This window comes from Hyla sarda, chromosome 9 (assembly GCF_029499605.1).
Source record: "Hyla sarda isolate aHylSar1 chromosome 9, aHylSar1.hap1, whole genome shotgun sequence".
In the NCBI taxonomy this organism is placed as follows: Eukaryota; Metazoa; Chordata; class Amphibia; order Anura; family Hylidae; genus Hyla; species Hyla sarda.
The window spans coordinates 10,026,700-10,130,528 of NC_079197.1; the positions used below are offsets into that span (position 1 = coordinate 10,026,700).

Genomic DNA, 103,829 nt, shown 5'->3' on the forward strand with positions numbered 1-103,829 from the left:
AAAACCAAAAGATCAATAAACAAAAACAGATATTATTAAAGATTCCCAGAACTATAACAAAGAAGAAAAAAAATATAAAGTTAAACAAAAAAAGGTTAAAAATAAATAAATAAATAAATAAAAATACTACAAATAAAAACCAAAAAATCTATAAACAAAAACTGCAGACTAGACTAGTTTTTTTTTTAAGATATTGTTAAAGATTCACAGAAAATATAACAAAGAAGAAAAAAATCTAAAGTGAAAAAAAAGGTTAAAAAAATACTACAAATAAAAACCAAAACATCGATAAACAAAAACTGCAGACTAGACTTAGTTTTTTTTTTTTTTTTTTTTTTTTTAGATATTGTTAAAGATTTCCAAAATTATAACAGAGAAAGGACATACAGGAATTCATTTGTGAAAAAGAGAAAAAAAAAAAAATAAGGTCAAAAAATAAAGAAATGAAAATAATACAAATAAAAACCAAAGGATAAATAAACACAAATCGGAGACTAGACCAGCTTATTAGATATTGTTAAGATTCCCAGAATCACAACAGAGGAAGAACAAACAGGAATGAACAGGTTCACCTTGTATATTGCAGTGAGTGCGGGGATCTTCTTTATGATCCGGGGATATTCGGGTGGGTGCTCCCCCGACACTGCCATCCTGTACCTGGCATCATCCTCACAGTCTCTTTTCTCTTCTCTCCTATAAAACGTTTTCGAGAGATTCCCCTTGTGACTTGGTCTCCTCGGCAGCTGAGAAACTTTTCAAAAGTCTTAAAAGTTTTCACAGATTATAGAGGTCAAAGCAAATAGTAAGAAGAAATATGAAGAATATTTTACGTACGGGACTTGGGCCGAGTTCACACTACCAAATTTTTCCGAGCACAATTCCATTTGGTAATTTCGCTTGGAAATTCCAGTGCAGCAGAGTCCTATTGCTGAATGGAATTTAAACAACGCATATTCGCTAAACTAAACGCTAAAATTCCACCGCCAAAAGAATAATCTCCGTCTGTGGAAGACATTGCTATCTATGGGGACTGGCAATGTCGGCGTTGTGCGCACTCACAATTTCTGGACTGAATTTTTTCAGACGGAAATAATAAAAAAAATTTAATCTGGAAATGAAAAAGCAGAGATACCAATGCCGACAGGAAAAAAGTAAAAAAAAAAAATTAATTAAAATTGCCACGTTCTGACCCATGACAGGCTGCATTCACACCTCGTTTTCAGCCTACGGTTGCCGGATCCGGCTGGGGAGGTGAAAACTGGGCGCTCCCGTACCTCAGCCGGACCTGCGCTGAAATCCATTTACTTTAATGAGCCGTCCGGAGTCAAACAGTGACTCTGGTCGGCTAATTTTTTACCCGTATCTGGTTTTGTGACCGGACCTAAACAGTAGTATACTACCGTTTTAGGTCCGGTCAGGAAACCGCATACAGGTCGGCTCATTAAAGTAAATGGATTCCTGCACCGGTCCGGCTCGGGTACGGGAGCGCCCGGTTTTCTCCTCCCCCAGCCGGATCTGGCAACCGTAAGCTGAAAAGGAGGTGTGAATGAAATTGAAATATACGGCAATGTAGATCGCTTTTAGCTGAAAACAGCCCAGAGGCACCAGGTATAGAAGAGGCCAACTCCCAAGCAGGGCTGGTGCAAGGATTTTTGCCACCCCTTGACACCGCCCATTGACACACTGCTTCGAATAAGCGGCCAGAGCTTCAGATGCTGGCTGGATAATAACTTTCTTGCAGTGGGCAGAGCGGCACCCCCATGAAGAGGGCACTCTAGGCAGCTGCCTATTTGCCTATAGGCAGAACCGGCCTTGCTCTCAAGTCATTATCTATAGCTCCTTAATGACGTCATTAAGTTAGTCATGGGGGTTAAAGGGTCAAAGGTGTTGTTCCAACATTAGGACTTATTCCCTTATCCATGGGTTATAGACCCGGCATTAAAGTCCCAGGGGTCAGACCCCCTGTGATCTTAAGAATCGGCTCCCTAGTTGGAATGGATAGGCGGTCATGTAGGCACATTTGCAGTCCATTCACTGACTATGACTCTGGACCTTGTTTTTGACATGGTTGCCCAAGCAGTCGGACCAATGCTCACCTCGCCTGCTCCAGTACCAGTGCTCTGGTCCAACCCGGTCCCACTGTTTACTTATTTGGATGGTGCGCTGTCCTAGCACTGCTTAAGACATGTGAACCCACTCAAGCCCTAGTGATGGCAACAGAGTTTGGGATGTCAACAGGAGATCCGAGACAGAGCACCATCTTGACAACTGGGTCAGGTTGGACCCAGGCACTGAAACGGGCAAGGGTAGTAAATAGGTCAAAGTACTGTTAATTGGTTGGACAACCCCTTTAAGGCTACTATATCATCTAACCCAGTGTTTCCCAACCAGTATGCCTCCAGTTTTGCAAAACTCCAATCCCACCATGCCCAGACAGCCTTTGGCTGTCCGGGCATGCTGGGATTGGACTTTTACAACAACTGGAGTCCCACTGGTTGGGAAACACTGGGATAGACCATATAAGAGCCTTAAAAGGGTCAGGAAACACTGATCTAATCATCTAATTTGGATGGTGTAGTCAGAGAAGAGAAGGATTGCTCGTGTGTATGGTTGGATATGGATAGATAGCTGTTAGATGTACATGGGCCATGGGTCATCTCACCAGTGGACACAATGAGCTGGTGACAAGATAGGACTAGCCTGGAGATTAGTGGTTAACCCAGTTGAACCCATTTCATATTATCTTCACAGCCTTTGAGAACCACACAATCTTACGTTCCACCCATATTTTTGAGGATACATTTTGAACATCGTTTTGTCATGAATGGGGGGAAGAGAGAAGTGAGCCCTAAATCTGTCCCAATAAACCACTCTCCCTGCCTACTTGCCCATCCGCCCTAAATGACGGATCAACAACTTGGAGCCAGTCCCTGCTAGCGCTAAAGTGCATGGAAACTGGAATCAATATTAACGGCAGATATGAGAATATGAACAAGACTAGATATGGGGATAAGTTTACCGCAGACAAAACCAGGTAATGCAGGGGATGAATAGGTTAACTGAATGTCAGTACACTAAACAGGTCAGAAAATCAAGAGCACTGTTCACACTCAGAACAAGGAACACACTAAACACCCCACTCCAAGCATGGAGGGACATCAATACCAAAGTCAAAAAGCCTCCTAGCCAGTGGGCACTCTCCACTGAGTGATCAGGATACTGGTCTAGGAGGAAACAGAAATCCTAACTACAATCAAACATGGGCACACACACAAGACTTACTCACTCCTAGATAGACGGATTAGCACAAGGCTCAGAACAGGATTCTATCCTAGGAGTAGCAAGAATAAACAAGGTCAAAACAGGACTTACATAACACACAGTGTGAATACTGACTAAGGCAGCACAAAACAAAATGTAGAACGAACATACACAAATACTAAAACCTGACAAATGTACTAAAACAAAGCAGGCTAAAATCTATATATCAAACAGGACAGAAAACCATGGTTAATACTCAGGATATGTGCACAGAGACAAAGTTAACATGATGCCAACATGGCCAGAATACAGGTCTAATTACCAGCAGCGAGTTCCAGCAGAGCTAGGATCTAAATAACCCCACCCAAGATGCAATAGGCTGAAAACATTAACTCTTCCCAAACCAGGGAGAATTAACACAGAAACTGTTCAGACAAAAACAATATCTGAACAGGACCAAAAGAAGAAAATACAAAATACAGAAAAACAGACAATACACTTTTATTGAGTGATATTGGGTGACAAAATATGGAAGACAATGTGGTAGATGTTAAAAAACTCAATGTATATTCTTGCTCCCCAGCATCTTCTTCAGTGCCCGTTTTACCTCCCTGTTTCTCAGGCTGTAAATAATGGGGTTCAGCATGGGCGTCATGATGGTGTAGAGCACGGCCACCACCTTAACATCTTTGTCCATGGCATAGGTAGAGGAGGGCCAGATATAGCTGAAGATCCCACTGCCGTAGTATAGAGCCACTACTGTGAAGTGGGAGGCACAAGTAGAGAAAGTCTTTTGTCGACCTCTGCTGGTGCTAATCTTTGTAACCGCAGCGATGATCCGGCCATAGGTGACCAAGATAAAAGTCAATGGCCCCATCCCAGCAACTGCGACTACAAACAAAAATATGGCTTCACCAAGCTTCGTGTCAGAACAAGACAACTTAAAGAGAGGAGTAACGTCACAGAAGAAATGGTCCACTTTATTCGGGCCACAAAAGTCAAGGCAGGAGATTGAAATGGCTTGGACCACCGAGTTTACTAGACCACAAGCCCAACAAGAAAGGACCATCCTGAACCTCACCTCCCGGCTCACGATGAGGGTGTAGTTGAGCGGGAAGCAGATGGCCACATATCTATCGTACGCCATGACGGCAAGGAGGTAACATTCTGCCACCACGAAGAATTGGAAAAATGATAGCTGGGTGACACAGCCTGAGAAAGAGACGGCCTTCTGACCTGTGACCAGAATGAACAGAAGATTTGGGACAGTGACCGATGAGAAAATGATATCAATGATGGAAAGGTTGGCTAAGAAGAAGTACATGGGGGTGTGCAGACGCTGGCTGGAGGTGATGACACTTAGAATGACAATATTACCGACAACTGTGATGAGGTAGATGCCAAGGAAGACGAGGAACAGCAGAACCTGAGGGTCTTTAGCATCACATAGACCCACCACCAGAAAGATGGACACAGATGACTGGTTTCCAGTTTTTGCCATTGGATTGCTGGAAATATGAACAAAAGATTAGATCACTTAAAGGGATACTCCGCTCCTAGACATCTTATCCCCTATCCAAAGGGGCGGAGGCTTGTGACGTCATGGTCACTACCACTTGTGACGTCACGACCACGCCCCCTCAATGCAAGTCCCATAGACTTGCATTGAGGGGTCGTGACCATGACATCCTGAGCGGGAGTGACCGTGACGTCACAAGCCTCCGCCCCGCATCACCAGTCATCCGGAACGGGGCGAAGTTCCCTCCATGCACCGGATGTCTGGGGTGCCGCAGCCAAGATCACGTTGGGACCCCCAAGATCAGACATCTTATCCCCTATCCTTTGGATAGGGGGATAAGATGTCTAGGGGGGGGGAGTATCCCTTTAAGTTTCTGGAAAGTTCATATAGATATTTATTGCCATGTCACATGTGCATTCAAATAACTTGACTGAACCTCACCTTTATGGCATCTCCACCAATGTAGAACGTCTATCATCAAGGCGGATTCTTCTATTGAGTCTTGTAGAATTTTCTAAGGGAATCAAAGGGTGTTTGTCATCTGTGTCGCCTGTAGTAGGGGATGAACCTATAAAAGTGATGTGTCTAATGTATCTATGAGAGAGGTAGATACAGTAGATGGAATAAGTATTGGGCTGTCACCTTTTTCCCATTGAGCAGTACCCGCTTATTCCAGGTCTTCTCGGCTCACGGACAATTCTTCTGATTATTTTTCTTACTCCTCACCTGACCGAAGGAAATTTTTGGTGAAATGATCGTCCTCTGTACTTCCGTATTATGGCCCAAACAGAGCCCACTGGGACATTCAGAAGCTTTCAGCAAACACCGTCAGAATGTTTTGCAATAACTGGGTTGTGAATGTCTGTCTCTGCTTTTGCCCATCATGAGATGTGTCTTGTGTGACCTCCTGCCAATGAGACCTTTTTGTAGCCATCAATTGGGACTAAACCGACTGCACTAACAAGGGGCTGGATTGCTTTTTAATTACGAATAGATTTCTGCTGTTGTCTTGGCTTTCCATGCCTTTTTGTACCTCCCTTTCTTCATGTGCTTAATACTTTTTTTCCCTTTTTCTTTTCACATTGTTACACATAACCTAATTTCTGAGCTTATTTGTTTTGGTTTCTTAGTGTGTATGAATTACTTGGGGTGTTACAACATCTGGGAAAATGTTATGTTAATAGAAACTGGAAATATATTAAGTGAGAAAAATGTTGACGTATTCAATACTTATTTTCCCCGCTGTAAACAGATAGATAGATATGAGATAGATAGATATATATGAGATAGATAGATATATATGAGATAGATAGATATATATGAGATAGATAGATATATATGAGATAGATAGATAGATATGAGATAGATAAATAGATATGAGATAGATATGAGATAGAGATAGATATGAGATAGATAGATATGAGATAGATAGATATGAGATAGATAGATATGAGATAGATAGATATGAGATAGATAGATAGATAGATAGATATGGGATAGATAGATATGAGATAGATAGATAGATATATACAGCAACAAAAGAATTCTATCTTTTTATAGATAGATATATAGATATGAGATAGATAGACAGATATGAGATAGATAGATAGATAGATAGATATGAGAGAGATAGATAGATAGATATATACAGCAACAAAATAATTCTATCTTTGTATAGATAGATGTATAGATATGAGATAGATATGAGATAGATAGATATGATATAGATAGATAGATAGATAGATAGATAGATAGGAGATAGATAGATGGATATGAGATAGATAGATAGATATGAGATAGATAGATGGATATGAGAGAGAGATAGATATGAGATAGATATGAGATAGATAGATATGAGATAGATAGATATGATAAAGATAGATAGATATGAGATAGATAGATATGAGATAGATAGATGGATATGAGATAGATAGATAGATATGAGATAGATATGAGATAGATAGATAGATATGAGATAGATAGATAGATATGAGATAGATAGATAGATGGATATGAGATAGAAAGATATTAGATAGATATGAGATAGATATGAGATAGATAGATATGAGATAGATAGATAGATATGAGATAGATAGATATGATATAGATAGATAGATATGAGATAGATAGATGGATATGAGATAGATAGATATGAGATAGATATGAGATAGATAGATATGAGATAGATATGAGATAGATAGATATGAGATAGATATGAGATGGATAGATAGATAGATATGAGATAGATATGAGATAGATAGATATGAGATAGATAGATGGATATGAGATAGATAGATAGATATGAGATAGATATGAGATAGATAGATAGATATGAGATAGATAGATATGAGATAGATAGATGGATATGAGATAGATAGATAGATATGAGATAGATATGAGATAGATATGAGATAGATAGATATGAGAAAGATAGATATGAGATAGATATGAGTTAGATAGATAGATATGAGATAGATATGAGATAGATAGATATGAGATAGATAGATATGAGATAGATAGATATGAGATAGATAGATATGAGATAGATAGATATGAGATAGATAGATTGGATTAGATAGATAGATATGAGATAGATAGATATGAGATAGATAGATATGAGATAGATATGAGATAGATAGATAGATATGAGATAGATATGAGATAGATAGATATGAGATAGATAGATATGAGATAGATAGATAGATAGATATGAGATAGATATGAGATAGATAGATATGAGATAGATAGATATGAGATAGATAGATATGAGATAGATATGAGATAGATAGATATGAGATAGATATGAGATAGATAGATAGATAGATATGAGATAGATATGAGATAGATAGATATGAGATAGATAGATGGATATGAGATAGATAGATAGATATGAGATAGATATGAGATAGATAGATAGATATGAGATAGATAGATATGAGATAGATAGATGGATATGAGATAGATAGATAGATATGAGATAGATATGAGATAGATATGAGATAGATAGATATGAGAAAGATAGATATGAGATAGATATGAGTTAGATAGATAGATATGAGATAGATATGAGATAGATAGATATGAGATAGATAGATATGAGATAGATAGATATGAGATAGATAGATATGAGATAGATAGATATGAGATAGATAGATTGGATTAGATAGATAGATATGAGATAGATAGATATGAGATAGATAGATATGAGATAGATATGAGATAGATAGATAGATATGAGATAGATATGAGATAGATAGATATGAGATAGATAGATATGAGATAGATAGATAGATAGATAGATATGAGATAGATATGAGATAGATAGATATGAGATAGATATGAGATAGATATGAGATAGATAGATAGATATGAGATAGATAGATAGATAGATATGAGAGAGATAGATGTCACAATGGAGAAGAGCAGCACTCTAATGATGGGTGCCAGTGATTTAGGTTGTGACCCAGGATCTTTATATAGATGAAGTAATAAAGACTCAAGAGGTGAAGCGTCTCCGGTACCTGAGTGAATATCCCTCCAGCGTCTACTTTATCTTCTGCTGCAGCTTTTCCTTCACGTTTAGCTATTACACATGCAAAAAAATAAAGAATTAAAAAAAGTTGTAATACCCAAATTTCAGCAATTACTGATTTTAAAATGAACATAGAAAAGTAGAGAAAGATATACCGTATTTATCGGCGTATAACACGTACTTTTTAGGCTAAAATTTTTAGTCTAAAGTCTGTGCGCGTGTATACCCCGATATACCCCCAGGAAAGGCAGGGGGAGAGAGGCCGTCGCTGCCCGCTTCTCTCCCCCTGCCTTTCCTGGGGTCTAGAGCGCTGCTGTCGGCCCTTCTCACATTTGTTTAGTTATTTCCATCATTTTGTTTCCTGTTTAAAAATATGTGTAGAAACGGACATCACTTATTTTTTTTTTTAGGCGTTTTTGACATTTATTTTTGGTGGGTAAAAAAATAAATAAATAGATAAAAAAGAAAGAAAGTAAAAACCTACAAAAAATGCACCTACTAAAAAAAAAAAAATAAAAAAAAAATTATAATAATTGTTAAAAAAAAATTATTGAATAATAAAAAAAAAGTAAAATAAAAAATAAAAAAATCCAAAAACAACACATCAACATGCGCTGTAGTGTTCTTCTTTATTATAACCTCTACTTTACGCCTCATATCTCCAGTGCTGACATCTATTATTCTCCCTCTGGGGCTGGACTGTACTGTTCTTTATTCTCTACTATAAACTCTACTTATATCCATATTAATGCCGGATGATATCTGAGTCTTCTAACGCTGCTGTATTATTATAAGCCACCGACACTGGGATTACCGGCCCTTTAAGAACATGGATCATTTCAGCTGCAATATAAGGATCTCACAAAACTCCACAAAGAAGGCTGGCATTTTTTAATTATTTATTATTTTTATTGTTATTATTATTTTTATTAATAATAATCATAATACAAATCATATAAATAAGAAAAATAAAAAATAAAAATAAAAAAATAAAATAATAATAATTATATATATATATATATGTATATATATATATATATATATATATATATATATATATATAAAGGTATGCAAATGTAACATAATAGAATAGGTGCAGTACATTTACTATAGTTTAATATATCTATTTATTAATATATAGTTTAAGAAATTTTACTATGTTTATATGTTTTTAATACAGTGGATTGTAATGTCATTAAAGGGGTACTCCGGTGGAAAACATTTTATTTATTTTATTTTTTTATCAACTGGCGCCAGAAAGTTAAACAAATTTGTAAATGACTTCTATTAAAAAAAAAAAAAATCTTAATCCTTCCAGTACTTATCAGCTTCTGTATACTACAGAGGAAATTCTTTTCTTTTTGGATTTCTTTTCTGTCACGACCACAGTGCTCTCTCTGCTGACACCTCTGTCCGTGTCAGGAACTGTCCAGAGCAGGAGAAAAAAAAAATCCCCATAGCAAACCTATGCTGCTCTGGACAGTTCCTGACACGGACAGAGGTGTCAGCAGAGAGCAATGTGGACAAGACAGAAAAGAAATCCATAAAGGAAAGAATTTCTTCTCTAGTATTCAGGAACTAATAAGTACTGGAAGGATTAAGATTTTTTTTTTATTTTTTTATTTTTTTTAATAGTAAAAGTAATTTACAAATCTGTTTAACTTTTTGGCACCAGTTGATTTAAAAAAATAAAATAAATGTTTTCCGCCGGAGTACCCCTTTAATGACATTACAATCCAATGTATTAAAAACATATAAACATAGTAAAATGTAAAAAAAAAATATATATATATATATATATATATATATATATATATATATATATAAAAAAAAAAAAAAGTTTCATGTATAGAAAGCATTAGGCTGGGTTCGCACAGTGTTTTTTTTCCCAGTAGTATTTCATTTATAAAAATGCGTCTGAAAAATCGTGGACTAATTATGCTCTATGACGGTCTACAATGGAACAGTTCTTATTATCCCACCAAATTAATGTGTTTTCCCAACCAGGGTGCCTCCAGCTGTTGCAAAACTACAACTCCCAGCATGCCCGGACAGCCGCTGGCTGTCCGGGCATGCTGGGAGTTGTAGTTTTGCAACAGCTGGAGGCACCCTGGTGGAGAAACATTTCTCTAGCCTAAAGGGGAGTAGACCTGCAGTCTGAAATATAAAGTTATTACGGAAGGAATATGGCATAAAATAAAATGCTAAAAAAAATATTTAAAAAAATTAAAAAAAGCAGCAAAAATAAATAAAGGATACAAATGTAACATAATGGAATCAGCACATTTACTATGATATATATCTGCTGCATTAATGACATTACAATCCAGTGTATAAAAAACATATAAACATAATAAAATGGAAAATATATATCTTACATAATACATCATTTATATATGTGTGTATATATATATATATATATATATATATATATATATATAATAAAAATATATTATTTTGTAAAACCCCATATAAAATATGATATGAAAAAGAAAAAAAATCAGAGAATTTTATTAGTGAAATAAATGTTATTATGAGGTGATACGGGACGTGTGCCGGAGACGGTATGATAGGGGGCGTCATACTCACAGTCTGTCCTCCCGCACGTCTCCCGTCCTCCGCTCTCATATGAACCTTCACAAAACCCCATTGGAGAAGATCCCGGGTGACTGTTCTGCACCTGACGCCAAAACCTGGCCAAATAATAAAAAAAAATTCTTAACCCCTTAAAGGAGATTTATCATGGGGAAAAACGTATCCCCTAACCAAAGGATAGAGGATATGTTTTAGATCGCGGAAGCGGGGGGGGGTCCAACCTGTACGGGGCCCCGACTCTCCCCGGGAGCGGCGCGTCATGACCCCCGCACGAAGCGGTGGCCGACACGCCCCCTTCATATATCTCTATGGGAGAGACATTCAGCTATCTTCGGTATTCTCATAGAGAAATATGGAGGGGGCATTCCGCCACCGCTTTTTGTGGGGGTCATAACGCGCCATTCCTTTGGGAGAGCCGGGTCCCTGTACAAGAGATCGCAGAGGGTCCCAGCGGTTGGACTCCCCTCGATCTAAAATGTACCCCCTATCCTTTAGAAAGGGGATATGTTTTTTTCCCCCAATAAAATATCTCCTTTAAGCACGCTGCCTGTTTTTACCTTAATGACCGAGCCCTGTTTTTACCTTAATGACCGAGCCCTGTTTCTACCTTAAAGGGTAACTCTCATTAAAACGAATTTTTGCTATTGCACTCCTTATGGTGAATAAAAAATATTTCTAATATACTTTGTTTAAAAAAAATGAAGTTTTCTATGTTTTATTTGTACTTAAAAAAGCTCAAGAGCACATTTCCCCCCATCTTATACACAGACTTTAGACCAAAGTCCAAACACAGAAAGTGCAGCCTGGAGTGCTGAGGGGTGGGGGGGGTGTCCAGCCTCATCCAATCATAGCTCCTCCCACACTTAACTGCCATTTGCTGTTGGTTGGACACCCCCCCCCCCTCAGCACTCCAGGCTGCACTTCCTGTGTTTGGCCTTCGGTCCTAAGTCTGTGTATAAGATGGGGGGAAATGGGCTCTTGAGCTTTTTTAAGCACAAATAAAACATAGAAAACTTCATTTTTTTTTAACCAAAGTATATTACAAATATTTTTTATTTACCATAAGGAGTGCAATAGCACTTGTTTTAATGAGAGTGACCATTTAATGATTGGGCCCTATTTTTACCTTAATGACTGGGCCCAGTTGTTTTACCTTAATGAGATAAGGAAGTAAGCGCTCCATAGAATAATATTGTTGGACCCAGAGAGCTGAATAGTTGTATAAATGAACTGTTCACCCTGGGTGGTTGTGTAGGCACATACACAACAAAGGGAATGGGTATAGGATGGACCGTCTGCTGCCCTCCAGAACATAAACGGTAGTGGATGTTTGGCTTCAAGGGAACCCGGCTGACGGCGCTGATCGACCAGACAGGTAGATAAACTTAAAAGAGGATTTATTGACCAGAATGCAACGCGTTTCGCTGCACATGCGCAGCTTCCTCAGGCATCATTTTTTCCCTTAATGACCGGGCCCTGTTTTTTTACCTTAATGACCGGGCCCTGTTTCTTTACCTTAATGACCGGGCCCTGTTTTTTTTCCCTTAATGACCGGGCCCTGTTTTTTTTCCTTAATGACCGGGCCCTGTTTTTTTTCCTTAATGACCGGGCCCTGTTTTTTTTCCCCTTAATGACCGGGCCCTGTTTTTTAATTCTGACCTGGGTCTCTATAAGTTGCAATAACTTTAGATGCTTTTACTGAGTGAAGCGATTCTGGGATTGTTTTTCGTGACATATTGTACTTTGTATTCGTGGTATATTTTTGTTGACACATGCAGTGTTTTCTTGTGAAAAACTCCAAAATATTGTAAAAAAAATTTGGAAAATTTCTGGTGTTTCTTTTTTTTTATGGTGTTCCCTGTGCGGTATAAATAAACATGGTATCTTTATTCTGTGTTTCGGTACGATTCATAACAAATTCCTTTTTTTTTGTGTATGTGTGATTTTGCCAATGTGTGAGGGTTTTTTTTTTGCAGGAAAAGCCGGACATTTTATTGGTACCAGTTGCATTACATGCTATCTGTTGATCATTTAATTTCACCTTTTTGGACTAAAATTAGCAGTTCTTGGGCTTTTTTTGCTATTTATTAATTTTTTTACACCGGCCACCGTGCGGGATAATTAACATCATGAAAAAACATTTTATTTTGATATTGCTTATCTGTTATGCAAGTGGTCTTCAACCTGCGGACCTCCAGATATTGCAAAACTACAACTCCCAGCATGCCCGGACAGCCAACGGCTGTCCGGGCATGCTGGGAGTTGTAGTTGTGCAACATCTGGAGGTCCGCAGGTTGAAGACCACTGTGTTATACTATACTGCCACACAGTATAACTATCAGTATTACATTGACACTGAGACTATGGGATCCAGCCTATGAATGGACCTCACAGGCTTCCGTACCTAGCAGAGAAGAGGCCATCAGCTGGCTTCCTGTTGCCATGACAACCATTGGGTCGCTGATGGGGGACAGGAGGAGCCCCACCCCCTTTCAATCCTACAGATGCCATGATCAGGACCGACCACAGCATCTATGGGGTTAACACTGCCAAGACCGCATGCGATCTTGGTCTCGGCAGCTACGACGGGATCGTCCAATCTTTTTTTAAATTTTATTTAATCAGATAATTTTTTATTATTATTATTATGAAATTTTTGTTTCACAGCATATATATCAGACAATATAGTCACATGTTATATAACAATAGGAATAATATGAAAAAACGTGAAAGATAATATGAAAAACAACCCCCAAATAAAAGCAGTGTTTCTCAATCAGAGTGCCTATAGCTATTGCAAAACTACAACTCCCAACATGCTGAGAATGGAACAGGCACCCTGGTTGGGAAACACTGGTTTAATGTCTAAGGGGCCTCCTAAACTCAAGCCAACAAAATGGCCGACAGTTGTTTTGGTATCCTTGACGGCATGTGACATCATAAGACCCCGCAACACCTCAACAGTGCATGACATCACAATGAACTTGCATATAAGGATCACACAGGGCTGAGTCTGCTTAGTTGCAGCAGAAGAAGCCTGGTGGAAGAGCTGATGAAGAGCTGAGGAGGAGCTGAGGAAGAGCTGAGGAGGAGCTGAGGAAGAGCTCAGGAGGAGCTGATGAAAAGCTGAGGAAGAGCTGATGAAGAGCTGAGGAGGAGCTGAGGAGGAGCTGAGGAAGAACTGAAGAGGAGCTGAGGAAGAACTGAGGAGGAGCTGAGGAAGAACTGAGGAGGAGCTGAGGAAGAACTGAGGAGGAGCTGAGGAAGAACTGAGGAGGAGCTAAGGAAGAACTGAGGAGGAGCTGAGGAAGAGCTGAGGAGGAACTGAGGAAGAACTGAGGAGGAGCTGAGGAAGAGCTGAGGAGGAGCTAAGGAGGAGCTGAGGAGGAGCAGGTGACATCAGCGTCACCTGCACTAACCTGCTGTCCAGCATCTACATTTTCGGCATACTTCTGCATTTTTCGGCATCTCGACATCAACAGACGGTAATGACGAGTGTGATCAGCGTCACCCACCTGTACCAGCAGGTTGGTGTGTGTGTGACGCTGATATCAGTTCCCCTATACACAGGGGGTGTTCAGCAGCGGTGAGCAGACGAGAGACGTGATCCAGGGTGATATCCGATCGCCACTTGTGGGGTCAGGAAGGAATTATTTTTCCCCTGAGTTCCGGTCTCCGGGTTTTTTCTTCACCTTCCTCTGGATCACTTGGCGGTGGCTCTTCAGGTTCACACTCCACTGAACCCAAAAAAGAACCACAAGCCACATTATTTAATAGAATATGGGACCTCTGCCTATCGCTACGGGGGGCTTCTAGAAGGGCGCTAGTGGATGCTGTTAACAGCACCTGGACTTGTCGCTGTTATAAAGTGCAATGCGGCTAACGCCCCTGTAAGAGCTCCCTAATAAAAATATAATAAATATAATATAAATAAAAAAATTAATAATAAATAATAATAATAAAATTGCGCCGCGCCTTCTAAACAAAACTGTCTCTGGTGTCGTTTTTTTTCTGTCATTATTTAAAAACTTAGTTCCCATAATCCCTAGGGATCCAAACACTTCTAAACCCCAATAGTAGTATAAAGCGGTGTATACCCTGTATGTAGGGGTCTCAATGACACCCACTGTAATAGTCTGGGGGCCTGTTCTGTACTATTTGGGTCACATGGACGCTATCACTGCGCTCCTGCACCATCAGCAGCTGGACCGCGCCGGGAATACACAGCTGGGATCCTGCTTTAAAGTGGTTGCCAATGGTTGCCATGGCAGCAGGCCCCCTGCTGCCATGGCAACCATTGGTAACCACTTTAACAGGCATACAGATAGTTATGGCGGGGCTACACGGCCTTTGTTATGCCCCATAACAAAGGCCGTATAGCCCCGCCATAACTATCTGTATGCCTGTTAGGCCATTCCAGAGGCTCCACCTGATATCTCACCTGTCCTCTTGGGTTCGATACCACAGGAATGTAATACGGTCACATAAGTCCTGATCCTGACTGAAAAACGACTGATCCAAACCGACAGCCTCATAGATCCCTATCATGTTACTGCCGGCCATTACACCAGTGGTCAGGACTGGGAATGGCGGCCATGACAGGGACAAAAAATGCCACAGTATTCCCCACCGCGAAAAATTCCGAAGTGTGGACTGCGCAGCAGAAATCCATTGACAGGAATTTCCGAGCGTAAATTTTATGCTATTTTTTTTTCAGCAAAAAGGCCTCATGAGGGATGAGATTCATCAAAACCTGTGAAGAAAAAAAAGTGGTGCAGTTGCCCATAGCAACCAATCAGATTCCCGCCATCATGTTTCAGAGGCCCTTTTAAAAATAAAAGAATCTGATTGGTTGCTATGGGCAACTACACCACTCTTCCTCTGCACAGGTTTGGGTACAGCTTGTTTCACACTACATACAGCATCTAGAGATGAGCGAATTTACAGTAAATTCGATTCGTCACGAACTTCTCGGCTCGGCAGTTGATGACTTTTCCTGCATAAATTAGTTCAGCTTTCAGGTGCTCCGGTGGGCTGGAAAAGGTGGATACAGTCCTAGGAAAGATTCTCCTAGGACTGTATCCACCTTTTCCAGCCCACCGGAGCACCTGAAAGCTGAACTCATTTGAAGCAGGATAAGTCATCAACTGCCGAGCCGAGAAGTTCGTGACGAATCGAATTTACTGTAAGTTCGCTCATCTCTAACAGCATCCAAGGGGCATACTGTAATAGGAAGCAGCGGACCCCCATTGATTCTTATGGCCTTACGGCGTCACCCAGTGATTTTGTTTAGGCCAGTGGTCTCCAACCTGCGGACCTCCAGATGTTGCAAAACTACAACTCCCAGCATGCCCGGACAGCCGTTGGCTGTCCGGGCATGCTGGGAGTTGTAGTTTTGCAACATCTGGAGGTTTGCAGGTTGAAGACCACTGGTTTAGGCCATATGCACCATATTCAAAAGCCCAGCGTCCCCCGTTTTTTTTTGTCTAGGTGACTCTGTTCAGCCATAGAAATCAATGGGGTCCGCTGCTCCTGTTAAGGGTGCGTTCACACTGAGTAATTCAAGAGGAATTTACTCGAGTATTTCCTCATGAATTCTCCGCTTCAAATTGATGCACATCTTCTCTGCCCATTGACTTTAATGTTTTTTCCGCTGTCCTGTTCACACTGCGGAAATTCTGGTAGCAGAATTCCGACGCAGAATTCCTTTCCGCTTGAAGAAAGAACATGTTCATTCTTCAAGCGGAATCCGCTAGCAGAAATCAATAGAAGTCAATGGTAAAAAAAAAAAATTCTTACGCGTGGAATTTGCGCGGAAGTGGCTGAAAAACCCTTCACTTGCCATTTCCGCGCGCAATTCCACGCAAATAGAAAATTCTTTTTTCCGCACATACATTTTTCAGCGTGAATTCCTCTCGATTTACTCAGGGTGAACGCAGCCTAAGGCTCGGTTCAGACTACGGAATTTCCGCCCTGCAATTCTGCTTCGAAATTGCAGGCGGAAATTCCGCTTGCTAAAATGTCTAGTGTAGTCAATGATTTTCCGTTCACAAATTCACGCTTCGGAATTTGTGAAGCGGAATTTGTGATCGGACAATCCGCTTGGAAATATCCGCCTGAAGAATGGCGTTGCTCTTTCTTCAGGCGGAAATCTGCGCGGAACACATTGCAGTCTATTGGAGACTGCAGTGTCCGCGCGGTCCTAGCGCCGACTGATTCAGTCACTCGGAATCTCCGGGCGGAAATTTTCTGCCTGGAGATTCCGTAGTCTGAACCTAGCCTAAGGCTAGGTTCACACTGTGGAATTTCTGGGCAGAATTTCTGCCGGAGATCAAGCCGGCGGCACTAGGACCGTGCGGACTGCAATGCCGTCCCCATAGATGTCAATGCATTTCTGAGCAGATCTCCCAAAAGATCCACCCGGAAATGCATTGCCGTCTATGGGGACGGCAATGCAGTCCGTGCGGTCTTAATGCCGCTGGCTAAATCTCCGGCAGAAATTCTGCCCAGAAATTCCGTAGTGTGAACCCAGCCTAACAGTATATGTCAGCACCCTGTTGCTGATAGATATGGCCAATGGGAACAGTGACTCAGTGTGAACCTAGCCTTAAAGGGGAACTCTGGTAGTGACTTTCTGATCCCCTATCCACAGAATGAGGGACAAGGGTCTGTTCGCAGGGATCCATTCTGCTGGTATTCCCTGTGATCTCCCGCCCAGCGCTCCCCTCTGGGCATCTGGGCTCCCCAAGTTCAGTACCAGAGTTCCCCTTTAACTTCTGAGATCCCGGCCTGATCACATTTTCCCTCTCATTAGGAAAGATCTGGATCACCTGCTACAGGCCCGAAAGTTAAATGTCTTGGGTGGGGGAGGAGATGGCAGGACTTGTCTGTTTTGGTCAGAGGGTGCAGTATTGCTGGTGAGTCCTGTATGAATGTGTACGGGGAGGGGGGGGAATATGGCGGCTCCATGGACAGCAGATGGGGGGGACTCTGCCTGCGTCATTACTTTATATACAAATGTTTTCCCTCCATCTTGAGGTTTCCGCACTGGGGGAAGTGACTGCACTTCGCTGCTTCTGTATCTCCCCTAAGGCTTTATTCACATGTAGGCCCAGATTTCCCAAGCACAGCAACACTTTTTTTTTTTTTAATTTTTTTGTGTTTTTGGGGAAACCTTGTGGGGGAAAAGCAGATTCATCAAACAAAAACTCTTTCTTCCCACAAAAACAACCAACTTTAAAACCCAATATTTGGTGCACAGCTCTCAATATAAAATATATAAAAGAGGAGTCCCCCCCCCCCCACTGCTGATGGTGACATAGTTGTATACAGGTTACTGTATTTTTCGCCCTATAAGACGCACCTAATTTTAAAGGTGCAAAATCTAGAAAAAAAATTCTGTACCCAACAGTGGTCTTCAACCTGTGGACCTCCAGATGTTGCAAAACTACAACTCCCAGCATGCCCGGACAGCCGTTGGCTGTCCGGGCATGCTGGGAGTTGTAGTTTTGCAACATCTGGAGGTCCGCAGGTTGAAGACCACTGGTATAGGAGGTAGTACTGACGTGTCCCCGCCGCTCCGGACCCGTCACCGCTGCCCTGGATGTCGCTCCATTGTTGTTGCAGCGTCCCGGTGGTGTCCCCGCCGCTCCGGACGTCTTCTTCCGTGGGATCCACGCTCTCCGTCGCCGTCATCACGTCGCTACGTACGCCGCTCCTATTGGATGACGGGACGGTGTGCGTGATGACGTCGAAGGAGAGCACTGGCCGTGCAGGGGATCCCGGCACGGTGCAGACACTGAGGAGGCAGGTAAGGTCCCTCCCGGTGTCCTGTAAGCTGTTCGCGATTTCACCGCGGCGGTCCCGAACAGCCCGACTGAGTAGCTGGGTTAGTGTCACTTTAGCTTCAGACACGGCGGTCAGCTTTGATCGCTGCGTCTGAAGGGTTAATGCAGGGCATCACCGCGATCGGTGATGTCCTGTATTAGCCGCGGGTCCCGGCCGTTGATGGCCGCAGGAACCGACCCGATAGGTGTGTATTCGCCATATACGACGCACCAACTTTTCGGTGAAAAATACGGTAAATAAGGTCCCTTTGCATAGTGGGATTCCCCCCCCCCTCCCCCCTAGTTTTTTAAGGGTTCGGTTTGCTGGAATTAAACATGTAAGTTAGGTCTTTCACAACAACAACAAAAAAAAATTAAAATTTTTTTTAAAAATATAATAAATAAAAAAAATAAATATAAAAAATATATATATAATTATTTATTTTTTAAGTACATGTTCTTATGATCATATTGTATATGGTCAAGTGAATATATATATATATATATATATATATATTAAAACTTTTTTTTTTTTTTTTAAGGATTTTGTGTCCAATTTTAGTTTTTTCTAAATTACAACTTTTTACGTAAACTAAGGGGAGAGTTATCATAACCTGTCCAGAGGGAAAGCTGCTGTTGCCCATAGCAACCAGATTGCTTCTTTTTTCAGAGGTCTTCAAAAATGAAAGTGATCTGATTGGTTGCTATGGGCAACTTCTCTTCCCACAACATATAAAACAATGTTTTATACTTGTAAGGCTGGGTTGACATCACGTTTTAGGCAATATGGGACCGCATAGGGGTGCTCCAGTATCCCTGCCGTATGTGGTGACCGGAGTGACCGGACTCTGGTCGGCTCATTTTTGCCCCCGTATGCGGTTTTCCCACCAGACTTAAAACCGTGGTAGATATAAAAAATACCGGTATTTATCCAACCAATCCTCCAACTCCCGGAATGTTGCACCATATCCTATATCAGTGTTTCCCAACCAGAGTGCCTCCAGCTGTTGCAAAAATACAACTCCAACGGCTGTCCGGGCATGCTGGGGGGCGCCCCTGGTTGGGGAAACACTGACCTATACTATATACTACTATATAGTCCAACATGCTGGGAGTTGTAGTTTTCATTTGGGGCAGCTGCTGAGCCACAGGCTGTATCAGGGCATGCTGGGAGTTGTAGTTGGTAACTAACTGCAACTCCCGATTTTAATAATTTCAAAGTCACATTAAAACAAAAATGGTAGTGTTAAAAACTACAGATCGGGGGCGCAAAAAATGAGCCCTCATAAGGAGAAAAAAGTTATAGGGGTCAGGATAGGACAAAACTCTCCCTCCCCTCATGTGTATCATGTGATGTCGCGCATATATAATTATGCAAATTAACATGGCCAGTATATTTTTATTTTTGCAAGAAAGGTGGCAACCCTATCTGTGGGGTGAATCAGCCCAGAGTCGGGGGTCTAGGTCAGGTGGCATTAGGGCTGCTCTGGCACTGGATTGTTCCCCTATGGGGCACTGGTGTTGCGGCTGTGGTTTGTTGCTCAGCCCCACGTCAAATTAGGTTAGGGACCCGCTACAGTCAGATGGCTGTGATGTGGTGAGCGGGCTTACGGCTGTGATGTGGTGAGCAGGCTTACAATTTATGATCGTAACGTATAGTAAGGATGTGGTGTTTTATCTTTGTGTATATAATTTGTGTATAAAATGTATACCCAGCCTTAGGCCCCTTTTCACATTAGGTTTGGGTTGGTTCAGCAGAGTATGAGTTTTAAGTTCTGGACTATGTATCTGCTGTAGGGCTCATCCAATAATAGGAAAAACTTAATGGAGATCTATAGTGCTCTGAACTTTATCCCCTATCTGAAGAATGGGGGGATACGTGTTTAAATCACGAGGGGGGGTCTGAGCGCTGGGCCCTCCCCCCCCCCCCCCCCCGATCTCCTGTATGGGCCCGTGGCAATGTACAGGAAAGGGGGCGTTCCATCCCCGCATGACGCAGCAGCTGGCACACCCCCTCCATGTATCTCTATGAATGTGGCCAAGAGCTCAGACATGGAGGACTGTATCGCTGCCAATATCCACAGGTGTCTTTGCTCTATTTGAAAACTGTGATAAGTAAAAAACAATATACAAGTCTCTTTAAGGAGGTAATGCTACCTTCACACGGCTGTCAATGGGCAACAGCGGGCCTCAGTGGACCCCATTATAGTCAGTGGGGTCCGTTGGGCACTGCTGTTTTTCAGCGGGAGAATAAGACGGCACAATTAAGATTTATTTATTTATTTTTTCTTCCTGGTGGCCCCGATGGCCGTCACACTACAGTTTGTGATAAAACCTTAAGGTTTTTGGCCTCATCAAGGCTGCTATGTTTGTAATTTTTTTTCTTTATTTCTTTCTCTGTGTAGGTTGTTGCAGATTTTTGCCACAGAAACCACAAAAAAAAAATCTGCAATAGATTTGCAGTTTAGATAAAGCAGAACTAGAACTCCCAGCATGCCCTGAAAGCCTTTGGGAGTTATAGGTATGTGTGGGGCCCCCGAGTTGTGGGGTGACCACTGGGTGTGAAGGGTGTAGGTGGCTGAGGCAGATGGTATTAACCCCAGGGGCAAGATGTTACTAACCCCTAATGTTCGTGATGCCAGAGTGTTTTTGGGGTTCGGTAACCATCCAAACGATATCCCCGTTATGCCAAGGTTAGGCAGGGCAAGAGTCCACGACCAGGTTATGGTTAATGGAGGCTTTACTGAGGTCACACAGTTGTTACAGTCTTTACAGCGAGGCCAGAGTCCCAGAGAGTCACCCGGTAACACGGAAAGGGCCTTGCCGCTTGCTTGGGGTTGTAATACTTTTGGATCAGACTTTCATGCAGCCACTCTGACTATAATTGACTTGTCTGGTAACTTGACTTGGTTGTAGGTAGAGACAGTAGACATAGATGGCTGGACTTACTGACATGTGCCGGCACGAGGCCTCCCGGTGGACTGGATGCTGGATCTGAGGGTTATGCCTCGGCAAAGGTCTGGTGTAAGAGAGATGTGGTAGAAGAGCTAAAGAGAAACGCTTTTGGATACGGGTCTATTTTATTTTGTCGGTAACAGGTGTGAACCTAGTGAAATCCCCGGAGCAAGCTCTACTAAATGCCCCAATCCCGAATATCTCAAAGGGACTACGCAAACTTATTTCCTACATCTTTCTAGATGCAACGCGTTTCGCTGGACAACCAGATGACTAGCAGAGCCCAAGATGGACAGCGACGACATCCGTATGATCAATGCATGCATGGGGGCATGCATTGATCATACGGATGTCGTCGCTGTCTATCTTGGGCTCTGCTCGTCACCTGGTTGTCCAGCGAAACGCGTTGCATGCCGGGTAAATAAACCAGTTTACCTTTGAAGTCTTGTGCGCCGCTTTTATCCTGTGCTGTTCCTTGGAGGGATCCGTCTGAGTACTTATATAGGGGGGCTGAGCCAGAAGCCCATAGGTCAAGCTGCAGGTCATGTGTTTAACTTGTGCTCTCTGGATAACATGTGATAACTCAAAAGGTCCTTTAGACATTTACATTGGTCCTCCAAAAGTCCTTTTAAACATTTACATTGGTCCTCCAAAGGTCCTTTTAGACATTTACATTGGTACTTTATATACACATAATACATAACATTGTTCTGGCTAGACATAGTAACTTCATTATGGGGGAGACACTGTGGGAGAGCCCCCAGGACACTGAGGGACTCAACCTGACAGGGCCTAAGTGTAGTACAGGACTATGTTCTGTACTGTGACAATACATATGTAAAAGCTGGAGGGCCACAGGTTGGCGATCACTGTTAAATGGTATAAGAAACCCCGGCTGGAGTCCAACTCTTCACCATTTCTGTATTACTAGTGGCAGTGCAGGGTATTGCCCTGTTCACTCAAATGGGACAGTACTGCGGTACAGATGTGCAGATGTGCCCGGTGCTGACTGAATTAGTCGGTGCTAGGACCGCACAGACTCTGCTGTCTCCATAGACCACAAGGTCGTCTTCAATGCAGATTCAGCCTAAAGAAGGCCATTCTTTTGGCAGGGGGAAATATTGCAGTGTGAATTTTGCAGTGGCACCCTATTAACAGCAATGGGACTCTGCTGCATCGGAATTTCCAAGTGAAATTTCTAAATTGAGCAATGCAGGTATGAGTACTGGTTAACATTAAAAGGGCAGACACGCTTGTGTGAGCACCTTGGCCCTTGGCAATATTAGGAGGCCGGATATCTCCTTTTATTTAAATCGGCTATGACATCTGATTTTAGATGGTTTCTGGTTTCTCAGGACTTTGAACCCAGCTTAAAAGGAGGAGTATATAATCAGTATCTAAACACACTATGGAATTTCAAACCAGGAATCCGCTTAGGAATTTTGGTCAAATTCCGGTGCAGCAGAAACCCACTGTCAATGGGATTCTGGTGCACAGTGCATGTTTTGAAATTCCAGCGGCTAAAATTCTGCCACCTAAATAATGGTCCTGTCCATTCTTCAGGGGTCTATGGGAATAGCAATGTCCTAGTGCTGGCCACACTCGAAATCTACAGCCAGAAGTTTTCCGACCGGAGTGTGAACCTAGCCTCATGGTAACAGCCAAGCACTGTATTTGTCAGCCTCATGGACTTTGAACAGAGCAGCCATAGGCCTTTTTTACTCCTTTTAGGCCAATTCATAATAGGGGACTTGGGACCACTATTCTAGTTATTATGGGGAAAACCCTAATCGTACGCTTATAAATAAACAATTTTTCTCATATCTACCTGCAAAAGCAGAGGTCACCTTTGTCACTTACTGTAGTTTATCTTTTCGGAATTGCGCTCTTTTAATGGTTCTATCCTTTTAACTATTTCCATTTTACTCTACAGGATTTGCTCAGTTCCTGCAGTTTCCAGATGGTAAGAAAATTTAACCTTTTCTAAAAATTTTTTTCCCTTTTTATGGTATGTAATGGATGTAGTAAACTAGCCCTGAAGAGCATTGACCCTGACCCCTCCCCCATATGTCAAAATATCTCAGTAGGTATAAACCCTTCATTTTGTTTCTCTTTTTGAGAAATTGATGTTACATAAATATGGCTGACCACAAGTACAGACAACGAAAATGGTTGTAACCTAGATTTCCTGGAGTCGGGACTGAAATAAGTTGGTCATGTGTGATTAAAAAAAAAAAATGATGCATTCTCTTGGGTTTAATTTCAGTTTTTTCTCTCTCCTACTTCTGTAGGGTATTTCCAAAGGCCTTGGACCCCTCAATATGTACTTGGGCACTGAGGAAGGGGTCTCCTTTCAGACAGACAATGAGCTGTTCTTGTGCTCGAATTGTAACGGTAAGCAGTACCTGATCTATGCCCGAGACATGAAGGACCTTGGCAGCAAGTTTCGCATCTCCGTGCTCCCAAATGGCAAGGTCCTGCTGCAGGATTTCCGAGATATGTATGTCAGCTGGATGAATTGTGAAGGCACAATCTACTTGGAGACAGAGAAGAGCACCCCAGATGAACTTTGTGAGTTTGATGTGTTCAATGATGGGGAGAAGGTTCTGTTTAAAGCCTCCAATGGCCTCTACGTATGCCGGACATATCGACACCATGGAGACAACATTGAAGCCAGTCGTTCTGCCATGGATGACTGTTGCCGGCTACGTCCTGGTCTGGGGGACATGTATGCCCCTTGTTTTGATATCTCGGACATTGAATTGAATGATGTCTCTAAGCTCATCTGCCGCCCATGTGTGCTTAAGAAAGAGACCTTCGTCAACAAGACGGATGTTGCTCAGAGCCATGGTTTCACTCTTAGTTGGGAGACCCGAACCACAGATACTACTCATTGGGAAACAACTTGGGGCCTGAACACCACCTTTTCAGCTTCATTCTCTGTCCTGGGCTTTCAAGCAAACATAACCTATAATGGTACGTTCCAGAAAGTCGCCACCGCCAGCAGGTCTATTGTGGAGAAGAGAAGCATCACAGTCGATGTCCCACAGCACAGTAAAGTCACTGCTCAGTTAGTTGTTTCCAAAATGGAAAATGCATCAATCCCTTTCACTGCCTTCATCCGCAAGACAAAAGTCAATGGAGAAACTGTTGCTTTGGAAGAAAAGGGGGTATGGAAGGGGCTTGTGTATGATACTGTAACTCTGGAGACCAAGCAGGACCCTAATGGGGATTTTGAATATACATGCCGAGCACTTTAAAACTAGGGTGCCAAAACACCGCTGATAGACCAGAAAGTGTCACTCCTGCTAAGAGTAAATATATAATTCTTAGTGTGACCATTGTCGCTGCTGCCTTGCGCGTTACTATGGTAGACTTGGCCTTGTTGACCACTTTTATGGCCACTGTCTGTACTAGAACGCGTCTTGCTTTTGGACATTTCAGTCTTCACTGGAGTTTAGGCCCCCCCCCCCCCCCATCTTCAACTTCTGTCTGAGTCCACCATCAACAACCATGGCTGAATACTTTCCTTACAATCTCTCTCTTCTCATGACCGGGGTGATAATTCTAGGTTTCTCACATTGTTGGGCTACTGCTGTTTTTGAGTAGATTGGCACTAGTGGGTTATCACAGTACCCTTCACAGGGATTCTAAAACAAACTCTCTCGTATTTAACAATAAATCGCAATCTGCATTGAAATACTATTATGGCTGTGTTGTCACTTATTGGGTAGATACTAAATATATATATTTTTTTGGACGGGCTTCTCAAAGAGATTGAAGTGTATCTAAACTCTCCATTGGAGATCATACCGATCATCATAAGTTGGCCATACAGCAAAAAAAAAAATTGTTGGCTGAACCTACTGATTTCAGCAGGAATGGCCAACCACCTAATGCTTGGCTGAGCATGCATATGCCATGGGGGGGGGGGGGGGACTAGTGTCTGTTGCCCACTCATCCTGGCAACCGCTATCTTATGTGTGGCATTAGAGGGCCACATGCACTACCGTGGTGACCAAATGACATGAAGCTCAAAGAGAAATCTTCCACTTATCCTCCACTTGATATCTTAAACAGTAGAAGTGTAGCTAAAAGCCTTGTTTGTAGGCCTCTACATGTCTTGTATACACAATGTGCAAACTGTATAACAGCCAATGCCTGTAAAATTACTTGGACTAGATCTCTGGAAAGGCTTCATATATGTACGCCTATTTATAGAACGAGAAAACTATAGTCATTTCAAATACTTGTAACAAAATTAACTTTTTTATTTTAAATATCCTTTAAAAACATTAAAAAAATTTTAAAGCACAAGAAAAACCCCCCACTGGGGAGACAGACAAAAGGGTGACACAGCCTGCTCACACAACTTATCTGGGACTGATGTACAAGAAAAAGCCAATACCTATATCCTCAATTTGTAATATAAGCAGAGCGATGACACTTAAAGGGGTACTCCCATGGAAACTTTTTTTTTTTTTTTTTTTTTAAACTGGTGCCAGAAAGTTAAACACATTTGTAAATCCCTTCTATTAAAAAATCTTAATCCTTCCAGTTCTTTTTAGAAGCTGTATGCTAAAGAGAAATCCAAAAAAGAAATGAATTAATATGGCCTTTTTTGTTTTTTATTTTTAATTTTTTGGAAGAAAGGTGGCATCCCTAAGTGTACATGGGATGGCATCATTGGTGTGGTGCTTTTTCAGCCTGAATAGAGAACCATAACCTAAAAATGGCCTCACTTCTGGAGGACTTGAGCTTTCCGTGAATTATGTGGCCGGCGGTTTATCTGGCTGCCAAGTAATTCCATATCTTGTATCTGGCTGCCAAGTAATTCCATATCTTGTATCTGGCTGTGGGTTCATCCTGTAAAATATACTTGTATCTGGGCCTAAGCTGAAGAGGCTCTTTCTGGTGAGACGGCTGCTTCAACCTAGGCAAGTTTTTGTAGTTCAGGGAAATTTAGAGCACATAGGGAGAGTTATCAAAACCCGTGCGAAGGAAATGTTGCCTATTTGCCCACAGCAACCAATCAGATCGCTTCTTTCATTTTTTTTTTTTAACAAGGCCTCTGCAAAATGAAGCCTTCTGACGGGTTATGGGCAACTTATTTTTCCGGACAGGTTTTGATACCTCTCCCCTATACAAAGTTCAGAGGTCCAAGTAATTCCTAGTCGCTTTCTAGAACATTTTTTTGGTAAGAACTTTATTCCACAAGGTTGAAGCAGCCGTCACTTTCTCCTTTGGGGCCTGTATTATGAAAACTCTGCAGTTAATAAAGCCATAAGAGAGTAAGGAGCGGGAGGCTGTGACTCTATGGGCCCCAGGGTCCTGCGGCTTTCACAAGATCCACTGGGTGCTTTGGATTACTTCATTTACTTTATTTTTTATCTTCCTGTAGCAAATTATACCCAGAGGAAACAATTACTTAAATAGAATTGATGTTGAATGATCCTTAAGCTCTTGGCATATGTTCACTGTGGCAATGAATAAAGAGAAGCCCTCTTCGTTGGGCTTTAAATGACTAAACCTAAATGCAGAGGTATTTGTCCGATGCCTCTCTGACCTGATGCCCACAAGAATGGTATACCTTCTATTCTGGGAACATGCGCCATTTGAGAGTTTAGAAAAACTGATATTGTGGCCAATGTTGTGTTCTCGTAATAAGTTTAATGATATCCAGAACAATTTTTAGGTAATTTACATGTCCTAAAACGGATTGGTCCACAAACACTTGGAGACCATGTGCAATGATACACTAATACTTGTACATAAGTAACAAAGAGAAAGTAGTCCTGCACTCACCACAGTCCACCGCTATGAGAAACGAGGAACCATTGATTCAACAGGGCTTATACGGGGGCTCAGAGGCAACAACAACCGGTGGTTTCGCGCTAATGAGCACCACTTCTGGCCTCCGGAAGAATTGCTCGTTGGCACGAAACCACCGCTTGTTGTTGCCTATAAGCCCCATTGAATCCCATGGCACCTCGTTTGTCATAGCGGTGGACTGTGGTGAGTGCAGGACTTTTTTATTCATTTTTTATTATTTACATACCCTTTACCTGTTGCATATTCTGTCCTTGCTCCGCCATACTACCCAATGTACATTTCAGTAGCTCTGGTTCTATTGGTTGATTTCGCACCTGGGAACATACGTGATGACACAACAATGCTTAGACAAAAAACAGTGGTCCAAAGGGTGTTAGTGATGAAGTGGCACATGGGGACCAAGGACCATAATAATTGGGAGTTATGGGTAAAGATTAATGGGGACACTTGAGGCTGACATGACTGGGGGGGGGGGGGCGGCATCAGTCTATAGTGCCAATTGGAACCCACTAGTTGTGGAGGGGCTCGATCTATTTATCAGCCCCTAAGAGCTCTCCATGTCACCTTTATATGAAGTAATAGGCTTCACCCTCATTCATGACAATAACACGTTAGTGTGTGTGTGGGCATTTTCCCCCGGCGAAGCCAGTTTCCTTTTATGCAAGTATGATTGATTAACTTATATAGAGTATGGAGAATTTCATTGTAGTCCGCTGTTCCTACGTGGTTCACTTACGATGTGAAAGATTAGGTAAGAGTCTACCACAGGTTAACGCAATAACTTACTCTGAACACTTATGAATTAAATGCCTGTTCGCGATAGGAAGCGGGCTTCCTCCTGCTAGGGCCATGGTGACCTGACCATTACGTAGGCCATTCTGACTAGCACCATATGGTGAGAGAGCTCTGATGGGGCAGTATAGGACAGTACAGCCCCATTACAGCTATGTAGTTCTTTTTGGCTCTATAGACTGATGCCCCAAAATGATACCACACTTGGGGACCAAGGACAGGTCAATGTCCCATTTTAGAGCTTAGCAGCATTACTGTGGTTTATAAACCCAAAACACTGAATCTCCTTCCTAACATAAAGGGAGATCGTCCCCAGGAATATCACAGTTGGGGTGGACTCCTTGGGAAGTGGGGGCCGGAATTCCTTTCATCTCAGGTCAAGGATTCCGAGAACAGCTCTTCCTGCATTCCTGGGTTTCAGATTCGTCCAGAACAACAGCTGCACCTCTGATATGTGTGTAAATGAGGCAGATTTGGGTAACACTGCATATTCTACACCCTCCCTCCTGAGAAGGGGTCTATTTGAATATCATTGAATGGAATGAAGCAATTAAGCCCCCCTACTGGGGACAAACAAAAGGAGACTAAGTCTCATGGAGGCAAAAGTCCACACCCTCCTGAGATAGGAAAGGTCACCTACATGTTACAAGGGGGGGGGGGAGACAAAGACCCTCAACCCAAACTGGATTTATGATACCTTAAAATGAATTCTAATCTAGGAGGCCAATCTGTTCTTCCCTCTGCAAACTGGATACTATTCATACATGAATTTAGATGGGATAGTGTATCAAATATAAGGCCACCGATTGTTTGCAGCCATTCTCCCACACTGTGAGCATAGCCATACAGGCTTTAGTGATAAGAGGATTTAGCCACATCGTTCATGGGGGAAATGGACTCCATCCTACCCATAGAGTCCGAAAAATGCCTATTTGGGCAGCAAGATCTTAAAGGGGTACTCCGATAGAAACCATTTTTTTTTTTTAAATCAACTGGTGCCAGAACGTTAAACAGATTTGTAAATTAGGATGAACAAAGAGGCACGTACGTGCAGTCAACGCTCAACGGAGATGGTTGCGTCTGGAAGTCCGGTAATGGGATGCCGGGTCACGGCATAGGCGTATGGCGCTCAAAGGCTACGCCGGCAGTTTCGCACGTAAGTGCGTGCTTCTTCCGGCCTCGGTGAGGCCGGAAGAAGCACGCACTTACGTGCGAAACTGCCGGCGTAGCCTCCGAGCATCATACACCTGCGCCTATGCTGTGACCCGGTATCCCGTTACCGGACTTCCAGACGCAACTATCTCCGTTGAGCGGTGACTGCACGTACGTGCCTCTTTGTTTATTCTATATTGATACTTCATTCATTTGTATGTTCCCCCCCCGCAGGAGACATTGATATAGGTCGCCGAAAACGTAATTACAGGTCGTGGAAGGTGAAGTTGCTTCCTGTGTGCTCTCCCCTTTCCTTCTACATTTGTTGATTAGATTTGTAAATTACTTCTATTAAAAAAAAAATCTTAATCCTTCCAGTACTTATCAGCTGCTGTATGCTCCACCGGAAGATCTTTTCTTTTTGAATTTCATTTCTGTCTGACCACAGTGCTCTCTGCTGACACCTCTGTCCATGTCAGGAACTGTCCAGAGCAGGAACAAATCCCCATAGCAAACCTATCCTGCTCTGGACAGTTCCTAAAATGGACAGAGGTGTAAGCAGAGAGCACTGTGGTCATACAGAAAGAAAATTCAAAAAGAAAAGAACTTCCTGTGGAGCATACAGCAGCTAAGCACTGGAAGGATTAAGATTTTTTTAATAAAAGTAATTCACAAATTTGTTTAACTTTCTGGCACATGTCTATTTAAAAAAAAAATATTGGTTTCCATCGGAGTACCCCTTTAAAGGGGTACTCAACCCCTAGACATCTTATCCCCTATCCAAAGATATCGCTGGGGTCTAGCCACTGGGGACCCCTGCAATATAGCATGCGGCACCCACCTGTTTCTGGTCCGGAAGCGCTGGAGGGTCTGGGTCCCGACCTCGGGAACGGAAGTTCGTGACGTCACGGCTCCGCCCCCGTGTGACATCACGCCCTGTCCCCTCAATGCAAGTCTATGGGAGGGGGCGTGACGGCGGCGGCGGGACCCCCGCGATCAGACATCTTATCCCATATCCTTTGGATGGGGGATAAGATGTCTAGGGGTGGAGTACCCCTTTAAGCTTGCACTACACCTTAGATTGTCTGACTGTCTAAAGTTTATGGTGGCCTTCTGACTCTCCTCCACAGATGATGTTAGGGGGAGAAGGGTTAGGCGTATCAGAAAGATAAGCCACCATCTGAACTGTCTGGCAGCGGCTTACCCCTTCTCTCCCCACACATGTACACATGTACATTTCTTTTTTATTTTAAATATTTATTTCTCTTTTTATGACCCATAATGCAAAGACAAACTTTCTTAAATACACGATTCAGCATATCACACTTAGAAAACCCACCCGCGACCCCCTGGAGGGGCCAGAAAAAAAACCTATTACCATTTTCCCCATATTTTATGGAACTCTCTGGATTTTTTCTTTGATGATTTTGCCAATATCTGTTCATACCTTTGAACGTTGTTTACCAGGGCTATCCACTTTTGAACCGGTTACTATCAAACCAACCTCTAGTGATTATAAGCTTAACATATGCAAAAAGTCTAATCAGGCTTCTCTCCATAGGCAGGTTACCCGTATCTCCGTCATTATTTTAGCAGAAGCCCTTTCTATTTTAATTTTTAACCTTTTTTCAATGACCCCAATAACCTCTCTCCTGAATTGCTGAATATACACTCCCAAATCCAATGGTAAAATCCGGCCTCATCCACCTTACATTTTGGCTAAGGCCCATCCTTTTCAGGCCCATCGGAGTATAATGAAGCCTGTATGATATCTTGGGCTGTACCATTGAGTGGACTTCACTCAAAGAGATGCATTTTATATTGGCCATTGATCTAGTCCAGGAGTCATTTGAAATAGATCCACGATCCCTCTCCCATCTAGGTTTGACATCTACTTGAAATGTTTTTGAAATTTCCTGCCCAAGCCTCTTATAAACATTTGCCATTGGTCTCTCCGGCCGGGCGCCCTTCATATACTTTATAACTTCATGTGACCAAACCCTCCTAAATTCAGTCCTGCTCGATTTCCTATTGGCCTCAGATATTTGAAAAAAACATAATTTCTCTGAATCCAATACCCCGTAATAAGCCTTTGTGATGTCCCAGTATGGGATATGGTCCTGTACAGTACTAAGGCCCTGTCATGTTGAGTCCCTCTATGTCCTAGGGACCCTCCTGCAGTGTCTCCCCCTTAGTAATATATATAATGTATAGTGTTATGTGTGTTATGGATAAAGGACCTTTAAAGGGGTACTCTGGCCCTAAGACATCTTATCCCCTATCCAAAGGATAGGGGATAAGATGTCTCACCGTGGGGGTCCCGCAGCTGGGGACCCCCCCAAAATCTTGCATTCAGCACCCACCTCAGGGAGCTGCACGCCGCGCTGCCAGCTCCGAATCTGCCGTGTGACGACCACGGGGCCGGAGTATTGTGATGTCCCCGTGTGATGTTACACCCCGCCCCTGCTAGGCAAGTCTATGGGAAGGGGCATGACCTCTACCCAGATTGGCGCGGTGATTTGGGCGGTGATGACAGTGCTGGACAGATTACAGCATCAACCCCAGCTGGACGATCAGCTGGATCACTTTGGAATCACCAGCGTATAAAAGAAGTTTGCTGCTCCTCCCATGGACCCGAAGACCTCTATCTCTTCAATCTTTCTAATGTCAATCAGCGGAGGCTCAATATATAGAGTAAAAAGCAGTGGAGATAGAGGGCATCCTTGTCTGGTACCTCTTCCCAGATCAAATTGATCTCTATGGTTCCCATTGACTATTACCCGAGCAGAGGGATGATCATAAAGTAACTGAACCCTTTCAAAAAATTGTCCACCGAACCCGAACCTCTCCATTACCCTCCAAAGGAACCTCCACTCCACCCTGTCGATGTTGAACGCCTTCATGGCGTCTAGGGACAGGATGGAGCGGAGTCCCTCCCCCGACATTTGTGATTACACATGAACCTTTAGCCATGCCAAACATCAGGACAGATAGCTGTTGGCCAAAAAAACAAAAAAAAACAATACATGAAAGTCTATGGCCTCCTTAAATCTTATAGGTATGTGGTGGCCCAGCACGGGAGGTGTTACCCCATAACCTTGCTGTCCTGTCCGGCAGCCTCCTTAAGGGAATGTTCACACTGAGGAATTGGGGCAGAAATCAAGCAGAAATGCAGGTTTCATGCGGAGGAGGAGTATCAAGTATTTCTATTCATAAAAAAAATTATAATAATTTTCATGCAGAAATTCCACGCGGATTCCGCGTGGAAATGCTTCTGACTCAAAAAAAAAACAAAAAAAAACATTGATCTCTATGGGAGAACGACGCTGATTCCGCCTGAAAGAAAGAACATATTCTTTCTTCAAGCGGAACAGACATCCTCGTCAGAATTCTGCTTGAGGAAATTCCTCAGTGTGAACTGAGGGGCAGAAATACTGTACAACTCTATGGGGGATTTTCACTGCTGAATGATTTGGAGAGGAAAAAGCGAGCAGAATTACTCGTGGAAATTCCTCTCCAATTCCTCAGTGTGAACATACCCTAAGTGTCCCCTGGGCCCCTTGCACCTGTTTCCCCCCTGTACATATGCTCTGCAGTGTATTGTATTATAAAATGTCTTGTATCTTTAAGAGTTATGTCATGTGATTGTTACCCAGGAGGTACCAGTGACCAGGTGACCCCAACAGTGACCAATGGGCTCCCTGCTAGTCTCCCCCATATAAGCCCTGGGTGGAGCTTCTCTCTCTTTGGAGATAAGTCTTGGCTGAGGTCCAGTACAGTCGCCTAGTGTGTGTGTCCAGAGTGTTGGAGACCTCGAAGTCCAGTCCTGAAGCCGCCATCAAGTCAAGTAAGATAAAGTCACAGCTTTATGAGTCAAGTCAAGTCAGTCCCTGTCATCTGTCAAGTCAGCGTGGTCTGCATTCAATTGTCCAGTCCTACTACAAGTCCCAGCAAACCCTTAAGGTCTCTGCGTCACTGGTCGCCATCTTGGACCCTGGCTGAACTGTATAGACTTTACCATCTGTCTACACTCAGTAAAGCTACCGTTATCCGTAACTTGGCGTCAGAGTCTTTATTGCCCCCGTGCCTAGCCCAGGATCCAGCGGTATACCTTCAGGTGGTATTGAGGATAAACCACGCCCTGGCATCACTAATACAAGTGCCATCTGCCCCTAGGGTAACAACATCTGCTCTCATCACACCCCGTTACCACAGGTAAAGTTTAGGATCTATCATAAAGGTTGATACCAAAGCTTAGCTGCATTAAAGATGTCTAACAGCCGCAGATCTCGGCCACCGTCATAAAAATATGTCCTAAAGGTGACACCTTAGATAAATGTCACTGTACTTGCCGATGTGAATAAGCCTTCTAACACAGTGGTCTTCAAACTGTGGACCTTCAGATGTTACAGAATTAGTTGTAGTTGTACAAAATCTGGAGGTCCACAGTTTGGGGACCACTGATCTAATATATATTAGGGCTCCCGAATCTTCCCTGGCCCCAAATGTTGGAGAGTAGATGGATCGGGCATGTTTAATATCTAGTTCCTGATCCTTGTGTTTTTGAGGAGGGAACCAACCACTAGAAGAGTCTGACAGCGGCTTAAAAACACATGCACACTCAGCTGAGCCCAGCATGCGTGTGTAAGGCTGGGTTCACACTACGTTTTCTCCCATACGGGAGCGCATACGGCAGGGGAGAGCTAAAATCTCGTGCTCCCGTATGTCACCGTATGCGCTCCCATATGTCATTCATTTCAATGAGCCGGCCGGAGTGAAACGTTCGGTCCGGTCGGCTCATTTTTGCGCCGTATGCGCTTTTACAACCGGACCTAAAACTGTGGTCAACCACGGTTTTAGGTCCGGTTGTAAAAGCGCATACGGCGCAAAAATGAGCCGACCGGACCGAACGTTTCACTCCGGTCGGCTCATTGAAATGAATGACATACGGGAGCGCATACGGTAACATACGGGAGCGCGAGGTTTTAGCTCCCCCCTGCCGTATGCGCTCCCGTATGGGACAAAACGTAGTGTGGACCCAGCCTAAGGGGGAATTGGAAAAGATAGCTCTCAGTCAAAGCATCTAATATGTTAGTCCAGCCATTCTTCTTTTCTAGAAAAGTCTTAAAGGGGTACTCCGCCCCTAGAGATCTTATCCCCTATCCAAAGGCTGATCTCTGTGCAGCACCCGGCGTTCGTTCAGAAGTCTTGGAGCGGGCGCCGGGGGTCGTGAAATCATGACCATGCCCCCTTGTGACATCATGTCACGCCCCTCAATCCAAGTCTATGGGAGGGGGCGTGGCCTTTGGCAATTTCCGTCTCTCTCGGGCTCTGCCATAGCGCTGTATTGAGGGGGCGTACGGTGGTCGCCACATGCTATCTGACCAGAGAGCCGGGGCCCCAGCGGTTGGGCCCCCTGCGATCTGAAACTTATCCCCCATCCTTAGGATAGGGGATAAGTTTTTCAGGGCTGGACTACTCCTTTAATATCTGTTAGAGTAGCTATTCCTCCTGACCTCCCCATACTCCTCATACACTCTGCCGAACGTTCATGTTTCCTCAGGGAGGCCGCCATTTACCTCACACAGCTTTAGTCTAAGGTGTATGGGCACTTTTTTTTATATAGCTTCATGCTATGTATCTTCAAGAGTTTTAACCAACACAGACCACATTAAACAAAGGAGCCCACCAATTCCTGACCCAGGCCAAACAACAAAACCTGATAGGATCCATTAGCCCAGTGGTCCCCGACCCAGTCCTCAAGGCCGACCAATAGTTCAGGATTTGAATCTTTTCCTGTTCCATTCCAATGGAGTAACTCACAAAACCCTGGAATGTTGGTGAACATCGATGACCGGGTTGGGGACCACTGCTTTAGTCCACAGAATTTTTAATATGGACCCTACATGAAGGCTACCCCCCAAGTAGATGCTCAAGAGGAACCTATAGAACATGGAGACCATGAATAATCTAAAGATTATTTGCTCAATACAAGTGATCATGGCCACAAAGTAGCAAAAAGTTTGCTTTTGACCAATCTATGAAATTATTTTTTCTATATACCCCTATGACGGTGTGTTGACTCAGTTGAAGAGAAGGGGGTCCTTATTTGGTCCCCTATAAGGGGCTACAGTTGTAACCAAAGCCCAGCTAACCTCTTTGGTCTGTGGGCCCCACAATCCTTTGTTCTAAGAAACCGTTCCATTTAGGAGTCTTCCATGACCACAAATGATTTCGGGGACTCTTTGCCTTATCTATCAGACTGACAATGATTCTTTTCAACCAATTGGGTCAAATGTTAAAATTAAAGCTCCTTGACCCCAATGCAAAATCTATAACAGCCCCCTCCCCCCATCTACTATGTACTATTTAAAAATACTGGTATGATTGTATGGCAGAAGACCTTTTGGTCCCATGAACCCCCTATAGATAGGATCCTTTAATACTGACAGCTCTGCAAGTCATTTGTGACTTCAACATACATCATGTGACGTCTTTTTCTCCCGCTACTCCCGTTAAAAAACAATGGCGCTCGACAGACCCCATAATAGTAAATGGGATCTGTCGGGACCCGTTGTTGCCCGTTGCGCCCGGATAATGGAAGATTAAGGCATAAAAAAAAAAAGAGCCTAACGGATGTTTTATGACGGGGCACAAGTAGGGTCGCCACCTTTCCTGCAAAAAAATACAGGCCATGCTAATTTGCATAATTAATTATATATGCGTGACATCACAGGAGACACATATGCATTTGTCCTATTCTGACCCCTATAACTTTTTTATTCTCCTTATACCAACCTGTATGAGGGTCATTTTTTGTGACCCGATCTGTAATTTTTAACAGGACCATTTTTATTTTGATGGGACTTTTTGATCACTTTTTTTTATTAAATTCGGAAGTTGCAGTTAATTACTAACTCCCAGCATAACCTGATACAGCCTGCGGCTCAGCAGCTGCTCCAAACAAAAACTACAACTCCCAGCATGTTGGACTATACAGTAGTATATAGTATAGGTCAGTGTTTCCCAACCAGGGGTGCCTCCAGCTGTTGCAAAACCACAACTCCCAGCATGTTGGACTATATAGTAGTATATAGTATAGGTCAGTGTTTCCCAACCAGGGGTGCCTCCAGCTGTTGCAAAACCACAACTCCCAGCATGTTGGACTATATAGTAGTATATAGTATAGGTCAGGTTTTCCCAACCAGGTCTGCCTCCAGCTGTTGCAAAACTACAACTCTCAGCATTCCCGGACAGCCGTTGGCTGTCCGGTTATGCTGGGAGTTGTAGTTTTGCAACAGCTGGAGGCGCTCTGGTTGAGAAACACTGGTATAGTATATGGTGCAACATTCCGGGAGTTGGAGGATTGGTTGGATAAATACCGGACATTGCATTGCTTTTTTTTATTTTACATAAAAATACCCCCCAGGTGGCAACCCTAGGCACAACGGCAGCGTGAAAGGGGCCTATAATGTATTGATCAACCCCCAACTCCCAGTTTCCAATTACACTTAAAGGGGCACTCCACAGAAAAACTTTTTTTTTTTTTAAATCAACTGTTGCCAGAAAGTTAAACAGATTTGTAAATGACTTCTATAAAAAAAAAATCTTAATCCTTCCAGTACTTATCAGCTGCTGTATACTACAGAGGAAGTTATTTTCTTTTTGAATTTCCTTTCTTTCTGACCACAAGTGCTCTCTGCTGACACCTCTGTCCATTTCAGGAACTGTCCAGAGCAGGAGAAAATACCCATAGCAAACCTCTCCTGCTCTGGACAGTTCCTGACATGGACAGAGGTGTCAGCAGAGAGCACTGTGGTTCAGACAGAAAGGAAATTCAAAAAGAAAATAACTTCCTGTGGAGCATACAGCAGCTGATAAGTACTGGAAGGATAAAAATTTTTTAATAGACGTTATTTACAAATCTGTATAAAGGGGTACTCCGCCCCTAGACATCTTATCCCCTATCCAAAGGATAGGGGATAAGATGTCAGATCGCCGCGGTGCCGCTGCTGGGGAGCCCCGGGATCCCCGCCACAGCACCCCGCTATCATTACAGCACCGAGCGAGATCGCTCTGCACTTAATGACGCGCAATACAGGGGCGGGAGCATCGTTGCGTCACGGCTCCGCCCCCTCGTGACCTCACGGCCCACCTCTTTCAATACAAGTCTATGGGAGGGGGCGCGGCGGTCGTCACGCCCCCTGCCATAGACTTGCATTAAGGGGACGGGCCGTGATGTCACGAGGGGCGGAGCCATGACGTCACGCGGCTCCGTCCCCTGTATCGCCCGTCATTACGCACAGAGCGAACTCGCTCTGTGCTGTAATGATAGCGGGGTGCCGTGGCGGGGATCCCGGGGCTCCCCAGCAGCGGCACCGCAACGATCTGACATCTTATCCGCTATCCTTTGGATAGGGGATAAGATGTCTAGGGGCGGAGTACCCCTTTAACTTTCTGGCACCAGTTGATTTTTAAAATAATGTTTTCCAGGGGAGTACCCCTTTAAACCTGTTACTCAAGTGACAAGTGTGAGACATGTCTCCAAGTGTCCAGGTTGTCTAGACTAAAACTGTGGTCTCCAAGGTCTCTCCCCAACCCCTGCTATCAGCCCTTCTTCCTGAGTTCTCGGCAGGTTCTTGCACATATATATTAGTATCCATTGTGAATGTGGCGCACACAGGATTTGACCTGATAAACATTTCTTTGAAGCCGCAGGAGTGTTACAATCCAATGCCAAATTCACCTCCCCCTGCCCCGTATACCTGACCAGCAGGGTCCAAAGCTCGTTGTCATGTTAATGTGCTCAGTAAATCTCTCCAAGTCCTAACATATATATTATTTTTGTTCTATTACACTAAAAAAATAAAAAATAAAATAAACAACATAACAAGCAGAAATTTAAAGGGGTAATCCAGTGGAAATTTTTTTTTTTTAAATCAACTGGTGCCAGAAAGTTAAACAGATTTGTAAATGACTTCTATTAAAAAATCTTACTCCTTCCAGTACTTTTTAGCAGCTGTATGCCACAGAGGAAATTATTTTCTTTTTGAAGTTCTTTTTTGTCTTGTCCACAGTGCTCTCTGCTGACACCTGATGCTCATATCAAGAACTGTCCAGAGCAGGAGGAAATCCCCATTGAAAAGCTATGCTGCTCTGGACAGTTCCTGACAAGGACAGAGGTGTCAGCAGAGAGCACTGTGGACAAGACAAAAAAGAAAGAAAGAAAGAAAAAAGAATTTCCTCTGTAGCATACAGCTGTTAATAAGTACTGGAAGGGTAAAGATGTTTTTAATAGAAGTAATTTACAAATCTGTTTAGCTTTCTGGCACCAGTTCATTTAAAAAAAATATGTTTTCCACTGGAGTACCCCTTTAAGGGTCAAATGCACAAAAAAACTTTACTTTTTGTTGGTGTTGCCAAGAAAATTCTGGTAGACCATGAATGAATCTTTGAAGCCCAGGAGATCCTTGTCTGTGGGATAGTGTTGGGTTATTATTCTAATATTTTGTAAGGTGGTTGTGCTCCATATTTTTATTTATTGCCCTTTAGTCTTAAGGTTTGATGGACCACTGTACACAGTGGTGCTGCCGGACCCTATCAATGTTACTGGTTTCATGGATGCCAGCTTCGGGAAGAGTCACTGAGCTTAAAGGGGTACTCCGCTGGAATTTTTTTTTTTTTTTTTTTTTAAATCAACTGGTGCCAGAAAGTTATACAGATTGGTAAATGACTTCTATTAAAAAATCTTAATCCTTCCGGTACTTAGCAGCTGCTGTATGATCCACAGGAAGTTCTTTTCTTTTTTAATTTCCTTTCTGTCTGACAACAGTGCTCTCTGCTGACACTGCTGTCCAAGCCAGGAACTGTCCAGAGCAGGAGCAAATCCCCATAGCAAACCTATCCTGCTCTGGAAAGTTCCTGACATGGAAGAGAGAGCAGTGTGGTCAGACTGGAAAGAACTACACAACTTCCTGTGGAGCATACAGCAGCTGATAAGTACTTGAAGTAATGTACAAATCTGTTAAACTTTCTGGCACTAGTGGAGTACCCCTTTAAGCATGGAACCATACAGAGCTTGATGCTGGAGTGGTGGCCAGTATTGTGGCACCAAAATGCTTATACAAGACCCTAAAGGGCCGATATTGGCTCCATAGCAGCGCATGCACAAAGTGACTGTGTGGAGTGTCTGAGTGGTCTTCTCTACATAGTGCTGAGCAGCAAGGACCGAGTTGAGCCAATGGGCTGGAGGGAGGATTTAGACACCATTGGGGCAGTGTGCGCCTTAGATATGCCAGTTTAGAGTTGGAAGGCCCAGAGGTTAGCGGTAGACCTGTTGTCCTAAGGCTTAGTCAAGAGACCTGTTTAGTCAAATAAGAGGACAAGTGGATAGAGGGACGGGGCCAGAAGCCACCTGTGTCCAACTATTTCCCAGAGATGAGGATGATCTGTAATGATGCTGAAAAATCCCAAAAAACACCAAGGTGTGAACAAGAAAGAACGATTCCACAACACGTCCCACAGCCACCGATTTGATCGACCGGATGTGGGAAGCTCTCATTGGATTCTCAAGTACAAGGCTTCCTTCACACACACCCTTTTAGCCCAAAATAAGGCCACAAAAAAAATCGACCCAAAAAGTTGCGTATAGGTACATTAGTTTTTAGGTATTTTCTTAGCGCCTTCCAAGTCCTCTGTAAATTGTTGGATTATGTCATCCAAAGATTTCCATTGAAGAATGTGAGGAAAAGCCATGGTCTTCAAACTGGTGGCCCTCCAAATATTGCAAAACTACAACTACCGGCATGCCTGGACAGCCAACGGCTGTCCGGGCATGCTGGAAGTTGTAGTTTTGTAACATCTGGAGGTTTACAGTATGGAGACCACTGACATAGTTTATGAGGTCATTGAGGGACAGGCCTACTGGGGGAAATGTAGAGAGCCTATGATTATGGCTATAATACTAGTGTTTTCCCATCATAACCTGCATATATTCTCCTTTTTTAAGTTATGATCCCCAGAACCGGCCCCAGCTTTCCCTGTGAATATAGTGGTAGAGTCCGACAATGGGAGCACCAGAGATACACGAGTACTCCCATAGATAAAGCTTAGAGCGTGTGCCGACCCCACTTCTCTATGTGAAGGAAGACCTTGGGCCCCATTCTGAAGATCTCTGTGCTCTCAGCGGTTGGACCAGAGGCATGTTGTTTTGGCCACACGTTGGCCCCTCTACTAGGGCCCTTATTAGTGTAAATATGGCATAGCAGAAGGCCATGTCAATGCTACAGGGAGGGTCATAGATGCCTAGATTTTGTAAAGCTATAAAGTGCCCACGTTAGTTGTCTCATATCATGGTAGAAGGTTTATTGGTGGCAAGAGTGGCATGGGGTGGTCTGTCCAATAATCCATAAAGTCCCCCTTGACCAATGTGAATATTTCTCCATAAAGTTGGACTGATATGACGTGTATGGGGCTCCTCACACCCCAGGCCAGGTGTCGATGGGATTCCCAGGTATGTGGATTATATGGAGCCGGTTCATTAGCATGAGTTAATCAGGATACAAGACAGCGAGGTGTGAGTGGCCCATTGTGTCCCCTGGATATCGAATATTCGCACAGGGAGGAATTTGCAATTTAAAAGACTCCAAGAGATAAAGAGAAAGGTGTTGATCTGAAAAGTAGATTAGCTCAGGACTAGAACTCTACCTCCACCGAGCAGGATAAGACTAAAGGCCCCCGGGCCAAATCCATAATATGTCTCCCAATTATTATTGTCCAGGGCCTGGAGTAATTATACAGAACTCAAATCTCCTTGGCTATTAACATTACATAATATTCTTTTACTCATCCACACTATCAAATTTTGGATACTGAACAATGTGTTAATTTTTATAATTTAAATTTTTATCTTCAAAAGAAGTCTCTGGTGCGTCAGCGTTATCCCATAAATGTTTCATCCGATGGGTAGGGCCACACGTGCCGTATTTTGCTGCTGTGCATTTTCCTACCCATGGAAGTCAATGGGTAGCAAAAACAGCTGCAGAAAATACGCAGCAAAATACAGCCCGTGGGATCATACGCTTATTGTGTATCCATTACACTCATGACAACCAACCGTCACATAAAGTGCATTTCTTGGCGCGCTCCAGCATTACTCCTTTAATGATAAACTAAGGGAGTTATCCTGAACGCGACAGGCTTTGGACTTTATGTGATGATTGGTTGTCATGATTTTGAGGGAATTTAATAATAGAAGTTGGGGTGCTCACACTATGTGAAAATTTTATATATATATATATATATATATATATATATATATATATATATATATCTCAAAGTACTTGTGTTGCCCGTAACCTTTCGTGCCGAAAGAAATAGGAAAAAGAAAATATAATACAGCCCTCTAGATATATATACAAGGTTAAACTGACAGACTAGTTGTATATAGAGTATTATTTAATATTTTAAACAATAAATATCCAAGCAGGGCCCTTGATATGGACTATAACATATATAAAATAATTAAATAAAAAATATATTATTGCACAATACGTATTCATAGGTAAAAAATGTCCATAAAAGTCAATTGAACAGCCACCTATTGCATGGTAGTATAGCAGTGTTACTGTATCCAATTGGATGGTGAATGGGTTGGCAGATTGCTCTATCCATTTGTTTTTCCAAGAGATAAGCCACCCTTAAAGGAGTATTCCAGCGCAAAATAATGTATCCCCTATCCGAAGGATAGGGGATAAGTTATAGATCGTGGGGGGTCCGAGTGCTGGGGCCCCCGGGATCTCCTGGATGGGGCCGCAGCAGTCTGCAGGAAGTGAAGTTTCGTCTCCAGCAGAAAGCCGTGGCAGACACTCCCCCTCCATGTATATCTATGGGGTACATGGAGGGGGCGTGTCGGCCGCCGTATCATGCGGGGACGGAATGCCCCCTTTTCAGCATACTGCTGCGGCCCCATTCAGGAGATGCTGGGGGACCCCAGCGCTCGGACCCCCTGCGATCTATAACTTATCCCCCTATCCTTCGGATAAGTTATATTGCACTACAGGTCTCCTTTAATTGACTATACATTTTTTTCACAACACTTCCATACACATGAATGTTTGGCATGGCTGAACGCTCATGTGTTGTCTATGTGAAGTATGGGGGGGGGGGTATGCCACAGTGAGATTGTTCTGGCTCCAGTTTACTCTGGCCTCAGTTTACCCCTCCTAGAACAATAAGGTTGGGTGGTAAAATCCAACACATTTAACCCTTCTCTCCACAGACATCATCTTTCAGCGTCAGAGTTGGGAGGCCACCAATAACCTTAGAGAGCCGGCCAAGGTCAAAACACGAATGGCATTTGGAGGACTAGTTCTATATTCATATTAAAAATGAACATTCCCTGAGGCTGGGGTCACACATAGTATTTTAGGGGCAAAAGCAATACTGCAAAAATACTGTAATGGGAAGATTTGCACCCTTTTTTTGTATTAGACTCACTACTGGGTTTGGTTAAAAATTCTTACCAAAATAGTAAGCGGGAGCCAGGTCTTGAACCCTATTTTTCCCTAGTCATCACACTTGAATGTATTGGGAGTGGTTGTCCCACTTTACCAGAGCCAAATAAAAAAACGACCTACATGATGGTCAAAATCAATGGTCTTTAATGCAAATGGTGATTCACTAAATGAACTGCGCTGCTTTGCCAAGGAAAAATCATTTTCAAATATTAGTTAATTTAGGATCATCGTCTATTAGCCAGAGTGGGTACATCCCCAGCTATGGAGGACCTGGCATAACCATGAATGACACAAATAACCCATTATTTTTTCCAGTGGGCATTGTATAATTCTTCATTTGGCCTTTGATGGCACTGCAGAGGAATTGATGACTTCCTGAAAGATTCCCCCACAGATTATAGCTGATCAATAAGGATGCCACCCTCTCATTAGCCTACTGTTGGTTGACCCTTTTTGTGTAAAACCCCCTAGAAAACAATAATAATTACCCACTGCTTACAGCTTCCTGGAAATGCTTGCCAAGCCAATCACCAATTGAGATAGGGCACCGATGTAGCCAGTGATTGGGCAAGCGGGCATTTTGTGAGTGCCAAGATGCCCCCCGGCAACTGTTAGCAACAGGGACCCAAGTGACAGGGGATTGGGCAGGTGGATCTCCTTTATAGTCTACCTTTCAAAATGTTTTCTTTTGCCAGAAAAACAATTTTAACTTATTATCACAAGCCAAATAGGATCGTTTATAGGGTAAAATTGCCTATATTCATCCTGTAAATGAATAATGACATCTTGACCCCCATCTAAAACATTATTGTCCCCTCAAATCAGCTTTTTTTTTTCTAGTTTCAAGAACCTCCAGATAACTTCATTAGTGACCAGATAGCATTCTCAGAAGCAGATCAGCCCGTTCTGCTTTTAGGATGTAAACATCCCCCATTGTCTCACAAGGGTCATTTGAATGCGTCTTCCCTCCATGAATAGATTTCAATCTCTATTTTAATTCAACATTTGGTTCCAAAGGGTCTCTTTAATCAGGCCCCTCTGCCCACCCCCGTTTGTTCACAGTTAAACAATACCTCTTCCAGTGATATGCAAAGCAATCGAATGATGTCGTATGAACTTGATTGGGCGGTTGTCTTCTCTGAGGACACTTTAAAAGGCAGAAGACTTCCAGGAGACTGGACATCATCCAGATGACCAGGTAAGTTCTACACATCACTATTTATCTCCTTTTTGATATTTTACCTTTTCTTTGTCTGACTCTTGACTGACTCTACTTGGGTGGTCATGAGTTGCCCAAATTTTTAAAAACCTACTTGGGCTCACTCTACTTAGGTTTTGATAATTCATGTTATTTTATTCATATTCTATAGACTAAGACCCTCAGTTACGGGCCAGTGGGACATAGGCATAGATATAGGATAAAAGTAATCTTAACTTTTTACATTAATGCACAACACATTCTATTTTTTCATCCCATTACTAAAAACTAATTTTCTTTTGTAGATTTTTATTTTTGTATTTCATATTTACTATTTGGTCATTTTTAAGATTTACTTTTTCTAATTTTGTATTTAGAATCTTTACTATTTTTAGATGTTTTGCCTTTTAGTGGGATTTTATGGGCCAAGAAAAGTACTTCTCTAGATTTGCGTATTATCTGTTTTCCCCCCTAGAAAGTAACTATAAAGCCTGAAAACAATACTGATCTATTTTTTAGCCTTTACACTTCTGATTTTCTTTTCTTAACATTTTCATAGATTTTTCTGTATGCGTCATGTTGATATTATAGGTTCATAGACCCAATTCTACTTACATCCTTAACTTCTAAACTTTTTTGTTATTATGAGTATTACTGGACTTTCATTGACCTGTATTGCTTTTGTACTAAGAGTTTCTACTTTGGTTTCTCTTCTAGGTTTCAAATAACCCAAAAGTCCAGTCTGGATAAAAACTAAGTGTGGATTTTACGAAAGTTTTGGAACTCCTGATTGACGTCAAATGGAATAAACACCATAGTGCCCTGTTCTTCTATACCTTTTATCTATCCCTTTAGTCCTGGCTATCATCTGCCTGCACAGCACCCTAAACTAAGTACTTTCCTGTATGTAGTATTTGGGAAAAGTGCTTAATTGTTTGGGGCATTGTGTAAGGTTTTAAGATTTCTATGAGAAATGTTGACCATATTGGACATCTTGAGGTCCAGTATCTTTAGCCCATCTTTCCTCAGATTCTACTACACATCTATAAATGTTTTTCTAATGTATGAGCCATTATAGTATTATACTCATTGTCTCCCCTCAGCTTTCCTCTGTCCGGTCTCGATATCTTTTCCTAATACAGTGCTGGTCCCAATAATTGTCTCTTCCCCCTCAACATCTCCTATCCATCCTCAAAGATGTTTCTTTCCTTTATGATCATTGTATTGTTTTACACATCAACCTAACTAGGGCTCTCGCTGGTTATATCCTCCAAGTAAGTGCTTACTAGTTCGGTTGGTATGTGAACAACCTAAACTTCAAATATCGGATGCTTTATATGAGTCCAGGGTTTGATATATATGTCTACCTGTGCAAGACCCCGAACTAGGCACTCTTCCTGTGTTTACATATGGGGTAAGTGCTTTAATGTTTGGGGCATTGTATAGGCAGCATTGGATACAATAGCACAGTCCAGCTTATACCATCTGCCTTCTTATTTCAAATTGGAATAATATTTATCTTCATTTCACCTCATCTTGACTTTCTGAACTTTTTGTTGCTTTTCCACTTGACCATTTTTTTTCAAACATTTCCCATATTATTCTATGGTAAAACTGGTGCATCCTTGTTGAGTTGTCTGTGTATCAGCCAGACTAGGGCCCTCTCTCTTTGTTGTATAGAGTAAGTGCTTACTAGTTCGGTTGGCGTACGGGCAAACAAAGCAGCAAAGATCAGACATAGCCATTGGTTGTGGGTGGTCACATTGTCTATGTGAGTGTCCATACAAAACCCTAAACAAAGCACTGACCTGTGTCAGAACTGGGGTAAGTGCTTCCTCGTTTGGGGCATTGTGTAGGCAAAATGCTCATCGTGCTGTAGAAATGCTGTAGAAATACATTTTGGTTATTCTCATTCCCCCTTTTTTTGAATGGCATCCATGTTGTGTCTGCATTTCAGCTAAACTAGGGCCCTCTCTCGTTGTTCACATCCGAGTAAGTGCTTTCTAGTTTGGTTGGTGAGTGGATACATGAAAATCGGAAGACCGAGGAATGTTGCTGCATGATCTTATGTGATCATTGGTTAGCCAAACAAGAGCGCTGTCTTGTTTACCCTAGTGAGAAAGTGCTTCTTGTTCGGCTGATTTATGCACCACGATATGACAACATTTTTCCACTGTTCACTGTTTTCTCTAAGATCTGAACACAAAACACTCCAAACAAAGCCCTATCCAGTGTGTACATCAGATGGGTAAGTGCTTCTTGTTTGGGGCATTTTGTGGACAGCTGTGTATCAGGATCAGGAGAGCATTTCCAGCTGAAATGTAAAAAATCCCTCATCTTCTTCTTCTTTTAATCATTTTTGCACCTCTAGGTGAGATATTGTGAGCTTTCCCAGACTTCCAAGTTTCCTATATGTCTGGATAGGCATTGGTATATCCCCCATGGCGGGACCACTACAGTATTAGAAAAAATCAAAGGACGCTGGGTAATAGGTGGTTTCCCTCTAAGCTTAGCATAGAGGATATCTTTATGGCCTATATGTATTTTGATTTTGCTTTTTTGTTTGTTTATCCTTATGCCTTCTTTATAGTTAAAATATCCCCAAAGTCACCCCATATATTTCTAATATACATTCTATGAGCTCTAGTCAAGATGGCGTCAACATTTTCCTATGTCAACATCTTTGTGCAGACCTCTGATGGGACAATTGCCAACTCTGCTCATGGATCAGCCAAACCAAGGCTCTCTCTTATATTTTGCAGTTAGAAAGTGCTTCTTGTTCGGCTGATCTATACATCAGTAAGCCTGCAGGTATTCATAGTATGTAATCTACATGTGGTTTTAATAAATTTTTCAAAGCTTTTTTAAACTTGAAAATTTTATGTATTTTTCAGCGCAATGTGAATTAATAAAAATCATAAACTTTACATATATTTTGTGCATTTTATTTTATACTTAAAGGGGTACTCCGCCCTTAGACATCTTTCCCCTATCCAAAGGATAGGGGATAAGATGTCTGATCGTGGGGGTCCCACTGCTGGGGACCCCCGCAATCTCAGCTGCCGCACCCCAGACATCCGGTGCACGGAGCAAACTTTGCTCTATGCCTGATGACTGGAGATGCTGGGCAGAGGCTCGTGACATCACGGCCATGCGCCCTCAATGCAAGTCAATGGGAGGGGGCGTGATGGCCGTCACGCCCCCACCTATAGACTTGCATTGAGGAGGCGTGGCCGTGACATCACGAGCGGAGCACGGCTGTGATGTCACAAGCCTCCAGCGCTGTACCTGACACTCTAAACGAATGCCGGGTGCAGCAGGCAGATAGGGATGAGGGGATAAGATGTTTAGGTGCAGAGTACCCCTTCAAGTTCTGCTATCAGGGCTAAAACATATAAAACATACTAAAAGATTGTGTGGGCATGACCCCCTTCTCCTTGCTATGTAATATGCAAATAATTGTACCATACACCAATCTATAGTGTATTGTCCTGCCACATAATGCCAATAAAGCAATGCACTATGGTGACAAAGTAAGTGTCTCAAACAATAGATTGGGTCTATTGGCTGCTTAGCCACCATACTGGGCCTCACAGTTGGCCAAGGCCCTGGGGCAATTTCCCCTCCTGCCCTTGTTTTATTCCAGAAATATCTATACAAATGGATTGGAAGCTCATTATGTGACCCAGGATAATACAGACAATGTGGGTTAGCAAGGACCTCAATGAAGTCAACCGTGTATATAATGCAGGAAGTAAACTGGTTATACTACAGACTTTATTATGTCATATAGGTTCATTTATATGGTAATAATATTTTTGTTTTTGTATTACACAAACAAGGCAAAGCTCTGTTCAGCCATTTTGAAAAATGGTGTCAACCAATATGGTTGGCATCACAACTCCTACAATAGACATCACTCAACTTTCTTAGACTCCTGAATACCCATTGGTAATTGTATGGCACTATTGGATACTGTCTAGAGAAAGTTGACATTCAGGAGTCCTGGAAATTTGAGTAATACATTTGAACAGATTCGACTACTATATGACTATATTTTTTTGGTGGTGCCTAATAATACTCAAAATTGTGTTTTGTTTAAATAAAAAAATAAAAATCAGGCAAGGGGTTAATTACAGTATAACACCCTTGTCTGGGTTGGCCACCCCCCCCCCCTCCACACACACACACAGCTCAATCCTGGCCACCCCCAACCCCCCATGGAGACTTTTTGCTGGAAGCTACATTGTTTATACCGCCAAACCTTCATCTAACTTAATTAGTGAACAGATAACAATTACGGAGGCTTTAGGGATGTAAACGTCTACCATTGTCTGACACCAGGGGTCTTTTAAAAGCGCATTCCCACCCATGAATAGATCTCAATCTCTCTTTTAATTCGGCTTTTGGTTACTATGTCTAATCTGATGCTGTCATCCTCCCAGTTGTTCCCAGAAGGACAAAGCCGCTTCCAGTGATAAGAATGTAAAATACCGGATTACTGTCATGCAAAGTCAGGACCATAAAGAACTATTTAAAACTCTGCACCGTTCAGTGGGGTCATCTACGGGAAAGTCACAGTTCCCTTTTCGACTACCTTGTCTAGAACAAGAAATGATCTAATCTCTAAACCCAAGATTCATTCAGATTCAGAATTGCCTCATTGTTTTGGAGACTGTCGGCACCGAAATGGGCACGGCAGGAAGTCCATCCCTAAATAACTTCCCTCTTTGATTGTTGATACCTCCTAGGAATGTTTTGTATAAAGAGTTATATACTTTGTCCTGAAAAATCTTAAAGGGGTACTCCTGTGGAAAACTTTTTTTTTTTAAATTAACTGGTGCCAGAAAGTTAAACAGATTTGTAAATTAGACACAAAAAAGAGAATGTGTGCAGCTCACAACCAAGACACGAGGTTTAATGCGGCTACAAGATCGATCCCCACCAATCAGAAATTATAAATAATAAATACAAAGTTAACCGCACCTCAAGGATACTGCCCTGCTGGGCACACAATGAGAAAAAAATTGAAAACAGTTCTTTTGAAAAAAAATGTGGAAATATTTATTAAAATAGAATAAAACATATCATAATAAAATAAAATGCAAAGCAATTAGAGCGATACTAAAGATATATGTAAATTATATGCCATTGGGCCCTAATGGCAAATATTTAGAAAAGTAAATGTAGCAGTGCCAATTTTATAAAAGTCAGTATAACTGGTTGATGCAGAATGCCGATAATCTGGAAGAGATTGGTAATCCGGCAATAAGATGTTACATTGCCGGATTACCAGTCTCTTCCAGATTATCGGCATTCTGCATCAACCAGTTATACTGACTTTTATAAAATTGGCAATGCTACATTTACTTTTCTAAATATTTGCCATTAGGGCCCAATGGCATAGAATTTTCATATATCTTTAGTATCGCTCTAATTGCTTTGCATTTTATTTTATTATGATATGTTTTATTCTATTTTAATAAATATTTCCAGCTTTTTGTTTTTCAAAAGAACTGTTTTAAATTTTTTCTCATTGTGTGCCCAGCAGGGCATTATCCCTGAGGTGCGGTTAACTTTGTATTTATGATTTGTAAATTACTTCTATTAAACAAAATCTTAATCCTTTCAGTACTTTTTAGCAGCTGTATGCTACAGAGGAAAATCTTTATTTTTTTTTTATTTTTTTGTCTTGTCCACAGTGCTCTCTGCTGACACCTGATGCCCTTATCAGGAACTGTCCAGAGCAGGAGAAAATCCCCATTGCAAACCTATGCTGCTCTGGAGAGTTCCTTACACGGACAGAGGTGTCAGCAGAGAGCACTGTGGACAAGACAAAAAAGAAATTCAAAAAGTAAAGAATTTCCTCTGTAGCATACAGCTGCTAAAAGTACTAAAAGGATTAAGATTTTTTAATAGAAGTAATTTACAAATCTGTTTAACTTTCTGGCACAAGTTCATTTAAAAAAATAAGTTTTCCACCAGAGTACCCCTTTAAATACTCTTCATTTTATTCTTCTGGGTTCATTAACTATGAATTAATATTATGTAGTCAAAACACATGTATTTTGTATTCTACACATTGAATAAATAGGCTAATAATGTATAATGAGGGAAGACCTCGGGAATTGAAAACTTTCAAGACTGATACACAAGCTTGGTGGCAAAAGCAAAAGGGGCATCAAGGCATGGCATCACTTTGCATGTATTAGGGTCTTTATTAGATTTAACGTTGTAGTTTTATGACATATACTGTATTTGCATATAAAAATACAGACAAAGCAAAGGGAGTATCCTGTCCATTCATCCCCTCTCCACAATGGCGCCCATAGCGCCAATATAGGTAAACCTCTTTACCTTACCCGATCATTTTATGGTTCTATTTTAAAGGGGTACTACTTTTTCTACTTTTTTATGGTTCTACTGTACTTTAAAGGGGTACTCCCATCTCTTAATTTTGGCTTCATGGCCCCCTCCGGCCTGTTTGTGACCAATGGAGGTGGTGGGGAAGCCAAAAGCAGCCGAAGTGGGAAGTTGCGCAATTTGCATATTCTCATTGTGCAAACTGTGCAGCCCTGCAAGCTACTTTGTTAATGTAACTTTTGAGGTAACATAAACAATGTAGCTTACGGGGAGGGGCTATGCTCTTTGCCCAACTCTGATTATCCTCAATGGGAGCTTTACAAATTTTGTAACCTCCCCACTTTATCTCGTCATGGTCACGCCCTGCTCGTGATGGCACAGCCATGCCCCCTCAATGCAAGTCTATGGGTTGGTTTAGAGGGTTGGGTGCAGCACCGGAGGCTCATGATGTCATGGCCGCGCCCCGTTCGTAACGTCACGGCCATGCCCATGCTCCCTCAATGCAAGTCTATGGGAGGGGGCGTGACAGCCGTCACGCCCCCTCCCATAGACTTGCATTGAGGGAGCATGGGCATGGCCGTGACGTTACGAACGGGGCGCGGCCATGACATCATGAGCCTCCGGTGCTGCACCCAACGCTCTAAACCAACGCCTGGTGCAGAAGTGAGATCGTGGGGGTCCCCAGCGGCGGGACTCCCGCGATCAGACATCTTATGCCTATCCCTTGGATAGGGGATAAGATGTCTAGCGGCGGAGTACTCCTTTAATGAAAAAATAGGGAACAATTTAGAAAAAATTGTAAAAGATCTCTTTGCCTTTTTGCTATTAACTAGATTTATGTGTAAAATATTTGAATAGATCCACAACTTTTGTTTTTTACACATGATAATCCTGAGAGAGTAAATCCTGTGTCTGGAGAAGTCCCCGATGAGATATAGAAGATTATGTTCTAATTCTTCGTGGCGCCAGGAGAAGAGAAAAGCTGAATATAAGGTTCCGAGACAGCTACGTGATTCTCTTATGGTTCCACATGTTTTGAGGTTGGTATACTTACTATTCTACAGCTCGTCTCCTGGTCTGTAGCTATAATGTTTGCTTTTATATTTTTTATATTTTTTATTTTTTAAAGGTTTCTATTCCAGGTTTCTAGAAGATGTTGAATCCAATATTCCTCCACTTCATAATTTTGCTGCTACGAGAATTTTACAGGAAATATGGTCCCCGTCCCACAAAATAAATTTCTGCTATTCTCCATAATAATGTTTCAGTATTTTTAACTCTTTTAGTCCAATGTTCTGTGGTTACTGAGAAACAATTAGAAGCAGCTCAAAAGTTTTTTTTTTTACTTCTATTGACAAATACATCAAGTTTATGCAAAGTCTTAAAGGGGTATTTTTTATATTTTATTTGACTATGCTGTGAAGTTAGTGTAGTTCATAATATAGTGTCTGTACCCATGTGTGATGGTTTTCTCACAATTCTTATGTAATTTTCACCCCAATATTTATTTTTAACCCATTAAGGACGGACCCATTTTTTACCTTAAAGGGGTACTTTTTTTTTAGTAAGCTGACTCTTTCTATTTCACGGAAATAGAAAGAGTCAGCTTACTAAAAAAACAAGAAAAATAAGAAATTTATTTTACCAGATCAGAAACGTTTCACATTCACGTTCCAGAATACTCCATTAACCCCTTAAGGACTCAGGGTTTTTCCGTTTTTGCACTTTCGTTTTTTCCTCCTTACCTTTTAAAAATCATAACCCTTTCAATTTTCCACCTAAAAATCCATATTATGGCTTATTTTTTGCGTCACCAATTCTACTTTGCAGTGACATTAGTCATTTTACCCAAAAATGCACGGCGAAACGGAAAAAAAAATCATTGTGCGACAAAATCGAAAAAAAAAACGCCATTTTGTAAATTTTGGGGGCTTCCGTTTCTACGCAGTGCATATTTCGGTAAAAATTACACCTTATCATTATTCTGTAGGTCCATACGGTTAAAATGATCCCCTACTTATATAGGTTTGATTTTGTCGCACTTCTGGAAAAAATCATAACTACATGCAGGAAAATGTATACGTTTAAAAATGTCATCTTCTGACCCCTATAACTTTTTTATTTTTCCACGTTGGGGGCGGTATGAGGACTCATTTTTTGCGCCGTGATCTGAAGTTTTTATTGGTATGATTTTTGTTTTGATCTGACTTTTTGATCACTTTTTATTCATTTTTTAATGTTATAAAAAGTTACCAAAATACGCTTTTTTGGACTTTGGAATTTTTTTGCGCGTACGCCATTGACCGTACGGCTTAATTAATGATATATTTTTATAGTTCGGACATTTACACACGCGGCGATACCACATATGTTTATTTTTATTTTTTTTTACACTGTTTAATTTTTTTTATGGGAAAAGGGGGGTGATTCAAACTTTTATTAGGGAAGGGGTTAAATGACCTTTATTAACACTTTTTTTTTACTTTTTTTTTGCAGTGTTATAGGTCCCATAGGGACCTATAACACTGCACACACTGATCTTTCATCCTGATCACAGGCGTGTATTAACACGCCTGTGATCAGCATTATCGGTGCTTGACTGCTCCTGCCTGGATCTCAGGCACGGAGCAGTCATTCGTCGATCGGACACCGAGGAGGCAGGTAAGAGCCCTCCCGGTGTCCGATCAACTGTTCGGGACGCCGCGATTTCACCGTGGCGGTCCCGAACAGCCCGACTGAGCAGCCGGGATACTTTCAGTTTCACTTTAGAAGCGGCGGTCAGCTTTGACCGCCGCTTCTAAAGGGTTAATACCTCACATCGCCGCGATCGGCGATGTGTGGTATTAGCCGCGGGTCCCGGCCGCTGATTAGCGCCGGGACCCACGCGATATGATGCGGGATCGCGGCGCGATCCCGCTTCATATTGCGGGAGCCGGCGCAGGACGTAAATATACGTCCTGCGTCGTTAAGGGGTTAAATAAAACCATAGAACAGGCTATTAGGCGTAATTGGTATATACTTGAAAGTGACGTAGAATTGAAGAATATAGCGTTGAAAAAAACCCTAATCTCGTACAGAAAAAATAAAACGATAGGAAATATCCTAAAGAAACAGGAGAAAACTAAGAATGCAGAGGGTACATGGCTTGAAAAACTGACTCCGAAGGGAAATTTCGCATGCAGGACATGTAGCTTCTGCAAATTTAACGCTGAATTTAAAACAATGAGGATAGGAGCAATAACGCATACAGTATCAGAACTCATCACATGTAGAACAAAATATGTGGTTTACGTCATTTTTTGTCCCTGTAGGTTCTATTATATCGGGAAAACTATAAGACAATTATGCGCAAGAATTAGGGAACACCTATATTCCTTCCGCACACTTAAAGGAGCACCTAGACTTGTAACCCATATGATAGAGGCCCACAGAGGAAAAACTGACAATTTAAAATTTGCCGGGATCGAAAGAGTTAAATCCAAACCTGGGATTAACATCGACCAGTATTTATTACAAAGAGAAACTTACTGGATTATACATACTGCTGCAGCAGGTCCACTTGGCCTTAACGAGAAAGTAGACTATGCACCTTGTTTTTAAATGTATCACCTTATACACATTTTTTAACAAGTATTTATTTTTTGCTAACTTCTACTGACGTACTTCCAAAATGGTGACATAAAGCCAATGGCGATGCTCTAAGAAGCATCACCAAGTACGTCAGATCAGATGGGCGGTCCAGAAAAGTTTTTGATTGGCCGCTCACCTGTATAAGAAGCAGCACAGAGTTCCAGGTAGATATGGCCGGGTGAAGCTCGTGTAACGTCACCTACTACTTTTACCCCCCCCCCCCTGCACCGATCCCTCTCCCTGATTGCATTTAATGCTGTGAGTATGTTTGAATAAAGGAACCTTTTCTAAAGAGAAGACTGGTCAGTTGCCGATTCATTCTATTCCTTCATTGCCTTTTGAAGATTTGTAAATTACTTCTATTAAAAAATCTTAATCCTTCCAGTACTTTTTAAGGGCGGTATACTACAGAGGAAATGTTTTTTCTTTTTGGATTTATCTTCACAACCACAGTGCTCTCTGCTGACCTCTGCTGTCCATTTTAGGAACTGTCCAGAGCAGGAGAAAATCCCCATAGCAAACATATGCTGCTCTGGACAGTTCCTAAAATGGACAGCAGAGGTCAGCAGAGAGCACTGTGGTCGTGACAGAAGAGAAATCCAAAAAAAAAAAAAAAAAAGGTTTTCCACGGGAGTACCCCTTTAATGACCAGGCTCTTTATTAAAAAATTTGACACATGTCTCTTTAAATGGTAATAACGTTACAGCGCTTTTTCTGAGCGGGGCAATTCTGAGATAGTTTTTTTTGGACATATTGTACTTTATATAAGTGGTGCATTTTTGTTGACACATGCAGCATTTTTTGTGAAAAACTCCAAAATATTGTGAAAAATAGTGTTGAGCGGCATAGGCTATATTCGAATTTGCCATGTTTCACGAATATATGGACATATATTCGTCATATATTCGCTAAATTCGCATATTCTTAATATTCGTGTCATGCGTAAATTCGCGTATGTGAAAATTTATGAACTTTATAGCAAGTATAGCGAATATTCGCCCGGCGGTCTCACACAGTAGTATTAGAGCCTTCTTTAGACCACACAAGCTGGAAGCAGAGAGGGGTGATCACTGTGATGTGTACTGTGAAAAAATAAGCGAATATGCGATATTTGCGAATAAAATTCGAATTGCGAATATTCGCGAGCAACACTAGTGAAAAACTGGAAAATTTGGGGCATTTTTTTTAATGGTATACACTGTGCGGTAAAAGTGATGTTATATTTATTCTGTGGGTCAGTACGATTACGGCGATACCCATTTTATATGGCTTTCTATGTTCCTTTTCCTTTTATGAGCAAAACTCTTTTTCTGCCCTTCAGTTTCCAATAGCCGTAACTTTTTTATTTTTCATCTGACACCATTGAGTAAAAGCTTATTTTTTGAGGCATGAACTGTACTTTCCATTGGTATCATTTTTGCAATACATGCTACCTTTTGATCTTTTTTATTCCGCTATTTGTACCAAAATTGGCGAATTTTGCGCTTTTTTTTATTTTTTTTACGGCTTTCACCGTGTGGGATAATTTACATTATAGTTTTATAGTACATGTCATTACAATACCTATTATGTATATTATTTTTATTTTTGATCTTTTTTGGGCTTTTATTGGGAAAGGGGCATTTTTTTATTTTTATTTTTTATTCATACTTTTATTTAAGAACATTTAATTTTTTACACTTTTTACAGGTTATACTATGCTGCAATACATTTGTACTGCAGCACAGTATGACCCGATCAGCTGCACACAGTACAACCAGTGCTGGCTCTCACAGGCTTCCGTAGCAGGCAGACAGGAGGTCCTGATCTGAACTTCTGCTGCCATAGCACCCAATGACGACCCGCGATCGTATCGCTGCACCACCGTTGGTGAACAGGGGGAGCGCACTCCCCCTGTCAACATAATAGATGTGTGATCAGGATTGATCACGGCATCTATGGGTTAATGCTGCTGGGACCGGCGTTGTAGGGTCACCGACAGCTGTGGCAGGACTCCGGTTATGATTGACAGCCGGGTCCCGCCGCCAATCTCCTGTGCTGCACACGGCAGTGTCGGAGATCACTAGGACGTATGCATATGTCCCACCCCTTCCCATAGACTTGCATTGAGGGGGTGCTGCCGTGAAGTCACGAGCGGGGCATGACCTTGATGTCACTGTAAGACTCTCGGAAGTAGGCAGGACAAACACAGAGGTAGTAGATCCGCTGGACCTGTGTGGCAGATGACGCGGGCCATGCTAGGTAGCAGAGTCTAAGGTGCTGCTGGTTTTCACGCGGGATTGTCTTGCTGCAGCAGGCGGCACCCTGGTTGCTACCCCTGGCACGACTCGACCACACAAGCGGCTGAGGTGATGTGAGGCACAGGAGGGATGCGGCAAGTCGGTGGTCTAGATAGCAGAAGGTTAGGGCTGGCGGCACAGGTGCGGAGTCAGGAATGTAGCAGGAGGTCAATAGGCAGGCGGCAAAGGAGCAAGAACAGGTCACGGAACAAAGGGACAGGAGCACAGCAGGGCAAGACTACTGTTGCTCGTGAATATTAGCAATGCGAATTTTATTCGCGAATATCGCATATTCGCGAATATAGCGCTATATATTCGTAATTACGAATATTGTTTTTTTTTTCACAGTACACATCACAGTGATCATCCCTTCCTGCTTCCAGCTTGTGTGGTGTAAAGAAGGCTCTAATACTACTGTGTGAGACTGGTGTGCGAATTTTCGCATATGCGAAAATGTGTATATGCTAATTTTCGCATATGCGAATTTTCGATTGCGATAATTTTTGTATATGCTCATTTTCGCATAAGGTAATTTTCGTATACGCGAATTTTCGAATATGCGAAAATAAAACGAGAATATTACAAATATGCGAATATTCGCGAATATATGACGAATATTTGTCCATATATTCACGAATATTCGCGAATTCGAATATGGCCTATGCCGCTCAACACTAGGCAAGACTCAAGATAGCTTTCCCCAGGGCACTAAGGCAGGGGGAGGTGCGCAAACTTAAAAGGAAGGAGCAGGTGTAGTCACTAATTAGGGCGTACTGGCCTTTTAAACCTCATAGCTCTGGCGCGCGTGCCCTAGGAGGCGGGGGCACACGTGCCGGCACTGCAAGAGGACCGAGGGACAGAAGGAGGCAGAAGTGAGTGATGGGGAATCCCAGCCCCGCTGGCAGAAGAGGACAAGGAAGGGGAGCACTCACGGCCAGCGTGTCTGGCCGGAGCGCTAATTGTAAAAGTCACAAGCCTCTGCCCCGCATTTCCAGTCATCTGGCACGGAGCGAAGTTCCCTCCGTGCACTGGATGTCTGGGGTGCCGCAGCCGAGTTCGCGGGGGTCCCACCTCTGGGGACCTTTGGATAGGGGATAAGATGTCTAGGGGTAGAGTAACGCCATTAAGTATTTTTAAGGATTGACCTAACTTCGAAATGAAGTATAGCAGACATCATATCAATGCATTTTTATCTTTCTCAGTGACCAATCTATGGCGGCCAGCAGTCCAACCAACAACACCATCATATTTGTTCTTGTGGGTCTACCTAACACTCCCCAGCTTCGCTGCGTGTCCTTTGTGGCCTTCTTGAGTATTTACCTGATGACGCTGATTGGTAATTTGACCATCCTCACAGCCATTGTCTCAGATGCCCGTCTTCATACACCCATGTACTTTTTCTTGGCCAACCTTTCTTCACTAGAGATGTGCTACACAACCGTCACTCTACCCAATATCCTCAACAACATAGTAAGACGAAGTAACCTGATTTCCTTCCAGGCCTGTATCTGTCAGGTTTATCTTTTCACATTTTGTGCCACTGTTGAGTGTGTCCTACTTGCCATCATGGCCTACGATAGGTATGTCGCCATCTGTATACCATTACGATACAGGATTATCATGAACCAAGCCATATGTCTTAAACTGGCATCTACCACATGGATCACTGGCATCTTGCATGCCTTCATTCAGTCCCTGCCAACATCTCTTCTTCGTTACTGTGGTCTCAACAAGGTTGACCGACTCTACTGTGAGGTCCAACCCCTACTACAGTTGTCTTGTAGTGACACAACCCTCAACAAGATGCTGATCACTGTTTCTGCTTCTTTATTTGGGATTGGGTTCATGACTTTTATTTTGGTGACCTATATCTTCATAGTTTTAGCCATTCTCCGAATTCCGTCGTTATCTGGAAGATTAAAGGCCTTTTCCACCTGTAGCTCCCACATCACGGTGGTCATCATGTATTATGGAGCCCTCATCTTCATGTACTTAAGGCCAACGTCTAGTGATTCTGGGAGAATCGATAGTGTTATCTCTGCTATGTACTGCATGGCCATCCCTGTCTTGAACCCCATTATCTACAGCCTGAGGAACAAAGATGTGAAACGTTCTATAAGAATATTTTTTGCATTGAAGAGGTTCACTTTAGGGAAGTGACCAAAACATAAAAACAACAAATGAAATAAAATCTATCAATAAAATCTATCAATGAAATCTATATATCCTGAGCTGGTTGGGTAGAATAGGTGCAATCACAGGAAATCCACCATGTGTATGGTCCCACGTTAAAGGGGTACTCCACTGGCCAGCATTCGGTTAAAAGGGTACCCCGCCCCTAGACATCTTATCCCCTATGCAAGGGATGGGGGATAAGATGTCTGATCGCGGGGGTCCTGCTGCTGGGGACCCCCTGCAATCTCCCTGCTGCACTCAGCGTTCCTTTAGAGTGTCGGGTGCAGCGCCGGGCTCAAAAACAGCGCTTGGAACCTTTACTTCCGAACATCTGCCAGTGCCTTTAACCAAATGCCTCTCCATCCTGTACATTCACCATAAGGGCTGCTTTATTCTACATGGCTGCTTTATTCTACAAACAGCGCCACACCTGTACATGGGTTGTGTCTGGAATTGCAGGTCAGCTACACTACAGTGAATGGGAGAAACCTGTGGACAGCGTTAGCACAAAGTGCAGTCATGTGTTACCAATCTTGGACATCCCTTTCTAAAACTTGCCATGTACACTGAATAGCTGTGGTGCAGTTACATAATTTGACCCCCCCATAAACATGCACAAATAGCATGTTTTCTTTTAGTCTGGCGTAGGCTTTTTTCCACTCTAACAGGATTGGCATGCTAACATCCTTCTTTCCACCAATGATTGGTAATTCCCCGTACACATTACATTATTGCCCGAGTTGGGTAAAACCAAAAAGATTGTCCTACTTAACTCAAGCGTAAGGCCAGCTTAAAGGGGTACTCCGCTGCTAGACATCTTATTCTCTATCCAAAGGATAGGGGATTAGATGTCTCATGGCGGGTGGTCGTGATGCCATGCCACGTCCCCTCCTATAGACATGCATGAAGGGGGAGTGGCGTGACGTCACAGGGGGGTGTTGCGTGGAGATTGCAGGGGTCCCAGCAGCGGAAATCATACGACCAGACATCTTATACCCTATCCTGTCTAGCATTGGAATGTACACATCATGCTAATGTATACTGCAACATGTTCCCGGAAGGCCATTTCCCAAATACTGTTTCTGTGTGGGTCTACCATGCTTTTAAAGGGGTACTCCGGTGGAAAACAATTTTTTTTTTTAAATCAACTGGTGCCAAAAAGTTAAACAGATTTGGAAATGACTTCTATATAAAAATCTTAATCCTTCCAGTGCTTATCAGCTGCTGTATGCTCCAGAGGAAGTTGTGTAGTTCTTTCCAGTCTGACCACAGTGCTCTCTGCTGACACCTCTGTCTATGTCAGGAACTATCCAGAGTAGGAGCAAATCCCCATAGCAAACCTCTCCTGCTCTGGACAGTTCCTGACACGGACAGAGGTGTCAGTAGAGAGCACTGTGGTCAGATAGAAAAGAGATTCAAAAAGAGAAGAATTTCCTGTGGAGCATACAGCAGTTGATAAGTACTGGAAGGATTAAGTTTTTTTTAAAATAGAAGTAATTTACTAATCTGTTTAACATTTTAGCACCAGTTGATTTGAAAAAATTGTTTTGCACCGAGGAGAACCCCTTTAAGTTCTGCACAGAAAGAATATACATTTGGATAATGGACTGAACCATCATCATTACACTACGTTTGGTCCATTAAAATCAATGGACCCGCCAAGAACCCATTGCAGTATGAGTTGGCAAAACTGGTTGCTGACATACAATGCATTCGGGAAGTCTTCAGACCCTTTCACTTTTTTAACATTTTGTTCTGTTGTTCCTTGTGTCCCCATCATTCTGCCCCCAATACCCCATAATGATAAAGTGATTACAGAATGTTACTAATCTGCTAATTTATTAAAAAGGAAAAACTATAATCTCACAGTGACATAAGTATTCATACCCTTTACTCAGGACATAGGTGAAGCCCCTTTGGCAGTGATTCCGGCCTCCAGTCTTCTTGGGGATGAGGCCACAAGGTTTATACTCCTGGATTTGGGGATTTTCTGTTATTCTTCTCTGTAGATCCTCTCAGCTCTGTCAGGTTGGATGGTGCCGTCGGTGGAAGCCATTTTCAGGTCTTACCAGAGATGTTCCATTGGGGTCTGGTTGGATATCCAAAGGATAGGGCATAACATGTCTGATCGCGGGGGGTGGGGGGTTTGGCCGATGGGGGTGTAGACGACTAGTACACAGATAGATGAATGGAGGGGGCGTGGTGGCTGTGATCACCAGTCATCTGGCACGGAGCGGAGTTTGCTCCATGTACCGAATGTCTGGGATGCCGTGGCAGAGATCGGAAGGGGTCCCCAGAGGATGGACCCCTGAGATCAGACCTTATCTTTTGGATAGGAGATAACATGTCTAGCGGAAGAGTACCCCTTTAAAGGGGTACTCCACTGGAAAGCATTGGGTACATTTAGTTCCGAATGCTGTGTGCAGGGGTTGGCCACGCCCCATTGTGACATCATGCCCCACCCCCTCAATGGTAGGGGGTGTCTCCTGCTGCGCACGCATAGTGTTCGGAACTAAATGTTCCCAACGCTGGCCAGTGGAGTACCCCTTTAAACTCTGGAAAAGAGAAAAGATGGGGCTTGTGTCATTCGGTGTTGAGACTCCAGGAAGACACCAGAGGCCATATCAAACCTTTTTAAAGGATTCATAGTGGGAGATTTATCAAAACCTGTGCAGAGGAAAAGTTGCTGAGTTGCCCATAGCAACCAATCAGATCGCTTCTTTCATTTTTAAAAAGGCCCCTGAGAAATGAAAGAAGCGATCTGATTGGTTGCTATGGGCAACTCAGCAACGGTTCCTCTGGACGGGTTTTGATAAATCTCCCCCCTAGAGAAACATTTCCTTCAGGAGGATGAACCTAGATGTGTTAGTGTCTCCAACCATAACAGAGGCCACCATGATGGAGAATCCTTGTGATAATGAGGAGGACGTGAGGAGGACGAGCCTCACCAGACAGAAAATGAGCAAATGTACTTATTATTGAGGAGGTGTGTGTGTTATATCTGATTTATATATGTGTAAAGTGTGTTAACATTGTGTCCAGGCTCCGTTCATGGCTCCAGGTTCTCCAGGATTAGAAAAACTGAGGTGATTTCTTCCAAAAACAGCACCACATCACTCCTCAGGTTATCTGTGGTATTGCAGCTCATTTCAGTTGGAGCCAATTTAAAATACCACACAAGGTGTGGCACGTTTTTTTACGAAACAAAATTGCTGTTCCCTATAGCCCCTTGCCCCCACATGCATTCTGCCTTAAAGGGGTACTCTGCCCCTAGACATCTTATCCCCTATCAAAAGGATCCCTCGCGATCTCCGGGCCGGCACCGCAGCGTTCTGAATTTGGAGATTGGAGCTTCTGTGTTAGTGATGTCACACCATTTATATCTATGGGATGGGGCGTGACAGCTAGTACATAGCCATAATGCCTCGCCCTATAGACATGAAAAAAAATAAAAAAGATAATAAACAAACATATTTGCTAAAAAAATGAAATAAAAAAAGTTATTAAAATGTCACATATATGCAAAAGTTGTACCGATAAAAACTGCGGATCATGGCGCAAAAAAAAAGAAGAGGCCTCAAACAGCCCAGGATATGGAAAAATAAAAAATCTATAGGGGTCAGAATACATAAATTCTTAACATTCAAATTTTGTTTAAAAAGCGAGCACTCAGACAGAAAAGAACAACTCAACTTCAGCAGCTCATAAGTACTGAAAGGATTAAGATTTTTCAATAGAAGTAATTTACAAATCTGTTTAACTTTCTGGAGCCAGTTGATATTTATGACATTTTTTTTTCTCCTGGATAACCCCTTTAACTTGCTAAGTAGCACCGTAGTGCACATGAGCCCTTCAACATTTTACTTAACCATTAAAAGGGTGTTGTGCCAATCTAGCTTGGGCCTCACCTTTCCAAACTTGTGTACTTCAATACATTAAGTAAATACATACATACTGCAATACATTGAAGTAAAATGGTTAATTCCGTCATACATTAAAGGGGTACTCCACTGGAAAAATGTTTTTTTAAATGAACTGGGGCAGGAAAGTTAAACAGATTTGTATATTACTTCTATATAAAAATCTTAATCCTTCCAGTACTTATCAGATGCTGTATGCTCCACAGGAAGTTCTTTTCTTTTTGAATTTCCTTTCTGTCTGACCACAGTGCTCTCTGCTGACACCTCTGTCCATGTCAGAAACTGTCCAGAGCGGGATAAAGTCCCCATAGCTAACCTTTCTTGCTCTGGACAGTTCCTGACATGGACAGAGGTGTCAGCAGAGAGCACTGTGGTCAGACTGGAAAGAACTACTCAACTTCCTGGGGAGCATACAGCAGCTGATAAGTAGTGGAAGGGTTAAGATTTTTAAATAGAAGTCATTTACAAATCTGTTTAACTTTCTGGCACCAGTTGATTTAAATTATTTTTTTTTCCCAGCGGAGTACCCTTTTAACCTATTCTTGCAAAGAGCTTCCTTGAGGCTCGTTGAACATCCTTATTCCTCAAAGTGTAGATGAAAGGATTCAACATGGGGGCTAAAATAGTGTACATCACGCTGGCTACCCTGTCCTTGATCAAAGAGTAGCTAGATCTAGGGCGAAAGTACATAAACAATATTGTCCCAAAATAAAAGGTCACCACAGTCAGATGGGAAGAGCAAGTGGAGAAAACTTTTTTCCTTCCTTTGGCAGAGCGAATTTTGAGAATGGTAGAAATGATGCGGACATAGGAGACCAAAATGAGCAAAAAGGGACTGGCCACCACAATCAACCCTTCCGTGAAGATGACCATTTGATTAATAATTGTGTCTGAACAGGAGATCTTGAAGAGAGGCACCATGTCACACAAGTAATGGTCGATGTAATTGGATTTGCAGTACGACAACCTCGCTGTCAAGGTGGTATGTAGAATGGCATTTGCTATAGACAGTACCCAGCAAAAGGCAACAAGCTGAGCACACAGTCTCCTTTTCATTACTATCACATAGTGGAGAGGGTGACAAATGGCCATGTATCGATCGTAAGCCATGACAGCAAGCAAGAAGTCCTCAACATTGGCAAATGTCAAAAAGAAGAAGATTTGGGCCATACATCCGCCAAACAATATGACTCTTCTCTGAAGATCCAACAAGAAATTCTTCAACATTTGGGGAACAGTCACCAAGGACAGGCAGATGTCGATGAATGATAGGTTGGCCAGGAAAAAGTACATTGGGCCATGTAGTTGAGAGTCATAAAGGCTCAACACAATGATTGCCAAGTTTCCAGTTATAGTAATGATCAAAATGACCAAAAACCCCACAAAGAGCCAAAGCCAGTAACTTTGGAGATCGGCAAAAGTGGAGAGTATAAACTCTGTCACCGATGAAGAATTGGTGGTTTCCATTTCTTTCTAAGGTCTTAAAATAAATAAAAAAAAGACTTAAACTTTGAACAGATCAATAAGATATAATGGATTATAATAGCCATCGACTAAAGAGAGAATATAGCAATCTGGGCACTGCACTGCTGATCTCCGTTCCAGTAGTGATGCACAAGAGATAGGTGTATGTCAGTTATACCTTACATGGACAAAAAGAGAGAATAAGCATATGTACAGTAGAAAACTGAAGTGCAGCACTCACCAGGTTAGATGCATAGAAATGCTTTATTTCCTATTCCACATATGGAACACAACACAGGGATTGAAAGTAAAAAAGTCACCAGTGCTCCATGGAGCTCATAGTTCTCGATGGTCCCGTTTCATGGTCAATCTGCTTAAGGCGTGACTATTAACCGCGTGACGGATTAACTGCTTAACCGGACCTTCAAGACCCACAAGCTCCTTGGAGCTCCGGCCCTAGGGGCTTGACCAAGCTGATTAACTGCGTAACGTGACCGTCGAGACTCACCAGCTCTGTGGAGCTCTGGGCCTAAGGGCGTGACCAAGCAGATTAACCGCGAAACAGGACTGTTGAGACCCACGAACTCTGTGGAGTGCACCATATGTCTAATCTGAAATAAAGCGTTTCTATGCATCTAACCTGGTGAGTGCTGCACTTCAGTTTTCTACTGTACATAAATATATATATATTTATAAATATATGTGGTATGGGGTGTGATGCAGGGCAGATGGAATTACCCTAGGGGCAGATGGCATTAACCCCTTGTATTCGTGACGCCAGGGCATGGTTTGTCCTCAATACCACCCAAAGGTATACCTGTCAGGGACCGACCAGGGGACAGGGAGAGTGAGCCCTAAACTGACCCTAAAACCACTCTTCCTGCCTACTTGCCCACCCACCCTAAACAGTGGATCGACAACTGGGCGTCAGTCCCTCCCTGAGCTAAAGTGCAGGGGCCTAAAAACACATACTAATAAACAGTCGGTCACAAGCTAGAAATATAACAGGAACATAGAACTCTGTTAATAAGTTCAGAGGGAACAGATCAGAGAGCTGCACAGAGGACACTATAGACCAATGGTAAAGCACAGAGGAAAAAGCTAGCTAAGTGATCATGTACTCTATGATCAGTGCATGTACAAAAACGCCAAAGATCTGAATAAAGAACTAATAAACATATAGAGTTCAAAATACCAGACAAAGAAAACGGATGATTTAACTTGGACTCAAGAAACAAACAGGAATTAGCTCAATCCTGCAGAAGACCTTCGGTAGACAAAGGGAATAAACAGTACCATCAGAATACAACTCAGTACAACTCAGAAAAACGGATACAACAAGATATAATTATAGAACATTGTTCACACCGAACACAAGACAGGAATAATCTCAATCCCTCAGAAAACCTCCAGTAGACACAGGCAGTAACAGGGATGCCAAGTTACAGAAAATGGATACAAGAGAAAACACAGTGTGAACAGATACATAGCAGAAAGGACATACAAATCCTAAAACTGACTATACAAACACAGATTCAAATCTACTAAGTGCATGCCATCTAACCATGGGTAAAAGCCCAGAACATATCAAAGATAGATGCAAGGGGCATGTTAAAACAGAGATAGTTGATTAAAAGCTCAAAACAAGGAGTGTTTCACTAAGCTCCGTAGCAGCATATCCATATGTAACCACCAGTCCTGAGGCCTGACAGAGCTGATATTATGTAGATACACCCTAAGAACTAATGGACAGAAAGCCAAAGGCTTTAACTATTCCCTGACCAGGGAACATAAAACTGTTCACACACAAGCAAATCCAATAGCTGTGTGTGAACACAGACCAAGACAGAAATGACAATACCGCTGGATCCTGGGACTGGCATGGGGGCAATAATGACTCTGATGCCCAGTTACGGACAACGGTAGCTTTACTGAGGTTAGACAGGTGGAAAAGTCTATACAGTTCAGCCAGGGCCCATGGAGGTGACCAGTGACTCAGAGACCTTAAGGGCTTGCTGGGACTTGTAGTAGATATGGTCAATTTAATGCAGGCCACGTTGACTTGACAAATGATGACTGTGACTGACTTGACTGATGACTGACAATACTGAGACTGTGGCTTACTTGCTTGTGGCTGCAGACTGGACTTGAGGCCTCCTTTGACACTGGACACACACCTAGACTCGACTGCACCGGACCTCAGCAGGAAGCAAGAGATAGAGAGAGCTAGCTCCTCCTAGGGTTTATATGAGGGAGACTAGCAGGGCGCCCATAGGCCACCCTTTGGTCATCTGGTCACTGATACCTCCTGGGTAACAATCACATGACATGACAACTCACATGACAACCTTCTTAAAATTATAACACCTCTTTACACATTTTATAATACAACAATTGGTGAAAAATACGTACATGGGAGAACAAGTGCCAGGGAGGCCCAGGGGACACTGCAGGAGGCTGCCATACAGGGCAGCAAGGGTACAGGGTTACACCTCCCGTAGTGGGCCACCACAAACTCCCCCTCTTGAACACAGCCATCCTCGGCGCCCAGTCCTGGAGGGCGGACGACTAACAGTGGCAACTGAGGCCTCGTGACAGTTCCTGGGGCATATTTGTATAAAATGTCCTTCACAGGTCTTGATAGTTAATAACAACAGGGGGTGAGTCCATGTAGCACTTTAGAAATGTCCATACATGCCTTTGGGAAATAAATTGTTAAACATCTGGGATTTATTACACTTGCAACTGCATTGGTAACATACCTTAAATACTGAAATACATAAACAGCGGATTCGGCTGCCGGAGGCTATCAACCCAATGCCTTAGCTACTGGGGCTACTTCGGTACTAAAACAGTTCTCCCCAGAACTCTATACATATTTTATACAACACACCATTGTTACCTCTATATACATGATTTCTGTCTCTCTATGTGCTTTACTTAAGTTGCAGGGGAACCCTCTGGCCAGGAGAGCACCCTTTACACGGGGACAGGAAAATGTTAGATACATATAAACATTTACTTTACAATATGGACTGGTAATGGACACGTTAGATACAGTCCTGACTAGACATTTTGACTAACTCATATACACATTGTATAGACTGACTAAATTAATTGGACTATGTGTGATACTGGTTTTACTCCCTATATCTAGCAGGAAGCTACGTAGTGGCTAGGTTTCTCCTGATCGGGTCAGGATGCCTCCTATGTAAATTGCCATGAACAAAAGACACTGTACATCTTGACATTTTTGTACAGACATATTATATACGTTTATTACAGCACACCATAAACATTATAGTACACTTACACAAAGATAATAGCAAAATATATTACTCTAATGGTATATACATATATTATTATTTTGTTCCTAGTACCGCCCACAGTTCTGGTACACTTAAGAGTTCTTAGTAAAGAATAACGTCTAAAAGCCGGGCACATACACTTATGCAAATGGTTACAAATAAACTTCTTGACAAGTTTGTCAGGCACTTCTTCTTAAACGTTGCATAACCTGTAGACAACAAAAGTACTTCACAAAGTAAAGTTAGTTAGTAACACAGCAGAATTATCACTGGTAGGCTTCCTTAACTTGGAAACTTGCCATCCTAGCCTCGCCTGTCAGACTGCTTCCGAGGCTGGGACACGTAGCAGGATCCACGGGACTGTGCCCCCTCTAATGGACTCATTCGGGTGTTCCAATTCAACCGGGACAAAGTAGACTCTTTAATGGTGGGGCTGATTGGGACCACCATTTGTACTGCAGTGGCTTGCGCCACTGGGGGAACAGCAGTAAGTGCCTGTTGGGCCGGACAAACCTCCTCTGCGGGAGTAGGCCGAGGCACTTCAGTTGGTGCCTGCTGGTTAGGCCAAACCTCCTCCACCACAGGAGTAGGCCTGGGCACATTCACAGACGATTTTGGCAGGAACTTTGGTGCCATGATAGGCACCTCGGGCATGTAGACCTCCTCCTCCCAGACAGTACCTCTGGCTTTAGGAGGCAGCAACCCAAAGGGATCGTCGTCCCAGTCGTCCGATGGGAAGTATGCAAACGGAATCTGGGTTGGATTCTTCGGACCGGTCACCGCAGCCGCCCACTCTCCTCTCAAACTCTGTACAGGAGTATACTCCACGATCTCCCCGCCCTCTAGAGAATGCAGTGATGGGGGGAGATAGTCTCTCTGCACTGCTTGACATTTGACCAAGATGGTCCCACCATGACGACAGTCCATTAGGGTGCCAAACTCCCGCACTTTGTCAAATTTTATGACCGTGGCTCTGCGACGTTCCAGGTGCGGCTCTCCCTCTCGGAGATGTTCTAGCTTCCAAATCTACAGGGCCTCCAATGCTTTTGTGTCCTGCTGCTGCACTTGTCGCACCTCATTTGGCAGCAGGTTCGGCCCATATCTTACCATTTTTTGTGCCCTCAGCCCCTCTACAATCTCGGCCACTTAAGCTTCTCTTCTGGCCCTCTCGGATTGGGTCGGTGGGACTGGGGAATGGGACTTCCCTGGCAGGGGAAGTAAGTGCTCTCTCACATGCTGTATTAGTCCAGGCTCATCACCAAACAATCACTTTGGTAAAGGTGGGGACTGGGGACGTGCTGCAAACTTCTGAGCCTGGGGGGTTTACTCTGAGCTAGGGGTAGAACGAGGGGTAGAGAAAGTGGCCTCAGCCTTGGTACTCACTTCTGACTCCTTGGGGTGAATTTCGGCCCAGGACCCCCCAGGTCCGGTGGTGAGGGGACAGCCACACTGGCGATGATGCATGAGAAGATGCCGGCGTTCCCTCTGCCAGGGTTGGTGGCCAATCTCTATTGTCCTCCGGACTTGGTAGCAGGCCTCTTCAGCCTCGATGGAGATCTTCTGGAGACGGTCAGCTAATTCTTGAAACAGGTGCGCCGCGGCCGCAACAACTTTTCGGGCCTCCGGCGCCATCTTGGGACTCTCTGCACCTGTGCTTGCCTGTCCCGCCATGTTGCTCCACTTGCTGACTTCCGGCAAACTGGGAGGATCTGGCAGCTTCTCTTTTTATGCAGGGCTTTGGGAAAATAGCCACCGTCCGGAAGTGCATCAGGAAGTACCTTGCAGGTACAGGCAATACTTGACAACATAACATAGCTTCTGATCTGATCTTGCACATGGTGGACACAGTACTTTAACATTTCACAATGGCGGACAACAGTCTTTTCTTCATCTCCCCCTCTATTTCACAAGCACCTCGGGTATAACACTGCCCACTAACAAAGTCCCATACACTTTCTGGCGCAACTTTTATTCACATCAGCATGCGATTTTCACTGACAATACTGAACACAGTTCAGACTTGGGGGGAGGACTTTTCGCACAAGGAGCACACCTGTATCCTGTTTGTAGGACGCCAAAAGTTGTGGTATGGGGTACGATGCAGGGCAGATGTAATTACCCTAGGGGCAGATGGCATTAACCCCTTGTATTGGTGATGCTAGGGTATGGTTTGTCCTCAATACCACCCGAAGGTATACCGCTGGATCCTGGGCTAGGCACGGGGGCAATAATAACTCCGATGCTAAGTTACGGATAACGGTAGCTTTACTGAGGTTAGACAGGTGGGGAAGTCTATTCAGTTCAGCCAGGGTCCACGGAGATGACCAGTGACTTCAGAGACCATAAGGGCTTGCTGGGACTTGTAGTAGATTGGGTCAATTTAATGCAGGCCACGTTGACTTGACAATTGGTGACTGTGACTGACTTGACTGATGACTGACAAGACGGAGACTGTGGTTACTTGTAGCTTCTTGTGGCTGCAGACTGGACTTGAGGCTCCTATGACTCTGGACTCTCTAGGACTCGACTGCACTGGACCTCAGCAGGAAGCAAGAGAGAGGGCTTATATGGGGGAGACTAGCAGGGAGCCCATAGGCCACACTTGGGTCATCTGGTCACTGATACCTCCTGGGTAACAATCACATGACAAGTCACATGACAACCTTCTTAAAGTTATAACACCTCTTTACACATTTTATAATGCAACAATTGGTGAAACTTATGTACATGGGGGAACAAATGCAAGGGAGGCCCAGGGGACTCTGCAGGAGGCTGCCACACAGGGCAGCAAGGGTACACCATACTGGGCCACCATATATATATATATTTATATTTAATAGCCATCAAGTCTTCATCAGTATCCCAATGACTGGGTTGGGTAAACATTTCAGTTGTGAATAACCTTCAAGCTGGCCATACACATGACAATATATAAGTCATAGTCTCAAACTCCAGTTTGTATAAGCAGCTCAATCCCTGTCTCAGTTGGACAACATGTAGATTTCCTGGATTAATGTGGGTGGATTTTATTAGTAGTGACAGTCTTATGGTGGTTGTAATACCAGAGCTCCGGCACGCGTCCGCACTAGGAGGCGGGGGCACATGCGCCGGGACTGAGAACACGGAAGACCAGGGAGGTGAGTGACGGGCGTGTACCGCGATGTGTATCCCAGCCCCGCCGGCAGCGGGAACATGAGAGGAGAGTGCTCACGGCCAGCGTGTCTGGCCGGAGCGCTGAAGTTACATTATGTATTAGTGTTTTGTTTGGTAATGTTTTCATTTATGTAATTATGTTGTATAAAATAATAAAAACATATATAAAAAAAAACTTTCTAGGTGCCACAGTAAACATAGTCAGAAATTTACCGAGATCATGTCCAGTGGTGGTCAAATCCTTGCTGTGGAAACCACTGGAACAATGGAACTGGTACCAGGGATTGTCTGGGAATTGTATGTTCCAGCCGTCACATGTTTTTCATGACCAGGGACGTGCACAGACATTTTGGGGTGCAGGGGCTCAAGTAGAAAAAAGGGCACTTCTCATTATAAAAAAAAAAAAAGTTTGTAAAAACCTTACATTTGTTAACACAATACAATTTCTGAGGTAAGGGACCTCTGGCAGTCGTGTCAGCTGAATGGGACCCGCATGACCCCACAAAGGTTCCAATCATTGGGAGCATTATAGGGCAGGCACATAGGCTCAAGCCCCCTTTTGAATCTATGTGTGCACATCCCTGTGCCGGACGAGCGTCATCCTTTAATTTGTGCCGGTATTATGGGCATCAAGCAACTTGTAACAGTCAATAACTCACCTGCATCTGCCTGGCATTGAGAACACAGAAGCCATCGTCTTGGTTTATCACCTATTATATATCAGGGGAGATAGCGGCGTAATGTCTTGGCCCTGTTCTTCTGGGACTTCTCCTTTTTACATTGCAACTAGTCAAATTGATCTCTGGAGAACAGATTAATGAAATACTTAAAAAATAACATGATAATTGGAAATACGAGCAAAACAACAGTAATTTTCTTTACATATCATTATCTGCAAGATAGCAATAGAGATGAGCAAATGTATAAAAATTTGGTTCGCCGGGCTCACCAAAAACCGAAAAGTTTGCCGGGCTCACCCAACTTTTGGAAAATGTTGAGTTTGTGTTAAACTAGTTCTCCAGGAACCAGTAATAAAAAGAATCCTCAAAACACGTTTATACCACTCCCTAAGAGCTCTATAGTCCTGTATTACACTCACAGGGTCCTAGAAGAGTTTTAAAGTGGTTTAAAGTCACAGTGACATGTGGTAACCCATGGTAACTAAAAGCTTGTTAAAAAACACATTGCGCTATAAAATTTTGTATGCTTTTTAACACTAAAATAAAGCTGCATAAAGTATCCCTAGTTGTTGGCAGATGCCTTTCAATGTTAAAGGGGTACCCTGCCCCTAGACATCTTATCCCCTATCCAAAGGATAAGGGATAAGATGTCTGATCGCGACGGTTCTGTCGCTGCGGCACCCGACATTCGTTTAGAGCATCGGGTGTAGTGCCGGAAGCACATGACATCCCGGCCACGTCCCACTCGTGATGTCATGGCCACACACCCTCAATGAAAGTCTATGGGAGGGATCGTGACTGCCATCATGCCCCCTCCCATAGACTTGCATTGAGGGGGCATGGCCGTGATGTCATAAGCCTCCGCCCTGCATCGCCAGTCATCTGGCACGGAGCTAAGTTCGCACCGGATGTCTGGGGTGCCGCAGCTAAGAATGCGGGGGTCCCCAGCGGCGGGACCCCTGCGATCAGACATAAGATATCTAGGGGCAGAGTACCCCTTTAAAGATGTGGCATCAATAAGATGGCATGGGAGCACCTGCACTACCAACAACGCCAGGTACAGCGGGGAGATACAAAGTTTTTACTAAAAGACCTGTAAAAATTCAAGAAACTTTACAGAGCATCTACTGATGCTGATTGTATACTGTGTACAACGTTCATCCTTACTGGAGCGTCACCATGCTATAGATATAAGATATATATATATATATATATATATATATATATATATATATATATCAAATTGGGTGTAGAACAGCACCTCCAAAACAGCGAATTAAATAAATATGGTGCAGGCAGATCACTGGGACCCCGGTCCCGGGTCCAAAAGGATACAGGAACAAAAGGATAACTTGCCTGTTCATGGAATAAAAGTCACTTTTTATTTTTGATACTTTGGAGTGCTGCGGTCATCCTTTTGTTCATATATATATGTGGTGTCCCGGAACTGTATTGCATCAAGTACCTAGTGTAGAGGTCCCCAAAGTTAGAGTAACTACGTTCAGGTAGGGTTCCTCAGGTGGGACATCCCCTAGTCGCCTCTCCTTAAGTCTAACTTTAATGTTCATAAATGTATATATTAATAATTATATCTATATTGTATAGGAATGTATAGTACTTGCCTTCTTCAGCGTCACAGGACCTTTGGTCATATGATCATGCTAGGGAACCTCTATGGTATGTTGCAGGACCTTAGGAGGTCCTTGGGTCACAAATCTCTGTAAAGGTGATTGACATCCATTTGGACCAATTAGTGTTAGTCCAGCTCCTGCCCATATAAGGGAGCTGCGTCCAATTATCGCTCTCTTGGGTTGCTGCTCTCGTGGATGCCGGACTAACAGGACGGTGTGCTACCCAACTTTCAAAGACACACTAGGCCTCAAAACCTACGGCCTCAGCAGAACCAAAAATGGTGAGTTTTACCCTAATTCCTGATAATGCTAGCGTGACTACTGGACCGCAACAAATTCCCCTAAATCCAGTGGAACAACGCAATAGACTAAAGACTTTTAAAGCTAAAGTCCCAACCATTGTCAATCTCCATAAGGAAGCTGTTATATTGATAAGAGACTGTTATGTTAATGAAGTGTACGGAAAATCTACAGTAAAGTTAACGCTGTTTGCAGAAGCTTTCCGGTTGTGGACAATCCATTATTACTCACTACCTCAAACCTATTACCATCTACCTCCCTATCGTTCCTGGGAAGGGCGGCAGTAGGAAAAGAGTTAAAGAGGAGCCCTCACCCTGGCGTCACAAAGCAAGGGTTAATAAGCACCCTTTAATACCCGCACAGCTACACTCCCCATACCCTACATCCCCCAGGCTACCACATAGCTTTTTGGCGTCTTACGAACAGGATACGGGTGTGTGCCTCCAGCTGTCGCCACCAAGTAAAGAGTGTACTCCCCCTGTATAATAGACTGTCCCCATGTGTTACGGAGCACCATATAGTTGTACGGAAGATTGCATATGGTGCCGCGTGCAGAGAGCACACACGAAAAAAGTAAGAGGGGAGACAAAAATTTTATTGCTGCAGAAATGTGTAAAGTGAGATGCGAATGTATGCTACGATCCTCAGGCCCGGTCAGCATTGCAAGAGTTAACTCGCTGCCGGAAAAGCGCGCAAAGAAGGCCCACGCTGCGCCACGACCCGCCCCAAGTGAGTGTATTGCAGCTGAAAGGGAACTTAGAGATGCGGTTGTTGTTTCCGGGGGAACAGGAAGTCGGGTCTGCACCGATGACGTTCTTCCGGCCGGCAGCCCTCTTGGCGAAGCCCAGTATAAAGGAAATCCTGCACAGCGACCTCTTCAGTCTGTACAAAGGAGAGCCGGAAGGTACAGACAGAGCAGCGTTCCACGTGGCATGCGCACGAAGATGGCACCAGAACAAAGGAAAGTTGCGGCAGTCGCAGCCCAACTGTTCCACGATCTTGCCGACCGTTTGCAGCTGTTGTCATTGGACGAAGAGGGGACCTGCAATCTTCCCCCACTGCCCGATGACGACGACGACGACTGGCAGGATACCCCTCCGGGGGACACCGCAGGGACACCTGGAACTCCATCACCGGTGAGATTGTGCCCTCACCACCGCACCTGGGGTTCATGGGCTGAGATCCTGACGGAGGAATCCTCGGCAAGCACACCACCTGAGGCTGCCTTCTCTTCCTCTAGCAGCCCTGAAGCAGAAATACCCTTATCTGCCCTGCAAAATGCACGACCGTGCTCACCAAAATTGCCCCAATGGGTCTTTGGGGATGAACCTGACTTTGTCCAATATATGCATGATGTGCTTCAACCCCTGCCTGGGAAACCTCTACCATCGGTTCCTGAGGCGCAACAAGAAAGGGCCCTCCAGGAGGCGGAAATAGCCAACCTGATGGAACAATTAAAGACCCGACACAGAGAACTTTATGCTCCTAAACATGTACATCTGCCTCTTGAGGAGAGGATCCGCTATCAGGAGAACACCAAGGAGATGGAGGCACTCTTTATCTGCAGATGGGATCATCCCCGAGAAGGGGAGGAGCCCTTGGAACGACGCAGAGCAACAGTGGCCATGTTCGACAAGGTCAGAGGTTATGGTACCCTCATTAATTGCCACACCGGCTATACCATCCTCGTAAACTGGCGAGCTGTACAGAGGTCATATCTACACAAGAAGTTCCATTCTCTGGAGATGGGTGAGATAGTAGAATACATCCCTGTCCGGGGCCTGCATGGAGAGTGGGAGGCCACAGTCACCAGGCCAGCAGCTCCAACTCAACTACCCTTCAAGTATTTTCCTTCAAATGATTGGGAAGCGGACCCCTTCCAGCTGAGGCCGAAATGGCCTGCTCCTGATACCTCCACCAGCGCACTCAAGGAGGAGGAGTCTCAACCAATTCCTTCTGTCTACCACAAAGTACCCTGGCCTACTCCTGTCCAGGAGGTTTGGCCTCGACCACGGGTACCAACTAAAGTACCTGGGCCTACTCCCAACAAGGAGCTTTGGTCTACCCCCCAGGTACCAACAAATGTGCTGTGGCCCACGCCTAATGAGGAGGTGGGGCCGAACCAACCAGCACCAACTGTTAACCTCAATCCTTCTGTGTTACATTCTACCCTGACCAATGTGGTGTGGGAGAGCCACATTAATTCTTTGCCTGCTCGTGATCCTGAGAGGGGCAGAGGCTCTAGGCGAGGAGCAGGATGACATCGCCAGAGTTTTATTTGAAGGTGACACTCATTCTGCTTTGAAAAATCTTCTGTTTTTGTCTTCACAGACTGTTTGCAACAAGTTCAAGGAAATGTGCATAGCAGGACTATGCTAAGACTGTTTAAGTTATAAAGTAACCATCAAGCTTTTGTGCCTGGTCTCTAGACCAAGAGACTCCTAGAGGTCGGAGATTCGTAAGTGTGTGCCCGGCTAAACTGTGCTAGCCCTGAAAGTTTAGACTCTTAGTGCAGGTGGACTGCTGATCCTTGCACGCACGTTTACTTGTAAATTCCTCAATCGTAACGTGACATTCTTCGTGACAGTTGCACGTATCTGGTGAATGCACCTGAATCCTATTTGAGTGTTTAATAAATATTCATGCTAGAATAATTAAATGTAAATGGTTATTGTACTCATGTACATAAAGAAATGTATATAATAGGTGTTGTAGTAGTTGCTAGAAGGTGGCTTTCTCGGCTGAGGAATAACCAGTTTGTCACCCATCACTAACACCTTCTCAAAGGTCCACTCAAGGGAAACTACCCTTAAGGTATCAAGACTGACCTTACACACAGTACTGAACACATAGTACTTCACAAAACAATCACTTTAGGGTACTTACCTCACTTAAAATTTTGTACACCAAACAAACAAAAATTGATCTCACACTAAAGTAAATGTCTTGGGAATTGTAGCTAATGTCAATTTTTCCATATCCTGCCACTGTCATGTACACTAATTCTCTGTTCTTATACGTGTGCGAGATGTTCTGCCTGGCCAGTAGATACTCTTGCTAGCTTAAAAATAATACACATATTTAAAGGTAACCTGAAAGGTTTATCTGTTCTGTTCTAGGGATATGAGCGTGTAGCCAATAGACCCTAGTAGCCACCCTTATTTGTAGAAATTCTCGGGCAAGCCAATATACTGCCAGTGTACTGAAAAGGTAGCTAATATGGCACAAATGTATTGTGAGATTTCAATTGTCTAGTGAGCTAGAGAAAGAAAAGAAAATGCTAAGTAGGATGTATCTCATGTGACTAATATCATCCTGTTACTAACTTTGTGAACTAACCAACCATGTTCGTGAGTTTACCCAAACCAATGTTTGTACACCAAAAAGTAAATGTTAAGTAGGTTTATAGGTTGTACCCGACCTTCACTTCGTCCCTCTGTGTTAGGGGACTGACGCAGAGGACGACTTATCTTAAGTAAGTGGGTTTGTGGTTTCCCGGTACCGTATTGCATTCATTACCTAGTGCAGAGGTCCCCAAAGTTAGAGTAACTACGTTCAGGTAGGGTTCCTCAGGTGGGACAGCCCCTAGTCGCCTCTCCTTAAGTCTAACTTTAATGTTCATAAATGTATATATTAATAATTATATCTATATTGTATAGGAATGTATAGTACTTGCCTTCTTCAGCGTCGCAGGACCTTTGGTCATATGATCATGCTAGGGAACCTCTATGGTATGTTGCAAGACCTTAGGAGGTCCTTGGGTCACAAATCTCTGTAAAGGTGATTGACATCCATTTGGACCAATTAGTGTTAGTCCAGCCCCTGACCATATAAGGGAGCTGCGTCCAATTATCGCTCTCTTGGGTTGCTGCTCTCGTGGATGCCGGACTAACAGGACGGCGTGCTAAGCAACTTTCAAAGACACGCTAGGCCTCAAAACCTAAGGCCTCAGCAGAACCAAAAATCGTGAGTTTTACCCTAATTCCTGCTAATGCTAGTGTGACTACTGGACCGCAACTAATTCCCCTAAATCCAGTGGAACAACGCAATAGACTAAAGACTTTTAAAGCTAAAGTCCCAACCATTGTCAATCTCCAAAGGGAAGCTGTTGTTATGATAAGAGACTGTTATGATAATTAAGTGTACGGAAAATCTTCAGTAACGCTGTTTGCAGAAGATTTCCGGTTGTGGACAATCCATTATTACTCACTACCTCAAACCTATTACCATCTACCTCCCTATCGTTCCTGGGAAGGGCGGCAGTAGGAAAAGAGTTAAAGAGGAGCCCTCACCCTGGCATCAAGAATAGCAAGGGTTAAAGGGGTATTCCAGGCAAAACCTTTTTTTATATATATGAACTGGCTCCGGAAAGTTAAACAGATTTGTAAATTACTTCTATTAAAAAATCTTAATCCTTCCAATAGTTATTAGCTTCTGAAGTTTTTGTCTAACTGCTCAATGATGATGTCACGTCCCGGGAGCTGTGCATGATGGGAGAATATCCCCATAGGAACTGCACAGCTCCCGGGACGTGAGTCATCAGAGAGCAGTTAGACAGAAAACAACAACTCAACTTCAGACGCTAATAACTATTGGAAGGATTAAGATTTTTTAATAGAAGTAATTTACAAATCTGTTTAACTTTCCGGAGCCAGTTGATATATAAAAAAAAGTTTTGGCCTGGAATACCCCTTAAGGCTAGGATTCCACTTGGTTCTTTTTCTGGCAGTTTTTGGAAAACTGCCACTGAAGTTTTTAAGCCAAAGTCAGAAGTGGATCCATAAGGGAGGAGAAGTGTAAGTCCTTCCTTTATATGTTCTTTTGAATACACTTCTGGCTTTGGCTCAAAAACTGCAGTGACAGATATCCAAAAACTGCCAGAAAAAAATCCAAGTGGAATCCTAGCCTTAATAAGCACCCTTTAATACCCGCACAGCTACACTCCCCATACCCTACATCCCCCAGGCTACCACATATGTATAGTCTGCTATTGGTAAAACTAATAATACTTAGGGGATTTGAATAATAGACGCAGACATCAGATGTAAAACACTAGAGACAGATGTACTATATCCCCGTCAGTAATTACATGTCTAGAAATAGAGTGTACTATTGCCCTGCACTGGCAGTATGTAATGCTGCTGACTGTGTGTTGTGGGGGGGTCACAGCTTTCTTCTTTTATACCATGCCGATTGTCTCTATTCCGTGAATGTTGTATGATATATCTCAGGCGTAAGTTGAAGCTTCTCTGCCACAATGGAAAATCGTTAACAAGGCTCCTGTGTGCAACTTCTAACATGGCAAAGATAGGGTTGACACCTTTCTTGCAAAAAAAATAAAATAAATTATATATATATATATATATATATATATATATATATATATATATATATATATAAAACCGGCCATGCTAAGTTGCATAATTAATTATATATGCTTAACATCACAGGATACACATATGCAGTGGAAATGGGGAAATGTTGTGCTATTCTGACCCCTATAGCTCATTTTATGAGCCCCAATCTGTAGTTTTTAACAGTACCACTTTTTTTTTTTTTTTTTTATGGGACTTTTTGATCACTTTTTTTTAAATTAAATTTGGGAGTTGCAGTTAGTTACTAACTGCAACTCCCAGCATGCCCTGATACAGCCTGTGGCTCAGCAACTGCCTTAAACGAAAACTAAATATCCCAGCATGTTGGGCTATATAGTAGTATATAGTATAGGTCAGTGTTTCCCAACCAAAGGTGCCTCCAGCTGTTGCAAAACTACAACTCCCAGCATATTGGACTATATAGTAGTATATAGTATAGATTAGTGTTTCCCAACCAGGGGTGCCTCCAGCTGTTGCAAAGCTACAACTCCCAGCATGTTGGACTATATAGTAGTATATAGTATAGGTCAGCGTTTCCCAACCAGGGGTGCCTCCAGCTGTTGCAAAACTACAACTTCCAGCATGTTGGACTACATAGTAGTATATAGTATAGGTCAATGTTTCCCAACCAGGGTGCCTCCAGCTGTTGCAAAACTACAACTCCCAGCATGCCTGGACAACCAACAGCTGCCCCCTGACGAAGCCCATAGGCGAAACGTGCGTTGAGGTGTAGGTGCTCCATTGTCCACTTGGGTACATGGCAGGTATATTGCAGAGCTTTGACCTTGTATTATATATCTTTTTGTCACATGCTGTCACTTTGCACATTCCCCAATCCTGTATTGCTACTTTAGCTTCTGCCATTGCCTATTTATTGGGATTGTGCAATTTGTATATATTTTTTGCTCTGTACTACTGCACTTCAATTGTACTTATTGCATTAATGTGTTCTGAACGGAGAAAGGGGAGGAAAGTCGCTGACAGACTCTTCTGGTGCTAGCTTATTTCTCCAAAAAAAGAGGCTAATCCTCCTTTCAACAACATCCTCAGACGGGGAGAGTTGGGAGGCCCCATACACATTAGATAGTCAGAAGGTCTTGCCAAAATTCATAGATTTGGTAGACTATTTTTTTCAGTGTGTGCGTGGGGGGGGGGGGGGGGGCTTAGGAACTGCACGGAACAATCACTGACTTGTCACTACAGTCCGTGTGCAGGATATTATGCACCAGCTGGTGTGTCTCAATGTAAGATGATGTTTCTTTTCCGACAGGATGACGTTTAATGTGTGAATGTTACCGTGAGGACGATGATGAACCAGACTGCTGTGACCAACTTTATCATCCTCGGTTTCTCAGCCTTCACAAATATCTCTCTTCCCATTTTCTTCTTTCTCCTCATCATATACTTGACCACTCTGGCCGGTAATGGAGCAGTTGTCTACGTTGTGCGTTCAGATCCTGCTCTGCAATCTCCCATGTACTTCTTCTTGTGTAACTTATCCATCTTGGAGATAGTCTACTCATCCGTCACCATGCCAAAAATTCTTATCAATCTCCTTTCGGAAAACAAGAAAATCTCATTTCTTGGCTGCGCCGTTCAAATGTTCTTCTTCTTGTCATTGGGAACCACTGAATGTCTTCTTCTGGCCATAATGGCCTTTGACCGTTTCACCGCCATTTGTAGACCTCTTATATATCATCTGGTCATGAGCTCTAAGAACTGTTGTTGTCTTTCTGCTTTTTCGTGGTTGTCTGGGGCTTTACTTTCCATGGGGCAGACCATGTTTATCTTCCACCTGCCCTACTGCGGGCCGAATGTCATTGACCACTTTTTCTGTGACATACCCCCAGTCCTGAAGCTAGCATGCTCAGAAACCTACCTGAATGAGATTGCCATCTTTAGCGTATGCGTGGCCATCCTTTTGATGCCCTTCCTTCTCATCCTAGGTTCCTACACCCAAATCATCTCTACTCTACTAAAAATGACCTCTGTGGACAATCGCAGTAAAGCGTACTCCACTTGTGCATCTCACATGACTTCCGTCACTCTTTTCTATGGCACAGCGTCTTTCATGTACCTTCGGCCCCGATCTCTGTATTCTTTGGAGTCTGACCGTTTCTTGGCTCTCTTCTACAGTGTGGTGACCCCTATGCTAAACCCTCTTATCTACAGTTTAAGGAACCAAGATGTAAAGGCTTCATTTCTAAGGATACTAAGACGATTAAAAAAATAAAATCTTTTTACCATCGGATGTCATTTCCATCCTTATTATTTTTAGCAGGACTCCTCTGACCCAGAACACTGAAGCATGAAAAAAACAGATCAAAATGTTTGACTTGATCCATACCATGAACCTTCAAGATTTACTCTGGGATTTTCTGGGACCCCCGCGATCAAAGCTGCGGCGATGCGGGGCAGAGGTTTCGTGACATCACGGTCACGCCCTACTCGTGACATCACGGCCATGCCCCTTTAATGTAAGTCTATGGGAGGGGATGTGCCGGCTGTGAGGGGCATGGCCGTGATCGGGCGAGGCGCGACCATGACATCACGAGCCTCCGGCGCTGCACCCGACGCTCTAAATGAAAGCCGGGTGCAACAGGGAAATTGTGGGGGTCCCCAGCGGTGGGACCCCCGCGATCAGACATCTCATGCCTTATCCTTTGGAGTACCCCTTTAACCCTTTTCATTTATTTACAGTAGGACAATGTTGTGGGAAGTAGTAAGTGACTTGAACTTGAGCAGCTTCCAGAAATAAAAATATTCTGCAAAAGTATAAAAAAAAAAAAAAAAGTTCAACTAAGTCCATAGATTTCTTTTATTGAGGCCATGCTTTGAAGATGGTCGACAGGCCAAAATCTATTTAGGTGTAAATGTAATAAAAAAGTAAGACGAAGGTAAAACACTTTTTATATTTTCATTTTTATTCTTTAAATCCTTATATTTGATACGGTTCACAGGTTATGTGTGCAGGTTAACAATGTGAGGGTAATTGACTGTGATTTTAGCTCCCACATAAAGAAACTAGAGATGAGCGAACTTCCAGTAATTCGATTCATCACAAACTTCTCGGCTCGGCAGTTGCTGACTTTATCCTGCATAAATGAGTTCAGCTTTCAGGTGCTCCGGTGGCTGGAAAAGGTGGATACAGTCCTAGGAGAGAGTCTCCAGCCACCGGAGCTCCTGAAAGCTGAACTCATTTATGCAGGATAAAGTCATCAACTGCCGAGCCGAGAAGTTTGTGACGAATCAAATTACTGTAAGTTCGCTCATCTCTAAAAGAAACCCTTTGGAGAAGGGAAGATTGAAGGAGTAGTGCAGTGAAAAATAACTCATGCCCTATCCAAAGGACAGGGGATAAGTTATAGATCACGGGGTCTGACCGCTGGGACCCCCATGATCTTCTTTATTTATTTATTTATTTTTTTAAATGAACTGGTGCCAGAAAGTTAAACAGATTTGTAAATTACTTCTATTAAAAAAATGTATCCTTCCAGTACTTAGCTGCTGTTGTGATCTACAGGAAGGAAGTTCTTTTCTTTTTGAATTTCCTTTCTGTCTGACCACAGTGCTCTCTGCTGACACCTCTGTCCATTTTAGGAACTGTCCGGAGCAGGATAGGTTTGCTATGAGGATTTTCTCCTACTTTGGAGAGTTCCTAAAATGGACAGAGGTGTGTGCAAAGAGCACTGTGGTCAGACAGAAAATAATAAAAGAACTTCCTGTGGATCATACAGCAGCTGATATGTACTGGAAGGATAAGTACTGGAAGGATTAACATTTTTTTAGAAGTAATTGTACGTGTGAATACACCCTAAATATACAGAATGTTACTATTCACGAGCTATAAATATTTATCTGTCTCTTTTTAATATTAATTTGCATTATGGTTTAAGTTTTTTGTCTTTGACATTAAATACTGTTTTGTGTTCATCGATGGCCTCAAGAGGAGGATGTAACATTTTGGGGCAAATATGCAGCACAGAAGTCCAAAACTAGACAATAGTATAGCAAAAATCTCAACAGCTACAATGTACTTTCCCTTAGTACTGAGATAGGCGGGGATGAAGGTCGACCAGACACTAAGGAAGGTCAACATGCTGAAGGTAATGTACTTGGTCTCATTGAAGCTGTCCGGTAAGTTTCTGGCCAAAAAGGCAACAACAAAACTTATTGTAGCCAAGAAGGCCAAGTATCCTATGGTGCAGTAGAACATGGCAACCGATCCCTCATTACATTCCAATAGGATGACACCATTAAGGACTTCATAATTACGTTCTAGAAATGGAGTGAACCCTATCTGCCACACCAGGATTATAAGCACTTGGACACTGGTGGACATAGACACAACTAAGATGGCCATCTTGGACCCAATCCACATTCTAAGGTTACTACCAGGTTTGGTGGCTTTGAAAGCAATGACTACTATGATGGTTTTGGCTAAGATACATGAGATACATATAGAGAATATAATCCCAAAGAGAGATTGCCTAATTGAGCAGGTCGGTGTGACGGGGCGACCAATGAATACCAAAGGGCAGAGAAAGCAGAACATCAAGGACAGCAGGAGAACATAGCTGAGGTTACGGTTGTTGGCTTTAACCACTGTGGTATGCCGAAACTTGAGGAATACGATAAGCACCATCATGGTGGTGATGTAGAACATTATGGCTAACAATGTCATAACTAGACCCAAAGGTTCTTCGTAGGAGAGGAACTCAACAACTTTAGGGATACATTTAGTCCTTTTATTGTCTGGCCAAAAATCTTCTAGACAACTGAAACAACGAACTGAATCTGAAACATAAAAAGTGATTTAAAAGCATTAATAACTGAGAGTATAGAAAGTGAAGTAAAATGTGACAGGCTAAGGTGTATGTAGCATGGTGGCACACCATACTGATGCTATGGGCCCTTGGAGAGAGAGGACCACATTTTGGTTTTCACCATGTCTGTTCTACTGCTAAGAAACTGAATGGAGGGGGTATTGACCAATGGGTCATGGAAAGCAAAAGAACATGAACAGCAAACCTTAGGAGGCACAATTAGACACAATCATTTGAGGTCCATTTAAATTTTTTATTGACATGTCAGGGCTCTTTAGCATCAGAGCCTTCATCTGACTTAATAAAGGTAAGAAAGGATATTAAAGGGGTATTCCCGCTTTATAAATATTATCCCCTATCCAAAGGCTGCATTCTTAAGGGGTTAAATAACACTATAATAACAGCATGGGAGACACTGCATGAGAGCCCCCAGGTCACCGAGGAACTGAATTTGACAGGGCCTAAGTGTAGGGCAGGGCCATGTCCTGTACTCGGACATCACATATCTAGAATAATAATAATAATACAAAGAAATAACACATAAATAATGTGATAATGGACTCACTTGTTTCACTGGAAATCATTGACTCTGGGCACAGGACACAGTCATAACAGCAGACGGGTTGACCTTTCCGGGGCATTTTCCAGTGTCCTGGAGGACAAACGTCACTGCAGACTGATAGCGGCAGCTGGAATGGTATCATATCATAGGATCTTTGAGAATTTTTTTTGAATAGAATAGGAGATAGTTGAGAGAATTTCGATTACCTGTCCTCCGGCCCAGAAGATGGCGCTGCCATTGATCGACAGCTTTTGATCTACATGATCACTGAAGGTCCCAACTTTCACGAATTGACTCCTGTTTTCCTCAAAATGCCAATTCAAAATGTCAAAGCTGCCGTAAATGTCTCCGTTGGCGTCGAATGACACGTCTTCTCCAGCAGTATTCACAAAGTGAACCCTTTTTATGTAATGAAGTAGCTGTAATGGAATAAATGGATACATAAAGTGTTACGAAATGTGTCACTGCATTCTAAATAGGCTTGTAAATTAAAATAAATAAACTGATTATTCTATGATCTTATATTGGGAGCCGTATGTTCTTGGGGATATCATCTTGGGGGCGTGTAAGACATAGATGCATAGATCTCTACAGACAAATGTGTCTGTATGGCCTTATCTGTATACTTTACCTTCCTAGCTGTATAGTAGGATGGGTAGGTATAGTATGACCCCAAAGACACTATTAGTGCAGTAATATGGCTTCATATGACTTAAAGGGGTACTCCGCCCCTAGACATCTTATCCCCTGCTGCACCCGGCAATCTCCCTGCTGCACCCGGCGTTCGTTTAGAGCGTCGGGTGCAGCGCCAGAGGCTCGTGACATTACAGGCATGCCCCCTCAACGCAAGTCTATGGGACGTCACGAGCCTCCGCCCTGCATCATCAGTCATCCGGCACAGTGAGCGAAGTTCGCTCCATGAATTGGATGTCTTGAGTGCCGCAGCAGAGATCGCGGAGGGTCCCGCCGCTGGGGACCTTTGAATAGGGGATAAGATGTCTAGGGGCGGAGTACCCTTTTAAAGGTCCCTTTAAGTTATGAATTTGTATTCTGGGGCCATGACAAACAAAAGGTTTAGGAAGGGATATTGGGTGTGCCCAACCTCAACATATACTATCAAGCTGTCAGATTAGTCAAATTAACACAATTACATGCAAACTCGAGAGTTCCTCAGTGGGTGGCTGTAGAGGCTACTGCAGTCCCAAGGTGCCCAATTACTTTTATTTACTTGATTCTCAGAGAAGTAGCCATGTCTAAAGGGTTAATAGCTATTAGCCACAGATCCCGGCCATTGCTAGGTGCCAGGCCCGACCCGCTGTGACGCAGGGCCACGTCGTGGACCGAGTTATAGAAAGGGAGCTGACTCTTGCCTCTGACTTTATTTCAATCTTTAGCCCTTTGGGACAGCCTCACAACACACTTTTTCCTCCAGTCTCCCCTCACTTGCCCCTTACTTGCATATATTGGCCTTGGAGTCTAACCTGGGAAGAATCTTGGGACCAAGGAAGTAGACCCAAATGTCCATTACATATCTAAACTCTCCATTAAAGGGGTTATCCAAAAATAGAGAAACAGAGCTAGTTTCTTTAACCCCTTAAGGACCACAGGTTTTTCCGTTTTTGCACTTTCGTTTTTTCCTCCTCACCTTTTAAAAATCATAACCCTTTCAATTTTGCACCTAAAAATCCATATAATGGCTTAATTTTTGCGCCACCAATTCAACTTTGCAGTGACATCAGTCATTTTACCCAAAAATCTACGGCGAAACGGAAAAAAAAAAAAAGAAAGAAATTGAAGAAAAAACGCCATTTTGTAACTTTTGGGGGCTTCCGTTTCTACACAGTACATTTTTCAGTAAAAATGACACCTTATCTTAATTCTGTAGGTCCATACGATTAAAATGATCCCCTACTTATATAGGTTTGATTTTGTCGTACTTCTGTAAAAAATCATAACTACATAAATGTATACGTTTAAAATTGTCATATTCTGACCCCTATTACTTTTTTTATTTTACTGCTTATGGGGTGGTATGAGGACTCATTTTTTGTGCCGTGATCTCAAGTTTTTAGCGGTATCATTTTTGTATTGATCGGACTTTTTGATCGCTTTTTATTCATGTTTTCATTATATAAAAAGTTACCAAAAATACGTTATTTTGGACTTTGGAATTTTTTTGCGCGTACGCCATGTGCCGTGCGGTTTAATTAATTATATATTTTTATAGTTCGGACAGTTATGCATGCGGCGATAGCACATATGTTTATATTTATTTTTATTTACATGGGTTTTTTTTAATGGGAAAAGGGGGGTGATTCAAACTTTTATTAGGGAAAGGGTTAAATGACATTTATTAACTTTTTTTTACACCCATAGGGGCTATAACACTGTACACACTGATCTTATACCCTGTTCACTGCAAAGCCATAGCTTTGCATTGATCAGTGTTATCGGTGGTCGATTACTCAAGCCTGCAGGCTTGGAGCAGTCAATCGCCGAAGGGACACGCCGGAGGAAGGTAAGAGGACCTCCGATCGTGTCCCAGCTGATCGGGACACCGCATTTTCACTGTGGTGGTCCCGATCAGCCCCACTGAGCAGGCGGGCAGCTTTCCCTTTTGTTTCAGATGCGGGGTTCAACTTTGCCGCGCACTATTAGCCCCAGGTCCAGGCTTCAGATGCATGCCGGGACCGACCCGATATGACGCGGGGTAACCGCGTAAATATACGTCCTTGGTCATTAAGGGGTTAAAAAAACGCTACTTGTCTGTCTCCAGGTTGGGTGTGGTTTTACAACTTGGCTCCATTCACTTCAATGGAACTGAACTGCAGGACCACACCCTACAGAAGGGGAGCATTTATTGAAAGAAAGTAGCTCTGTTTTTGTATTCCTGGATAACCCCTTTAATGTTTAACTGCAAGATAGAGGTTGGAAGGTTTAATTACATAGTATTTTTGTCCCACCAGAGCGGCGAGGATGTGTCCCCTTAACCTTCCACCTTTATGTTTCCACAATAGGGAACCCATGCCTCCGATATGGTGAGACTGTCCTCATGTGCAACACTTATGTATTTGTTTTTACCTAATTTATTTGTTTTTATCTATTTTATTCAGTTATGGGATTAAACTTAAGAAAGAGGCCCGAACAAGCCTTATTGAATTCTCCGATTCCCGAGACACCTGGGGTGCTAGGAAGATTATTTACTTTACTTTCCAAGCTGCCAAGATCGCTTTTGCTAAGAAATGCATATTTGAATGTTTTTATCCTTTGTAATACTATTTTGTATGGTTTTTACTTTAGAATGTAATTCTCGCGAGAGTTTCTTACCTATGTATTGTGGTGGTGATTTGCACTATGCTTGACAAAGGAGGCGTGTCCTCTGAATCGTTGCAGACGTTCATACCAGACCCTCAGTGAATGGAGTTGGCCGGATGTGAGAACGCTGGTGCAGGTGCACTTGGTAAACCGGACGCCATTGATATCTCCTATCTACACCTTGCGGACTTGTTGTCACACATTGGGTGAATATTCTATGTTGGACTCGCGTATTTTGGATGAATCATATATAAAGAAGAATTGATGCATATATTAGCGTATGTGACTATTTCTTTCCATTGAGAATATACTGGGACTTGGGCACCCAGCCATTACGCTCCTCACCCTGATACCACCTGTCTTGTATTTTCTATTGAAAGAAAGATGGCTTTTGCTACAATTTGGAAAACTCAGGCAATTCCTTTAAAGGGGTATTCCAGGATTTTTTTTCATTTGACTATGCTACAGGGGTTGTAAAGTTAGTGTAGTTCATAATATAGTGTCTGTACCTGTGTGTGACAGTTTTCTCACAATTCTTCTGTGATTTTGACTTCAATATTTACTTTTAACAGCATACAAAATGACTGTTGTCTCAGATTTTTCCCAGGTTGCAATGTGGCCGAGACCTGACATCACTAGTCAGCTGATGACAGGGAGCCTGTCTGCTTCAGTGGGTGGAGTGATCGCTTGGTGAGAGAGAGATCAATCTGCAACCAATGCAACAGCTTTAGGCACCCTGATTGAAAACCACAGGTCTTTTGAATGGATGCAGCTCATTTCTGTTTCAATCGGTGCAGTGTCTGATGTGTGGGAGGGAGGAAAATTGAATTATGGGATTTGTAGGCAAAAGAAAAAGACTCAAACAGGAAATACCAGTTCACAAAAAGCTAGCCACAGTGTCATGGTAATCTCAAAACAAGCGCAGATCCTTCCTAAGCATGTCCATTACTGTCTGACAGGTACGTACTAAAATCACCTTATGGTGGAGAACCCCTTTAAACCTAGTGAAGTCCAAAAAACATTGGGTTATGGCAAATGATAAGTTAACTAGCCATGGATGTCTTGTATAATTTGGATAATTCACCATCTATCACCGTTCACCCTCCACCTCCCAGATTCCCTTCCTTCTTGAGCTTCGTTTGTCTCCCCTTGTGTGTTGGTTTATTGTCTGTTCTTACTGTTGAGCCCGGGAGGCATTGTTGCTACAGGTCTTAGCGACTCCTTTGTCATACTGCATTGGACGCTCATGTTGGGATCTATTGTTTCTTTTCTCTTTGTCCCTTTTGATAATTCCATCTCTGAGCAGCCTACCCTAATGACATGGCTGTTATCTGCTGACCGCTCAGTATGTATAATGGATATTTGTTGTTGAACTTATGCCTACAGACATGGCCGTAAATATTGGCACCTATGACATTTTTCTAGAAAATGAAGTTTTTCTCACAGAAAAGGATTGCAGTAACACATGTTTTGCTATACAGATGTTTATTCCCTTTGTGTGTATTGGAACTAAACCAAAAAGGGAGGAAAAAAAGCAAATTGGACGTAATGTCACCAAACTCCAAAAATGGTCTGGACAAAATTATTGGCACCCTTTCAAAATTGTGGAAAAATAAGATTGTTTCAAGCATGTGATGCTCCTTTAAACTCACCTGGGGCAAGTAACAGGTGAGGGCAATATAAAAATCAAACCTGAAAACAGATAAAAAGGAGATAAGTTCACTTAGTCTTGGCATGTGTGTCTGTGTGTTCCACACTAAGCATGGACAACAGAAAGAGGAGAAGAGAACTGTCTGAGGACTTGAGAACCAAAATTGTGGAAAAATATAAAAAATCTCCAGGTTACAAGTCCATCTCCAGAGATCTAGATTTGCCTTTGTCCACAGTGCGAAACATTATCAAGAAGTTTGCAACCCATGGCACTGTATCTAATCTCCCTGGGCATGGATGGAAGAGAAACATTTATGAGAGGTGTCAACGCAGGATAGTCTGGATGGTGGATAAGCAGCCCCAAACAAGTTCCAAAGATATTCAAGCTGTCCTGCAGGCTCAGGGAGCATCAGTGTCAGCGCGAACTATCTGTCGACATTTAAATGAAATGAAATGCTATGGAGGAGACCCAGGAGGACCCCACTATGGCAGGAGACCCAGGAGGACCCCACTATGGAGGAGACCCAGGAGGACCCCACTATGGAGGAGACCCAGGAGGACCCCACTATGGAGGAGACCCAGGAGGACCCCACTATGGAGGAGACCCAGGAGGACCCCCCTATGGAGGAGACCCAGGAGGACCCCACTATGGAGGAAACCCAGGAGGACCCCACAATGGAGGAGACCCAGGAGGACCCCACTATGGAGGAGACCCAGGAGGACACCACTGCTGACACAGAGACATAAAAAAGCAAGACTACATTTTGCCAAAAATGAACTTGAGTAGGCCAAAATCCTTCTGGGAAAACTTCTTCTGGACAGATGAGACCAAGATAGAGCTTTTTGGTAAAGCCCATTATTCTACTGTTTACCGAGAATGAAATGAGGCCTACAAAGAAAAGAACACAGTACCTACAGTGACATATGGGGGAGGTCAGTGATGTTTTGGGTTGTTTTGCTGCCTCTGGCACTGGGGGCCTTGAATGTGTACAAAGCATCATGAAATCTGAGGATTACCAACATATTTTGGGTCGCACTGTACAGCCAAGTGTCAGAAAGCTGGGTTTGCGTCCAAGATCTTGGGTCTTCCAGCAGGACAATGACCCCAAACATATGTTAAAAAGCCCCCAGAAATGGATGACAACAAAGCGCTGGAGAGTTCTGAAGTGGCAGCAATGAGTCCAGATCTAAATCCCATTGATCACCTGTGGAGAGATCTTAAAATTACTGTTGGGAAAAGGCGCCTTCCAATAAGAGACCTGGAGCAGTTTGTAAAGGAAGAGTGGTCCAACATTCCGGCTGAGAGGTGTAAGAATCTTATTGATGGTTATAGAAAGACACTGATTTCAGTAATTTTTTCCAAAGGGTGTGCAACCAAATATTAAGTTAAGGATACCAATAATTTTGTCCAGACCATTTTTGGAGTTTGGTGACATTATGTCCAATTTGCTTTTTTCCTCCCTTTTTTGGTTTAGCTCCAATACACACAAAGGGAACAAACATGTGTATAGCAAAACATGTGTTACTGCAATCCTTTCCTGTGAGAAATACTTCATTTTCATTAGGTTTATACTGTTTATACGATTATAATATTTATACTGTTCATACTCTCATTGCATTTATACAGTACAAACGCTCAAAGTGTTATGTTGTTTATTTGCTTGTATCATTTATATTGTTCACATGCTCTTTGCATACTTGCTGTACATACGCTCATAGCTTTATTCTGTTTATATGCTTATAGTAATTATACTGTTCATATGCTCATTGCATTCATGCAGTACCTACGCTCATAGTGTGCTGTTTATTTGGTAGGTTTTATTGTTCATATGCTCATTGCACTTATGCGGTAAATACGCTTAGATTTATACTGTTTATACACTTATTGCATTCATACTGTTCACACGCTCATTGCATTCATGCAGTGCATACGCTCATAGTGTTGTGCTCTTTATTTGCTGATAGCATTCATATTGTTCATATTTCATCCCATTCCTATCATACCTATGTTCGTAGTTTTAACTGGCAGGTGTTTTAGCAGTCATGAGGTTCACTCGCTGGTAGTGGTTACTGTACATAAGCCCGTAACAATGTATGTTCACACGTTTGTAGCATCGCTACTGTTCATACATAGCATTTCGCTATATATATGTAGGTTCTATACAGTTCACATGTAGTATTCACGGTACATAGCTTGTATGCGGTACATACACTCGTAGCATATCATAATTCATTACTTTCTTTACACGCTCACGGTACATACGATCCCAGCACTTATATTATACATGCACTAGTACATAGCATTGTTGATGCATACGGCCATAGTTTGTTATTCTATGCATTGTTCATAGTTTTATCTTGGTGCATACGTGCGTAGCCTCCACAGTAGGTATGTTTATCATGGGCATACGTTCCTAGTGTTTGGTGAGCCGTTGCATCTCTTGCTGTACATACATTTATAATACACGATTACAGCATTCACATTGTGCTTACGTTTATAGCAGCTATACTGAGCACATATTTCTTAAGCCACGTCTTCAGGGGGATGCACCACATAGGTTACTGTCACGTACATGTCTTCAGAGCAATAACATCTCAATTAGCGAGTTTTTTTTTTGTGTATACTGTTAGCAGGTTTATTCTGTACATACGGTTAGCATGTTTCATGCTGTGCATATGGTTGACTTTATTCTGTGCTTAAGGTTGGCATGTTTATCCCGTCCATACGGTTAGGGTGTTTTATTCTGTGCTAAGGTGAGCGTGTTTTATTCGGTGTATACAATTAGCATGTAGTATTAGCATGTTTACTCAGTACATACGAGGGTCTTAGCCATACGGTTAGGGTATTTTATCCTGTGCTTACCATTAGCGGGTTTTGTTATGTGCATACGGTTAGCGTGTTTTTTATTCTGTGCGTGCAGTGAGTATGTTTTATTCTGTGTATATTGTTAGCATGTGTATATTGTTAGCATGTTTCTATTCTGTGTGTACGGTTAGCGGGTTATTCTGTGTATATGATTAGTGGGTTTTATTCTGTGTATTTGGTTAGAGGGTTTAGTCTGCGTATACGCTTAGCAGGTTTATCATGTGTTACGGTTAGTATGTTATATTATGTGTATACGGTTTGCTGATTTTAGCATGTTTTATCACATCTTTCGGTTAGAATGCTTTATTCTGTGCATAGTTTTACAATTAGCGTGTTCCGTTCTGTATATATGGTTTAGCATGTTTATTCTGTGGATGCGGTTAGTATGTTTATTATGTGCATACGGTTAGCTCGATGGTTCACAAAGACCTGTCACTTCTACAGGTGCGATGGTTTCACAAAGACCTGTCACGTCTACAGGCTTGATGGTTTCACAAAGACCTGTCACGTCTACAGGCTCGATGGTTTCACAAAGACCTGTCACGTCTACAGGCACGATGGTTTCACAAAGACCTTTCCCGTCTACAGGCATGATGGTTTCACAAAGACCTGTCACGCCTACAGGCATGATGGTTTCACAAAGACCTGTTATGTCTACAGGCAGGATGGTTGCATCTAAAACTTGTCATGTCTGCAGGTACGTTGGTTACGCAGGGACCTGTCATCTGCAATGGGTCATCACTCCCGAGACCAGTTGGGTCAGAATGTTGGCAGTTTGGGTATGTCTGACTATACAGTCTCAGTCTTCAGGTAAGGTGCTTTCATGAGCCTTGTTTTGGTCATCAGGCGATGTGACCCCACACAGTCTATGATGTACATAGGTTATTGCTTGTCATTTACCTGACAGTTTATATTTTGCCTCTTAATTGCAGGGAATTGGTGCTTGTCAGGTAGGCCATAGAGCTATCCCGTCAGTGTCCCTTTGTAGGGATGTCACAAGTAAGTACGGTAATAGGTATATTTCAGTTAGTACGTCCGTCGGTTCCCGTTATCACTGTCAGGTCGTTCTTTCACAAACAGACGTTACTACCCCAGCTTCTCAGGTACGGGTACCACCTCTAGTACTCACTAGTTAGTAGATGCTACTCTTTCTGGCACGTAAGGTAGAGTCTACTTTAGGGTATGTGAAGCTTGATGCTGGGTGTATGCTGTGTTATTTATGGAATGTTATTCATCCTATTATGGTTGCTTTTTGCCCTCTATAGGCGTTCCCTCGTACTTGCTTTTTGCTCTCTATAGGCATGCCCTCGTACGCGGCTTATGGCACACCTCTGACCGCTATGCTAAGTTAAGATTTTCGTACATGTATGTATGCAATGTTTTCAGGCAATAGTACATGTCTGGAGCCCTGAGCACAAGTATTAAAGCCCATAGGGCTGTATTTGTGCGAGGGGACGTAAGTATTTCACACTCCCTGCACCTCTAGGTGGGGCTTATAGGGATGAAGTGAGGGCCGTGAGTATATAACTCCCCCTTCTACGTTCAGGCGGGGCGTAAGTGAAGTTGCGGAACCCTCCCAACCCTCCCTTAATTTATTATTTTATTATAGGGTATGCCCTCGTATGCGGCTTATGGCACACTTCTGACCGCTATGCCAAGTTAAGGTTTTCGTACAGGTATGTATGCAACGTTTTCAGGCAATAGTACATGTCTGGAGCCCTGAGCACAAATAAAACATTTTGAATCTGACAGTGTCCATTTAAGCTAGAATTTCTTTTTTGACATCTATGGTATTTACCTGCCATGGTTGTATGTTATGTTCATTGGCACAAGATTTTTCATGAAAGGGTCCTTCTCCAGGCCTGCAGTGCAATAGGTTGTGAAGAGCATGAGCAACGGCATAAACGGCATTATGGGCCATGGAGACAAATTGTGATGTTGGGTCATTGAATTCTGCCATGTCATTGGTCACCAGCTTCTCCAGTCCTGTACAGGTCTTATTGACCTGTCCCAAATTTATTGCATGTATATTCACCTCACCCTCTGGCCATTTGCAGTTAAACAGCACCTCCCAAAAAGTTTTGACAAATGGCAACTTTGTGTATTTACTTGGATTGAAAGTCTGTAGGAAGTTGGAAAAATTGGGAGGAATCGCTCTACTTCTTGCAATTCCTATGGTGCCATTAAGTATGGTCAAAAACTGCTTGTCAATATCTGGTGTGGTGTACCAAGCTTCTGTACCTATCCAAACTTTTCCACTGAGATTTTGTTGAAGGACCTCTCGAAATATCAAGAAAACTTCTGCATTACTACAGTAGAGGATGACCACTCTGGCCATTGATCGGCCAACATTTTCTACAGTCTTTGGGATTTTATTGTTGACAGGACTAAAAGAGACTGTTTCGAAGAATTCAATGCAGATTCCATTCTGGATGGCTTCTCTCCTGAACTCTACAACTCCTTGTACAAAATAATCTGCTGAAGACGCGATAACCCCAATCCACGTCCACCCAAATTTCTTGCACAGTCCAATCAAAGCTTGAGGCTGGCTCCTGGTACTTACAGTGGTCCTTATAAATGAAGGGAACTCAATTTTGTTGCTCAAGGATGGTATAGCGGCTACATAGCTGACCTGAGAATATTTATTGAAAGAAAGTTTTTTTTATTATTGTGTCCTACATAGATACAAGGAAAGAGACAACCTAATGTCTGATGTGGGTGAGGATTGAATCCTATGGGTCTGGTTATCCTTAAATTTTTCCCCCTCAACTTTGGTCCTTTCTAAACTAGTTGGTAAAAAACCACAGGGCATACAGCTGGTTTGATGTGAACATTGAATAATCTTTAGAAGGTACCAGAGCCCATTGGGTTTAAGGGTCTATGGTTATATGGGTAGATATGTTCTACGCTTATTAAGTCTGGATTGTCAATATTGATAGTAAAATGGAAGTAGAAAATAATTTAAGAAGTCACCTAGTTTAGTCACATATCTGTGAAGACGATTGAAGGGGTTCTCCACTTTGGACATTCCTCTGAAAACAATATGATCACTGGTTGTCTTGCTGATAGGACCCCCAGCGATCAGCTGTAATCTGAGGGAGAACCCAAATAAAGTGTTCACCTTTCCTTCAGTGCCACCACAAATGGAAATAAGTATTACAAGGTGCCTGTTTAAATTAGTGGACTGTCCACAAAATATAGACATGTCAGGTCATCTAGAGGTAGGGTGAAGATCTTTTTAGCAGTTCTCCAACTAACTGATAACCCCAGCAGCTACTTGAAATATAGACTTCAGTCTCACTAGTAATCTGGAAGGATCTTAGCTATGACTCTGGCTCATAAGATGACATTCAATATTGAAATATCACAGTGTGGTTAACTGGGGTGTTGCAGTATGTAGCAGGGTCTGATGGTATTAACCCTGGGGGGCAAGGTGTTGTTAACCCCTTAGTGTTCGTGACGCCAGGATGTGGTTATTCCGGTATGGTAACCGCCATCAACCAACCCAGAAACGGTTTTGTAATAAAGGAATGTCCACAGCAAGAATTCTGAATAAACTGGAACTTTAACTTGAAATGCTTAGGGAACAGTATTTACAATTATGCAGTTCCTTCAGAGGCAACCGGGACAGAGGATACCTCGCAGGCTTGCTTGGACCTGTAGTTATTAAGATATTTAGGCAGCCCACTGTGCTACTTATATATTCCTTAGCTGAGTAGTAGTCACTGGATTTGTAGAGAGAATTGTAACTCAGGTTTTAGAAGTGGCTGCGTTTCTTTAGGCTTTGGCCTAGATGAGATGAATTTGCAGTATACAGGACTTTGTGCTTTTTTTTTTGAGTCCAAGAGATAAGAGATTAGAGCCAAGAGATTAGAGAGTGAGAATAGAGACTACAGCCCCTTATATACTAGGGGGCTGGACTAAAGCCCATTGGTTGCTAATGCCTGGGGTTCCTGTGCCCATTGAACTCTGGGTATATCACATGACAGGAGGTTACATGATCAAGGAAGGTCCTAAACATGGTATACAAACTATACAACTTTATACATACAGACAATATGTACACAATGCAAATACATTACATTCATATGAGGCAACAAGGAGGGGGGAAGCCCTGCAAGAGAGCCCTATGTACTCAAGGGACTCTTCCTGAGGGGACTTAAGGAGGGGACAGGACAAGGTCCTGTACCGGGACACCACAAACCTCCTTACTTAATAAAAGTCGTCCTCGACGTCTGTCCCCTTAGGGAGAGGAGCAAAGTGGCTATTGGGCCGGATGCAGTCCTGAAGCATTTAATCACAATGTCCCATTTCAGGCTGAAGAACATTAGAATAATGATGAAAATTATATAGAGTCTCTGTGCATTTGATAATGTCCATACATGCTCTGTAACCTTTACAAACAGGGTTGAACAAGATGATAAGGGACAAGTTTTCTTAAGACTCACGGAATAATAAGATTCCTCAATAACATGATCATAATGTTATACTTTATCTCAATACCTTTTTTTTTTTTAGCATAGGCATATTTACTTTATTATGCATCTCTAATGACTATGCATAGGAGTAGCTATCACATATGACTATAGCTAGCAATTTTACTGACATTTGACTATGACTGATATTTGACTATGACTCACATTTGATATTTGACTAAAGTATGTATGATGACTACAATGCTTCTACACACTTTACATTATCTCACTATTATTATATTATTTTTATTAATAGACATTTAATACCACTTCTGATTTCCATTGTTATACACTGGTTGCGGATTGGGTTGCCTGAGGCTTTCTGCCCAATGCCTTGGCTGCTATGGTCTATCGGTACTACACACTTACCCCTAGAACACTTCATCCTAGATAGCATTTACACATTCTGTTACCTTTACCGTTTACGTGCGTTTTAGTTAGCTACAGGTATACCTTCTGGCCAGTAAAGTACCCTGGACATGCAAAGACAAAAAGAACACATTAGTTGCATGACAATTGGTGCATAACAGTGGTAAGGACTGATACAGAACAGGCTACAGTCCTAAATACTCATTTATTTTTTTGTGCATGTGACATAGATATATACATTTTAGTGAATTATGTGCACTAAACTTGTAGGTGTACACTAATGAAGTTTTTAGGTGTACTGAATTTTATGTGCATGAACAAAGTCAGTCTTGGTATCTAATTGGTCAGGCGTTATTGGGAAGTTGTCTTTTCTTGTTTCTCCCAGTGGAGCTGGGACAGCACCTAAGTAGAATACTATAACACCTTTATATCATTTTATACTTCTGTACAGGAATTTTATACTTCTGTACAGGAATTTTGTACTTCTGTACAGTAAACCATTTACAATTTTACATTTTTGGTAAGCATATCTTTTATTAGTTTAGAGACACAAAAGCTACATACCAGCAGCGGAACAATTGATACAGACAGGCTACATTTACCTGACATTTTGAGTGGACAAAAATATATTACTATTATCACATTTACAATAACGTGCATGTAAGGCTCTACAGTCCACCTACATAATGGAGTCTTTGGTTAAAAACACAGCTATAGCCGGGCACAAAACTTTATAGGATCTCCTCAAGCAAGGAGTCTCTTGGCCAGATCCGGGCACAAACTTATGAAAGTGGTTGCGCTGCAAAACAGTGGAACTTCTTGGCATAGTCCTGCCAGGCACTTAGCTTGAACTGTTGCAGACAATGGTGAACCTGGAACAATAAAGAAGATACTAATGTACCACACAGTTAGGATGCCAACAATACTTTTAGAAGTTGGATCTTCTTGCTTCCCAACCTCGCCTGTCGGTGTGCTTCCTACTTTGAGACATATATCGGGGAGCATGAGGTTGAGTTTCCCTCTTGGAGTTGAAAGTAGTGTTCCAGGCTACATGGGTTAGCCGGGACTGTGCCATGGTCGGATTTACATTGACCACAACATTAACTTCAGCAGCTGAGGCCACTGGTACAACTGTAGGTGTCGGTTGGTTCGGCCACACCTCCTTAGATGGAGTAGGCTGCGGCACATCGGTTGGTGCCTGCTGATTAGGCCACACCTCCGGGACTGGGGTAGGCCTAGGCACATACCTTGGTGCCCATTGGTAGGGCCTCACCTCCTCAGAAAGAGTAGGCCTGGGCATGTTTTCTGTTAGAGAAGATGCTAATTTGGATCTCTTCATGAATTTAGGAGCCATGATGGGCACCTCGTACTTGAACATTTCTTCTTTAAAGGTAGTCTCTGACAACCTCATCGGCCGAATTCCATAAGGGTCTGCGTCCCAGTCGTCCGATGGGAAGTACTGTATGTGAAGGGTTTTTGAGTGGGATTTTTGGGCCTGGTTATGGCTGCCGCCCATTCACCCCGCAGACTTTTCCCTGGGGTGTATTCCACTATCTCCCCTAGCTCTAGGGAGTGGTATTTTATAGGCAGGTAGTCCTGCTGAACTGCTCTCCTGTTGACTAATATAATCCTTCCATGCCGGCAGTCCTGGAGGGTACCAAAGCCCCGTGCTTTGTCAAACTTAACAAGGGTAGCGCGTCGGCGCTCCAAGGGTGGCTCACCCTCTCGTGGATAATCCAGCCTGCATATATATAGGGCCTACAACCTTTTAGTATTCCGCTGCTGCTCTACTTGAACTTCATAGGGCAACCGTTTAGGCCCATATCTTTCTCTGTGCTGGGCTTTTAGCTTCTCAATAATGCCGGCTATTTCAGCCTCTCTGAGGACTCTCTCAGCTTGTACTGTGGGGACCGGTGGATGGGACTTCCCTGGCAGGAAAAGGACATGATCCTACATGTACTGGATGAGCACAGGCTCGTTGCTGAACACTCATTGAGGAAGAGGGGGTGACTGCAGGCGTGCGCTAACTGGAACAGACTTCTGCACTGGGGGGTTCCCTGTCGGAGCTGGAGGAGGAAGGAGGCGAAGAAGATGCGGCTTCGGACGGTTAACTTACATCCGACTCCTCGGTTGCGATCTCTGCCCAGGATCCCCAGGATCTGTGATGAGGGGACAATCTCACTGGCGATGCTTTCGCTGAAGTCTGCGGTGATTCCCCTAATTCGTGGAAAAGTTGCACTGTGGCCGCAGCAACTTTCCGCTGTACCGGCGCCCTCTTGCTGCCCTCCTCACATGCTCCGGTGGGCTCCGCCATCTCTGTGCACCTTGCTGCCATCTCAGGACTGTAGAGGGCTGGCCGCATTGTCTCTTTTTTATGAGGCTTCAACAAAATGGCCGCCGGCCGGAAGGACATCATCGGTGCAGAGCTGACTTCCTGTCCCCCGGCAAACACAAGCAGACAACAACAGTTCCACTTCTGCCCAGGGGCAGGACGCAGACACATCTTTATACATACAGACAATATGTACACAATGCAAATACATTACATTTATATGAGGCAACAAGGAGGGGGGAAGCCCTGCAGGAGAGCCCTATCGACTCAAGTGACTCTTCCTGAGGCGACTTATGGAGGGGACAGGACAAGGTCCTGTACCGGGACACCACAACAGTTTATCTTACAATCTTGCAGATTTCTATGGCTGGCTGTCCACCTACCTGAGGAAACCTCCATAGGCCAAGCACCCTTGCGGTTGTAACTGATGGGCTTGAAATGTCTCCAATGACTGCAGGTACAATAGGCTTGGATCCACACTTGTAATTTGGGATTGGGTTATCGGTACTTGACACAGTCTGGAAAATTGCCTGAAGGGAACCTGAATCAGAGTAGCAAGAGTCAAACATCTGGAACCCCAGTGTGATGTTGGGTAGAAGATTTGGATTTTCATTCACTTCTTTGACAGCAAAAATCAAAGCCAGGATGGACTTGTACAGATCTGAGCTGAACCTGAAATGCACAAGTTCAGTGCGTTAGTATCTACTATATGAATCCTATCTTCATACCTAAATTGTTCCCATAAAAATATTCAATCTGGTTCTGTCAAGCTCAGGGCTTAAAGGAAATCTGTCACCAGTGTCACCTGCACCAACCTGTCGATACCGAGAGCTAGTGCAGGTGACACTGACGACAATGGTACTTACCTTGTCCCGTTCCGTGCAGGGGATCTCCGGTAATCTCCTCCGTTAGCTTCAGCTCCGGCCCGGCTTGGGGCATGGGCGGAGCTTAGTGACGTCACCGCTGCTGTTCCCTAGCAGCTGTTATCTTACTGTACGCATCGTTCAACTGCGTTTTCCAGAAGGGAGCCATTGCCAAATATTGTGACTGATATATGGACCTTCTGATGCAATGGCTGCTGAAGGATACGTAGTCATCATCAACTGCGACGTTCACAGATGAGCTCAAAACTTCTGTGTCTGACTCCCCCTTATATACAGAGTTTAGTGAATGGCACCTCATTAACCTACTCCTTATTATCTCACCCCCTATTGTTGTTGCTTAATAATAGTTTGTATATGAGTTGACCCTTCTCACACCCCTCTCCATGGGTATATATTTTCTCACAGATCTTAATAACTTACCATCTATGACTATGCATTATTCCCCCAATAATGAGATGTGTATGTTTATATACATATATATATATATCTTTCACAATTTGGCATATATATATATATATATATCAGGTTTCCCATCACTGCTCTTATAGAAATGTGACCATGTGACCATTATAGACAATCCGGCTATTTAATATACAGTGGTCCCTCAACATACGATGGTAATCCATTCCAAATGGACCATCGTTTGTTGAAACCATCGTATGTTGAGGGATCCGTGCAATGTAAAGTATAGGACAGTGGTCTGCAACCTGCGGACCTCCAGATGTTGCAAAACTACAACACCCAGCATGCCCGGACAGCCGTTGGCTGTCCGGGCATGCTGGGAGTTGTAGTTTTGCAACATCTGGAGGTCCGCAGGTTGAAGACTACTGGTATTGGAGGTTATACTCACCTGTCCCCGCCGCTCCGGACCGTCACCGCTTGTCACCGCTGCCCTGGATGTCGCCTTCCATCGCTGTCGCAGCATCCCCGGGGTGTCCCCGACGCTCCAGCAAGGCCTCTGCTTCCCTGACATCCTCACTCTCTGTCGCCGCCATCATGTCGCTACGCACGCCGCTCCTATTGGATGACAGCACGACGTGATGACGACAATGGAGAGCGCAGACAATGCAGGGGATCCCGAAGAGGACGCGTCGGAGCCCCAAGGACAGGTAAGTGATCGTCAGCGGACCACACGGGGCACCGTAAACGGCTATCCGGTGTCAGCTGAAGCAGTCTGCGCTGCCGGATAGCCGTTTATGCGATGGCCCCGACATACAGAAGCATCGTATGTTGATGCTGCCTTCAACATGTGATGGCCTCTGTCGGGGCCATCGTAGGTCGGGGGGGTCACTGTATATATTAACCCAAGGGAACACCACCAAGAACAAAGATGTCCTTCATTTAGCCTAACTACATACTGTGCCTTTAATAAGTCATCTGCCAGTCCCAGACACTTCTTATGAAACAAAAACACATAGAAAAAATGTATAATACAGTTAGAACTGTGTAAAAAAAAAAAAAAAAGGCGAACCATATTGGGGCCCACTTTCATTGATTCCATCTCTACTATACCTTTGACTTTGAATAGGCAAAACTGGTACTCACGCATCACATGGATATGGAGGTGGTTGTATGGAGAATGTGACCACTGGCCGAGTAAATGATGCACTAGTTGGGGTGAGCAATCCCAGTATGATGTCTCCTTCCTCAGTGTAATTGGCCATTGCTTTGGTGGAGAGCGAACAGCTGGACACTGGTGTCCCAACCGAGCAGAATGGCAAAGTCATAACACAGAGATGAATATAGAAACGCATTGTGTACCTGGCAAGACAAATATGGTCAACATTTATAGGTATCAAGAAGATGGAGAACATTACACATCATCAGTCTATATGAGTGGTCCACAGGCCTCAAGGCCCCGCCGGGAGTTGCAGTTTCGAAACAACTGGTGAGTCACATACTGGAGTTTACTATACCTCCTGGTGGAACTGATGTTTTTTTCACCCTCAAAATTCTCCATACTAGAAAGTAGATGCTAAAATACCAACACAGACTAGACCTGAGCTCAAGTGGACAACAAGCAGACAACACTCTCTAATCCTCGGACCAACATCACCATTGATTGTTCAGAAAGAATCTTGTGGAAGGAGGAGGATGAGCAAAAGGCCTATCTATTAAAGGCCTTCTTCTATACTGTATTTACGCAGAAATATCCAATGTCTGATGATATGTGAAGGGATAATATTAATTCTCCAGCAAATCTCACTTGTTTAACCCAAATAGAAGTATGTTGCTGCCTTAAAGCACAAAAATCACCGGGCCCAGGTGGCATCTATCTCAGAATTTTGCAGGAATAAGTAATGTTGCTCTTTTGAAATATCTTAATGAAAATAACCTTCTAACACAGCACCAACATAGGTTTATGCAGGATCAGTCCTTTCAGACTAATCTGATCAGCTTTTATGAGGAGGTCAGGTATACATTGGACGGGGGTGAAGCTGTGGGTGTTGTATATCTGAATTTTTCTAAGGTGTTTGATACTGTACCGCACAAAAGGTTAGTACATTAAATCAGGATGAGACTAGAGGAGGATAAATGTAAGTAGGTTATAACTGGTCATTGATAGGAATCAGAGAGTGGGGATCAATAGAACTTACTCTGATTGAGGGACAGTTACAAGTGGGGATGACAGGGGGCAGTACTGAGTCCACTGTTTTCAATATGTTAAAAAATGATCTTGTAGAAGGATTACAGAGGAGAATTTCACTATTCATAGATGACACAAAAATGAGTAAAGTGATCACCACAGAGGAGGATAACATAGTATTACAATGAACTCAGTGCCAAATGATGTGATGTCTGTCTTAATAAACAAGTTGGGTGTTTTTCTAAAAATACATAATATGACAGGTTATGGATATTAGATTTATGGTATAGAATGTTAATCCAAGATTCATACTGATTGCCACATTGGGATCGGGAAGGAATTTTTCGGGAAGGCAATTGGTATCTGCCTCATAGGGGTTTTTGCCTTCCTCAGTACCAACACAGTAGAGTTTCAGGTTGAACTTAATGGACTCTTGTGTTTTGCAACCTAACAAACTATGTAAGAAACCTTGAAGGCTGCTATATTTGCTCATTGGTGGGTGCCCTATTAGGTTTTTCTTTTTTCTTAAAGAAATAAATTAGAAAATGACAGATGATTGGGTCTAGACTCTATTTTTTATTTACATTCTCCTACCAAATATCAGTGTTGAACGGAGGCTCCTTGGGCCATGACTGTCCAAATTGTCAGGTTTGGGGCCAGCCAAGTAGATGACTCTGAGGACATGTGCCTGTCCACTTTTATTTCCACAGTGATCCTTGTAGTTATGATTGTACATGTAGGACATATAATATCATCAATGAGGTCTAATAGTTTATTTGGGATTTTTCCCATAAGAAATAGACCCTGGTTGCTCCTAGTGCCTAGTGATTGGCTCCGAAGTCTTCTTGTAATGGCGTGGTCTTCTGCAGGACCCTTGTATCCCATTATTGGGGCATAGCCTAAAGCAAACAAGTACAACCAGATACATTACAGGTTCAGCTTGGAATATCTTTTTTACATGCCTTATTTTTACCTGCTTGCCTGATTTCTTGTTGTTTGGAATTTATGATCCCACCAAAAATATTAAGTTCAAATAACAAAACAATAATAATAATTAACATAATATTACTGTTAATGCTTATCTCTATCTAACATTTTAAGGAATCTCGAAACCCAAAAATTCACCGATAAGTTTACTGTTGTTTACCTTCTACAACCAGCAGACTCAGGGAAGCCAAGAGTGAAGCCTTGATGTGAGCCGCCCATCGGCCTCGTACAAGTGATTTATATCATGATCGGTCAGTAGGGAAAAATGTTTTTTTGTCCTAAAGGAATATTCCACCATATACATATTATTAATCATTATAATTTCTAACATATAATTATGTTATTCACTGTAATTGCTTAGAGTGTAATGTAAATCAGAAATGTAATTGTCGTTGACACCCAGCTGGAAATAAAGTTTAATGGGCTAATATGTAACGAAAAAAATAATTCAACCCCCCCACCCAAAAAAAATCTACTATTAATATAACATAATAAAAATAATGCTAGTGTAAACCAAAA

The 103,829-nt window shown here is 42.9% G+C and overlaps 6 protein-coding genes across 9 annotated transcripts; 3 read left to right on the forward strand and 3 right to left on the reverse strand.

Moving 5' to 3' along the window:
* Window positions 1-3,791: 3,791 nt before the first annotated feature.
* Window positions 3,792-15,133, reverse strand: LOC130291790 (olfactory receptor 5A2-like). 4 transcript variants are annotated; one of them, XM_056541060.1, is made up of 5 exons: window positions 15,005-15,133; window positions 8,302-8,363; window positions 5,423-5,506; window positions 5,222-5,294; window positions 3,792-4,769 (listed from the first exon to the last, which is right to left on the reverse strand). In XM_056541060.1, exon 5 carries the CDS (start codon window positions 4,760-4,762, stop codon window positions 3,821-3,823), a length of 942 nt encoding a protein of 313 aa, XP_056397035.1. In that variant the 5' UTR covers window positions 4,763-4,769; window positions 5,222-5,294; window positions 5,423-5,506; window positions 8,302-8,363; window positions 15,005-15,133; the 3' UTR covers window positions 3,792-3,820. The 4 variants fall into 4 exon arrangements, with proteins under 4 accessions (XP_056397035.1, XP_056397031.1, XP_056397032.1 ...); XM_056541056.1 differs by having other exon boundaries at window positions 5,222-5,348; XM_056541057.1 differs by lacking the exon at window positions 15,005-15,133 and adding an exon at window positions 12,949-13,051 and having other exon boundaries at window positions 5,222-5,348.
* Window positions 15,134-17,707: 2,574 nt separating this feature from the next.
* On the forward strand, window positions 17,708-25,372 carry LOC130291159 (uncharacterized). Its single transcript, XM_056539630.1, has 3 exons — window positions 17,708-17,824; window positions 23,622-23,651; window positions 23,980-25,372. The coding sequence occupies exons 2-3, from the start codon at window positions 23,649-23,651 to the stop codon at window positions 24,946-24,948; spliced, it is 972 nt and encodes a 323-aa protein (XP_056395605.1). The 5' UTR covers window positions 17,708-17,824; window positions 23,622-23,648; the 3' UTR covers window positions 24,949-25,372.
* Window positions 25,373-57,663: 32,291 nt separating this feature from the next.
* LOC130291444 (olfactory receptor 1044-like) lies at window positions 57,664-58,611 on the forward strand. The gene has a single exon (XM_056540165.1). The coding sequence runs from the start codon at window positions 57,664-57,666 to the stop codon at window positions 58,609-58,611; it is 948 nt and encodes a 315-aa protein (XP_056396140.1).
* Window positions 58,612-63,077: 4,466 nt separating this feature from the next.
* Window positions 63,078-64,013, reverse strand: LOC130291445 (olfactory receptor 1F1-like). Its single transcript, XM_056540166.1, has one exon. The coding sequence runs from the start codon at window positions 64,011-64,013 to the stop codon at window positions 63,078-63,080; it is 936 nt and encodes a 311-aa protein (XP_056396141.1).
* Window positions 64,014-79,763: 15,750 nt separating this feature from the next.
* LOC130291446 (olfactory receptor 10C1-like) lies at window positions 79,764-80,735 on the forward strand. Its single transcript, XM_056540167.1, is given in 1 exon segment — window positions 79,764-80,735. A coding segment is annotated over 1 exon segment (972 nt).
* Window positions 80,736-82,331: 1,596 nt separating this feature from the next.
* Window positions 82,332-103,515, reverse strand: LOC130291447 (extracellular calcium-sensing receptor-like). Its single transcript, XM_056540169.1, has 7 exons — window positions 103,471-103,515; window positions 101,282-101,497; window positions 99,236-99,524; window positions 93,475-94,308; window positions 84,052-84,264; window positions 83,849-83,972; window positions 82,332-83,254 (listed from the first exon to the last, which is right to left on the reverse strand). The coding sequence occupies exons 2-7, from the start codon at window positions 101,488-101,490 to the stop codon at window positions 82,332-82,334; spliced, it is 2,592 nt and encodes an 863-aa protein (XP_056396144.1). The 5' UTR covers window positions 101,491-101,497; window positions 103,471-103,515.
* Window positions 103,516-103,829: the final 314 nt, after the last annotated feature.

Bases quoted from the DNA above. Each gene is read 5' to 3' on its own strand.
- LOC130291790 (XM_056541060.1), bottom strand. From the start codon at position 4,762: ATGGCAAAAACTGGAAACCAGTCATCTGTGTCCATCTTTCTGGTGGTG.
- LOC130291444 (XM_056540165.1), top strand. From the start codon at position 57,664: ATGGCGGCCAGCAGTCCAACCAACAACACCATCATATTTGTTCTTGTG.
- LOC130291445 (XM_056540166.1), bottom strand. From the start codon at position 64,013: ATGGAAACCACCAATTCTTCATCGGTGACAGAGTTTATACTCTCCACT.
- LOC130291447 (XM_056540169.1), bottom strand. From the start codon at position 101,490: ATGCGTTTCTATATTCATCTCTGTGTTATGACTTTGCCATTCTGCTCG. The intron at 94,309-99,235 runs GTAGGTGGACAG...AAATATTCTCAG, and splicing joins GCCTATGGAGGTTTCCTCAG to GTCAGCTATGTAGCCGCTAT. The intron at 83,255-83,848 runs GTGAGTCCATTA...TTTATGTTTCAG, and splicing joins AATGATTTCCAGTGAAACAA to ATTCAGTTCGTTGTTTCAGT.